Here is a 144179-nt window from a genome sequence, read left to right as displayed (position 1 = left end):
AGGCTTTCTTCAGCTAAAGATAAAGTTTAGTAATTACTAAAAGGAAAAGGAGAAACATGGAGAAGCACATGCATCTACATTCAGACAAAGTGGGAATTGATCCAACAGTAAATAAATATAAATCAGAAGGTAGACGGAACAGTCCTTGACTCACGCGGTGTAAATGATGAAGCGTGCACCGTTATAATGTACTTCCAGTCGAGTTGACTTCTAAGTTTAAGTATCAGTGTCTGATGCGCGTTATGATACACGAGGCTTGATGCTCAGGAAATAAAGGCTTTTATTTGCTGTAACAAGGCAGCTACCAATTATATACACGATCCCAGACTGAGGGGTCCCAGCCAGAGCAGGGACCTTTATACCTCTCCCAGGAGGTGGAGCCCGACTGGGATGTACCACAATACTACAATACAAAGGTGTAACAACCCCACCCTAACCCCAACAGCAACAAGTAGAACAACCCATCCCTAACCCAACAGCAACATATATACATACTTGTAGTACTGGCCAGACCCTGGCTCAGTACTATCTAGTGGGAACCAACAATGGTTCACCACATTCACCCCTCCTTTGAAAACAAAGGCCGGCGGGGTACAAAAACAGAATAATTTGTCATCAGTCTATAAGTTCAGACGGTCAGGGGGACCGCACCGTCGTTGTGGCCTCCTCAACACCGGCGATGACACCGGAGTAGGCACTTGCGGTGGTGTTCTCCCCAAGGCGATGTCCAGCTGTTCCTCCACAGACTCACGGGCCGGATGACCCTGAGGTGACGGTAATCCATGGAGTTCTGACACGCCCTGAAGTGGCGACCATCCTCTGGACTCAGGCAAGCTGTACACGGGAGTAAAGGGGTTAAGTAATGGTCCCGATGCTGCCCGCGCCGTGTCCGGGGGGGAAACAAGAGTTATGGGGTTTGTAACAGGGGGTATGGGAGCGACAGGGGTTGCTACGTCCCCTGCTGGCACCAGGTCTCGGATCGAGACCGTGTCCTCTCGCCCGTCAGGGTATGCCACATAGGCATACTGAGGGTTGGCGTGGAGGAGATGGACCTGTTCGACCAACGGGTCGGACTTGCGGGCCCTTACAAGTCGCCGCAGGAGGACAGGTCCTGAGTACGTCAACCAAGACGGTAATGAGGTCCCCGAGGAAGACTTCCGAGGGAATGAAAACATCCTCTCATGGGGAGTAGCGCTGGTTGCCGTACACAGGAGTGAGCGAATAGAATGGAGCGCATCAGGGAGCACCTCTTGCCAACGGGAGACTGGAAGGCTTTTTGACTTCAACGCCAGTAAGACAGCCTTCCAGACTGTGGCATTCTCACGTTCCACCTGTCCGTTAGGCCCCATTTGGAGTACTGTGAGCAATTTTGGGCCCCACACCTCAGGAAGGACATACTGGCACTGGAGCGGGTCCAGCGGAGATTCACACGGATGATCCCAGGAATGGTAGGCCTGACATACGATGAACGTCTGAGGATCGTGGGATTATATTCATTGGAGTTTAGGAGGTTGAGGGGAGATCTGATAGAAACTTACAAGATAATGAACGGCTTAGATAGGATGGACGTAGGGAAGTTGTTTCCATTAACAGGGGAGACTAGGACGCGGGGGCACAGCCTTAGAATAAAAGGGAGTCACTTTAGAACAGAGATGAGGAGAAATTTCTTCAGCCAGAGAGTGGTGGGTCTGTGGAATTCATTGCCACAGAGGGCTGTGGAGGCCGAGACGTTGAGCGTCTTCAAGACAGAAATTGATAAATTCTTGATTTCTCGAGGAATTAAGGGCTATGGGGAGAGAGCGGGTAAATGGAGTTGAAATCAACCATGATTGAATGGTGGAGTGGACTCGATGGGCCGAATGGCCTTACTTCCGCTCCTATGTCTTATGGTCTTATGGTCTTATGGTTACCCCTAGGGTTGTAGCTCGTGGTTCTACTAGAGGCAATCCCGTATGAGAGCATAGAACATAGAACAGTACAGCACAGAACAGGCCCTTTGGCCCACGATGTTGTGCCGAGCTTTATCTGAAACCAAGATCAAGCTATCCCACTCCCTATCATCCTGGTGTGCTCCATGTGCCTATCCAATAACCGCTTAAATGTTCCGAAAGTGTCTGACTCCACTATCACTGCAGGCAGTCCATTCCACACCCCAACCACTCTCTGCGTAAAGAACCTACCTCTGATATCCGTCCTGTATCTCCCACCACGAACCCTATAGTTATGCCCCCTTGTAATAGCTCCATCCACCCGAGGAAATAGTCTTTGAACGTTCACTCTATCTATCCCCTTCATCATTTTATACACCTCTATTAAGTCTCCCCTCAGCCTCCTCCGCTCCAGAGAGAACAGCCCTAGCTCCCTCAACCTTTCCTCATATGACCTACCCTCCAAACCAGGCAGCATCCTGGTAAATCTCCTCTGCACTCCTTCCAGCGCTTCCACATCCTTCCTATAGTGAGGTGACCAGAACTGCACACAATATTCCAAATGTGGTCTCACCAAGGTCCTGCAGGTATTGCCTCAAGTCATCGCTCATGAACGACGAGCCCCTGTCGCTGTGAATGTAGCCGGGGTACCCGAACAGGCTAAAAAGATCACGGAATGCCTTGATAACCGTGGCAGCGGATGTATCAGAGCAGGGAACAACAAAAGGGAATCTAGAGTACTCGTCAATGATGTTGAGGAAGTACACATTCCGATCTGTTGAGGGAAGGGGGCCCTTAAAATCGACACTCAGTCTCTCGAAGGGACGAGTGGTCTTGACTAAATGTGCCCGGTCAGGTCGGTAAAAGTGCGGTTTGCATTCCGCGCATACCCGACAGCTTCTTGTTATGGACCTGACATCCTCCACCGAGTAGGGCAGATTGCGGGCTTTTATAAAGTGGTAGAGCCGAGTGACCCCAGGATGGCATAGGTCATTATGGAGAGCCTGCAAACGGTCCTCCTGTATACTGGCGCATGTTCCACGCGAGAGGGCATCCGAGGGCTCATTGAGTTTCCCTGGACGATACATGATGTCATAGATATAGGTGGAGAGTTCCATTCTCCACCGCAAGATCTTGTCATTCTTGATCTTGCCCCTCAGCGTGTTATTAAACATGAACGCCACGGACCGCTGGTCCGTGATCAGGGTGAACCGTTTTCCCGCCAAGTAATGGCGCCAGTGCCTGACGGCCTCCACAATGGCCTGGGCCTCCTTTTCCACCGCTGAATGCCGAATTTCGGGGCCTTGGAGGGTGCAGGAAAAAAATGCGACGGGCCTGCCCGCCTGGTTAAGTATGGCGGCCAGGGCGAAATCAGATGCATCGCTCTCCACCTGAAAGGGGATGGATTCATCAACCGCGTGCATCGTAGCTTTCGCGATGTTGGCTTTTAATTTATCAAAGGCCAATCGGGCCTCTGGCGTTAGGGGAAAAGCAGTGGACTTAATGAGCAGACGGGCTTTGTCCGCGTAATTGGGAACCCACTGCGCATAATAAGAGAAGAAGCCTAAGCATCTTCTCAGTGCTTTTGCACTAGTGGGCAGGGGAAGTTCAGAAAGGGGGTCTGGATCAGGGCCAATGGCCCCGTTTTCCACCACGTATCCTAGGATGGCTAAACGGCGCGTACGAAACAAACACATATCCCTGTTGTAGGTCAGGTTCAGGCGAGATGCAGTGTGTAGGAAATTCAGGAGATTTGTGTCGTGGTCCTGCTGGTCATGGCCGCAGATGGTGACATTATCCAGGTACGGGAAGGTAGCCCGCAGCCCGTTCTGGTCCACCATTCGATCCATAGCACGCTGGAAGACCGAGACCCCATTGGTGACACCAAAGGGAACCCTGAGAAAGTGATACAAGCGACCATCCGCCTCAAAAGCCGTGTATTGTCGGTCCTCTGGGCGAATGGGGAGTTGGTGGTAGGCAGACTTGAGGTCTATGGTGGAGAACACCCGGTACTGCGCAATCTGATTGACCATGTCAGATATGCGCGGGAGGGGATACGCATCCAGCTGTGTGTATCGATTAATGGTCTGACTATAGTCAATGACCATCCGGGGTTTGTTCCCGCTCTTGACCACCACGACCTGCGCTCTCCACGGACTAGCGCTAGGTTGTATGATCCTTTCTTTGAGGAGCCGCTGAACCTCAGATCGAATGAAGATCCGATCCTCAGCGCTGTAACGCCTACTCTTAGTCGCAATGGGTTTGCAGCCTGGCACAAGATTCTGGAACAGGGAGGGTGTGGTGATCTTCAGCGTCGAGAGGCTACAGGCGTTGGGCAATTTGGAGGCTGCTGTTCTCCCACTGAAAGCGAAGGGAGTGGCCCACCGTACTGTAGGGTTACACTCCTCAAGTGGACCATGAAGTTTAGTCCGAGAAGCATTGGCGCGCAAAGGTGCGGCAACACTAGGAGCTTGAAACGCTCGTAAACTCTGCCTTGCACCGTTAAAGTTACCACGCAACTCGCTAGCACGGTGACAGACCAGGACCTTGATGCCATAGAAATTGTCTGTTTGACAGGTTGAATCCGGAGTCCACACCGCTTCACAGCGTCTGGGTGGATAAAGCTCTCAGTGCTCCCGCTGTCAAAGAGACAATAAATCAAGTGGTCATTTACCTGAATGTCCATTATAGATTTGTCAAGTCTATGAGGCTTGGCCTGGTCCAGGATGATCGGCGCCACTGCAGGCAGCTGAAATTGACGAGGATGACCCCTGCTGGTCGTTCGCGGTCGGTGCCGACCAACATGGCCGCTCCCATTGGTCGCACGTGGGTGATGGCGCCAAACTCAGCGATCCCTGGTGGTCACACATCTCCGACTCCGTCGACCGTAATGGCGTCGTCCTGGCCTCGCACGTGGACGAAACCCTCGACGATTTCAACGACGAAGAACCGGGCTCTGAGGAATCGCAGGCCGCACTGCTGTTCCTAGATTTAGATCGGCACACTTTCGAATAGTGCCCCTTCTTACCGCAGGCGGAGCACAACACAGCTTTAGCGGGACACCGTTGCCGAGTATGCTTCGCTCCCCCACAGAAGTAACACCGTGGGCCGCCCGGAGCTGCTGCCGTCGTCTGGCCCGAGTGTGAGCACGCCATTACGCAGCATTTCGAACCCAAGGGACGAGGAGGGATTGGCGACTGCTCCTGCCACGTTGTCTCCACGTGGTCTTCAGGATACAATACTAGGCTTTTGGAGGCCGTCTCCAGCATCTCCGCTAGTTCTATTGCCTGGGTAAGGTCAAGGTTACCTTTCTCCAGTAGTTTGAGTCGAATGTACGATGATCCGACTCCCGCCACAAACGCATCTCGGGCGAGGTCGTTCATACTCTGCTCAGCCGACACAGCTTTGCAGTTACTGCCCCTGGCTAGCTGTAGGAGCTCGTTCGCGTATTCCTCCATCGTTTCGCCAGACTGCCGTCGTCGAGTGGCTAAGAGGTAACGAGCGTGTATTTCGTTGGGCGGTTTAATATAACGCTTCTTCAGAAGCTCGAGGGCCTTTGTGTAATCGGTGGCTGCACGGATCGCGAGGTAGACTGTGTCGCTTACCCTCGCATGGAGGACCCAGAGTCTGTCATCATCTGTGGTGACCGCTGCGGAGGCTGCCAGGTAGTCCTCGAAACACTTCAGCCAGTGGTCGAAGATGTTAGAGGCGCCCACCGCACGTGGATCTAGTGTAAGGCGTTCAGGCTTCAGTATCTGCTCCATACTCTCTTTTTTTTTCTTCTTCGACGAGAGTTTATTTACAGCAAATAAAATTGATGCGCGTTATCATACACGAGGCTTGATGCTCAGGAAATAAAGGCTTTTATTTGCTGTAACAAGGCAGCTACCAATTATATACACGATCCCAGACTGAGGGGTCCCAGCCAGAGCAGTGACCTTTATACCTCTCCCAGGAGGCGGAGCCCGACTGGGATGTACCACAATACTACAATACAAAGGTGTAACAACCCCACCCTAACCCCAACAGCAACAAGTAGAACAACCCATCCCTAACCCAACAGCAACATATATACATACTTGTAGTACTGGCCAGACCCTGGCTCAGTACTATCTAGTGGGAACCAACAATGGTTCACCACAGTCTCACAATTAGACTTACATCAACACTGTAATACAGTTCCTGTGAAAATCCCCGAGTCACCAATCTCCGGCGCCTGTTCGGGTACACTGAGGGATAATTTAGCATGGCCAATGCATCTAACCAGCTTGTCTTTCAGACTGTGGGAGGAAACCCACCCAGACACGGGGAGAATGTATAAACTCCACACAGACAGCGACCCAAGCTGGGTCCCTGTCTGTGCTTTTTCCAGCTGTGATTCTTTTGTCGGCTGGGCAGGTTGCTTCAGTCAGAGAGAGGGAGAGATACTCCTGTAAATAAAGGCTATCACTGCTGCCTGCTTCTGTTCCTGAATCACAAAGATTCAATATGAAAGGTTTACAGCTGCTTCTCCTCACTGAGCACACACAGACAATGGGGCGGATCTTTCAGCTGGCTATTAACCCATTCTGTGTACATTCCAATTGGAAAAGGGAATGCATTCGTCTGTTCAGGCATTACACACAGGACCTTTTGAGGTGAGATGGCCATTATGTCCCTTTGTCTTTGCCAGAGATGCTAATCAGTCTCTGGGTGCTTTTCAAAGCAGCTTAACTGGAAACAGAGGAGTTCTATTGTCCCTTAGAGAGACATCCTACAACATCTCCTGTCATGGGCTGATTACATTTGCAGCCATCATGGAGTTTGTGTCCAGTCTAAAAAGTAAAACTCAGGTCTGTTTAAAAGCTCAACATTTCAGTGGAATGCTCTGTTTTCCTGCATCATCATGACACAGCTCAGGCAGGATTTTCTTGCTGGTGGAACAGGCTCGAGGGGCTGAATGGCCTCATCCTGTTCCCATGTTCCAACTGAGGGGGTGTTCTTGAGGCTAAAAGCAATTAGAAAAGATTATTCATCAGCTGGCCCATGATGGACCTGTTCAATGCTGGCATTTCAGGGAAAACTGTCCAAAGGTCTCAATTGATGGGCTGGATTCCCCCCCCCCCCCCCCCCCACCCTCCCCCATGACATGATTCCCGGTAGCGGGAAGCGTCCCACCACTGTCAATGGGCTTTCCCATTGAATCCACCCCACATCGCCGGCATTTTGAAAAGGCATTGGATTTTGGTCACAGATCAGCCACAGTCTCGCTGAATGGGGCGGCACGGCGGCACAATGGTTAGGGCGCTGCCTCACACCACCAGAGACCCGCGTTCATTTCCAGCCTCGGGTCACTGTCTGTGTGGAGTTTGTACATTCTCCTCGTGTCTGCATGGGTTTTGGCTGGGGGCTCCGGTTTCCTCCTACAGTCCAAAGATGTGCAGGTCAGGTGGATTGGCCATGATAAATTGTCCCTTAGTGGCCCAAGATGTGTAGGTTAGGGGGGTGAATGGAGTCAATATGTGGGGTTACAGGGATAGGACAGGAGGGTAGGCCGAGGTAAGATGCTCTGTCAGAGAGTCGTGCCGAATGGCCTCCTTCTGCACTGTAGGGATTCTATAACTTCCTCCTGTTCCCATGTTCCTACATGGAGAATGAAGGATCTGTGGAATGAATGCTTGGTTAGAGAGGAGGATGACACACTGGAATCATTTCACAAACAATTCTGGCTGCATTAACTAGGAAGCACGAAACGGACTTCCTCATGTGGGGAAAAGATAAGGTGAGCTAAAATTCTATTTTCACAAGCAGCAACCTCATTTCTTTTTCAAAGCAATTATCGATTTTACTGCCACCATTATTTTTGGTAAGATGCTCCATGCGTAAAAAACACTCTCCATCATTATTTTGGCAATGATTATGAATATGAACCAACCTTTCTCCACTTTATTGCATCTATCAAAGTCCAATGACAACATTCTGCTCCCATCTCGACACAATCCGCCAATTCACTGAATGCCGACAGGAAACTTGGATTTCTGACTCTCTATTCCCTCATCTCAGTCATTTATCAGTGGAATGAAAAGCTGAGGCCCCAATACAGATCCCTGGGAGAAACCACGAGCCACATTCTGCCAATTGGAGCACAGACTGATTATTCCCACTGTCTGCCTCCTACTCTCTCACTCATTCCTCACTCATATCAATAGATTGTCTCCAATTCTCTCAACCCTGTTTGTTCTGATGAAGGGTCCAAGTCTTTCCTCATAACTAAATCCTCACATTCCTTAACACAAGTGGGATTCATTTCCTCAGGCCCCCTCCCGCTCCTGCACCATAACATTAGTGATTCCACTGGGAGAAACTCCAGGGAATTTTACCCCAAATGGGGAAAAGGCAGAAATTGTAACAGTTACAGAATGATCAGAACAATAGAAATAGAGAACTGGCAATAGAAATGGAGAATGTTTGGAAATTGCGGTTAGCGGTTATAACGAACAAAATTAACCAATGTTCAGAATATTGGGAAGTTGCGTGAATTGTAAAACTTCATTTCCCCACTTCCTGCAGCAGCCGTTTTATTGCAGAATCAGAAATCCTTAAGTCACTGATATGATCATGTTTCACTCTACTGCTTTGGACAACTTGTCTCTTCCACCTTCCTAACTCCCGCTCACTCCCCTCCCCCCTTCACTCTTACACCACATCCTTCCCTCTCCCCTTCATTCATCCACCATTTCCCCATACCCCATTTCCACTTTTGCCCATCCTCTGTTCCCTCTCCCCCCTTCCCCCTTCCCCTTCTCCCTCTGCCGTTCCCCCTCTGCCTATTCTCTGTCTCCCACCCTTTCTTCCCTCCCCCTCCCCTTTTCCTCCTCACTCCTGCCACCTACTCTTCTCCGCTGCCCCACGTCCTCCTCCCTATTCTGTCTCCCCCCCTCTCCCCACTCCTATTCTCATTTCTCCTTTCTAACCAACCCTCCCATTTCTTCCTCTCCCGTACCCCCACCCTCCCTCCAATCCCCTTACCCCATCTCCCTCACCCACTTCTTCCTACTGCCCATCCATTCTCCCTCTCCTCTTTTCCACCTCCCCCTCTCCTCTTCCCCACTCCAACTCCCACCTTCTGCCACCCCCTTCCCCCTTTCGTCCTCCCCTTCTCCCTCCTTTTCCCCACCTTCTGCCCTATCCAAGCCCCACTCTCCCTCCCCCTCCCCTTTCTCCCTTCCCCTACCTCTTCCTGCTGCTTACCACTCCCACTCACCCTCTTCCCCCTCACTCCGCTCCCCCTCATTTCCTCTTCCTCCCCTTCAGCCTTCTCAGCCCTTTCCCCTTCACACCTTCCCATCTTCCACCTCTTACACACTCCCTCTATCCCTTTCCCTCCCCTCGCTCATTTCCCTCCTACTTTAGTACCCCCTCCCCAATTCCCCCTCATCCCTCCCTTTACACTGCCTTTCCCCATCGGAATCCCCTAACCTCCTCCCCCCTTCCTCCTCCTCTCCCACCTCTCCCTTTCCCCTATAACCCTTCCAGCCACCCCGATCCACCCATTCCTATCTCCCCTTCCACATCAACCCCTTCCCCATTTCCTTCTCTCTGCCCCTCTCCTTCTCCCTCCATTTGTCACACCTCTCTCTCTCTATCCCTTTGGAGACTGGAGGGCATTGAACTCCATCAGCCACCTATCGGCCCACTCCACCAACTTGCCTGTGTCCTTTTGAAGTTCTACACTCTCCTCTTCACAATTTACAATGCTTCCAAGTTGCGCATCAACTTGAAATTGTCCCCTGCACACCAAGATCTATCCTACCGATATATATCAGGAAAAGCAAGGATCCCAATACCAACCCCTGGGGAACATCACTACAAACCTTCTTCCAGCTGGAAAAATATCCATTGACCATTACTCTCTGCTTCCTATTCTTCAGCTAATTTTGTATCCACGTAGTTACGGTCCCTTTCATTGCATGAGCTCTAACTTTTCTCACAAGCCTGTTGTGTGGCACTGAATTGAATATCTTCTGAATGTCTATGTTCACCATTTCAAAAGCATTACCCTCATTGACCCTCTCTGCTAGCTCTTCAAAAAACTCCAGCAAGTTAATTAAACACAATTTCCCCTTTGGAAATCCATGCTGGCTCATACTAACCACCCCACATTTTATCATGTGACTACGAATTCAAGTTGACTGAGTGATGCACGTTATCATACACGAGGCTAGATGCTCAGGAAATAAAGGCTTTTATTTACTGTAATGAAGCAGCCAATAATTATATACATGATCCCAGACTGAGGGGTCCCAGCCAGAGCAGGGACCTTTATACCTCTCCCAGCAGGCGGAGCCCGACTGGGATGTACAACAACACTACCATACAAAGGTGTAACAACCCCACCCTAACCCCAACAGCAACAAGTAGCACAACCCATCCCTAACCCAACAGTAACATATGTACATCCTTGTAGTACTGGCCAGACCCTGGCTCAGTACTATCCAGTGGGAACCAACGATGGTTCACCACACTGAGTGACAGTTAACTGTCAATCGCCTGAAAGCTCGTTGTCTCAACAGGACCCGAATAGGTCGGTAAAGGCAAAATACTGCGGATGCTGGAATTTGGAACAAGAACAGGAAATGTGGGAGAGACTCAGCAGGTCTGAGAGTATCTGTGGAGAGAGAGCAGAGCCAACGTTTCAATCCAAACAATTCAAGAAAGGATACTAACCTTTCTGTAGTAATGCAAGGTGAATCGATATGTTAAATAACAAACTAAAACATTGATTTACTGAGAAGAACAATATACATTGAAGGGTTTAACAGCACAACTGTACAGATCCACACCCAACAACGCCCTGACTCCAACTGCAGCCTTCCAGCTCCTGGATTGGCCCATGCTCACACTCTATTGGCTCTGGCCCAGTCATGTGGCCCTGTGAAGGATCGCCCATTAAGGGGCCACACTACCACACTCCTTCCCCCCCTCCCCCCCACCCCCCAGCTCCTTGAAAAACAGCTAACGCAAAGGCAGAGAAACAACAATATTACAGGAGGGACAGCGGGGAAAACAGTTCATAACATCAGCCAGTCCAGAGGCCTCTGGACCCTTGTGGAACAGTGCTACTCTGTCAGGGGTTCTTCAGCAGCCGACGACACAAAATCCACTGTTGGGTGGCCGTGTTAACCACCTCTGGAACTAGGCTCTTGCCGGCCCCTTCCTCTGTCTCAGCCACCGAAGCCAGAGGCGGCCTGGGCTCCAGTGTGGGCATCAAAATCTCTGGTTCAGAGGCTGGTACGTATGAACTGGGTGCAGAGCCCACTTCCTCGTCTCCTGGAGCTGGCTTTAATTCACTGTGTAAGTTGTCGACCTGCTTCTTAACTCAACAGCCCTGTGCCTCTCCCATACATGAGACTGGCCCTGTCTTCTCCACAACTCTCGCTGGCACCCAGACAGGTCCACAATCAAAATTCCGTCCCATCACAAGATCGTAACAATTGAACAATCTGTTCCGTTCCTGAGAGTCAGGATGTTCTTTCTGAGCAGCTTGCCTTGCCTTCACCCTCTCTGGTAGCTCACACACGCCTGGCAGCTCACACACGCCTGGCAGCTCACACACGCCTGGCAGCTCACACACACCTGGCAGCTCACACACACCTGGCAGCTCACACACACCTGGCAGCTCACACACACCTGGCAGCTCACACACACCTGGCAGCTCACACACACCTGGCAGCTCACACACGCCTGGCAGCTCACACACGCCTGGCAGCTCACACACACCTGGCAGCTCACACACACCTGGCAGCTCACACACACCTGGCAGCTCACACACGCCTGGCAGCTCACACACACCTGGCAGCTCACACACACCTGGCAGCTCACACATGCCTGGCAGCTCACACATGCCTGGTGACTCTCACACGTCTGGTGGCTCACACACGCCTGGCAGCTCACACACGCCTGGCAGCTCACACATGCCTGGTGACTCACATATGCCTGGCAGCTTACACATGCCTGGTGACTCTCACACGTCTGGTGGCTCACACACGCCTGGCAGCTCACACACACCTGGCAGCTCACACACGCCTGGCAGCTCACACATGCCTGGTGACTCTCACACGTCTGGTAGCTCGCACACGCCTGGCAGCTCACACACGCCTGGCGGCTCACACATGCCTGGTGACTCACATATGCCTGGCAGCTTACACATGCCTGGTGACTCTCACACGTCTGGTGGCTCACACACGCCTGGCAGCTCACACACGCCTGGCAGCTCACACACGCCTGGCAGCTCACACACGCCTGGCAGCTCACACATGCCTGGTGACTTTCACACATCTGGTAGCTCACACATGCCTGGCAGCTCACACATGCCTGGCAGCTCACACACGCCTGGCAGCTCACACACGCCTGGCGGCTCCCACACGCCTGGCGGCTCACACACGCCTGGCAGCTCACACATGCCTGGCAGCTCACACACGCCTGGCAGCTCACACACACCTGGCAGCTCACACACGCCTGGCAGCTCACACATGCCTGGTGACTCACACACGCCTGGCAGCTCACACACGCCTGGCAGCTCACACATGCCTGATGACTCACACACGCCTGGCAGCTCACACACACCTGGCAGCTCACACATGCCTGGTGACTCACACACGCCTGGCAGCTCACACACACCTGGCAGCTCACACATGCCTGGCAGCTCACACACGCCTGGTGACTCACACACGCCTGGCAGCTCACACACTCTGCAGCTCACACATGCCTTGCTCAGCACACTCAGTCACTTGGGGATCTCTATTACTTTCTCCAGTGAAATCTTGGTTGCAGCAAGCAGTTTTTTGGGGCTTTGGGGGTTGTTGATCCCACAAACCAAACGATCCCTCAACATGTCTCGCAGTGAAGGCCCGACCTCACAGTGCTCAGCCAGATCCTGAAGTCTGGTCATGAAGCCAGAGACTGTCTCTCCCGGTTCCCGAACAGCAGAGTGGAATTTGTATCTGTGCATGTTAATGGAAGGTCGGGGTTATAGTGGTCCTTAACTAAATTGACTAACTGGTCGGTGGTTTTTGTGTCGGGAGTAATGGGTGATATCAAACTCCTCACCAGATTGTAAATCTGTGGCTGCAGACTGAGCAGTTTCACCTTCTGTTTGTCTTCTGCTGCTGTCTCATTTACCATGAGAAAATAACACAGCCTCTCAAGGTCCTGCCCCCAACTCTCAACTTCAGGATTGACTAGCTCCATTTTCCCGAATTGCAGCATCTTTAAAATGGAGTCTGTACTGTTTCTCCTCTAAACTTCGAGCGATCACTTTCCTCCCCCTCTAACTCTGCACTGCGGGATTCCAACAACTGATCTGGTTTGTCCTCATCGCCAGTGGAGTAACCCCAGGTGACTCAATGTGGCAAGTATCAAACTAAAAGAATTATTGACTGAAAAGAACAATGTATAACTAACAGTTTCACAGCACAAGTACGGCCGGTATTCTGTCAATGGTGCATCATTTTTGTCGGTGGAACCAGAAGTGGGCAGCATTCCAGTTGTCATGTCAGTAGCCAGTTCCCAAGTCATTCTGTGATGACACTGTACCTTTAAGAAATGTATTTATATCATGTTCCTCTTCAGGGGTATGTTTAAAATTCAGCTCTGGTTACATGGTGTCGATTTGTCTGCACCAGGCAGCTCACATACCGAGTATGCAAGCTAATAATTGATCATAGCTAATGGGGTGTTTGTTTTAATCTGAGTTCATGTATTTTTGTTCATTTTTGTTTTTTTCCCCTGGGGTTTCAGAGTAGGGTTTTGATTAGATTGATTGACATGGACCGTCATGTGGGGTGAAACTTACAGGGAAAAATCAAGAGCAGTTTTTTCCTGGCTTTGAAAGAAGCACGAGATGTCTCTCTCTCTTTCTCTCTGGAGGCTGCTGTTTAGGACCTGCTATGAGAAAACACTGTCTCTGTCTGTCTCCTTCTCTCTCCAGAGGTATTCTGGAGGCTTGGGGACAGGCAGTCCACCCATTAGCACATAAGCCTGTGTATTGCTAACTGATTTTGAAGAGGAGTTTAAGTCTATAGGATGAATATTGCTTGAATTGGAACTAGTAGAGATAGCTTAGCAGTTAAGAATTGTATCTTGCATGTTTCAGCACTTCAATTGGTAAACGTTAAGCTAATTCATACGTTATGATTAAACTGTATTGTTAAATAAAGTTTGTTTTGGTAAAAGCTTCCTAGTGGGTCAATAGAATCACACATAGAGTGAAACAGCTTATTCTCAAATTAATGCTAAAAATATAAAAACTTTTGGGGTGTAGTCAGGCTTCATAACATACTCTGGGGTTTCTGCTTTGGTATTGTAATAATTCCAATTAAAATTTAAAGAGCCAGTGGGCAGGGGAGATAATCGCGATCACATGGTAGGGAAGCTTTTCATTGGTGAAACATGCTGTCAGCTGACAATGCAGCTGGTCTGGGCAGGCTAAAAAATAGCCCCCTAGACAAATGGGAAGACTTAGCATCACAGACACAACTTTGCTGCTGTGATAAAACCCACAAGGCTCATGGGGAAGCACTGACTGATCTCTCTTGTGGGGCTCGTTGAGTATGGGTTCCCCTGGCAACAGGCATTGGCCTTCCCTGATGGAACTCATTACCTGAGCCTTTATTAAGGCCCAGGACTGGGCCTGCTGAACTATAATCCCACTAATGTGTGTACACCACGGTAGTGGTTTTACTTTGCATTCTGTAATAAACTATGTTCCTTTCCAATCGAGCTTCCTGAGTCATTCCAGCTGCAAAACACCATTGCCTCAGCATTTTCAACTGAACAGGTCGGTACCCTCATTACCCTGTGCCTTCCCCCTAAGCCTCTCCCCCAGTCACTCTCTATGTTATTATTGAGTATCAGCCATTAGCCAACTCTCTATCACATCTGATATGTCTGTGTTAGTCAGAGAGCAACCCCGCGGTGTAGTTTCAGAGTTGGCTTACCGGAATATAGATTAAAATGCTTGACAGCAGCAGAACAGTGGCAGATATTTAAGGAGATAATTCAGAGTGCACAGAGTAGATACATTTCAAAGAGTAAGATAAAGTAAACTTAAAGAAAAAGCAGATAATTGTGCAAAGACAGGTGGCAGGTCAGAAGATTAGACAGAATATAAGAAACAACAAAGGATGACAAAAATTCTATATGGAGGGAAAATTAGAGTATGAGAGGAAGCTGGCTAGAAATATAAAAAGACAGTAAAAGTTTTTATAAATATTTTCAAAAGAACAGAGTTAACTAAGTGAGTGTTAGTCCCTATAGGAAGTTAGTCTGGAGAATTGATAACAGCGAACAAGGCAGATGAATTGAACAGATATTTTACATCAGTCTTCACCATAGAGGATACGAGCAACATTCCAGAAGTAGGCAAAGACTAGGAAATGGAAGAGAGAGAGAACTCGGAAAATTCACGGCTACCAGAGAAGTGGTGCTGAGTAAATTGTTTTCCAGCTGTAGACTGACTAGAATCCGAATCCTGATGGATTTTTTCCCAGAGTCTAAAAAGAAGCGGCCAATGAGATAGTTGCTGCATTGGTTTTAATTTTCTCAAATTCCCTAGATTCAGATAAGTTTCCATTAGATTGGAAGATTGCAAATGTAGCTCCATTATTCAAAAAGGGAGGGAGACAGAATGCGGGAAACTACAGGCCAGTTAGCTTAACATCTGTCATGGGGAAAATGTTAGAAGCCATTATGAAAGATGTTGTAGCAGGGCACTTGGATAATTTCAACATAATCAGGCAAAGTCAACATGGTTTTGTATCAGGGAAGTTACATTGAACCAACGCATTGGAGTTCTTTGAGAACTGAGGTATGTTGTGGATAAAGGGGAATTGGATGCACTGTGTAAGATTTCCACAAGGCATTTGATAAAGAGATTATTGAGGAAAATTAAAGCTTTTTACAGGGAAACATATTAGCATGGATAGAAAATTGGCTAGCTAGCTGGAAACAGAGAGTAGGCATAAATGGGTATTCTTCAGATTGGCAACATGTAACGAGTGATGTGTCACAGCGATCAGTGCTGAGACCTCAACTGTTCACAATTTACATGAATAACCTGGATGACCAGAAACCTTGGAACGTAACATATATTTCAGGGAAAAATGACTCAGCTGGGTCTGTTTACTCTTGGAAAAAGACAGATGATCCAGTAGAAGTCTTTAAAATTATGCAGGTTTTTGAACGAAGAGGAACAAAGAATATTTCCCTTTGTGGGGAAGAGCAAAACCAAGCGCCAGGTAAGAGTGTCATCAAGAAATCCAATAGGGGATTCTGAAAAAACTTCTTTATCCAAAGAGTGGTGAGAGTCTGGAGCTCACTATCTCATGGATTGGTTGAAGTGAATTGTGTCACAGTGTTGAAGGAGAAATGAGACAAAGATATGAGGGAGAAGGGAATCAAGAGATAAATTGATAGATTTAGATGAAGAAAGATGGGAGGAGACTGGAGTCGAGCATGAACACTGGATTGGATTGGATGTGATGAATGGTCTGTTTCTGAGCTGTATGTTCGATGTTATCCTTTGTAATCTGATCTAATCCCTTTAATGATATGGATTCCAGAACTTCGAGTGTGGGTCATCCAAGGTTTTATCCAATTTTAACATCACTGCCAGAATGTTACCGTCTCGCCTGCCCGAGGCTCGTAAGATCCTGCCTGAGACCAACAGAGAATGCCGTTCTGCGAGCTTCACCTGCCCTGATTCCGGGGCGGGAGTGCCGGTGAAATTCCAGCACACAGTTTCTCAGTTCTTTCCTTGCCAAAGTGAAAAACAGCAGTCTGCTTTTTTCAAACAAAAACAGAAAATGCTGGAAAATCTCAGCAGGTCTGACAGCATCTGTGGGGAGAGGATAGAGCCAACGTTTCGAGTCTAGATGACCCTTGGTTGGAAGGGTAATCTAAACTCGAAACTTTGGCTCTATTCCCCCTCTCAGATGCTGCCAGACCTGCTGAGATTTTCCAGCATTTTCTGTTTTTGTTTCAGATTCCAGCATCTGCAGTATTTTGCTTTTTGCTTTTTTCAAAACCTCATAACCTAAACTCCTATTTTTGACATCATCCCAATTCCGTTTGCAGTTAAAATTTAACTGGAACTTCTTGATAAGTTAATTTTTATTCGGTATTCGGGATAAACAAGCTCTCGAGTGGAGAATCAGTTACAGGAGTTAATTAGTCACTAGTTTGAACTAGTTTCACTCACCAGCAATGCTGATTCATCTCTGGAGAACTCTAACTGGTATAAATATAGGCAGTGAGACTTGTGAGGATTAAAAGTGTGTGAGAAGGGGAGAGAGAGCGGTAAGGTTTGGGGACAGGGTCAGTGTGTGGACCGACCACAATCGAGCAAAATCAAAGTGAGACGTTACAGGGAAACAAACAAGTGATTTGTTTTTTAAATTTATTTACGGCACGTTGGCATCATTGATTGGTTCACATTTGTTGCCCATCCCTAATTGTCCTTGAAAAGGTGATGTTGAATTTCCTTCTTGATCCGCTGCAGTCCATGTGATACAGGTATATCCACAGTGCTGCTAGGGAAGGGTTTGAGGATTTTGACACTACGACAGTGAAGGAACAGCAGTGTATTTCCAAGTCAGGATGGTAATTTACAGGCGATGGTGTTCTCATGTGTCTGCTGCCATAGAATCATAGAAACCCTACAGTGCAGAAGGAGGCCATTCGGCCCATCGAGTCTGCACCAACCACAATCCCACCCAGGCCCTACCCCCACATGTTTACCCGCTAAGCCCTCTAACCTACGCATCTCAGGATTCTAAGGGGCAATTTTTTTTTAACCTGGCCAATCAACCTAACCCGCACATCTTTGGACTGTGGGAGGAAATTGGAGCACCCGGAGGAAACCCACGCAGACACGAGGAGAATGTGCAAACTCCACACAGACAGTGACCCGAGCCAGGAATCGAACCCGGGACCCTGGAGCTGTGAAGCAGCAGTGCTAACCACTGCGCTACCATGCCGCCCCTTGCCCTTGTCCTTCTAGATAGAGGCGGTCATAGGTTTGGAAGGTGCTGTCAAAGGAACCTTGGTAAGTTCCAGCAGTGCATCTTGTAGACGGTACACACTGCTGCCACTATTTATCGGTGTTGGAGGGGGTGAATTTTCCTGAAAACCAAGCTGCCTGTATTGTTCTCGATGGTGTCAAGCTTCTTGAGTGGCATTGGGTGGTGTTGGAGCTGCATTCATCCAGGAAAATAGAGCGAATTCCATTGCATTGCTTGCTTGTGCCTTGTAGATGGTGGACAGGCTTTGACGAATCAGGAAGTGAATTATGCTCTGCAGGCTAGTCCAGTTCAGTTTCTGGTGAATGGTAATCCCAAGGAAGCAATTCAGAGATTGTATTGCCATTGAATATCAAGTTGCAATAGTTAGATTCTCTCTTATTGGTGATGCTCATTGCTAGGCACTTGTGTGGTGTGAGTGTTACTTGTCACTTGTCAGCCCAAGCCTGGATATTGTCCAGGTCTTGCTCTATTTGAACAATGACTGCTTCAGTATCTGAGGTGTTGAAAATGGTGTTGAACATTATGCAATCATCAGTGAACATCCCCACTCCTGACCTTATGATGGAGGGAAGGTCATTGATGAAGCAGCTGAAGATGATTAGGCCTAAAAACACTACCCTGAGGGACTCCTGCAGTGATGTCTTGGAACTGAGGTGATTGAATTCCAACCACCGCAGCCATCTTCCTTTGTACCAGGTATGACTCCAACCAGCAGAGGTTTCCCCCTGATTCCCATTGACTCCGGTTTTGCCAGGGCTCCTTGATGCCACACTCAGTAAAATGCTGCCTTGAAGACAGGGATTATCACTCTCAGGAATCTCTGGAATTCAGCTCTTTTGTCCATGTTTACACCAAGGCTGTAATGAGGTCAGGAGCTGAGTGACCCTGGCAAAACCCAAACTGGGTATCACTGAGCAGGTTATTGCTGAATAAGTGTCGCTTGATTGCATTGTTGATGACCCCTTCCATCACTTTACTGATGATCGAGAGTAGACTGATGGGGCAGTAATTGGACGGGTTGGATTTTACCTGCTTTTCATGTACAGGACATACCAGGGCAATTTTCCACAGTGCTAGGAAGATACCAATGTTGTAACTGTACTGGAAGAGCTTGGTTAGGGGTACGGCACGTTCTGGAGCATAAGTTTTTAGTGCTATTGCTGGAGTATTGTCAGGGTCCATGGTTTGCAATATCCAGTGCCTTCTGCCATTTCCTGATATCATGTGGATTGAATTGACTGAAGATTGGCATCTGGTGATGCTGGGAACCTCTGAGATGGGTCATCCACTCGGCATTTCTGGCTGAAGATTGCTGTGGTTGCTTCAACCTTGTCTTTGCACTAATGTTCTGGGCTCCTCCATGATTGAGAATAGAGGTACTTGTGGAGCCTCCTCCTCCAGTGAGTTGTTTAATGGCACACCACCATTCACGTCTGGATGTGACAGGACTGCAGATCGTAGATCTGATCCACTGATTGTGCAATAACTCTGCTCGGTGTATTACGTGCTGTTTATGCTGTTTGGCACTTAAGTTTTGTAGATTCACCAGGTTGACATCTCATTTTCATTATACCTGGTGTTGCTCTGGGCATGCTCTGCTGTAACAGGAAGCAGAGAGTTGGAATAAATGGGTGCTTTTCTGGTTGGCAGTTGGTGACACGTGGCGTGCTGCAGGGATCGGTGCTGGGGCCTCAACTGTTTACCATATACATAGACGATCTGGAGGAGGGGACCGAGTGTAGGGTAACAAAGATTGCGGATGACACAAAGATGAGTGGGAAAGTGAATTGCGTGGATGCGGAAAGTCTGCAGAGAGATTTGGATAGGCTAAGTGAGTGGGCGAGGATCTAGCAGATGGCGTATAACGTTGACAAGTGTGAGACTATCCACTTTGGAAGGAATAATAGTAAAATGGACTATTATTTAAATGGTGAAAAATTACAACATGCTACTGTGCAGAGGGACCTGGGGGTCCTTGTGCATGAATCGCAAAAATTCAGTTTGCAGGTGCAGCAGGTGATCAAGAAGGCAAATGAAATGTTGGCCTTTATCACGAAGGGGATGGAGTATAAAAGCAGGGAGGTCTTGCTGCAATTGTACAAGGTACTGGTGAGGCCGCAACTAGAGTACTGTGTGCAATTTTGGTCCCCTTATTTGCGAAAGGATATATGGCCTTGGAGGGGGTACAGAGAAGGTTCACCAGGTTGATACCGGAGATGAGGGGGTTAGCTTATGAGGAGAGATTGAGTAGATTGGGCCTGTACTCGTTGGAGTTTAGAAGGCTGAGGGGAGATCTTATGGAGACATATAAGATAATGAAGGGGCTAAACAGGGTAGAGGCAGAGAGATTATTTCCACTTAGGAAGGAAACAAGAACTAGAGGACACAACCTCAAAATAAGGGGGAGTCAGTTTAGAACAGAGTTGAGGAGGAACTTCTTCTCTCAGAGGGTAGTGAATCTCTGGAATTCTCTGCCCATTGAAGCAGTGGAGGCTACCTCGTTAAATATGTTTAAGTCACAGGTAGATAGATTTTTGATCAATAAGGGAATTAAGGCTTATGGGGAGCGGACGGGTAAGTGGAACTAAACCACTATCAGATCAGCCATGATCTTATTGAATGGCGGGGCAGGCTCGAGGGGCTAGATGGCCTACTCCTGCTCCTATTTCTTATGTTCTTATGTTCTTATTCGTCGTTGAACCAGTATTGATCCCTAGCTTGGTGGTTGCAACGTTTTAATGCGTTCACAATTTTTCAAAGATAGATCAATAGACATGTGGGTGCGGAGGTGATTTAACACTGCAGCTTCCATTTATTTTACTTCAGCAACTGAACGAACAAACAACATGGATTCTGCAATCCCATAATGCACTGGCTTGCAAAGTACAGCAAGCTAAACAAGACACACAGTACATGGCATATTCTTCCTCCCTTATTGGAAACGTCAGTTTAACAATCCATTCTCTGCAATTGGGAAAGAAAGTAGACAGCCTGTGAAGGGAATACACAAATAAACAGGTAGAAATTCCTACATTTTTAGGACATTATCCTATAGCGTTAAGAAAGTGGACACATATTCATGGTTGGCCACTTTTACCCAGAAGCCTGAAAACATATACATGGGCAGCACTCACTCACAGCTTTTGCTGAAATCAATGTTAAACAGACCTTGCCCGTGCCACACATAAAAGGACACCAGGACCTTCCAACTCCTCTTCACACTAAGGGAAGGAATTTTGGAGAAGATAAGGAAAAGCTTGAATATTTATTTTTAAAGAAACTTTAGAAGCATTTACGATGGTGTTGCCTCTCCTTACCTATTCCGAATACACTCTCAGAACGAAGAATCGGAATTGGACATGATCAAAGGAATCTTACCCATTGAAAATTGGAAAAACAAACTTTAAAAATCTATATTCCTCGGTTAAAAGTTTAAAATCACTTTTATAAAAAACTAGAAACAATTAAGAGTAAACAGGAAAGATGGTAAGGACGTATTTAAGAACATGTGACTGGATATCAGGCTTATTGTGTGGGTATAATAAATCCATTGTAATAAATAATAGTGAATAATAAGGACAAATCTAAATGAAGAGTTAATCGAAAAGGTAACACCCACTGCTCTCAAGGGTTGTTGAGAGTCAACCACATTGCTGTGGCTCTGGAGTCACATGTAGGCCAGACCAGGTAAGGACAGCAGATTTCCTTCCCTGAAGGACATTTGTGAACCAGAGGGGTTTTTCCTGACAATCAACAATGGCTTCACAGTGATCAATGAACTCTTAATTCCAGATTTTTTAAGAATTCAAATTCCATCACCTGCTGTGGCAGGATTCGAACTCAGGTCCCAGCACATTAGCTGAATTCCTGATCTAGTGATAACACCACTAGGCCATTACCTCCCCACACCTCTCCTGCATTTTCTGAAAGTGGGAAGATACACTTTTTGAAGAGAGAGACCTCGGACCCTTATAACATCTGAGTAGTTATAACTTGATCAACAAATTATTTAACAGGCTATCGGCAGAAAGGTAATATCTCTTAGTTGCCTTCCTTGGGGGAGATGTGGTTCACTTTCTCAGACCCAAAATAAGTGTCTGTATGAAGTTGCTGCTTTGAACTCAGGTGAGGGTGATTTGAGGGAGTGCTCCTGGTTTGATGGGGTGGCACAGTGGCACAGTGGTTAGTGCTGCTGCCTCACAGCACCAGGGACCTGAGTTCAATTCCCAGCTTGAGTCACTGTCTGTGTGGAGTTTGCACATTCTCCCTGTGTCTGCATGGGTTTCCTCTGGGTGCTAAAGTTTCCTCCCACAATCCAAATAGGCATCGAAACGTGGTGACTAGGGGCATTTCCCAGTAACTTCATTGCAATGTTAATGTAAGCCTTACTTGTGACTAATAAATTAACTTTAATCTAGGGTAGTCTATATTTGGGGCTAAAGTTATAATCCACTTCATGCCTCTATTTCCGGCTGAAGCCTAGAGATTATTCTGCCCCCAAAAAACACATGGGTTTTGTTAAATCCTGTTGTACTGAGGCTTTTCCTCTTTAACTACTCCACAATGAAGCATCAGGAAGTACAGCACTTTATTCAGTCTACTCGCTCCACACTCCAAACATTGACTGCCCACTCTGGGCAGAACTCAACAGCTCACCCCACCACCCGAGATCACATGAACCATTCCCTTAAAGGGCTATGCCCCAACATACATGACAGGTTTGCCTGAACTATTACTCAGATGTTTGGAAGCAGGGGGGTGGTAGCTTCTGGTGCTTTTACAGAGTAACGTTGATTAGAGACTAATGTCAATTTTGAATGCGAAGCAGGACCTGGCATTGTGCCTAATGTAGGTGAAAGTGAGACAGCTTCAACTTCAATTGAGCTATCTGAGGAGGTGAGCTGGGAGTCAGCATTCCTTCACTCAGAGGTGGCCCACTGCAAGTGCTGAAATCAGGCTCTTCTGTACGATGGAGCTTGACTTGGCAACAGTTGGTCAACATGCCTCCGGCAGGTGAGACCATTCGCCTGGCTGGACTGTATCTGAAACAGGTCCTGCCTGAGCAATCACAGCAGCAGGAACCCTGCTGGTATCAGCAGCATAATTAGGAACTTGAACTTCTTGTTCAGAACAGAAAATTCTTGGCTTTAGTCTTTGTGTTCTTGTCTTCACTTGGTCCTGCTATTGATCTTGTGAAACTTGTCGTGTTACTGTTGGTTTCAGTAGATCAAAGAAAGTGTGCAGTCGCCATCCCATTGGTAGGAATGCTGGAGATGTTTTACTCATGGCTTGTGATGTGTTCTGTTATGGCAACAGAAATGTGTCCAGATGCTTTTGAATGGAGGGATGTAATTGTGCCGATCTTGAAGCCAATCTCAATGACCAATGCTGCATCCTGCTTGCAGCTAATGAAGGGATATCTGTGTGGATTGAATATTGGTCAATGTTCAGGCTGGAATGTGAATTCCTCTCCAAACAGGTGCTGGTGAAATTTCCAGATTCTGAGAATGATTGCTACTGCTTCGGGTTTGAGCATGCTGCTTTGCTTAAAGCCCATCAAGTGAACACTGTGGTCATCTCCACATCTGAGGGCATTCTGTACAGAATAGCAACCTTACTTCAATTTTGCTTTCCAAGTGGCATTGGCCTGTCATCCTCATTGCCAACGTGTTCTGTTTTAACACTCGCACTGTTGATAACTTTTCAAAGTGAATCAATATACAGGTAGGTACGGAGGTGAGTTAACATCACGGCTTCTGTTTATTTTACTTCTGCAACTATACTAACAAACAATGTGGATTCTGTGATCCCATAACACATTGGCTGACAAAGTATGGCAAGCTAAAAAAGACATTCAGTGCCTAACAGTAGGAATGGTAGAGTGGGGGATATGCTGGCCATGAGGTTACCGATTGTGGTTGAGTCCAACCTGCTACAGATAATGGCCCACAGTGTCTTATGGATGTCCAGTTTTGAGTTGCTGGATCTGTCTTAAGTCTATCCCATTTAGTACAGTGGGAGTGCCACATAACACGATGGAGGGTATCCTCAATGAGAAGGCAGGCCTTAGTGTCTACAAGGATTGTTCCATGGCCACTCCTACTGATACTGCCATGGACAGATGCATCTGCAGCAGGCGACTTAGCGAGGATAAGGTCAAGTATGTTTTTCCCTCTTGTTGGTTCCCTCACCACTTGCTGCAGTCCCAGACTAGCAGCTATGTCCTTTAGGGCCTGGCCAGCTCGGTCTGTAGTATTTCTAGCAGGCTATTCTTGATGATGGACATTGTGGTCCCTCACCCAAAGTACACCCTCTTCCTTTGTCAATGTCATTGCTTCTAAATGGTTTTCAACATGGAGGGTTACTGATTCATCAGCTGAAGAGTGGACAGTGTGTGATACTCAGCAGGAGGTTTCCTTGCCTATGTTTGACCTGACGCCATGAGACTTTATGGGGTCCGGAGTCGATGTTCCGGATTCCCGGGGCAACTCCCTCCCAACTGTATACCGCTGTGCCACCACCTCTGCTGGGTCTGTCCCATGGGTGACGCAGAACATACCCAGGAATGGTGATGTCTGGGACATTTTCTCTCAGGTATGATTCCATGAGTATGATTATGTCAGTGAGGAGGACTTTGCAGGGTTGACAAGGCTGGGTTTGCCGTTGTTGTTTCTGATGTCCAGGTTGATGCCAGGTAGTTCTTCTAGTTTCATTCCTCATCCAATTCTCTGTCGTGGGTGAATATATCTGAGTGGCTCACTGGGCCATTTCAGTGGACAGTTAAGTGTCAACCACATTGCTTTTGGTCTGGAGTCACATGTAGGTCAGACTGGGTAAAGACGGCAGATTTCCTTCCCTAAAGGACATTACTGAACCAGATGGGTTTTGACAATCGACAATGGATTTGTGGTCATCATTAGATTTTTAATTCCAGATGTTTATTAATTCAATTCAAATGTCATCATCTGCCGGGGTTTCTGAATTACTCACCCAGTGATAATACCATCACACCTCTGCCTCCCCATTGGTGAGTATTTCACTCATTTTATCTTTCTGAACCTTGTAATTTATTAGTAATTGGTTTCATGAATAGCAGTGAGGTTTACCAGCAACAGTAAAGCTCATTGGGAGCAGTAGGATTTATTAATTGCAAATTTAAAAAATGAAAATTAATTAATTAACAGATAATAAAGATATCAGGGCAGGTGATATGTTTCAACTGTTGAATGTGGGATTCCCAGGCAACAGTGTGATCCAGGGAAAACACGCCTGCATTAAGTGTCTGTGGCTTGAGGAGTCTTTGAGCTGGGGGCTGATCTGCAGACACTGTGATGCATAAGAGAGAGGGAAAGTTACCTGGATATTTTGTTACAGGAAGCGGTCACATCGTTTTCATTTGGATCTTGGGATTTGGGCATTGGGGGGGCGGGGGGGGGGGGGGGGGGGGTAATCAGAATATGGTGGTAGTGGGGGACATTGTAGTCAGGGGGAGACTCACAATTCTCTGCAGCCAAAAGCGTGATTCCAGACGGCTGTGTTGCTTGCCTGGTGCCAGGTTTAGGGACATCTGCTTAGAGAGGAACCTGCAGTGAGAGAGAGAGGATCCAGTTGTTATGGTCTACACTGGTACCAATGGCACCGAAAGGACATCGGAAAGATGTTCTGTTGCAAATGTGTGAACAGCGAGAGGCTGAATTAAAAATAAGAACCTCAAAAGTAATCTCACCTCAATTTCAAGCAAATTAAAGGGTGGTTAGCACTGCTGCCTCGCAGCGCCAGGGACCCGGGTTCAATTCCAGCCTCAGGTCACTGTCTGTGTGGAGTCTACACGTTCTCCCCATGTCAGCGTGGGTTTCCTCCCACAGACCGAATGATGTGCCCGTTAGGTGCATTGGCCATGCTAAATTCTCCCTCAATGTATCCAAACAGGCGCCGGAGTGCAGTGACGAGGAGATTTCACAGTAACTTCATTGCAGCGTTAATGTAAGCCTACTTGTGACACTAATAAATAAAGTTTAGTTTAAAGTTTGAAGTTAGTGTCTGGCAAGTAAGATTAGAGAGAGGAAGGCATGGCTGAAGGCGTGGCCTGGGAGAAATGGGTTTTGATTCCGTACTGCAGAAAGTGGGAGCTGTATCACTGGGATAGTCATCACCTGAACTGTGCAGGGACCAGTGTTCTGGTGAGCTGTATAACTGTGGTGGGAGAGAGAGCTTTAGACTAAGTAGTGGGGAAAGGGATTGTGTGTAAGGAGATGTAGTAAATCAAAGGGTAACAATGTGGTACTGGAGGAGGTATCGATTTGGGCAAGGATAACCAGAGTGTGGCAGGAAGAAACAGAAAATACAAGCTTAACAGCACACCAGCAGACAAGGCCAGAGATTGCAAAATTGCTCAGAAGACAGAGCAAAATGTGTATGTGAATGAGGGAGTTCCAAAATTCTGACCCGGAGACGCATAACAGCAATATAGGATGGCATATGTGGAGAGATTGAGTCAATTAGGATTATGTCGCTGGAGTTCAGAAGAATGAGGGGGGATCTCATAGAAACCTATAAAATTCTAACAGGACTAGACAGGGTAGATGCAGGAAGGATGTTCCCGATGGTGGGGGTGTGCAGAAACTGGGGTCACAGTCTGAGGATACAGGATAGACTGTTTAGGACAGAGATGAGGAGTAATTTCTTCACCCAGAGAATTGTCAGCCTGTGGAATTCACTGCCACAGGAAGTAGTTGAGGCCAAAATATTGTATGTTTTCAAGAAGCCATTTTCAAGACGACCATTTAGAAAGATGCAGCTTAATCCGGGATAGTCAGCACGGATTTGTGAAGGGAAAGTCTTGCCTCACAAATTTGATAGAATTTTTTGAGGAGGTAACTAAGTGTGTAGATGAAGGTAGTGCAGTTGATGTCATATACATGGATTTTAGTAAGGTGTTTGATAAAGTCCCCCACAGTCGGCTTATGAAGTAAGGATGTGTGGGATAGAGGGAAGTTTGGCCGATTGGATAGGTAACTGGCTATCTAACAGAAGACAGAGGGTGGTGGTGGATGGAAAATTTTCGGACTGGAAACCGGTTACCAGTGGAGTGCCACAGGGATCAGTGCTTGGTCCTCTGCCATTTGTAATTTTTATAAATGACTTGGAGAAGGGGGCTGAAGGGTGGATCAGTAAATTTGCTGATGACACCAAGATTGGTGGAGTAGTGGATGAGGTGGAGGGCTGTTGTAGGCTGCAAAGAGATATAGATAGGATGCAGAGCTAGGCTGAAAAATGGCAAATGGAGTTTAACCCTGACAAATGCGAGGTGATTCATTTTGGTAGGACAAATTTAAATGTGGATTACAGGGTCAAAGGTAGGGTTCTGAAGAATGTGGAGGAACAGAGAGATCTTGGGGTTCATATCCACAGATCTCTGAAGGTTGCCACTCAAGTGGATAGAGCCGTGAAGAAGGCCTATAGTGTGTTGGCATTCATTGTAAGAAGTTTAACAACACCAGGTTAAAGTCCAACAGGTTTATTTGGTAGCAAAAGCCACACAAGCTTTCGAGGCTCTGAGCCCCTTCTTCAGGTGAGTGGGAATTCTGTTCACAAACAGAACTTATAAGACACAGACTCAATTTACATGAATAATGGTTGGAATGCGAATACTTACAACTAATCCAGTCTTTAAGAAACAAAACAATGGGAGTGGAGAGAGCATCAAGACAGGTTAAAAAGATGTGTATTGTCTCCAGACAAGACAGCCAGTGAAATTCTGCAGGTCCACGCAACTGTGGGAGTTACAAATAGTGTGACATAAATTCTGATTCTAGGATCGCATGATAAAGACTCAGGAGGAAAAAAGCAGAAATATTTATGTGAAATAGTGTGACATAAACCCAATATCCCGGTTGAGGCCGTCCTTGTGTGTGCGGAACCTGGCTATCAGTTTCTGCTCCGCGACTCTGCGCTGTCGTGTGTCGCGAAGGCCGCCTTGGAGAACGCTTACCCGAATATCAGAGGCCGAATGCCCGTGACCGCTGAAGTGCTCCCCAACAGGAAGAGAACAGTCTTGCCTGGTGATTGTCGAGCGGTGTTCATTCATCCGTTGTCGCAGCGTCTGCATAGTTTCCCCAATGTACCATGCCTCGGGACATCCTTTCTTGCAGCGTATCAGGTAGACAACGTTGGCCGAGTTGCAAGAGTATGTACCGTGTACCTGGTGGATGGTGTTCTCACGTGAGATTATGGCATCTGTGTCGATGATCCGGCACGTCTTGCAGAGGTTGCTGTGGCAGGGTTGTGTGGTGTCTTGGTCACTGTTCTCCTGAAGGCTGGGTAGTTTGCTGCGGACAATGGTCTGTTTGAGGTTGTGCGGTTGTTTGAAGGCAAGAAGTGGGGGTGTGGGGATGGCCTTGGCGAGATGTTCGTCTTCATCAATGACATGTTGAAGGCTCCGGAGGAGATGCCGTAGCTTCTCCGCTCCGGGGAAGTACTGGACAACGAAGGGTACTCTGTCCACTGTGTCCCGTGTTTGTCTTCTGAGGAGGTCGGTGCGGTTTTTCGCTGTGGCGCGTTGGAACTGTTGATCAATGAGTCTAGCGCCATATCCTGTTCTTATGAGGGCATCTTTCAGCGTCTGGAGGTGTCTGTTGCGATCCTCCTCATCCGAGCAGATCCTGTGTATACGGAGGGCTTGTCCGTAGGGGATGGCTTCTTTAACGTGTTTAGGGTGGAAGCTGGAGAAGTGGAGCATCGTGAGGTTATCCGTGGGCTTGCGGTACAGTGAGGTGCTGAGGTGACCGTCCTTAATGGAGATGCGCGTGTCCAAGAATGCAACCGATTCCGGAGAGTAGTCTATGGTGAGCCTGATGGTGGGATGGAACTTGTTGATGTCATCATAGAGTTGTTTCAGTGATTGTTCACCATGAGTCCAAAGGAAGAAAATGTCATCGATGTATCTAGTGTATAGCACCGGTTGAAGGTCCCGTGCGGTGAAGAAGTCTTGTTCGAACCTGTGCATGAAGATGTTGGCATATTGAGGTGCAAATTTGGTCCCCATGGCTGTTCCGTGTGTCTGGATGAAGAACTGGTTGTTGAAGGTGAAGATATTGTGGTCCAGGATGAAGCGGATGAGATGTAAAATTGCATCTGGAAACTGGCAGTTGTTGGCGCTGAGCACTGAGGCCGTTGCAGCAATGCCATCGTCATGGGGGATGCTGGTGTAGAGTGCTGAGACATCCATTGTGACGAGGAGCGCTCCTGGTTCAACTGCTCCATGTGTGCCGAGTTTCTGTAGGAAGTCCGTCGTGTCGCGACAAAAGCTGGGGGTTCTTTGTACAATGGGTTTCAGGATGCCCTCGACATAGCCGGAGAGGTTCTCGCACAGGGTCCCATTGCCCGATACGATGGGACGGCCGGGTGTGTTTGCCTTGTGTATCTTCGGGAGGCAGTAGAGATCTCCAACGCGGGGAGTACGTGGGATGAGAGCACGGAGGGTGTTCTGAAGGTCCGGATCAAAGGTCTTGATCAGAGTGTTGAGTTGACGGGTGTGTTCTTTGGTCGGATCTGCAGGTAACTGTCTGTAGTGTTCCTCGTTGTTTAGTTGTCGGTATTCGCATTCCAACCATTATTCATGTAAATTGAGTCTGTGTCTTATAAGTTCTGTTTGTGAACAGAATTCCCACTCACCTGAAGAAGGGGCTCAGAGCCTCGAAAGCTTGTGTGGCTTTTGCTACCAAATAAACCTGTTGGACTTTAACCTGGTGTTGTTAAACTTCTTACTGTGTTTACCCCAGTCCAACGCCGGCATCTCCACATCTTGGCATTCATTAACAGGGGGTTTGAGTTTAAGAGCCGTGGGGTTATGCTGCAACTGTACAGGACCTTGGTGAGACCACATTTGGAATATTGTGTGCAGTTCTGGTCACCTCACTACAAGAAGGATGTGGAGACACTGGAAAGAGTGCAAAGGAGATTTAGCAGGATGCTGCCTGGTTTGGAGGGTAGGTCTTATGAGGAAAGGTTGAGGGAACTTGGGCTTTTCTCTTTGGAGCGGAGGAGGTTGAGAGGAGACTTGATAGAGGTTTATAAGATGATGAGGGGGATAGATAGAGTGAACGTTCAAAGACTATTTCCTCGGGTGAATGGAGCGGTGACTAGGGGGCATAACTATAGGGTTCATGGTGGGAGATATAGGAAGGATGTCCGAGGTAGGCTCTTTACGCAGAGAGTGGTTGGGGTGTGGAATGGACTGCCTGCAGGGATAGTGGAGTCAGAAACTTTAGGAACATTTAAGAAGTTATTGGATAGGCACATGGAGTACTTCGGGATGATAGGGAGGAAATAGTTTGATCTGGGTTTCAGACAAAGCTCGGCACAACATCGTGGGCCGAAGGGCCTGTTCTGTGCTGTACTGTTCTATGTTCTATGTAAGCAGTTCGATGTAGCACTTGGGCGAAGGGGCTCATAGGATATGGGGGCAGGCAGAATAAGGCTATTGAGTTTGATGATCATCCATGATCATAATGAATAGTGGAGTAGGCTCAAAGGGCTGAATGGCCTCCTCCTGCTCCTACTTTCTATGTTTCCATGAATCCAGGTTTATGGAGGGCAGATAGGAAAGAAGAGTTGAGACCATGACCAGCTCAGACATGTTCTTATTGAATGGCAGAACAGGATCAAAGGGCTGAATGGCCTACTCCTGCTTCTAAGTCCTATGCTTCTAAATAAGACTATCCTCTCTGTCACTCTGTGCACAGTGAGTGTAATTATTGACATTGTTTAGAATGTGTGTGTGTCAGTCTGTGTGAAAATGACAACAATCAGCATCGTCTAATTGTGATACATTTACCATTAAATATCGCAGTCTCGTTCTCAGAGGCTGGTGTTCCCTTCTGCTGCTCCCTGGAGCTATGATGGGAAGGGAGAGGAGGTCTTTGTTCCCAGTGATTACCAATGTCAATTTGGATGTTAACTCCATGTTCAGAGAACGCTATTCTCTGCTCTGGTGTGGGCCTTTTAAAATTCATTCTCGGAATGTGGGTATTTCTGACAAGGCTGCCGCTTATTCCCCTCCCCCAGTTTCTCTGATCCAGCAGAGTGGCTAACGGGGCAGCTCAGAGGTTAATTAACAAACCACATGGCTGTGGGATTGGAGTCACATATAGGCGAAACGTGGTCTTTTTTATATTTTTCCACGGGATCTGGGTGTTTCTGGCAAGGTCAGAATTTATTGCCCATTCCTAATTGCCCTGGACAAGGTGGCAGTGAGCAGCCTTCTTGAACCACCGCAGTCCATCTGGTGTCCGTGTAGCGACAGTGCTCTGAAGTTAGAAAGGTAATTCCAGGATTTGGATTCAGCGACAGTGGCAGAAGTGGTGCCATGGTTCCAAGTCAAGATGGTGTGTGGCTTGGTGTAGGACTTGTAGGTCGGGGTATCCCTATTCATCTGCTGTCTTCTCCTTCTGGTTGCTAGAGGTCATGGGTTTGGGAAGGTGCCATCAAAGGAGCCTCGGTGAATCGCTGCAGCACATCTTGTAGATGGTAAACATTGCTGCCAGTGTGTTGATGGTGGAGGGTGTGAATGCTGAAGGTGGTGGATGGGGTGCCAATCAAACGGGCTGCTTTGACTTGGTTGATGTTGAGCTTTTTGAGTGTCGTTGGAGCTGCACTCAGTGAGGCAAGAGGAGAGTATTCTACCACACACCTGACTTGTATTTGTAGATGGTGGACATTCCGTCTGTAGGCAGGAGGTGAGTTCCTCCCTGCACAATTCTCAGCCTCTGAGCTGCTTATTGATTATTAAACAAATACACCAGAGAGGGATTTGATCCCATATTTCCTCGATGATTAGTTTAAGCCTCTGATCTCAGTAACATCTGCACCACACTCTTACTGGAGTTGAGCTGATAACTTCCTGACTCTGAGGCTGGAATGTTGCCATTAGTGAGGATTGTTCATCACATCAGTACAGTTTAAATAGTTATCAGCCAGAATTTTCCCACCCTGCTCGTCGCGGGAATCGGAGGGGGCGAGGGGCGGAGCATGGGAAGGTCCGTTGACCTCGGGCAGGATTTTATGGTTTCGGGTCGAGCCAGGCTGTAAAATCCCGCCCGATATATCATGTTTCTTTCTGACAACTTTTTCTAATAATTTGCCTGTAAGATAATTTAATATTGTCAAAAATTTAAAGGCAGGATGATTCCAATCCACAGATTATCACCATGAAATATCTTTTTCTGCTCAATGAGGCTAAAATATAAAACAGAGAACGCAATTGGAAGCCATGACCCATGGAAGCTGATTGTGGAGGATAATATTTGTACATTTGCAGAATAATTTTCCCAAACAGCTATTTTCCCATCAATGTGTGAATATTGTCCACTCCATGTCTAATGCCATTGGTTTTGCTCCATTAGATTGTCCAGCATGAAGCTCTCTCTGTTTCTGTGCTGTGTGCTGCTGTCTATTCTGGTTGTAACCTCAGGCCCCACATTTGATTCAAGGTTGGATGAAGACTGGAAGATCTGGAAATCACAACATGAGAAGCAGTACACCGAGGTAAAAGGGGAATTTGTTCCAGTCTGGAACCTATTCCAAACATTCAGCTCACTCTCAAGGGGAAAGGGATTCTACTTTGAGTTAAGGTGGGAGAGTTGAATTCGCAGTTGGGTGGAATGAGTGTGTGAAGTGAAATTGAAAAGATATTGGTCCTGAAATTCTGTGGGAATTCTCCCAGTCTCTAACTCTAGTCGAGGACTGGCTGAACTCAGTGGAACAGAGACTGTTTTTACCAGGATTCCACTGGACTTATACTGTAATTACCATAGAACCCAAAAATAAACCTTGAGAAGCTTCAGATGCATTCTCTTAAAATGTATTCACATTGTCCTCACACACACCGATCAGAACACATCTCCAAAATCAACAGATTAGAAGAGAAAATCAAATCTGTAAAATGCCTGAGTTTTCTTGTCCCTTTATTGTCCAACCTTCTGTGGCTCACTCCCAGGATTTGTCCAGGGATAAAGATCTTGCTGTTGTTAAACTGTTTATTCCTTTTGAACTTTCAGTGTCGATCTCTCCGAGTGAGTGTTCAATTCGGTTTATCTTTGTGAGTCTATGGGAAGGAGAATGAGTGTATGTCTCTGATATGGATAGAGAACAGAAACCCACTGCAAGATGTTATTTCAGCTTTTACATCTGGATTTTTAAAGCTATTGTATAATTTTACTAATGGAAGATGCTAGAATCTGACTGACTAAATGTCTTTACTCAGGAAGAAGAGACCCACAGGAGATCGATATGGGAGGACAATGCGAGATACATCGAACAGCACAACCTGGAGTACTCAATGGGGAAACGCACATTTACTATGGGAATGAATGAGTTTGGAGACCTGGTGTGTATAAGATGTCTAGTCTGGGATCTATTACATCCCAGTTATTGTGGTGTTATTACTGAATGAGGCGTGATTGGTTAGTGATATCACAATGCCCCATTACACTAAAGAATCTAACCTCCCTCACCAATGTATGTTTTGTAAAAATCGATTCTCCTTTCCACTTTAACATCTAAATTCATTATTTTTCCTGTTGTCAGACAGCCTGCACCATGGGCTGGGACACGGCTCGTGTGTCTGCTGTACTTTCTGAATAAAAAGCATGGGATGGGTTCACCTGCCCCAAACCAAGTGACAATTTAAACATGATGGGATAGTGTTGACAGTGTTCAACACACCAACTGCATTAATCTCTCCTTGGCCTAACCTTCCCGCAGGGATGGACTAAAACCCAACACTGGGACCAATGGCAATTTCAACTCCAATGTCAGATCTTGTCATTGAAATCATTGGGAAATTGATGAGAGACTATTTGGATTGTGAATGTGAAATAATAAAGTCTGAATGTGAAATGTTGGATCCCAGTTCAAAATGGCACCTTTCCCACCCCCAAAAAAGACAATAATTGATTGGAGATCGGTTCATGGACACCCTCTGTTTTCTCAGGTTTGGTGTGAAACTTAACAATATATATGGACAAGATATGCAACCATGGGGAGCATCAAAACCAAACCTGATCTTTGTGTAATAGCTACTTGCCAGTGTGATCAGAAATGGGAATGCTGCCCAACTTTCTCCGCTAAGTCCAAGGGTCCTGAGGCCAATTCTGTACCAACTGCAGCCTGAGCTTTGAACGGGAATTAAGACCAAGTTGGTGATGGAATGTGAGAGCTTTCTGATGGGGATGATTCAGTTCAAGACCAATAAAGTTCATGGGGGAACTTTACCCACTCTTCTCACTGAGAAAGTGCTCTGGAAGATTTTAATCACCAAATGATTCTCAACTCATCTCACACAAAATGAGGTGCATGTATAATCACTGCTGCCATTTTGTTTGTGGTACCCTAGACCAGAGAGATACTTTATCACCTTCAGGCTTTCCACCCACCTTTATCCTGGAGTGTGAAGAAATGGACACACCATTTTCCTGCAGTTCCTTATTTTAGTCAAACATTTGACATGAGCATGGAGAGAGAGCAATGTTTGTTACTTTGATCTCTCTTTTTGCTAAACTCAGTGAATTGGTGAGAATGTGGCCATGTGGTTATCCACCCTCCTCCTGCACATTCTCCATTCAAAACCAATCACTTCATTCATCAATATCCCTGTGTTTGACTTTCTAGACCAATGAAGAGTTTAATGGACGCATGAGTGGATTACTCCCAATCGACCTGACTGAAGAAGAGCTTGATGAAAGAGATGTGTTTGATGAAGACAACATAAGGAATCATGATCTGAGGGAAGCAGCTTTTGATTGGCGTGACAAAGGAATCGTTACTCCAGTAAAGAACCAGGTGAAAATCAGAAGGAATCTTTCTGGTGATTAAGTGTGAGGTTCTGAAATTTCTGTGGCTTGTCGGAATGGGTAAGAAAGGTGCGGCTTTGTTCGAAAATGCCTCTCCTGTTTGCTGCCCCCCGTATTGGCTATGGTCAGGTGTTGGGTCACAGTGCGTAATCTGTGTTCATGTTCATTCTTTTTACAAAGAAACTATAAGATATTCCTTTCCAAATATGAAACTTTGATTAAAATGTTCGAATATATTTTAAAATTCAAGAGCACAAGTACAATGATAATACATTAAATAAGAGTTCAGATCCAATCTGGCAAAAATTAACACTGACAAGTTTCCACGATGCACTCTCAACGTTCCGAGTGTTGCCATGTCCAGTCTCATTTCCAGAACATCCTAACTTAAACCCTTTACATTCCCGATGGTGGGGGAATCCGGATCCAGGGGTCACAGTCTGAGGATTCGGGGTAGACCATTTAGGATGGAGGTGAGGAGACATTCCTTCACCCAGGAAGTAATTGATGCCAAAACAGTGAATGTATTCAAGAGGCAGCTGGATACAGCACTTGGGGTGAATGGGATCAAAGGTTATGGGGAGAAAGCAGGATTAGGCTATTGAGTTGGATGATCAGCCATGATGGTGATGAATGGTGGAGCAGGCTCGAAGGGCCGAATGGCCTCCTCCTGCTCCTATCTTCGATGCTTCTATATTTCTATGACCTAGAGCGTAAATTCATTGCAACACTTTAATTTGATTGGAGTTTAAGCCCTTATCAATCATTCTCTCTATCCAGGAAATACATTTTTCTGCACAAGAAGGCGGAACATTCCAGTAAAGAGGAGAGAAGTTTCTCATTCCTTGTCATTCATTAAGGATAAAACAATCTATAAAAGTTTTAACAATCTTCAAGAATAGATGATGACAATCTTCAGCAGAAAGCCAGTGTAATGCTTTTCTTACACGCCTCATTAAGTATCCCTGTAGGATTACATTTCCAGCTCATCCCTTAGCTCATCGTTCAATAGCTCATTTCCACAGTCAGCTTTTTAATCATTGAGGCTGCTACATGAGGAATATGGGGGGAGATTCCCCGAGACTGCTCGCCCGAGCCGGGATTCCCGATGGCTCCTTGAAATGGGGATGAGGGCCAAATCGGGATTCTCACCCAACCTCTCCCCCACTCCCAGCCTTCCCCCCCCAGTGGGAAGAAGCCCCCTCTCAGCAACAATTACTCCTGATCCTGACAACTGGGGACCAGACACCTCCAACTGTGTCCATGGCCTTCTCTGTCACTGCCAGACTATGAGGGAGGGGGGGCACTCTCAAGGTAACTGGGAGTTGAGGGGGTTTTAGGCTGGGGAGAAGGGGTTGAACTTGGGGCTACCTCTCAGGATAGGACTCTCGAGGCTGGATCTCTCCTTGTCACCCTGGATAACCTGGAAATCACTCTTAGGCTGGTGATTTCAGGCACATTTCTGCTAAAAATCCTTATCATTGTCTGTGTTCTGTAAAACCTTTGAAGTGGCCTGGTCACATTAAAATCCATGTTCCCTGAACACCTGGAAGCCTTCAAATTCACACCAACACTCCATTCAAAGTAGTGAATGTCCTGGGTAGATTTCAGAAGCCCCAGGTTTACCAGACATCTTTGAAGTGTTTTGGGTGATATGAGTTGTCAGTTTCACGAGGGATAACCTTTGCTTTCTCTCATAAGCCTCAGTTGCTTTGAAACCTCTTTGAAGTGCTTTGATAGACAGTTCTAGCAAAGTGGGAATTAGCCAAGGTTTACATAAGGAACTGATGTTCCATTGGCTACTAAAAGTTTTTCTGACTGACAGCTCCAGGGCAGATCAAACAGTTCATTGTTGATACAATCAGTTCACATTCCATCACCCCTGAAGTGCTTCCTCTTTTCAGCACACCTGCTCTGCCTGGCTCCATTTTTTTACTATTGTAATTTTGTTTTCCCACACGGGAGTTGTGCTTTCTAATACAGTTTAATATTTCATTGCTTTTTTTCTTGCCTGCAATGGTGGACCAATAGCCTTTGCCTCGAGGGCTCTAACTGACAAAGAAACTCGGTTCACGCAAATCAAAAAAGATGTTCTGGTTTTAGCATGTTAAAAATTCCATTACTTCATCTGTGGTCGTCCAGCAGCTGTGGGAACTGACCATTGACCACTCATAACCATCCTGAAGAAGCCTCTTCACATTGTATCTACATGGCTACAATGCCTAATGTTAAAGCTACAACATCAACGTGGTGTACAAACACGGCAGAGAACTGTCCTGAGCCGATGCCCTTTCCAGAACCTTCCCACCCCCACAGAACAGGCTGGTCGTGAGACAGACATTGACATTATGGAGATAGAGGTACTTTCTTCCCGTTGCATCATGGTATTGGAGCAGGAACTGCAGCAAGATGTCACATACACTCGACTGCCATCATGCAAGGCTAGCCAGAATCTTCAAGGCGGCTTCCTCATGACCTCTGTGTGCTCTTTGCTTTTAGAGAGGAACTAACCATTCAAGGTGGTCTAATCCTGCAAGGTCAGTGATTCGTCATTCCCCCCACTCTCCTGTAGCACTGCACCCAACAAGTCCATCCCAGATTGGATACAACTCAGGCCAGGGCCAAACCATTGCTGTATTGGCCCTCTATGCAAGCTGACATAGAAAGAAAGGTCTCCAGCCAATCCATGCTGAAGCCACACGGAACAGAAGAGCCCCTATGCTTGTATGAGGTCCCAGATCTACCCAGACATTTTTGAATGGGATGGTAACAATACCTGGTATTGGTGAATTGGCATTCTGGATGATTCAAACTGGGCTATTTGCCAAATACAACCAGCAGTCCAGGAATTGGGAAACTCAGGGAACACTTTGCCACACGTGGCAAACTGGAAAAGCAATGCCAACCAGCTTGTTTCTGCTGAATTCCGTACCTTTGCTTCATCTTGGGATTATCCTCATGTGACAAGCAGCGTTTTATATCCACAGTCCAATGCGCTCACTAAGAGAGCTGTACGCTCCACCAAACATCAGGAAAAGTCTGCGTGGGACAACACTGATTTCCATGCTGTATTTCTAATCCAGCTCTACGGCTCTTCTCCAGACATACCCGGACCATGATCCCCACACCACAACACACACTGCCGAGGGGGCAATCCCACCTACACCTATTGGTGGTTATACGTGTTCCAGACACTTGAGCAGGCCCAACACGCAATCTCGGGATCTTGTCATGTTTAAACTGTCTGAACTGACCAAAGTCATTCCGACCATTTTACTTTTGCCATTCCGTCAACTTATCCTGAAAGAAGGCAGAAGTGAGCACACAATTGAGACAATGAGGAGGCGATGGCCTAGTAGTATTATCACAAAGCATGTTCGACATACCCCACAGAACGACAGGCATAACTGGGGGTACACATAGCCACACATTTGCAGGAAGTGAGACAAGTTAAAGGAGAAATGATTCCGTTTAACCAGGTGGAGCAGTAGTGGTGGATGGGGATTGTTCAGGCCTCTGCTCAAGGAAGAATCGGAAAGCCCTCAAACCCTCCTGGGCCGGGGGGGTGGGTGGGGGGAGTGTGGGGAGGGGGCATTGAGGTGTGGAGGGATTAGACAGAGTGAAGAGGAGGTGGCTAGGGCCACGACACTGGAATTTAGGGATGATAAGGAATCACAAATGTCAGTGGGAAGGCATTGGACAGGGGGTGAGAATGGAGTCGAGATAGGAAGAAGTGAGTTCCATGGGGCAGGAACAGGCTGAACCCATGGACCTATCAGAAGAGTCCTGTCTGTGGATTTTGGGAAGGAGGTGGAAGCGGGCTGCCCAGGGCTGGGAGACTGTGCGATTGGAGGCTCTGGAGGGAAGATCTCCAGAGGAGATGAGGCCAGTGGCAGTCCTGGAAACAATGGTTTGATGTTTGCTGGTGGGGCCGTGGTCAAGGGGGAGGTAGGAGGATGTGTCTGAGAGTTGGCGCTCAGCCTGTGTGAGGGGGGGGTCAGTACGCCAGGCAACAGCAGCAGCCTTGTTGGCAGGTTTGATCACATGGTCGGGGCGGAGCTAAGAGAACAGAATGTTTAAACTAATTTGTCAGGGGGATGGGAAAACGAGCTGTAGTCCAGAAGCCAGTGTTGAGTGTAGTGAGGTACTGAGGAGGGTATCAAGGTCGCAGGAGTGTACCGGCAGACAGGAAGGTGGGTTGAACTGTGTCTACTTCAATGCAAGGAGCATCCGGAATAAGGTAGGTGAACTTGGAGCGTGGATTGGTACTTGGGACTATGATGTTGTGGCCATTACGGAGATGTGGTTAGAACAGGGACAGGAATGGTTGTTGGAAGTTCCGGGGTATAGATGTTTCAGTAAGAGTAGGGAAAGTGGTAAAAGAGGTGGAGGAGTAGCATTGTTAATCAAGGATAGTTTAACGGCTGCTGAAAGGCAGTTCGAGGGGGATCTGCCTACTGAGGTAATACTGAAGTTAGAAATAGGAAAGGAGCGGTCACGTTGTTGGGGGTTTTCTATAGGCCCCCAAATAGTAATAGAGATGTGGAGGAGGAAATTGCAAAGCAGATTATGGATAGGTGTGGAGGTCACAGGGTAGTTGTCATGGATGACTTTAACTTTCCAAATATTGATTGGAACCTTTATTGGTCAAATAGTTCAAATGGGGCAGTTTTTGTACAGTGTATGCAGGAGGGTTTCCTGACACAATATGTGGATAGGCCGACAAGAGGTGGGGCCAGATTGGACTTGGTGCTGGGTAATGAACCGGGCCAAGGGTTAGATTTGGTTGTGGGAGAGCACTTTGGAGATAGTGACCACAATTCGGTGTCTTCCATTATTGCAATGGAGAGGGATAGGGCCTTACGGCAGAGCAAGGTTTATAATTGGGGGAGGGGTAATTATGATGCGATTAGGCAAGAATTAGGGAGCATAAGATGGGAACAGAAACTGTCAGGGAAAGGCACAAATGAAAAGTGGAGCTTGTTCAAGGAACAAATACTGCGTGTCCTTGATAGGCATGTCCCTGTCAGGCAGGGAGGAAATGGCCGAGTGAGGGAACCATGGTTCACAAAAGAGGTTGAATGTCTTGTCAAGAGGAAAAAGGAAGCGTATGTAAGGATGAGAAAACAAGGTTCAGTTGGGTCGCTTGATGGTTACCAGGTAGCAAGGAATGACCAAAAAAAGGGCTTAGGAGAGCGAGGAGGGGGCATGAGTAGTGTTTTTGGCTGGTCGGATCAAGGAAAACCCCAAGGCTTTTTACTCTGATGTGAGAAATAAAAGAATGACCAGGGTGAGGTTAGGGCCGGTCAAGGATAGTAGTGGGGACTTGTGTATGGAGTCAGAAGAGATAGGAGAGGTGATGAATGAATACTTTTCTTCAGTGTTCACCAAGGAGAGGGGCCATGTTTTTGAGGATGAGAGTGGGATACAGGCTGATAGGCTGGAGGAGGTAGATGTTCTGAGGGAAGATGTATTAGTAATTTTGAAAAACCTGAGGGTTGATAAGTCCCCTGGGCCAGATAGCATATATCCTAAGATTCTTTGGGAGGCAAGGGATGAGATTGCAGAGCCTTTGGCTTTGATCTTTGGGTCCTCACTTTCCACGGGGATTGTGCCAGAGGACTGGAGAGTGGCGAATGTTGTTCCTCTGTTCAAGAAAGGAAATAGGAATGACCCTGGTAATTATAGGCCGGTTAGTCTTACTTCGGTGGTCGGTAAGTTAATGGAAAAGGTCCTGAGGGATAGGATTTATGACCGCTTGGAAAGATGCAGCTTAATCCGGGATAGTCAACACGGATTCATGAAGGGTAAGTCTTGCCTCACAAATTTGATTGAATTCTTTGAGGAGGTAACTAAGTGTGTAGGTGAAGGTAGGGCAGTTGATGTCGTATACATAGATTTTAGTAAGGCATTTGATAAGGTTCCCCATGGTAGGCTCATGAAGAAAGTAAGGAGGTGTGGGATAGAGGGAAATTTGGCCGATTGGATAAGTAACTGGCTATCTCATAGCAGATAGAGAGTGGTGGTGGATGGAAAATGTTCAGACTGGAGACCAGTTACCAGCGGCGTACCACAGGGATCAGTGCTGGGTCTTCTGCTATTTGCGATTTTTATCAATGACTTAGGGGAGGGGGCTGAAGGGTGGGTCAGTAAATTTGCTGATGACACCAAGATTGGTGCAGTAATGGATGAGGTGGAGGGCTGTTGTAGGCTGCAAAGAGACATTGATAGATGCAGAGCTAGGCTGAAAAATGGCAGATGGAGTTTAACACTGGTAAGTGCGAGGTGATTCATTTTGGTAGGACAAATTTGAATGCGAATTACAGGGTCAATGGCAGGGTTCTGAGGAATGTGGAGGAACAGAGAGATCTTGGGGCTCATATCCACAGATCTCTGAAGGTTGCCACTCAAGTGGATAGAGCTGTTAAGAAGGCCTATAGTGTGTTAGCGTTTATTAACAGGGGGTTGGAGTTTAAGAGCCGTGGGGTTATGCTGCAACTGTACAGGACCTTGGTGAGACCACATTTGGAATATTGTGTGCAGTTCTGGTCACCTCACTATAAGAAGGATGTGGAAGCATTGGAGAGAGTGCAAAGGAGATTTACCAGGATGCTGCCTGGTTTGGAAAGGTTGAGGGAGCTAGGGCTTTTCTCTTTAGAGCAGAGGAGGATGAGAGGCGACTTAATAGAGGTTTATAAGATGATGAGGGGGATAGATCGAGTGGACGTTCAGAGACTATTCCCTCGGGTGAATGTAGCTGTTACTAGGGGGCATAACTATAAGGTTCATGGTGGGAGATATAGGAGGGATGTCCGAGGTAGGTTCTTTACTCAGAGAGTGGTTGGGGTCTGGAATGGATTGGCTGCTGTGATAGTGGAGTCGGACACTTTAGGAACTTTCAAGCAGTTATTAGATAGGCACATGGAGCACACCAGAATGATAGGGAGTGGGATAGCTTGATCTTAGTTTTGGACAAAGCTCTGCATAATATCGAGGGCCAAAGGGCCTGTACTGTATTGTGCTGTACTGTTCTATGTTCTAATGCAGCAAGTTGAAAGGGAGACAGGTTGGAGTGGGTGAGTGCACAGAGAAGTTGAGAGGTTTTACTGACAGTTCTCAGTGAATAGGTCAAGAGCAGGTAGGAGGCCAAAGGATGGGGTCCAGGTAGAGGGAGAATACTGGAGGTGAAAAGATCTGTTGAACACGGGGAGGTCTCCTGCCCAAAGGAGTGAGCACGGAGACAGAGGCGAGGGTAGAAGAGTTCAGCTTCATGCTGAGCCTGATGTTCATTGAGGTGAGGACATAGGGAGATGGAACTGACTGCTTCACTGGGCACAGAACTTTCAGCATCAGAGAGGGGCAGGTCAGAGCGTATAGCGAATACTGTTTACTTCATTTAAAATGTCAACTTAATCCTGGTGAGGTTATGTTTCAACGAGTGTGCATGACATGTTCATGTATTCAAAATAGATTCCTGATGTTTGCCATTGAGAATCTCGATCTGCCCTCAATCCAGTGCCAATTTCATTCCGTACTTTCATCCCGCTGTCGGGAAGCTGCCTTTCTGCCTCCCGCTCCCCGTCCGCCCCGTTTCCCATTCCCCAAATTGACATGATTCCACCCAATGTGTTTCCTTGAAATCTCAGAAAGAAGAATGAATATTATCAACAGTTTTTATTTTTATGTCAGAATGTTTTTAATGTGATTTTATTTCTGGACTTAACAGGGAGACTGTCACTCTTCCTGGGCTTTCAGTGCGGCCGGTGCCATGGAAGGGCAGTGGGCTCTGAAAATTCGCAAGCTGATTTCTTTGAGTGAGCAAAACCTGATTGATTGCACCAGGCCATTTGGCAACAATGGATGTCAGAGTGGAAGGATGACTCAGGCCTTTCAATATGTGGTCCAAAATAAAGGCATCAACTCTGAACAATCTTATCCATACACTGGACAGGTTAATCTCTTTTTAAATGTAGCTTTCAATTAACCGGGTACAATAAATCTGCAATTAAGAATCTGCTGATGATCATGAAACCATTGTCGATGGTCTTATGAGGAAAGGTTGAGGGAGCTGGGGCTGTTCTCTCTGGAGCGGAGGAGGCTGAGGGGAGACTTAATAGAGGTTTATAAAATGATGAAGGGGATAGATAGAGTGAATGTTCAAAGACTATTTCCTCGGGTGGATGGAGCTATTACAAGGGGGCATAACTATAGGGTTCGTGGTGGGAGATACAGGAAGGATATCAGAGGTAGGTTCTTTACGCAGCGAGTGGTTGGGGTGTGGAATGGACTGCCTGCAGTGATAGTGGAGTCAGACACTTTAGGAACATTTAAGCGGTAGGCACATGGAGCACACCAGGATGATAGGGAGTGGGATAGCTTGATCTTGGGTTCAGATAAAGCTCGGCACAACATCGTGGGCCGAAGGACCTGTTCTGTGCTGTACTGTTCTATGATTGTTGTAAAAAACACATCTGGTTCCCTTTAGGGAAGGAAATCTGCCATCCTTACCTGGTCTGGCCTACATGTGACTCCAGAGCCACAGCAATGTGGTTGACTCTCAGCTGCCCTTGGTCAACTAGGGATGGTCAGCCAGCGACGCCCATGTCCCATGAAGAAAAATGTTTACAGCATTCATGATATTAGAGTGTGGAGCCCAGTCCAAATCGAATGGAAGCTGACATCCTACTTTGGGTCAATTCTTCCCTGAGAATCTGCTCCCAGGTTTCCACCAATGTCACCGTCTAACCAGCACTAGGAGGGGTGAGAGAATATCACCTTTCAGGAAGGGGCCAGCTCTCCCTCTCATTTCTCCCCTTATCTTGTAATGATCTCTCAAATCTCCACTCAACACCTCCTGCTATCATGCAGATTGGATGAGGAGTTAAGAGTTTTTCAGTTCGTATGTATTCCTGCTCCCCGTTCTGTGAGGCAGAATGTTGATGTGACAGGCAGCTGAATCAACAGATCATTGAACAGACTTTGCTTGATCTGTGGAACATCCAACATCACCCAGTACAACAGTTACCATGGCAACACAATGCTGCACAGAACTGAGAAAAATAAGATTAGCAGAGATTATTTTAGGCTGTTTGGAACAACAGGGGTTGCACGGTAGACAGTGGTTGGCACTGCTGCCTCACAGTGCCAGGGACCCAGTTTCAATTCCAGGCTTGGGTCACTGTCTGTACGGAGTTTGCACGTTCTCCCCATGTCTGCGTGGGTTTCCTCCGGGTGCTCCAATTTCCTCCCATAGTCCAAAGACGTGCTGGTTAGGTGCATTGACCCGAACAGGCGCTGGAATGTGGCGACTGGGGGAATTTCACAGTAACTTCATTGCAGTGTAAATATAAGTCTTACTTGTGACTAATAAATTATCTTTAGTTACCATGGCAACACAATGCTGTACGGAACTGAGGAAAATAAGACTAGCAGAGATTATTTTAGTCTGTTTGGTTCCCCCAAACGCTCCATCGGCTGCTCAGTGACTCAAGTATAAGCTGCATTTCAAAATAAGGAAGTTCCAGTTTGGGGTGTGACCGATACACAATTATTAATGTTGGGTGGGAAAGCTCAAAGTTGATTTGCAAACTATTTGAAAGATCAGCCTTTGTGTAAATCAGCTCATTTGGTCAGAGAGGTGTTTACTCTTTAGGGATACAGTTAAAGCAGCAATTTGATAGTTTGAAGTTTTGAATATTGGGCTGTGATTAAGAAGCGAATTGGTTTGAAAGTGTTCCCTGGTGAATATTTGTGTGAATTGCCTTTTGTGCTGCCGTTGTTTCTCTAGCAGTCACTGTTCTCATTGTTGATGCTGCTTCATGTCAGAATTGTCCCTCTGCATTGGATGTCATCCGAGCTGCCTCCTGCAGCATCCCCCAGCTGTTTGTATCAATGTCACACAGCTACACCTTGTTCTTCAGAGCACCCTTCAAACCTCCCCCATCTACTCCACACACTCATGTTTCAGTTCCTTGTGGACGGCACACACGTGTCTGTTTACATCCAGCAGAGCTGCCATTTTATTGGCTTTGTCTCAACACGGTTTGATTTTCCCTGAGGCAAGCTGAGGCCCACAGGCAAGGCAGACACTGAGATCACAGTGCTACCTCGCACTGTGCTACCTCGCACTGTGCCCACCACAGAGCCACCCTTTCATCTGTCAAAGAAGCAACTGAATGAAAGCAACTTCTCGACATATGACAAATATCAATACCCTGTTGATTGTGCATCAGTTTGCTCTGAATCCACTCTTTGGGGGGTATTTAATGGAGATGATGGGGGTCTCGCCCACCAGCTGCAGAGTCGGTGAGAGCCTCGATTACTGCTTTTCAGGAAGGCCCCTGTGACGATTGTCCCCTTATGGGCAACACAGCAGATTAAGGGTCACCTGGTCTGGAGGACTAATTGGGACTCAGAGTAGGGTGGCACGGTGGCACAGTGGTTAGCATTGCTGCCTCACAGTGCCAGGGACCTGGGCTCATTTCCGGCCTCAGGTCACTACCCGTGTGGAGTTTGCACGTTCTCCTCGTGTCTGCGTGGGTTTCCTCCGGGTACTCCGGTTTCCTCCCACAGTCCAAAGATGTGCAGGTCCGGTTGATTGGTCATGCTAAATTGCCCCTTAGTGTCAGGGGTAGGGTACTAGCACGGTAATTACATGGGGTTACGGGGATAGGGCCTGGGTGGGATTGTTGGGCTGAATGGCCTCCTTCTGCACTGTGGGGATTCTATGATCAGCCCAGGAAGTGGAATCCTCTTCGGTAATCGACATGGAGGGAGCAAGCTGCCGCGATGAAGCTGCTGAACATTTCTTTTTGTGTTCATTAATAATGTTTGTGAAAGTACAACCCCTCAGTCACGTGACTGGATAGTGACAGCCCTTTCCTGGGATTAAGGACCCGGGGGGCAGACTTCCCACTGCCAGCCAATCAGAGGCCAGAAAACAGATTCAACGGTCCTATCAGCAGGGACATGGTGGCTGCTGGCATTACAGCACCCACCTGAGACCTTGCATCATTGCTGGATAACAGGCCCCAGGTGAGCGATAGTGGCTGTGGGGGTCACAGATGTAGGTGGTGTGGGAAGGGCAGAGGGGGGTTGGCAGCAAGTTTAGGGGTTGGCACTCAAGGGGCTCCGCACCCTGCCACTCAATTTCCAATGACTGGGCCCTCAGTCGGGGCCTGAGTGAATTTGAATGAGCGATGCCCCTCACTCCGAACACACCCACATCCCCTCCCCACCAGCCTCTCCCCCTCCCCCCCTCCCCCGCCCCCAACCCAGGACTCCGCAAGCAGCCCTACATGCATTTACTTGATGTCAAGCCTCCCGCTCATCGTTGGGTTAATATCTACAGTGGTGGGGTGAGACCCTTAAGTGGGCATTAATTTGCTACTAATTGCCCCAATTGGCAGTGGGGGTGGTGACAGGATTCCCACTCATGCACCCCCCCAACCCCCCCTTCCTGCTCAATGAATGATCCACCACCAAACTCACCACTGGGGAGGGCATTAAATCCCACCCTGAGTTTCTGCAGCTACGCTAATTGCAGCATTGATGAGAAGGTAACTGAGGGACACACTGACCAAAATCTTCCCTCCGATAGACAAGAAGGAGATTCTTCAACAGTTACCACATTTATAATTGTCCCATTTTCATTTAAATATGGGAACGATGGTCGTGTTTACAATATTGGAGACATGGAATCATTTTTAATATCCAAGGAGCTGTTAAAGATCCTGTAAAGATATCACTGGAACTTTGTAAAACATCACATTGTTAATCAATCTTAACTTTTCACATTTTCTTTAACACCTAGGAGGGACCATGCAAATTTCAGAGAGTGAATATTGCTGCCAGAATTAAGGGACACAATTTTATCCAAAAAAATGAAAAAGCTTTAGCAAGAGCTGTGAGAAAAATTGGACCAATAGCTGTTGCTGTTGATGCAAATCACGGTTCCTTCCGTTTGTATAAACGAGGTAAGAGACAGAAGCTGTGGATGATCTGTATCAATCAGCCTATTCACCAATTCTCTATAAAACATTAAAAAATTACACCCCCACACACACTTCCTGTCAACTATTTTTATTATTAATTCTTTTTCAATATTTCTAATGGAAACGACCATCCCCCTTCACCTCCTTCATGTTTTACCCCCTGCCCCAGTGCTACATACCCTCCAGTGCTGTCTGCAGCATGGAGTTAAAATTGGATCAGGCTGGTAATCACGTGTGGGAACCGTAATGGACAATTTAGCCGCAGACATTCATAGTGATACAGGCAGCTCACAAACTCCATGCTGTCTGCTAATTTAACTGCGAGTGATGTGCAACTCAGTGCTCACGTGTTGCTGAGTGACTGCACACCTCAGCAGGGACACAGATTCCACAGAAAATATTCTTGCGAATATTCTCTGCACTCTCTCCAATGCCTTCACATCCTTCCCAAAATGCAGCCCCCTAGAACTGGACACAATATTTCAGATGAACTAGTAACTTGTAGAAGTTCAACATAACCTCCTTGCTCTTCGAATCTATATGTCTATTAACAAAGCTCAGGATACTGTGTGCTTCATGGACTACTCTCTCACCTGGCGTTAATGACTTGGACACATATGTACCCTGGTCCCTCCACACTTGCACTGCCTTTAGAGTTGTTCCCTTCTTGTAGAATATCTCTCAATGTTCTTTCTACCAAGATGAATCACTTCACATTTAGTTGAAAGTGGGGTTAAAGTTGTACATAATAAATCAAGGCTGACATTCCAGTGCCATTCTGAGGACACACTGCACTGTCGGAGGTGCCATCTTTCAGATAAGACATTAAACTGAGACCGCTTGGGTAGATGTAAGGGATCCCATACACTCTTTTGAAAAAGAGCAGCTAAGTTATCCCCAATGTTGTGGCAAATATTTACCAACAACAATACCACAAAAAAACAGATTATATGATCGTTATCACGTTGCTGTTTGTGGGATCTTGCTGTGCACATGTTAGCTACTGTGTTTCCTACATTAGAACAGTGATTAGACACCAAATACTTCATTTGTTGTAAAGCACATTGAGATGTCTGGTGGTTGTGTGAGGCGCTATATAAATGCAAGTCTGTCTTTCCTTTTTGAATTGAGAGGAACTGCGTGCTAGAATTTGAACAGGTTTCCAGTACATTGCCCCAGTGCTGTCTCTGGTCAGTTGATGAATATAATATATACAATGGAGCTGGGAGACTCAGAAAGTGATCCCACAGAAACACTGAGTGATCAGAGCCCACTGCTACATTGTGCTGTGTGACAGCAAAACTGAATGGGAAATGTGGGCAGTGGGAAACATTGAGACAAAAACATGAACAAACATGATCACAATTGGAAATGTGTAACCGAGACATGATTTTTAATTACATATCAGTCCATGCACATGCTGAATTTGGTTGAAAGCGAGGCTAAAGTTTACAGAATAAAACCAGAAAATGCTGCAAATACTCAGCAGGTCAGGCAGCGTCTGTGAAGAGAGAAACGGAGTTAATGTTTCAGATCAATGATCATAACTGGAAAAGTTAGAGATGTGACCGGTTTTGTACAAGTGGAAGGAGGGAGTGTGGAAAAAGGCAAAAAGGAAAGGTCTGTGACAGAGTGGAAGAAACAAGATGAAATGAGTAAAGAGTTGATGGCGCAGGGTCACAGGGAGCGATAATGGGACAAGTCAAGAAACAAAAGATGAGCCTAGAGGAGGTGTGAATGGCAGGATGTGGACATTGGGGAAATGGATCAAAGTTAAAAATGAGTAACCTTATGGAGCGAGGTTTTGGAAAGAGGTTTGTAGAGCGGGAGATTAATTGGAGAGGAAAAGATGAGAAAGAGGAAATATTTACAGGAAGGGAATAATAATTATATTTTACAATTCTATCACTTTAACATGTGTCTGATTACAGGAATCTACTATGAGAAATCTTGCAGCGAGCGCATAAGCCACGCAGTGCTGGTGGTTGGATATGGACGTGAGAATGGAAAGAGCTATTGGCTGGTTAAAAACAGGTCTGTACTTTCAAAAAACAACAAATAACTGATCACAGCCGGGGCAGTGACAGGAGCACTGGATTTCACAGAATCATAGAATCATACAGTGCAGGAGAGGCCCTTAGGCACATTGGGTCTGCACTGACGCATGAGAACCACCTAACCTAATCCCATTTACCAGCACTTGGCCCAGAGCCTTGAATGTTATGATGTGCCAAGTGTTCATACAGGTACTTTTCAAAGGATGTGAGGCAACCCACCTCCACCACCCTCGCAAGCAGCACATTCACTACCTTCTGGGTAAAGACGTTTTTCCGCACATCCCACTAAAACTTCCTGCCCCTCACCTTGAACTTGTGTCCACTCATGACTGATCCTTCAACCATGGGGAACAGCTGCTCCCTATCCACTCTGTCCATGCCACTCAATCTTGAACACCTCAATCTGGTCGCCCCCTCAGTCTTCTCTGCTCCAACAAAAACAACACAACTCTATCCAACCTCTCTTCATAACTGAAATGGCCCATCCCAGGCAACATCCTGTTGAATCTCCTCTTCATCCCTCCAGTGTAATCACATCCTTCGTATAATGTGGCAAACAGAACTGCACATGGTGCTCCAGCTGTGGCCTCACCAAAGTTCTATACAACTCCAACATGACCTTCCTGCTTTTGTAATGTGTGCCTCGATTGATAAATACAAGTGACCCATATGCCTTTTTGACCACTCCACTGGATGGGGTGGGTGGTATCGGGGTTGGATGGGGTGGGTGGTATCTGGGTTGGATGGGGTGGGTGGTATCAGGGTTGGATGGGGTGGGTGGTATCAGGGTTGGATGGGGTGGGTGGTATCCGGGTTGGATGGAGTGGGTGGTATCCGGGTTGGATGGGGTGAGTGGTATCCGGGTTGGATGGGGTGGGTGGTATCAGGGTTGGATGGGGTGGGTGGTATCCGGGTTGGATGGGGTGGGTGGTATCAGGGTTGGATGGGGTGGGTGGTATCCGGGTTGGATGGGGTGGGTGGTATCCGGGTTGGATGGGGTGGGTGGTATCAGGGTTGGATGGGGTGGGTGGTATCAGGGTTGGATGGGGTGGGTGGTATCAGGGTTGGATGGGGTGAGTGGTATCAGGGTTGGATGGGGTGGGTGGTATCAGGGTTGGATGGGGTGGGTGGTATCCGGGTTGGATGGGGTGGGTGGTATCCGGGTTGGATGGGGTGGGTGGTATCAGGGTTGGATGGGGTGTGTGGTATCAGGGTTGGATGGGGTGGGTGGTATCAGGGTTGGATGGGGTGGGTGGTATCCAGGTTGGATGGGGTGGGTGGTATCCGGGTTGGATGGGGTGGGTGGTATCAGGGTTGGATGGGGTGGGTGGTATCAGGGTTGGATGGGGTGGGTGGTATCCAGGTTGGATGGGGTGGGTGGTATCCGGGTTGGATGGGGTGGGTGGTATCAGGGTTGGATGGGGTGGGTGGTATCAGGGTTGGATGGGGTGGGTGGTACCCGGGTTGGAGGGGGTGGGTGGTATCAGGGTTGGATGGGGTGGGTGGTATCAGGGTTGGATGGGGTGGGTGGTATCCAGGTTGGATGGGGTGGGTGGTATCCGGGTTGGATGGGGTGGGTGGTATCAGGGTTGGATGGGGTGGGTGGTATCAGGGTTGGATGGGGTGGGTGGTATCCGGGTTGGATGGAGTGGTCTTGTGGTTCAGTAGGTTCACGACCTTCCCCAGGACTTGTTGGCCACAGAAGGAGCAATTCAAACAAGTTGATAATCAGCCTGTTAATCCCTCTCACACTGCGACACTATTCCCCAAAGAGAAAAAGGGGTGTGTGTAATTACAAAACATGTTGGATCAGATAGTTAGTATCAGAGTTTAATGGACAGGCAGAATAATTTGGTGATGTGAGTGGTATAAAGGGTGGATGGGATGGAAACATCCGCAAACTAGTTGTTAGGATGTAATATCCTTGGAGGGCAGGATGTGTGTGTACAATAATGGACAGGCACAGGGCAACCTGCACACACCCTCACCTCACCCCCCCCCCCCCCCCAAACTCACACAATCTCCTGTGGGAGACAATATTCGGATGATGTGAGTAAAAACTCTTGGAAATTCTTCTCCCCCGTAAGACAAGTGAGCAATCTCCAGGAGAGCAGAGTAACTGATCTCACTCGTCCCCACTACCCACCGAGCTGCCATAGCTTGAGATGTCCCCCCACTCACAGCACCTCCACTCACTCCATTTTGAAGCTTGTTGTGAATCCACACTTACCGTACAGACTGGCAACTGATGTCAGAGGTCACAGTGAAATACTTCCTGGCACTTTATCCAACTTTATGTCTCGCAACTTATCCTGCTGGAGACTCGATCCACTCAGTGATCTGACTCAAATAACCCATGTACTTGGACACAATAACCGTGCAGCTGCCTCAGGCAAGGCCAGGGGAGGTGGGGTCTGCCTTCTTAGCAACAACTCTTGCTCAGACGTAGCAATACAGGCGGGTGTCTGCTCCTTGGACCTAGAATACCTGACGCTGAAATGCCACCTCTACGACCTTCCACGGGAGTTCACCTCTGTTATCCTGACAGCAGTTTACTTCCCCCCACCCCCCATGCGGAAGTGAAGCCTGCACTGGATGAAATATATACCAACACAAATAGCCTTGAGACAAAACATCCTGAGGTCTTGTTTATCGTGGCCGGGGACTTCAATCAGGCCAAGTTCAAGAGTGTCCTGCCAAGATACCACCAACACATCTCCTGTTCCACTAGAGGCCCAAATATTCTAGACCACTGCAACACAAATATTAAACATGCCGACCGCTCTATCCCCCATCCACACTTTGGCAAATCGGACCACAAGGCTGTGCTCCTGCTCCCGGCTTACAAACAAAAACTGATACGGGGAATCCGATAAAGAATCAGCGGGGATGAAGTGGAGATGGTTGAGAGCTTCAAGTTTCTAAGTGTCCAGATCACCAACAACTTGTCGTGGTTTGTCCATGTCGAGACTATAATAAAGAAAGCCCACCAATGCCTCTACTTTCTCAGGAAGCTAAGGCAATTTGGCGTGATAGCAACGATTCTCACAAACTATGGTGCATCTATGGTGTAGATGCACCATAGAAAGCATTCTTTCTGGTTGTATCACAGCTCGGTATGGCTCCTGCTCTGCCCAAGACCGGAAGAAACTACAAAGAGTTGTGAACGGAGCCCGCAAACCAGCCTTCCATCCACTGATACTGTCGACACTTCCTGCTGCCTTGGAAAAGCAGCCAGAATAATCAAGGACCTCACGCACCCCGGTCATAGTTGCTTCCACTTTTTTCCATCGGGAAAAAGATACAAGAGTCTGAGGTCATGTACCAATCGACCCAAGAACAGCTTCTTTCCTGCTGCCCTCAGACTTTTGAATAGACCTACCTTATATTATGCTGATCTTTCACTGCTCCCTCCCTATCACTGTAACATTATATTCTGCACTCTCTCCTTTCCTTCTCCCCTATGTACTCTGTGGTATGTTTTGTCTGTACAGCGCGCAAGAGACAATACTTTTCACTGTAACCAATACATGTGACAATAATAAATCAAATCAATCTAATCCCTCGATTATTTTAAAGATCACAATCACATCCCCTCAGTATTGATGAATTTCCCGTGTTAAAAGCCTCAGTTTTCCATCCTGTCACCTGAACAGAACTGTGAGGTTAATGTCATTCTTTATCTTATTTTCCAGTTGGGGAACAGGCTGGGGTGATAGAGGTTACATCAGAATGGCTAAGGACATGGGGAATAACTGTGGAATTGCCAATTACGCAGTCTATCCAATCGTGTAAGGAGCCACGTGTTAAACCAGAGATTCATCGAACTCCCCCTGAAAGAATGATGGAACATTGCTGCTGCTGCTTACTCATTCTACACCATTGCTTTAACTTCCTGCAGCAATTTTAAAACGTGGAATAATAACAGCTTCTGCACATTTTTATAGCTTCATGTAAAGACCAATCCCATTGTGTATTTAATGTATGAACCACATCATCCAACTTGTGTAGTGACAATGGGCTGCATGTACTGGTGATGTTGAGCAATATAATAAACGCTGTCAGCACTCACTTTGAGAGTCTTTCTATTCCAAATCAACAAGATAATCTTTTCCTTCCATGAATTTAGTTTAATTTGAAATGATAAGTTTCTTCAAATAATGTGCTCAAATGGATGGAGCATTGGTGCCGGTACAATTAATGAACAAATGGATCATTCAGAGTTAGGAGATATTTAATGTTAGCACCGGGATGTGGGTTCCAATCCTCCGATTCAGCTGGCCACGAAAGTGTGAATAGCCTTTGGAAAGAAGCTATTGGGAAAGCGGGAAAAGCGTGAATAGTTGCAATAGTCACCAGTGGAAAGCAGCCACATGGGGCAGCACTGAGGCATTTGGATCAAGAAGCAGCAGATGGGAAAATAAAAGTCCATTCGGAGTGACTATTGATAGAATTTGTGGCGCACTTTATTCCTAATTAAGGAGATGGGTGGCACTTGGCACAGTGGTTAGCACTGCTGCCTCACAGCACCAGGGACCCAGGCTCAATTCCGGCCTTGGGTCACTGTCTATGTGGAGTTTGCACCTTCTCCCCGTGTCTGCATGGGTTTCCTCTGGGCACTCCGGTTTCCTCCCACACTCCAAAGATGTGCAAGTTAGCTTGATTGGCCATGCTAAATTGATCGTAGTGTCTGGGAGATTAGCAGGGTAAATGTGTGGGGCTACGGGAAGAGGGCCTAGGTGGGATTGTGGTTGGCGCAGACTCGATGGGCCAAACAGCCTATTTCTGCTCTGTAGGGATTCTATGATTCTATAAAAGAATAAATGAGTTTGGGGGAAAATCTTAGAAACAGGAGCTGCAAATTGGGACAGGCAGAGGGGGAAATGGAAGGAGAGAATTCTGCTCTCGATGATGCTACAATGAGTAGAATGAGTAGAACACCACCTACTGGCTCACTGCTAACTGTGCTCAACAAATATAACCCACTCGGACAGGAGGAGGCCATTCAGCCCCTCAAGCCTGACCGGCCAGTGAATGAGAACATGGCCCATCTACAGCCAAACTCCATTTACCCACCTTTACCCTAATTCCCTTAATACTCCTCATTAAGAGAAATCAACAGCTACTGCAAGATCAACTCAACCATTCCCCCTGGCCCATCCATCCCCATTATCCTGAAAACATTCCTCCCTTCAGATGCTCATCTGATTTGTTTTGCAAAGCAATGATAGAATCTGCCTCCTGCACAGTCTCAATAAGCACATTCCAAATCCCAAACACTCCATGCATAAAAATAGCGTTTCCTCATGTCTCCATAGATTCTTGTAACCAATCATCTTAAACTGCTCACCCCTGGTTCTTCAAATTTCCCCCATTAGGAACTGTTCCTTTCTATCTAATCTGTTGAGTTCCTTTTGGATTTGGACGCATCTCTCTGATCCTCTGTGTAATAATCTTACCGAGGCCAGCTGTCCAACATTTATTTACAGTGGCAGTCGAGTGCTGTTCAATGGCTACAGAGTGCAGACAATCCCAGGACTTTCGATTGCCAGCCTGAGTGGAGCCAGCTGGTTTTAAACACCACCCTCCCCCTGCGCTCCTCCTTCCCTATTGGGCGAGCCTCCACTCGCCTAATCAGGGAACTTGTATTCAGTGAGGTCCACGGGTAGATTTATTGATGATCCTCCATGGCCATCCCTTCCCCCTCAAGTCCATTTCTTGCCCCGCACCCCAGCCACGGGGGTGGGGAGTAGGTGGCGGTGGTCTTCTCCACCGCTTAGCGATCGGCCTTGGATCAGCTGAAGGCAAGGCGGGATCAGAGGGGTGTGAAGCAGATGGGAGACCTTCACTTCTGAAGAGAGTGCCACAAAGCCACTGTCTCTGGCTCTTCTTGAAGCCTCGCTTCAATAGGATTTCTCTGGTATTGTAGAGTCCTGCCAGAGCAATCCAAACATCTGAACCTCATCCGCAGGACATCAATCATCTACTCTATCCCTGCCCTGGTGGGCATTGTAACTCTCCTCAGCTGCACTCTGTGATGGTGAACTGGCATCTTCAGACATGCCTTCTGGGGGTATCCCTTGTCAATGAGGAGCTAGTCCTGTAATCACTGAAGTCCTTCAAATGTCTAAGGGAACTGTGAGTGGCTCAAAGTGCAAATGCTGTACAAATTCGTGGGTACCCAGCTCAAAAAGGCAGGATTTGCCTTCTGTCATCACCCATTAGCTGGACGTTCAAAGGGTGAAACCTTTTTCAGCTGATCAATCCCACAGGCTTCTGCCAGGGAGCTCTCAAGGCTGCATGTGTACAGTGGATGGCACCCTGCACTTCCAGGAAACTGGATAATCCTGAAAATCCCACCCCTCTGGCAGCCGGGCTTTGCCATCCTTGCAGAACTGGACGTACTGGACATACTTAGTGAATAAGGCATCATAACTATATGATGTATTTGTGTGTTGCTGACCGGGAGATGCTGTACAAATCACCAGAGGAATCCTGGAAGGAATAGTTGGTAAAGTTGTCAGTGCTGCAGTAATGCTCTAAGCAAACCCTCCAAGTCCTTGTGGCCACATTTCATTCTGGAGAAGCTGGAAAATGTGAGTGATCACATCCCCGAACAAGCGAGGCTCCTGCAGCATTGCCTTTCACCCAGCTCCATATATGAGCAGCAACTGCGATACACCCAAGGTTGGGCCAATGGTCGCCATTGCATTTGCCCCTCTCCGGGAATATGGTGAATTTCTTGGAGCCACATTCCCTGTTGCTACTCAGGCCACTGCTGCTCCTGCCCCTCGACCAATCTATGACAGGCCCTTCCTCTCCTCATGAGTCTGAGAGCCAGAACCAATCAGCCTGCATCCCTCACACCTCTTTAGATCAGAGAAAGAATCAAATTGATATGTTTATTGAGCAAATCCTTCACATGGTTTCTTCCACCTCCAAGCCAGAAGGTCAGTGCTAAGTCTGTTGTCTCAACTTGTGGGTAGCACGGTGGCACAATGGTTAGCACTGCTGCCTCAGAGCACCAGGGACCCGAGTTCAACTCCCCTATCTGGATGGCCAGACCTGATCAACTCCTCCCTCCCTCTCAAGTGCAAAGTGGCAGCGGTCCCCCCACCCCCACTGTTCGCCCCCCCAATAGGCCCTGCCCTGACCCTTCGAGCCCTGCCCCCTCCAGCCCCACCCCCTTTGCACTGCCTGATGACCAGTGGGCAGTGTCAAGGTGCCCCTTGCGCATTGCCAGTTTGCCCTCAGGCAGTGCCAGGGTGCCAGGCTGGCACTACCAGGCTGACATTGCCCAATGGGCACCCCTCCCTTACCCCCGACCTCCTGGGGGAGGACCTCAATAGCCTCTCTTCCCTCCAGTGGGGTCAGGCCGCTTGTTCCCCGTTAGTGGGGAGCAGGAGTAAATCTCGCTGGAGGGAACCACTCCCAGCAGGGTGGGGGTTTTGGGGGGGGGGAGACCGTAGCGGGCCCAGAGATTTCAGTCCCGGGCTCGCTAATGAAATGGAAATTGTGGTTTTCATATTGTAATCAGCTCGGCGCCCATTTTCAGCACGGAGCTGATTATGCTGGAAATCTTAGTCGCCCAATAGGAAGCCCGCAAAATGGCCGCCACTGATGTCTCCTGGCCCACTGCGCTACTCAAGCAGTGCAGCATTCTGGGAGAATCGCCCCCCTGCCCTTTAATGAACATGCACAAAATTTATTTCCTTGCCTTTTCTTGCTGAATCTCAAGTTAACCGAAAGATAATCTCCTCTACATTGCAATGTATATTTTTTTAATGCATATGTGTATTGTGTTTGTGTGAGTGTGTGTATATGTGCATGAGTCTGTGTGCGTGTGTTTGTGTGTTCTGTGTGTTTGTGTGTGTGTATATGTAGGTATGTGTGTGTGTGTGTGTGTGTGTGTGTATGTGTGAATGAATGTGTGTGTGAGTGTATGTGTGAGTGTGTGTGTGAGTGTGAGCGTGTGTGTGAGCGTGTATGTGAGCGTGAGTGTGTGTGAGCATGTGTGTGTGTGAGTGTGTGTGAGCATGTGTGTGTGTGTGTGTGAGTGTGAGCGTGTGTGAGCGTGTATGCGTGTGTGTGTGTGAGCATGTGTGTGAGTGTGTGTGAGCATGTGTGTGTGTGTGTGTGTGTGTGAGTGTGAGTGTGTGTGTGTGTGAGTGTGAGCGTCTGTGTGTGTGTGTGTGCGAGTGAGTGTGTGTGTGTGTGAGTGTGTGTGTGCGTGCGCTTACCATTTGAAATGTTTAATATCTTTACCTCGGTTGGTATTAGCACAATAAAACTAACCATTAACTTGTGTTAGTGAGTGAAGACTTGTCTGACTGAGATCTTTGGTATCAACACATAACCAGGAAATGGCAAATCTTTTGCTTTGTGCAGCAGTATATTCTGTATATTCTGACATAGTTTTATTATTTTTTGCATTGATATTCTCTGATGGTAAAGCTCTCCTTTACAAAAAAAGGGGGGAGCGGGGGGTTAGTGATATCATGTACATGTACCTTTAAGAGGGTGTAACTTAAACTGCTGTCAATCACTATCATCTCGACACAGGATGTGATATTTTAGTCCAATCACTCTTGTTCTCACAATATAACAGCAGCTCTGACAGTGTCCCAGTCAGAGGCCAGGACGGAACGTGCATATCAACCTGGCTACTCTATAACATTATCATCTTCATCGGAAAAATGGACAAGACTTTACTCTGATTAACCGTCACTCAGACCAGAGGAACTTTTAATCTTCAGGAAAGCGACAGGGACCTCATTATGTTTGAAAAGGTGCTGCTGCCCTCTTGTGACTGTGAGTAGTCACATTACAAAGAAAGGCACCAACACCCTTCTTCATTTCGAAGGCAAAACTTCAGCCAACTGAGACGGTGGCCGGAATTTTACCACCCCGCCCCGCCTGCCACGGGAATCGGAGCGGGCGAGAGGCGGACAATGGAAATGTCCTTCAACCTTGGGCAGGATTTTATGGTTTCGGGACGAGCAAGGTCGTAAAATTCCCCCAGTGTGTCTGCAGAGATCCCGACTCCTCTATTAAACAGCTCAGGATTCCAGACCTGGGAAAATACACCCTTTATCCATCACACAGGAGAAGAGCTGGGGGAATATGTCACATGTCCACCTCTAGAGCCTGTAATATTTCCATGTGGGACTAAACCCATGATGTGGCGATGCCGGCGTTGGACTGGGGTAAACACAGTAAGAAGTAAGTTGAACTAAACCCAGGCAGTCTACCATTTTCCATCAACAGATAACAGCAGAACAAGCTCTGTCCAGGTCAGTTGACTGGCCCTCATCTACACTGTGAATGACTGGAACATTGGAACTTCTGTTTTGTGCCTTTAAGGCTAATTAACTGTGAATGTCTTCACCCATCGTGGAAGTCCTCACTGCCGGAGAGATGGATCACCCTGTAACAATCAGCCTGCTAGCCTCTGAAAGGATATACCATTGGACTCTGGATTCATGTAAAAAAACCTCTTATTTTTATTGTGGTCTGCCCCGTAACCCTGTCTTTCCCTCGTCTCTCTTTTATTGTATGAGTACACAAGGGGCAGATGTTGCGAAACCCCTTTACTGCGATTTGTGCGTGTGTAAAATAAACCAACCCTCCTATTTGATCTTATCGCCAGTCTGCTGTGGGATCAATCATAGAGGTTTGGAACATTCCAAACTGAAAGGCTGTTCCACCACTTATAAAGGTGGAAATTAAAAACACTTTATTGCTTACGGGCGGGTAGTGAGAGGAGAAACCAGGGTTTTTTTTCAATTAATCCCCCTCCTGTCTGTAACACAAGACAGAAATTCCCAGTTAACACTGTATAGTTAAAAAAGCCCACCAACCCCTATACTTTCTCAGGAGGCTAAGAAAATTCAACACATCCGCCACGACTCTCTCCAATTTTTACAGATGCACCATAGAAAGCATCCTTTCCGGATGTATCATAGCTTGGTATGGCTCCTGCTCTGACCAAAACCGCAAGAAACTACAAAGGGTTGCGAACGTAGCCCAGTCCATCACACAAACCAGCCTCCCATCTATTGACTCCACCTACAGTTCCCACTGCCTCGGAAAAGCAGCCAGCATAATCAAGGACCCCACACACCCCGGGCGTACTCTCTTCCACCTTCTTCCGTCAGGAAATTCTTCTAACCTCCAATGAATACAGACCCAACCTACTCAACCTCACCTCATATGAAAATACCTTGATGCCAGAGCTGAACCTAGTGAATTTTCTCTGGACTGCCCCCAATGCCAGTAGATCTTTCCTTAGACAAAGGGAACAAAACCATTCACAGTATTCCAAGTGTGTTCTAACTAGTGCCTTGTATTGTTTTAGCAAGACTTCCCTATTTTTATCTCCATTCCCTTTGAACTAAAGGCCAAATTCCATTTGTCTTTTCTATTACTGAACTTGCATGCTACCTTTTTGTAATTTATGCACAAGGAGCCCCACTTCCCTCCATGCTGCAGCTTTCTGCTGTCTTTCTCCATTTTTTGATTTGATTTGAATGGCTGACATCAGTTCCTGTGTCTTTGGTCTTATGACTTTATTCAGGGGGAAAGGTAGGGGAATGGCACTAAGTTAGATTTCGTTTAGAGAACCGGTGCAGACGTGATGGGCCAAATGGCCTCCTGCATGGTAATAACTCTGTGATTCTATGAATTCTTGGTCTCTTTCTCTCTCTCTCCCTCCAGTGTGAGTGGCTCAAGGATGTGCTGCAGACACGTGAAGTTCCGCAGCGGCACCTAAAATTTATATATTTTATTTATTAGTGTCACAAGTTGGCTTACATTAATACTGCAATGAAGTTACTGTGAAAATCCCCTAGTCACCACACTCCGGCGCCTGTTCAGGTACACTGAGGGAGAATTTAACATGGCCAATGTATCTAACCTGCACGTCTTTCGGACTGTGGGAGGAAACCGGAGCACCCGGAGGAAACCCATGCAGACGCGGGGAGAAGGTGCAGTCTCCGCACAGACAGTGACCCAAGCCGGGAATCGAATCCAGAGGTCTCTGTGAGGCAACAGTGCTAACCACTGTCACCGTGCCGCCCTGTCCTTCTTTTGCAACTTTAACTATTTAATGAGAGATTTTTACTCTTCTTATCTGTCTGACTTTGGACTTTGAAGAAATGTGGACACATAACGGCAGCGAGGGAAATGTTTGATTGAAACAACTTTCAGTTTGAATGGAAATATCAGTGACCCACACAACTTCAAAATAACCCAAGGCGGAATCTTCATAAAAAATTTGAAGGGAGCAATTTACGAACAAAAGTCAAAGTGCTGAACGGGCGAGAGAACGGGAGAGTTTCAGGCCTGGTTTCTGGGTGAGTTTGATAATGCAATCTGATGACACGCTGTCACTTTACAGAATTGCACTTCTCACCAGTAAGGGGGGAAGGGAGAGGAGAGAGTGCAGAGGAGCCTAAGGTCACCGGTGAAGCCGGCTTCAGACAGCTCGGGGCGCTATTGCACAGGCACCCTGATCTCCCAGTGAACAGGGAGACCTCCTGCCACTCCACCCACACCGCTCACAGAGATTGCACCCCCTCCCCATCTCCCATAGCAATACCGATCACTGGCATCAGGACCCCTCAATGAGTTACCCACCACGACCCCCTCCGCGGTCCACTCTGATCTCCCTGCCAATCATTCCCTGTGCTGGTCTCCCCCCATTTCCCACCGATCACCCTTCCTTGTATACCCCCTGCCAATAACACACCCTTGCATAAGCCCCCCACCGCTCACCCCCCCTGCATTCCCCTTCGCTGATCACCCCCCCATCTGCAGAGCTCCCCACTTGCTGATCACCCCGTTCGCGTACCCCCTCCCAATCGCCCCCCCCCCCCCGCAGAGCTCCCCACTTTGCATAGCCCCCTGTTGATCACCCTGTCTGCAGATTTCCCCCCTTGCTTCCCCCCTACAGAGCTTCCCCCTTGCATCACTCTATCATAGCCCCAACCCCTATTCACGCTTCACCTACTTAGCAATGCTTTGGCACAGTTATGGTGCCAAGTGGGCAGTGTCAGGGTGCCAGGTGGGCATTGCCAGGCTGGCACTGTCCCATGGGCACTGCCCAGCCATGCCCCCTGACCACCCAGGGGCTTCAACGGCCTCTGATCCCCCAGCGTGGCCATCACGCCTGGTCTCCGCCACTGGAGACCAACTGTGATTCTTGCTGGTGAGAGGGCCAACCGGTGAGGGGGTAAGCACAAGTGAGGCTGGACAGAGCGGTCCGGGATTTGTTAATGATATGCAAAGCATGTCATTGATATTTAAATGGGCCTTGCGCGCTTTCTGGACCTGGACGATTGCATGTGGCGAAACACGCCTGTGCAGCTGGCTTCAGAGCACTCGGACACTGTTGCGCAGGCTGTCCTAATCTCCTACTGAACTGGGAGAGCTCCCCCCCAACCCCTTCCACCACGGACATCGGATTATGATACCAACCAGGCACTGCCAGTGTGCCAGGTGGGCACTGCCAGAGTGTCAGACTGCCACTGCCTGATGGGCACAGCCCAGCCATGCCCTAACTACCCGGGGCCTTCAATGGCAATGGCGGAGTGGCCACAGCACCTGGTCTCTGCTACAGCAGGGCAGTAATGATTCTTGCCAGCATGCTGTCTCACCAGTGTGAAGGTGGAAGCAGCCATCCTGAGCCAGGTAAGTGTTTTTAACTTCCATTATTTTTCTGTTAATCCTTTTCTGGGTGCGGAGACATTCTCACTGTCGAAAAGGGGCCAGGAGAATAGCAAATCACCCGGCGTGGTTCGTTTTTTTGCCCTCACACACTACCTTCCCGGCTCACCACATTGATCAACAGACGCAGTGAGCCGGTAAGATCATGCCCCTCGTCTACAATGAAACCTGTTCATACTGATGTCAGAATGCGGTCCAACTAAATCCCCAGTTCTTAACATTCACAAAACAAATGCTGCAGAAATGTGGAAGAGATTGGAGCGAGTGTGGAAAAGTTACTCCCTAGTGATGGAGTTTGACCAGGAGATGGAGGTAGTGACATCTCTCACTCATGTGTCGCCTGTTCCCCATGGCTGAAGTTGGAGACACCAGGAGAATGGAAGAAACGGGTGAGACATGTGACCAGTGTCGTGCGCCATTGCGAAAACACAGCAAAAGGCTTCATTTCCACTCTCGGGGCAGAACCTTGTTGAGGTGTGGGGATTCTCGGCTGCTGGCTGGAGGGCCATTGGGAGACACATGCTGCCTCTTCTTGGGAAGGCCCACTGACCCAAACACCAATCGGGCAACTCCGTCCCTGGATTCAAACATCCGGGGGCAGACGTCCCATCCACCAAGAGCTGCTGGCCAATCAAAGGCTGGTAACGCCTGTGCACAGCAATGGCACTGGGTAGGCCGAGGCTGTTACCAGAAGGACAGTCACCGGAGTTCCCGGGTCATGGAGCGGCAGCGGGATATCGATTTACTGGAGTCTTACCTGGACTCCAAGGGTTAAATCATGAGGGGATTGTACAAATAGGATTGTAATCACTGGATTATAAACCATTAAGATGTGAATTGATTGAATTTTTTGAGATATTAAGGGGAATTGATTGGGTAGAAAGAGAGAAACTATTCCTGCTGATTGGGGAATCTAGGATTAGGGAAAATAATCTAAATGTTAGAGCCAGTCAATTCAGGAGTGAAGTTTGGAAACATTTCTACACACAGGGGATGGTAGGAATTAACTCTCTGTCCATAAAGAGCAATTGATGCTGGGTCAATTGTAATTTGAAATTTGAGGATTCTACATTTCTGTTCCCAGGAGCATTAAGGGATACGGGGCAAAGGTGGGTTTACAGAGTCTGCTCACTGATCAGACATGTTCTCATTGGCTGGTTGAACAGGTTCGAGGGGCTGAATGGCCTCCTCCTGTTCCTTGCTGTTGTTGACATGGTGAACCAGTAGAGGGGTTTCTGTACATTCTCTCACGGTGGGGATACTTGGTGATGTTCATGCCCAGGGAGACCTTTCTACCCAGCAGAGGGAGTACTGTCACATTAACGATGAGTTTGCAATCCAGTTCACAATCGAAATCCCCACTTTGAACCTGGATTGATCCTTGTTTCCTAACCAGGGATGTGGAGTGTTGTAAACTACAATCATTCTCTTCTTTTCCTGAGTCAGTAAACAAACCCAAAATCCAGATAGACACCGACACACAATTTAATGTCATTCTGCTTCACCCACATTAAAAGAATTCACTGAATTGAGAAGGTTGTAAAGTTTGAGCTGTGTGAAGCTTTGATTGCAGTTTACAATGGTTCAAATCTTTCCAAACTTCTAAGGTCAAGCGTCAGATAAAGCCCAAGATGGGATGCAATGTCTCATCTTGTCAGCTTAGATCTTGCTTGTCCCCCTCATGGGGACCTTGAATTGGATTCAATTGAAATTTGGTTTTTGGAGCAAGCAAGGAGATGTGTCTAGGTTTGTCCAGTCCACTCTGAGCACTGGCTTTGTAACTTTAAGAATAAGTAAAGCATTTTCACAGTAACTTCATTGCAGTGTTAAACTACTTGTGACACTCGTAAATTAAACTTTAAAAAAACTTCACTCCTGACTGGCTGTAATTTTAGATCATGTTCTCTGAACAATTCGCCAATCAGCAGTAATCGTTTCTCTCTCTCTATCCAATCAATTCCCCTTAAAATATTGAAAACTTCAATCAAATCACATCATCATCTTCAAATGCCAGAAATTTCAATCCTATTTGTATAATCTCCCCACATAATTTAACCCTTGGAGTCCAGGTAACATTCTAGTAAATTGACACTACGCTCCCTCTGAGGCCAATGTACCCTTCCGAAGGTGTGGGGTCCAGAACTGAACACAGTATTCCTGGTGTGGTTTAATCAGAGTTCTGTGCAGCTGCAGCTTCTAACCTCTTGTATTCTACTCCTCTCAATAGAAAGACCATCATTCCATTCACCTTTCTAATTATTTTTTGTATTAACTTCTCACCGTTTAGGGTGGGATTCTCCGACCTCGTTCACCCCACCATCGCTGCCAGAGAGAACGGAGGATTTAGTGCTCAGCTAAAATTCCATTCACTGAAGCGGGACCGGAGAATCCCAGCCACAGGCGAGGTCAGACGTTTCCGCTGTTAGTACCTGATACGGTTTCTCCTATTTTAGCTCCAAGGTGATTGCTCTCACACTTGTCAATATTGAAATCAAGTTTTGACCAATTTATTGAACCTATCAAGATGATGAAAGGTATGGATAAAGTAGATGTGGAGTGGATGCTTCCTCTTGAGGGGCATTCTAGGACGAGAGGTCATAGTCTGAAGATAAGGGGCAGCAAATTTAAAACAGAGTTGAGGCGAAACTACTTTTCCCAAAGGGTTGTGAATCTGTGGAATTCGCTACCCCAAAATGCGGTGGATGTTGGGACAGTGAGTAAATTTAAGGAGGAGTTAGACAGATTTTTAATTGGTAATGGGTTGACGGGTTATGAGGAGAAGGCAGAAAAATGGGGATGAGGAACATATCAGCCATGATCGAATGGTGGAGTGGATTCAATGGGCTGAGTGGCCTGATTCTGCTCTTGTATCATGTGAACTTATACATCTCTCTAAGGTTTATGCCACCATCCACATTCTTTACAAGGCCACTGATTATTGTGTTCACAGCAAACCTGAGTATGTGGCTCTCTATCTCACCAGGAAAGTCGGGAATAAATAAGTAATGTTGAAACCCCAAAACAGATCCCCATGGGACAGCACTGGACAAATCCTGCAATTATTCCAACTCTCTGTTTCCCACTGCTCAATCTCTGAACCAGGTCAAAAATTTACCCTAAATTCTATAAGTTTCAACTGTAGCTAACTAGAGGAGGTGGTGGCAGAGTGGTATTGTCACCGAACTAGAAATCCAGAGGCTAGGGTGATGCTCTGGGGACCCGGGTTCGAATTGCACCTCGGCAGATGGTGAAATTTGAATTCAATAAAAAGCTGTAATTACAAGTCTACTGATGACCGTGATGCTATTCTTGATTCTCGGAAAGGAAAATCCCATCTGGTTCACTACTGTCCTTTAGAGAGGGAAATCTGCCTTCCTTACCTGGCCTGGCTGACAAGTGACTTCAGACCCACAAAAATTGTTTGACTATTTAAATGCCCTCTGAACTGGCAATTTGGGATGGGAAACAAATGTTGGCTCAGCCAACGATGCCAATATCCCCTCAATGAATAAATAAAAATGAGGAACTTTATTAATTACCTTCCCGACGTCAATATAAGCATCCAGAGACATTTCCCTGTCTGTTACTTTAGGCACTTCTTCGAAGGATTCGATCAGGCTTGTCAGGCATAACTTACACTTTATCAATCTATGTTGTCTGTCGGTGATCAGCGAACATCTTTTGAAATGTTCAATCACCCTAGCGTTTCTGGCAATTCCTGAGAAAGTGAAAATGGATACTGCGCTATGTGCTCTCTAATTCCCTACTTTCTCTTCCTCACCCATCCTTGTGCAGGAACATGCAGCATGATAGTAACACAATGTACCTGGGATAGTGTATGACCCAGCGGGAAAATGAAGAGTTAAGGGTGGAAGTAGCTGTGTAAATGTAATCTAGAAGATACACAAGCAGCAGTAAGTGGCTGCTCTACAGATCGAGCCTTGTTCGAGATACAGGGAATCACCAACACTGAGATTGGAACTTGAGTCTGCTCGGGTTCAAATGAGACAGATTCAAAGAATGATGCAAAGTTGGTTCGGCCACATTTGGAATACTGTGTCCAATTCTGGTCACCACACTACCAGAAGGACGTGGTGGCTTTGGAGAGTACAGGAAAGGTTTACCAGCATGTTGCCTGGTATGGAGGGTATTAGCTATGAGGAGAGGTTAAATAAACTGGGATTGTTCTCCCTGGAAAGACGGAGGCTGAGGGGCGACCTGATAGAAGTTTATAAAATTATGAGGGGCATAGATAGGGTGAACAGTTGGAAGCTTTTTCCAGGGCAGAAATGACAATTACAAGGGGGCACAAGTTCAAGGTAAGAGGGGAAAGGTTAAGTAGAGATGTGCGGGGGAAGTTTTTTACACAGAGGGTGGTGGGGGCCTGGAATGCTCTGCCAAGTGAGGTGGTTGAGGCAGATACGTTAGCGACATTTAAGACTTATCTGGATAGACACATGAACAGATGGGGGATAGCGAGATACTGGCGGTTGGTCTCGATAGGACAACGTGATCGGTGCAGGCTTGGTGGGCTGTTGGGCCTGTTCCTGTGCTGTACTGTTCTTTGTTCTAATGGCCCAGGAGAGTTTGAAGCTTTGAGTGGATTTTGATGCACTCGCTGACTCACCTCACCTCTGGAATTCAGTCTTTTGTCCATGTTTGAACCAAGGCTGTAATGAGGTCAGGAGTGAGTGACCCTGGCCGAAACCAAACTGGGCATCAGTGAGCAGGTTATTGCTGAGTAAGTGCCGCTCGATAACCCTGTTGGTGACCCCTTTCATCACATTATTGATGGAAACTGAGCAGTAATTGTCCACGTTGGATTCGTTCATGTTCTTGTGTACAGGACATATCTGGGCAGTTCTCCACATTGTCGGGTAGAGGTCAGCATGGTAGCTGAACTGGAGCAGCCTGGCTAGGGGGCGACACAAGTTTTGGAGCACAAATCTTCATTAATGTTGTAGAATATTGTCAGGACCCATAGCCTTTGCTCGCACTAACCACCCACACCACATCCGCCACCCCCCCCCCCCCCCCCCTCACCCTTCAACACACCCCTGGACGTGTACTCTGGCAGCAGAGGCGTTTCGCCAATGGGAGCCAGTGGGAATTCCTAGTCCCACCAAAATCAATTGCCAGCAACACTGCCAGGGAACCCACCAATGGGGGGTGGGTGCTGCCTTTGGACAGACTGGACTGAAAGAAGATCCCGGGATGGGCTGGAAATGTCAGCCTTAGTATTGGGAGCAAACTTGGGTTTCTGACTCTCTATTCCTTCATCTCAGTCATTTATCAGTGGAATGAAAAGCTGAGGCCCCAATACAGATCCCTGGGAGAAACCACGAGCCACATTCTGCCAATTGGAGCACAGACTGATTATTCCCACAGTCTGCCTCCTACTCCCTCACTCATTCCTCACTCATATCAATAGATTGTCTCCAATTCTCTCAACCCTGTTTGTTCTGATGAAGGGTCCAAGTCTTTCCTCATAACTAAATCCTCACATCCCTTAACACAAGTGGGATTCATTTCCCCAGGCCCCCTCCCGCTCCTGCACCATAACATTAGTGATTCCACTGGGAGAAACTCCAGGGAATTTTACCCCAAATGGGGAATGGGCAGAAATTGTAACAGTTACAGAATGATCAGAACAATAGAAATAGAGAACTGGCAATAGAAATGGAGAATGTTTGGAAATTGTGGTTAGCGGTTATAACAGACTCAATTAACAAACATTAAGAATATTGAGAAGTTGCCTGAATTGCAACACTTCACCCTGCAGCAGCCGTTCTATTGCAGAATCGGAAATCTCTAAGGCACTGCCCATGTTGATGTTCTCAGTGTGTAGAGAACAAACAGGTCAAGACATCTTCCTCACAATGTTTGTCTGGGACAAGTGACCTGTCCTTTAAATGGTAGTTGTCTAAATATTTGTAACTATATCAGGAATCTTATCCGCATATTTGGAAGCTTCCTGGAACTACAAGTTGTAGACCAGGAGCTAGGAGAGAAAACACCAATAGGTCTGGCCCTGGCAGCATATGTGTTAAGGGGTGAGAGTGAGTTTGGGTGTTTGTTACTCTGGTGGGCACAAAACCCACATTACAACATTCAAACTAAACATACAAATATCGCAGAAAGTTGTCTTTCTCACGGTTAGCACCTTCTTGCTCTCTCTCCCTCTCTTTGTCCCTTTGTTTCTCAATGAGACATGCAAAGACTGCATTAACATCTTGTCTCTCTAGTCATTTCCACAATTGAATGAATCTTGTGGTGTCTTTGCTCATTGTCAGCCACAGATGAACGGATGCCCTGCATTCACCCCCCAGTACCTGGGAAAATCCTTGGCTTAAAATGTAACTCCAACTTGTGAATAAAATATTAGTTTGGAAAATTCAAAGGCTGATAGTGAGAAAAGATATCCCCAGCTCTGCTCAGTTAGTGTAGAAATGTTACAGTGCTGGATAACTTCCTGAATTAATACCTTCACGACTGGCAATGTGGAATAATGAGAGGAACAAAACAATGTAGCTCCGTTTGGCCAAGTTTCAGCAGAGGAATACTCGATTATCAACTAACAGGAGATAATCGAGTAAATGCTTTGTGAATATTCATTCATTTTTGCCACTCTTTTTCAGTCTATCCTTATCCCTTATTTCTTGTTGTGACAAACAGAAGGAGAGAGAGAGAGGTTGGAAAGACGTGGATCAGGCTCAGCAGGAACTGCTCTTTTCACACACCTGGATCAAATGGGTGAAGAAAACCCACCAACGCCTCTACTTTCTCAGGAGGTTAAGGAAATTTGGTACGACCACTACGACCCTCACCAAGTTTTACAGATGCACCATAGAAAGCATTCTTTCTGGTTGTATCACAGCTTGGTATGACGCTTGCTCTGACCAAGACTGCAAGAAATTACAAAGGATTGTGAACATAGCCCAGTCCATCATGCAAATCAGCCTCCCATCCATTGACTCCATCTACATTTCCCGCTGCCTCGGGAAAGGAGCCAACATGATCAAGGACCCCACGCACCCCGGACATTCTCTCTTCCACCTTCTTCCTGGAAAAAAACACAAAAGTATAAGGTCACGTACCAACCGACTCAAGAACAGCTTCTTCCCTACTGCCGTCAGACTTTTGAATGGACCTACCTTTTATTAAGTTGATCTTTCCCTGCACCCTAGTTGTGACTGTAACACTACATTCTGCACTCTCTCGTTTCCTTCTCCTCTATGTGCTCTATGAACATTATGCTTTGTCTGGATAGCACACAAGAAACAATGGGAGCGATTCTCCCAAAAGTGCTTAATTGGTGGGAAACTGTTCTAGATCACGACTGTTTTTTCAGTGCAGCCTCTCACCCGAATCTCCGCACTCTGTGCACTGCAGCAGTCACAATCAGGAATCTCATTAAAACCCAGGGGGCGGGGCCTATTCACACCAGAGTCTGACAGTTCTGGAACTCTGCGCATGCACAGTGGCCCCGATCTGTCAGTCTCCCCATTTGCTGGCCAGCCCGAGACCCCCGCAGTGCTGCCCCTCCAGCCCCCCCACGGCCCGCTCGCGGCCCCCACAACAATTCCCGGGCCAGCCCTGACCCCCCCGCCACGGAGTGCCCCCATGTCCAGCCCACCCCCCCCCAACAGTGGCAATCCCCCCTCACACGGCAGACCCCCACCTCCCCCTGGGGTCAGAACCCCCTCCCCCGGGGTCAGATGCCCCCCCCCCCCCACCACCTCCTGCCCCCCGGCAGACCACCACCCCCCCAGCCCACCCCAATCACTGGCCTCCCTCCAGCCCGATCAATCGCAATGCAGAGTGACAGCAGGACCCCCCCACCCCCACCAATCACCCCCTAGGCCCTGCCCACAATAGGCTCTGCCCCCTTGGCACTGCCCATTGTCTGCTGGGCAGTGTCAAAGTGTCCCCTGGGAATGGGCACTTTGCCCCTTGGGCAGTGCCTGGGGGCACAGGCTGGCACTGCCAGGGTGTCCATGCCCAGGGGGCACCACCCTCCGCCGCCTGATCTCCTGGGGGGTGTCCCCAATTGCCCCCCCTCATTCCGCCAGGCCCGACAAGTTCCGGATAATCACATGTAAAACATATTTAAACTACATTTTAAAAAGTTTCAAATCACTTACCTCTCTTTCCCGCCGGTTTCCAGCGTGGTCTGGACTCCGACTGTTCTCCGCCTCTGGGAGACGGCATGCGTTCCCGGTGCAAATCCCGGAAGAAGGCCGACGACGTGATTCTCCCGACCAGACCTGCCAGAAAGGTTGTGGGTCGCGATGGGAGAATCGGGCCCAGTGGGTGGGGATACCCCGGCTGCGATCGCCCGAAAACCAGAGAATCCTACCCGATGTCAATGGACCTGTGCATGGACCGCCCAATCCTTCAGGAATCATAGCGAGCGGGGCGGGAGAATTCCCCCCAATACATTTCACTGTATCCTATACCTGTGACAATCATAAATCAAATCAAAAATACATCTGTGGTAATCTGGGCCTTGCCAGGGTGAGCCTTTCAACAATAACATCAAGAGTTAATGGCGAAGGGTTATTCCCTTAGCCACTCACAGCCAACTCTAGATGGAATCTCATTGGGTGGTTGTGTTTCCCTCATGTTAGCGCCTTCCAGCAACTTGTAAACCTGACTCGGCCCCAGCTGTGTCGGCTCTTATCTTTCCTCTGGATACCAGTCTACGAGCTTGGGAGGAGGGTACAGATACTGGCACTGCTGCCCCTCCTCATGCGGCCACTATGCAGCAAATAAAGAAAGGTAACCTTTCATCCTGGGAGCTGGAACATGGAATGGATGAAGCTTGGAATTCACTCAACATCCATGAAGCAGCAGAAACATCATTTGGTAAAGACGGAACCCACAACACGGATTGGTTTGAGACTGACTCAGCGGTGATGGCGTCTGTTATTGAGACAAAAAAACCAAAGTCAATGTGATTCACATCAACCCAATTCCTCGGGCTAGAATTAGTAATCAGGTGGAAAGATATGGGTTGATTAAAGCTTTAAATCTTTAAAGTTTATTTATTAGCGTCGCAAGTAGGCTCACATTAACACTGCAATGAAGTTACTGTGAATATCCCCTAGTCGCCACACTCCGACGCCTGTTCGGGTACATTAGGGAGAATTTAGCATGGCCAATCCACCAAACCAGCACGTCTTTCGGACTGTGGGAAGAAACCGGAGCACCCGGAGGAAACCCACGCAGACACGGGGAGAATGTGCAGACTCCACACTGACAGTGACCCAAGCCGGGAATGGAACCTGGGACCCTGGGCGCTGTGAGGCAGCAGTGCTAACCACGGTGCCACCCTGAACTCTTGCTCTGAAGGCCAACATACCATTTGCCTTCTTAACCACATGCACCTTCATGTTTACCTCCAGCGACTGGTGTACGAGGCCACCCAGATGTACACGCCCCTCTCTGAATTTAAAGCCATTCCATTTCTAATGGAAACGACCATCTCCCTTCACCTCGTTCATGTTTTACCCCCTGCCCCAGTGCTACATACCCTCCAGTGCTGTCTGCAGCATGGGGTTAAAATTAGATCAGGCTGGTAATCACGTGTGGGAATTGTGATGGACAATTTAGCCGCACCCATTCGTAATGATACAGGCAGCTCACAAACTGTCTGCTAATTTAACTGCCAGTGATGTGCAGCTCAGTGCTAACGTGTTGCTGAGTGACTGCACACCTCAACAGGGGCCCAGGATAGTGTGAGGTCAGCACCATTTAAAGGGAGTCTGTACGACTTAAATCCAACCTGTAGCTCTTAAAGGAGCAGGAGCTGGGACTCAGGCAGAGGTTCTAAGCTGAAAGAGAAGTGGAAATGATGCAACAGGCCAGACAGCCTACGTTCTCTGATACAGCACTGGAGGCCTTGGTGCAGGAGGTGGGCAGGGGAAGAGAGAGCCCCTTCCTTCAGGAGACCAGGAGAGCCTCCAGACTGACATTGAGAAGGCAGTGGGAGCAGCAAGTGTCACAGTCAATGCCAGGAATCTGGTTCCGAGGATCTAGAGATGGTGCTGTAAAAAAGTCCAATGACCTCAGGGTCAAGGTGAGTGAATGCATCTTCACAAAGTGGATCCTTACAAAAGCTCAGTGATGTAGGAATAGAGCACACGGAATAGACAAACATTCCAGCTCAGTGCCCATTTATTCCACCAGCACCAAACACTTTAGCTGGAACTTTATGCCCCGCCCATCACGGGAATTGGAATGGGCAAGGGGCAGAGCACGGGAAGGTCTGTTGACCTCGGGTGGGATTTTACGGTTTCGGGACGAGCGAGGTCGTAAAGCCCCGCCCTTTAATTCAAATTTTCAACCTTTGATCCCAACATTTCCAAGCCAGCCCACCGTCAGTTCCCACAATCCCTGCTCTGCCCCCACAATCCCAAAGAAACTCTCTACAATCCCATGGGAATCCTAGACTCGCAAACGCTATCTACCTCATGCCCCCCACTGCTGCCAGCGGGACAGCATCTGTCCCAGCTGACAGACACCACCTGAACCGTGGGGTAAGCGTCCAGGCCGCGCAGGAGCCCGATGATGTTGGAAGTCAACGCAGCTTCCACGCTACAGCACCACTCGCCTCACACCCTCTGTTCCATCCACCAGACCCACTCCACTCACTCTCCAACAATGTCTATCACACAAAACCCGACTCTCACATTCACAGCTTCACCTCACCCTCAGACATTTAGCATTGCTACAAACATCAAACCCATATCCCACGGAGAGCGCACAGAGCCAGCTATTCAACCGTGAAAGCCACAACAGCCAAACACTTTGCGCCAAACTCTGTGAGCCACCTCCCTCCCTCTTGCAGGACAAGGTGATCCATAAACAGACCAGCAGTGACGGGCAGTATGTACCGGCCCAATACCGGCAATCATTAGTGTAGCCACAACGGAGGCTGTGGCCAGTGGTGGGGTTGAAACAATAGAGGATGATGCTTTGTTCCTCCTGAATCCACCATCTCACATCCCACTTCCCCCAAACACCACAATTTCTTGTGGTTCACAAGCTGCAGATGGTGTCAGTTTGTATCTCTCAATTTTCTCCACTTCCTTCTGACCCAATGCTAATGCCCTCAGCAAGATGCTATTTTATTTTCCAAACTCTCCTCCCCACATTGAGCTGAAACTCCAACCAGTTACAGAGCCCAATTTTGCAGCTCCAAACTCCATCCCAGTTTTCACAGTCCCAAAACCTTCCAGTAGGTGTCAGTACCGGCCCCCCCCCCACAACCCGAACAACAGGCTGAGTGACCCAGTTCACATTCCAGAGTGTATGTAGCTAACACAAACCAAAAACACCAAAATATAATTCAAAAGATAAAAGAAATGTTTGTTTATTTTCACATGAATTGTCAATTACTCACACTCTCACCTCCAAATCACAAGGTTCAGGGTTCAAGGCCCAGTCCAGGATCTGAGAACAAGAATCACAGAATTACAGGATTGCAGAAGGAGGCCATTTGGCCCATCGTGTCTGGACTGGCTCTCTGAATAAACAACTCACTCAGTTCCATTCCTCGCCATCTCCCTCTAACTCTGCGCGCTTATTCTTTTCAAATAATTGTTTAGTTCTGTTTTAAATGCTTTGAAACGGCCTCCACCACAGTATCAGTCAGTGCATTCCAGATCCTAACCACTCACTGTTTGAAAGAACTTTTCCTGATATCACTATTACTTCAATCCGTTCACCATTGTTCTCGATCCTTTCACCAGTGGGAAGAGTTTCTCCCGATCTATCTGACCAGACCCCTCATGGGGGAAACAGCTCAATCAGACCTCCTCTCAGCTTTCTCACCTCCAAGGAACACAGTCCCAACTTCTCCAATCTTTTTGATTTTTGATTTGATTTATTATTGTCACATGTATTAGGATACAGTGAAAAGTATTGTTTCTTGTGCGCTATACAGACAAAGCATACTGTTCACAGAGAAGGAAATGAGAGAGTGCAGAATGTAGTGTTACAGTCATAGCTCGGATGTAGAGAAAGATCAACTTAATGCGTGGTAGGTCCATTCAAAAGTCTGATGGCAGCAGAGAAGAAGCTGTTCTTGAGTCGGTTGGTACTTTTTCCCCAACGGAAGAAGGTGGAAGAGAAAATGTCCGGGGAGCATCGGGTCCTTAATTATGTTGGCTGCTTTGCCGAGGCAGCGGAAAGTGTAGACAGAGTCAATGGATGGGAGGCTAGTTTGCGTGATGGATTGGGCTACATTCACGACCTTCATAACTGAAGTTTCTCATCCCAGGAATCATTCCCATGAATCTTCTCTGCACTCTCTCCAATGCCTTCACATCCTTCCTAAAGTGCAGCCCCCAGAACTGGACACGATACTTCAGGTGAATGAGTGACTTGTAGAAATTCAACTTAGAATCATAGAATCCCTGCAGGGCAGAAGGAGGCCATTCAGCCCATCGAGTCTGCACCTCGACCACAATCCCACCCAGGCCCTATCCCCATATCCCCACATATCTAATCTCCCTGACACTAAGGGTCAATTTAGCATGGCCAATCCACCTAATCCTTGGATTGTGGGAGGAAATCGGAGCACCCGGAGGAAACCCACGCAGACACGGGGAGAACGTGCAAACTCCACACAGACAGTGACCCAAGGTGGGAATTGAACCCGGGTCCCTGGCGCTGTGAAGTGATGTGGAGATGCCGGCGTTGGACTGGGGTAAACACAGTAAGAAGTTTAACAACACCAGGTTAAAGTCCAACAGGTTTATTTGGTAGCAAAAGCCACACAAGCTTTCGAGGACCTTCAACCGGTGCTATACACTAGATACATCGATGACATTTTCTTCCTTTGGACTCATGGTGAACAATCACTGAAACAACTCTATGATGACATCAACAAGTTCCATCCCACCATCAGGCTCACCATAGACTACTCTCCGGAATCGGTTGCATTCTTGGACACGCGCATCTCCATTAAGGACGGTCACCTCAGCACCTCACTGTACCGCAAGCCCACGGATAACCTCACGATGCTCCACTTCTCCAGCTTCCACCCTAAACACGTTAAAGAAGCCATCCCCTACGGACAAGCCCTCCGTATACACAGGATCTGCTCGGATGAGGAGGATCGCAACAGACACCTCCAGACGCTGAAAGATGCCCTCATAAGAACAGGATATGGCGCTAGACTCATTGATCAACAGTTCCAACGCGCCACAGCGAAAAACCGCACCGACCTCCTCAGAAGACAAACACGGGACACAGTGGACAGAGTACCCTTCGTTGTCCAGTACTTCCCCGGAGCGGAGAAGCTACGGCATCTCCTCCGGAGCCTTCAACATGTCATTGATGAAGACGAACATCTCGCCAAGGCCATCCCCACACCCCCACTTCTTGCCTTCAAACAACCGCACAACCTCAAACAGACCATTGTCCGCAGCAAACTACCCAGCCTTCAGGAGAACAGTGACCAAGACACCACACAACCCTGCCACAGCAACCTCTGCAAGACGTGCCGGATCATCGACACAGATGCCATCATCTCACGTGAGAACACCATCCACCAGGTACACGGTACATACTCTTGCAACTCGGCCAACGTTGTCTACCTGATACGCTGCAAGAAAGGATGTCCCGAGGCATGGTACATTGGGGAAACTATGCAGACGCTGCGACAACGGATGAATGAACACCGCTCGACAATCACCAGGCAAGACTGTTCTCTTCCTGTTGGGGAGCACTTCAGCGGTCACGGGCATTCGGCCTCTGATATTCGGGTAAGCGTTCTCCAAGGCGGCCTTCGCGACACACGACAGCGCAGAGTCGCGGAGCAGAAACTGATAGCCAGGTTCCGCACACACAAGGACGGCCTCAACCGGGATATTGGGTTTATGTCACACTATTTCACATAAATATTTCTGCTTTTTTCCTCCTGAGTCTTTATCATGCGATCCTAGAATCAGAATTTATGTCACACTATTTGTAACTCCCACAGTTGCGTGGACCTGCAGAGTTTCACTGGCTGTCTTGTCTGGAGACAATACACATCTTTTTAGCCTGTCTTGATGCTCTCTCCACTCCCATTGTTTTGTTTCTTAAAGACTGGATTAGTTGTAAGTATTCGCATTCCAACCATTATTCATGTAAATTGAGTCTGTGTCTTATAAGTTCTGTTTGTGAACAGAATTCCCACTCACCTGAAGAAGGGGCTCAGAGCCTCGAAAGCTTGTGTGGCTTTTGCTACCAAATAAACCTGTTGGACTTTAACCTGGTGTTGTTAAACTTCTTGCTGTGAAGTAGCAGTGCTAACCACTGTGCCACCGTGTTGTCCCGGCTCATTGCTTTTCTAATCTATCCCCCTATTAACAAAGCCCAGGATACTGTTTGCTTTTTGTTAAGGTGCTCGACCAGAACCCCAAATTATATCATGAAACCAGACTAGGCCCCAACAATTTTTCTATGTTGACATTGATGTGAGGAAAGGATATTTCCTTCCAGGAATGATTCCACTGACAGATTAGGGATATTTTATAGTAAAACAAACTTTATTTAATAACACAGTTTAAATACAACTCTAACAAATGAAGCAGCTTAACTGTTCACAGTTGATTATCATTTAAAAATAAAAGGTAGCAACTTTACTTTCTAGCTTATCACTGTTTCAGTTCCAAATAAGCAACATTCCTCTTAGTGACTTAACTGACACTTTAAATACAGCTAGCAACCAGAAATGTGCTTGCTATAAATGGTGATAACCGTCTTGAAGCTTTCAGAGAGAAACTGAGTATTAGTGCACCTTGCAGATTGGGATTATGGTCAGTGCAGACTCGATGGGCCAAATGGCCTCCTTCTGCACTCTAGGGATTCTATGATTATCACACAACCTTGTCAATCAACTGTAATCAGAAATCCCAGAGGAACATCTTCAACAAACAAAAATCCATTAGCTCTATTTAAGTAACAAATTTTGAGCTGAAAATGAGTAATTAACTTGCTTTCACACCCTCGAGCCAAATGGTTTTCAGGAACACCTGCTGCCGGCAGGCTAAATCTGAAACTGTAAAGATTCCCCTTAAAAAAACAAGATATATATTTATATTAATTGCACATGTATCATCCTGCGGGCGTTAATGACTTGTACACAAATATACCCTGGTCCCTCCACACTTGCACTGCCCTTAGAGATGTCCCTTTCTTGTAGAATGTCTCTCAATGTTCTTTCTACCAAGATGAATCACTTCACATTTATTTGAAAGTGGGGTTAAAGTTGTACATAATAAATCAAGGCTGACATTCCAGTGCCATTCTGAGGACACACTGCACTGTCGGAGGTGCCATCTTTCAGATAAGACATTAAATTGAGACCGCTCGGGTAGGTGTAAGAGATCCCATACACTCTTTTGAAAAAGAGCAGGGAAGTTATCCCCAATGTTGTGGCAAATATTTACCAACAACAAAATCACAAAAAAAACAGATTATATGATCATTATCACGTTGCTGTTTGTGGGATCTTGCCGTGCACATGTTGGCTACTGTGCTTCCTACACCACTGGTTGAAAGAACTTTTCCTGATATCACTATTACCTCAATCCGTTCACCATTGTTCTCGATCCTTTCACCAGTGGAAAGAGTTTCTCCCGATCTATCTGACCAGACCCCTCGTGTGGGAACAGCTCAATCAGACCTCCTCTCAGCTTTCTCACCTCCAAGCTGCATGGGTAAGATGGGTATAGAGGGATATGGGACAAATGCAGGCAATTGGGACTTTAAAAAATGAGCGGCATGGACAAGTTGGGCCGAAGGGCCTGTTTCCATGCTCTAAACCTCTATGACTCTAAGGAATACAGCCCTAACTTCTCCAATCTACATTCATAACTGAAGTTTCTCATCCCAGGAATCATTCTTGCGAATATTCTCTGCACTCTCTCCAATGCCTTCACATCCTTCCCAAAATGCAGCCCCCAGAACTGGACACAATATTTCAGATGAACTAGTAACTTGTAGAAGTTCAACATAACCTCCTTGCTCTTCGAATCTATATGTCTATTAACAAAGCTCAGGATACTGTGTGCTTCATGGACTACTCTCTCACCTGGCGTTAATGACTTGGACACATATGTACCCTGGTCCCTCCACACTTGCACTGCCCTTAGAGATGTCCCCTTCTTGCAGAATGTCTCTCAATGTTCTTTCTACCAAGATGAATCACTTCACATTTAGTTGAAAGTGGGGTTAAAGTTGTACATAATAAATCAAGGCTGACATTCCAGTGCCATTCTGAGGACACACTGCACTGTCGGAGGTGCCATCTTTCAGATAAGACATTAAACTGAGACCGCTTGGGTAGATGTAAGGGATCCCATACACTCTTTTGAAAAAGAGCAGCTAAGTTATCCCCAATGTTGTGGCAAATATTTACCAACAACAATACCACAAAAAAACAGATTATATGATCGTTATCACGTTGCTGTTTGTGGGATCTTGCTGTGCACATGTTGGCTGCTGTGTTTCCTACATTACAACAGTGATTAGACACCAAATACTTCATTGGTTGCAAAGCACTTTGAGATGTCTGGTGGTTGTGTGAGGTGCTATATAAATGCAAGTCTGTCTTTCCTTTTTGAATTGAGAGGAACTGCGTGCTAGAATTTGAACAGGTTTCCAGTACATTGCCCCAGTGCTGTCTCTGGTCAGTTGATGAATATAATATATACAATGGAGCTGGGAGACTCAGAAAGTGATCCCACAGAAACACTGAGTGATCAGAGCCCACTGCTACATTGTGCTGTGTGACAGCAAAACTGAATGGGAAATGTGGGCAGTGGGAAACATTGAGACAAAAACATGAACAAATATGATCACAATTGGAAATGTGTAACCGAGACATGATTTTTAATTACATATCAGTCCATGCACATACTGAATTTGGTTGAAAGCGAGTCAGATGTTTCAGATCAATGATCATAACTGGAAAAGTTAGAGATGTGACCGGTTTTGTACAAGTGGAAGGAGGGAGTGTGGAAAAAGGCAGAAAGGAAAGGTCTGTGACAGGGTGGAAGAAACAAGATGAAATGAGTAAAGAGTTGGTGGCGCAGGGTCACAGGGAGCGATAATGGGACAAGTCAAGAAACAAAAGATGAGCCTAGAGGGGGTGTGAATGGCAGGATGTGGACATTGGGGAAATGGATCAAAGTTACAAATGAGTAACGTTATAGAGCGAGGTTTTGGAAAGAGGTTTGTAGAGCGGGAGATTAATTGGAGAGGAAAAGATGAGAAAGAGGAAATATTTACAGGAAGGGAATAATAATTATTATATTTTACAATTCTATCACTTTAACATGTGTCTGATTACAGGAATCTACTATGAGAAATCTTGCAGCGAGCGTGTAAGCCACGCAGTGCTGGTGGTTGGATATGGAAGTGAGAATGGAAAGAGCTATTGGCTGGTTAAAAACAGGTCTGTACTTTCAAAACACAACAAATAACTGATCACAGCCGGGGCCAACTGACACTGCCAGGGTGCCTGGTGACCACTGCCAGGCTGCCAGAGTACCGGGTTTCCAGGGTTTCCACTGCCAGGGTGCCTTGTAACCACTGCCAGGCTGCCAGAGTGCTGGGTTTCCAGGGTTTCTACTGCCGGGGTGCCTTGTAACTGCTGCCGGGATGCCAGAGTGCTGGCTTTCCACTGCTGGAGTGCCTTGTGGGCACTGACAGTGTGCTAGGTGGGCACTGACCGGCCATGTCCCCAATCACTTTGGGGATTACAATGGCCTCTGAGCCCCCCAGTGTGACCATTGTGCCTGGTAGGGGTGGAAATATTTGGAAATTGGTTGTTAGGATGTAATATCCTTGGAGGGCAGGATGTGTGTGTACAATAATGGGCAGGCACAGGGCAACCTGCGCACGCCCTCACCTCGCCAACACTCACACAGTCTCCTGTGGGAGACAATATTCGGATAATGAGGATAAAAACTCTGGGAAATTCTTCTCCCCCATAAGACAAGTGAGCAATCTCCAGGAGAGCAGAGTAACTGATCTCACTCGTCCCCACTACCCACCGAGCTGCCATAGCTTGAGATGTCCCCCCCACTCACAGCACCTCCACTCACTCCATTTTGAAGTTTGTGGTCACCGTATGGACCGGCAACTGATGTCAGAGGTCACAGTGAAGTACTTCCGGCACCTTATCCAACTTTATGTCTCACAACTTATCCTGCTGGAGTCTCGGTCCACTCAGTGATCTGACTCAAATAACCCATGTGCTTGGACACAATCTAATCCCTCAATCATTTTTAAGATCTCAATCACATCCCCTCAGTATCATTGAATTTCCAGTGTTAAAAGCATCAGTTCTCCAATCCAATTTGGGGATGTGATGGCCGAGTGGGATTATCACCAGACTATTAAACCAGAAACTCAGCTAATGTTCTGGGGACCCGGGTTCGAATCCCGCCACGGCAGCTGGTGGAATTTGAATTCAATAAAAAATATCTGGAATTAAGAATCTACTGATGATCATGAAACCATTGTCGATGGTTGGGAAAACCCATCTGGTTCACTAATGTCCTTTAAGGAAGGAAATCTGCCATCCTTACCTGGTCTGGACTACTTGTGACTCCAGATCCACAGCAATGTGATTGACTCTCAACTGCTCTCTGAACAAGGGCAACTAAAGATGGGCAATAAATGCTGGCCAGCCAGCGATGTCCATGTCCCATGAATAAATAAAAAATCCTGCCATCTGAACAGAACTGTGATGTTAATGTCATTCTTTATCTAATTTTCCAGTTGGGGAACAGGCTGGGGTGAACAAGGTTACATCAAAATGGCGAAGGACATGGGGAATAACTGTGAAATTGCTACTTATACAGTCTATCCAATAGTCATAGAAATCATAGAAATCCTACAGTACAGAAAGAGGCCATTCGGCCCATTGAGTCTGCACCGACCACAATCCCACCCAGGCCCTACCCCCATATCCCTACATATTTTACCCACTAATCCCTCTAACCTACACATTTCAGGACACTAAGGGGCAATTTTAGCATGGCCAATCAGCCTAACCCACACATCTTTGGACTGTGGGAGGAAACCGGAGCACCCGGAGGAAACCCACGCAGACACGAGGAGAATGTGCAAACTCCACACAGACAGTGACCTAAGCCAGGAATCGAACCCAGGTCTCTGGCGCTGCGAAGCAGCAGTGCTAACCACTGTGCTACCGTGCCGCAATAGTGTAAAGAAACACGCTTTAAACCAGAGATTCATCGAACTCCCCCTGAAAGAATGATGGAACATTGCTGCTCACCGTGCCCCCACCGTGCTCACAGTGCCCCCACCGTGCTCCCACCGTGCTCACCGTGCCCCCACCGTGCTCACAGTGAGTTAAACTGTAAGAGTTGAGGATTAGGGAATTACCCTGACATTTCCCTTTCCTTTCTTAAGGTTTATTTATTAGTGTCACGAGTAGGCTTACATTAACACTGCAATGAAGTTACTGTGAAAATCCCCTGCTCGCCACACTCCGGCGCCTGTTCGGGGACACTGAGGGGCATTTTGGCATGGCCAATGCACCCTAACCAGCACGTCCTTCAGACTGTGAGAGGAAAGCGGAGCACCTGGAGGAAACCCACGCAGACACGAGGAGAGCGTGCAGACTCCACACAGACAGTGACCCAAGCCGGGAATCACACTCTGGTCCCTGGCACTCTGAGGCAGCAGTGCTAACCACCGTGCCACCGTGCCACCCTGGATAATCAAATAAAGTGCAGATTATGCGCATTGGGAAAGGAGCATTGGCCAATTATGACTTGATTTTTTTTGGCATTCTTACAAATCAGTGCTGTTGATGGATTCTTGCAATGTATGACCATCAGGGCTGGTCTTTTCTTTGCAACAGGTTCCAAACTGATGGCTGCACTGGACTTTGTTTCTCCGCAATTTGATTCCTTCGTGAGATAAAATTGTTGAAACTCTCCTCACAAATACAAACCTGGCCCACAATTAAGACGAGGGAGGAACTCAAACGTCTACGTCTGTGCTTTTGGATGGATTAAATGGGGGAAGGTCATCAAATTCAATAGAATCTGAGAAAAATGCACTTGTGGAGGTGCGCTGGAATTTTAGTCATATCAACAGCCCATCAGACAGTCAGAAAGTCCCACGTGTCAGGCTCCAGGCCCAGAATTTGATCAATCAGTCCTGGTGATTTTATCTCAAGCCCACCTTAGAAAGAAAGAATCTAAAATATCCTGAACGAAGTCAGAATACTCAAGTATTTGTTTACTGGTTTTACCATGTTGTTAGTACAGGCTCCCCCATTAAAACTCATTCTAAGAACATGTTTTCATTTAGTGCAGTTTGTAAATTAGGGACATTCTCCGAATTGAAAGCAGTTGAGGAAAGGAATGATTCCTGGGATGAAGGAGTTATCTCATAAGGCAATATTGGGCAGGATGGGCCTGTATCTGCTGGGGTTTAGAAGATGCTCTTAATGAAACATATAAGATCCAGAGAGGATTGACAGGGTGGATACTCAGAGGAACCCTTTTCAAACACTTTAATTAGAAGAAACAGCTTAAAAATAAGGGATCTCCAGTTTAAGCTGGAGATGCGGAGATGTTTTTTCTCCCAGCAAGTCAATAGTCTCTCTTCCCCATAGAAAGCCGAGTTAGATTTTTAAAATTCATTCAGGGGATGTAGGCGACGTTGGCTGGGCCAGCATTTATTGCCCAGCCCTAGTTGCCCTCCAACTGAGTGTATTTCAGAGGGCAATTTAAGAGTCAACCACATTGCAGTGAAACTGGAGTCACGTGTAGGCCAGACCAGGTAAGGATGGCAGATTTCCTTCCCTAAAAAACCAAATAGGTTTTTACAACAATCGTCATTAGACTTTTAACTCCAGATGTTTTTTACTGAATTCAAATTTCACCATCTGCCGTGGTGGGATTTGAACCCAGGGCCCCAGAGCATTACCCTGGGTCTCTTGATTACTAGTCTAGTGACAATACCACTACGCCACCACCTCCCCCAGATAGCTTCTCGATTGAGAAAGGAAATGAGGAAAGCGGAGTTGAGGCCACAATCAGATCAAATGACAGAGTAGGTTTGAGGGGCTGAATGGCCTACTCCTGTTCCGAATTCAGACATTCAAACAGTGCTCCCTCCATTTCTGTTTTGCACGGTTATTGCCCATGCTCAGTCTTTTTTATATTAACGGCCTTCAATAACAAAACCGTGCAGCTCACATCAAAAAATTCAATAAGTTCCAATTTTAATATAATTTTAATTCAATATTCCTTCCCTAATATCCTGGCCGCCACTTCTCTGTTACCTGCTGAATCACAGAATCATACAGTGCAGAAGAGGTCCTTTGGCCCATCGAGTGCACCCCGACATATTAGAAACACCTGAACTCCCACCTAATCCCATCTGCAGTTCAATAAGCTGAATTCAATAAATTCAATAAGCTCCTCTCCTGACTCGGTAATCAAGTTAAAAACATAGAAATATAACAATGATGCAGTAATCAAAATCGACAAACATATTCAAAGATTGGCCGGGTGATTAACAGTGAGGCGGAGTGTCTTGGGCTTCAAGAAGATATAGACGGAATGATCAAATGGGCAGATAAGTGGCAGATGGAATTTAACCCTGAAAAGTGTGAGGTGATACACTTTGGAAGGAGTAATTTATCAAGGAAGTACTCAATGAACGGCATGACACTAGGAAGTTCCGTGGAACAAAGGGACCTTGGCGTGTTTGTCCACAGATCTCTGAAAGCGGAAGGGTATGTTAGTAGAGTGGTGAAAAAGGCATATGGGTCACTTGCCTTTATCAATCGAGGCATAGATTACAAAAGCAGGAAAGGCATGTTGGAGTTGTATAGAACTTTGGTGAGGCCACAGCTAGAGCACTGTGTGTAGTTCTGGTCACCACAGGAGGGGATGCAGAGGAGATTCACCAGGATGCTGCCTGGGATGGGACATTTAAGTTATGAAGAGAGATTGGAAATGCCTGGGTTGTTTTCATTAGAGCAGAGAAGACTGAGGGGCGACCTGATCGAGGTGTACAAGATGATGAGGGGTATGGACAGAGTGGGTAAGGAGCAGCTATTCCCCTTAATTGAAGGGTCAGTTACGAGGAGATATAGGTTCAAGGTGAGGAGCAGGTGGTTTGGGGGGGATGGGAAAAAAATCTTTTTACCCAGAGGGTGGTGACAGTCTGGAATGCGCTGCCTGGGATGGTGGTAGTAAAAGGGTTGCCTCACATCCTTTAAGAAGTATCTGGATGAGCTCTTGGCACATCATAACATTCAGGGCTATGGGCCAAGTGCTGGCAGATGGGATTAGGTGGGAGTTCAGGTGTTTCTAATATGTCGGGTGCACTCGATGGGCCAAAGGACCTTTTCTGCACTGTATGATTCTGTGATTCAGCAGGTAACAGAGAAGTGGCGGCCAGGATATTAGGGAAGGAATATTGAATTAAAATTATATTAAAATTGGTGTTGCAGTTACAGATAAGGTGAAGAGAAAGATCATTTTAATATAAGGTAAGTCCATTCAAAGATCTGATGGGAAGAAGCTGTTCTTGAGTCGGTTGGTACGTGATCTCAGATTTTTGTATCTTTTTCCTGACAGAAGAAGGTGGAAGAGAGTATGACGGGATGTGTGGAGTCCTTAATTATGCTGGCTCTTTGCCGAGGCAGCGGGAAGTGTAGACAGAGTCAATGGATGGGAGACTGGTTTGCGTATGGACTGGGCTACATTCACAACATTTTGTAGTTCCTTGCGGTCTTGGATAGAGTAGGAGCCATACCGAGCTGTGATACATTATAGATGCCGAAATACTTATAGATTTCATCATTTAAGTCCTTCCTTGAGGATCCAAGCCATGTGAGGAAACGGCTACATCGGTTCAAAATGATCCAACCGCTGTTTCCCTCTCCCTAGCCTCCCGCTCGCTGCCCCTCCTGACCCGTCCACTCACTATTTCTCTCCTCCGACACCTTCACTCGGCGATTCCCACTCTGGCCCTCCCACTTGTTGCTCCTCTCCTGACTCTCCTGCTCCCTCCCACTCTCCACTTCACTTTCCCGAAAGCTCGCTGCTTCCCATCCAGCTCCTCACTCGCCATTCCTCTCCTGAGCGAGCGGTAAAAACAGAGGCAGCAAAGAGCAAGCGGGAGAGTGAGAGAGGATTCAAGTTAGATGGGGATTGAGACAGGTGGCAGGAAGCAGAGAGCAGAACAGGTGGTGAGCTGGAAGGCAGAAGCAGTGATCTGATTTAATTTGATTTATTATTGTCACATATAAAGAACAAAGAACAGTACAACACAGGAACAGGCCCTTCGGCCCACCAAGTCTGTGCCGACACAGATGCCTCTCTAATCTAATATTTTGTTGCCTCTACATGGTCCATATCCCTCTATTCACTGCCTATTCATGTATCTATCCAGATGCCTCTTGAACGTTGTTATAGAATCTGTTTGTCCCACCTCCAGCAGCGGGTTCCAGGCATTCACCCCCCTCTGTGTGAAAAAATTGTCCCTTGCATCTCTTTTAAACTTCCCCCCTCTCACTCTCAACCTGTGCCCCCGAGTAATTGACCCTTTGACCCTGGGAAAAAGACTCTGTCTATCCACTCTATCCAAGCCTGTCACAATCTTGTAAACCTCTATCAGGCCCCCCCTCATCCTCCGACGTTCCAATGAAAACAATCCAAGTTTGTTCAACCTTTCTTCATAGTCCATATCCTCCAAACCAGGCAGCATCCTGGTAAATCTCTTCAGCACCCTTTCCAATGCATCAACATTCTTCCGGTTGTGTGGGATGTATTGGGATACAGCGACAAATATTGTTTCTTGTGCGCTATCCAGACAAAATATACCATTTATAGCACATAGGGGAGAAGGAAAGGAGAGGGTGCAGAATATAGTGTTGCAGTTACAGATAGGGTGAAGAGAAAGATCATTTTAATATAAGGTAAGTCCATTCAAAGATCTGATGGGAAGAAGCTGTTCTTGAGTCGGTTGGTACGTGATCTCAGATTTTTGTATCTTTTTCCTGACAGAAGAAGGTGGAAGAGAGTATGACGGGATGTGTGGAGTCCTTAATTATGCTGGCTCTTTGCCGAGGCAGCGGGGAGTGTAGACAGAGTCAATGGATGGGAAACTGGTTTGCGTGATGGACTGGGCTACATTCACAACATTTTGTAGTTCCTTGCGGTCTTGGATAGAGCAGGAGCCATACCAAGCTGTGATACAACCAGAAAGAATGCTTTCTATGGTGCATCTGTAAACTTTGGTGAGAGTCATAGTGGACATGTGAATTTCCTAAGCCTCCTGAGAAAGTAGAGGCATTGTGGGCTTTCTTAACTATAGCGTCGGCGTAGAGGGACCAGGACAGATTGTTGGTGATCTGGACAACTAGAAAATTGAAGCTCTCGATCATTCCCACTTCATCACCTTTGATGTAGACAGGGGCATGTCCTCCACTGTGTTTCCTGAAGTTGATGACAATCTCCTTCATTTTACTGACATTGAAGGAGAGATTATTAAGAGGATTTTTGGTCCACTTCAGCTCAAAGCATAAAACGGCCTTTTAATGTGAAGTTCCAGGTCAGAAATGTTCATACTCACATGTTATCTTATAAGAAAATAATTTTCATTTGGTACATTTTCATTTAGCACGTTGCTGTTCAGGAAGACATTAGGAATGTTAAATCAGGGATAGATCTGGAAATGGTCTGGTTCAATACTTTGAAAAGAGGGGGAAGTTACTCCAAAATGAGATCGATCAGAACTGCGAGAAGGAAAGGAATGTCAGGATTCCGGCTGGAACACCTTCATCGGTTCATTATGGGTGGAATGCTTTTGATCTGTGCATTCTCACAGAGGTTATGACCTTCCAGTGTTTACTGTTTTTCTCTGTAACAAAACTGCTTAGTGAGCAGAACAAGGCTGTCTACATTGCAGTCACACGCCCGTGTGAAGGGTTTGTAAACCAAAAGTGACTCTCTCTGAAATCCATGTTGCATCGCCCAGCATCCAACATGTAGAGGACATGGATATTGGAGATCCCCTGAGCTTGTGACACTGGCAACAAGCTCACAGTGAATCAAAACTGCAAAGATGATCCTGAAATATTTCAAATGGGCAACTGGACAATATCCAGGATTGGGATAACCAGTGGAGCATTTGCATCATGAAAGTGCCTGGCATCTCCAACATGAGTTAAAGTTTATTTATTAGTCACAACATACATTAGTCACAACTTACATTAACACTGCAATGAAGTTACTGTGAAATTCCCCTCGTTGTTTCGGTGCCTGTTCGGGTCAATGCACCTGACCAGCACGTCTTTCAGAATGTGGGAGGAAACCGGAGCAGACACGGGGAGAACGTGCAAACTCCACACAGACAGTGATAGAAACCGGGAATCGAACCCGGGTCCCTGGCACTGTGGGGCAGCAGTGCTAGCCACTGTGCCACCAACCGCTTGATATTCAATGACATTACCATCACTGAATCCCCCACAATCAACATCCTGAGGGTTACAATTGACCAGAAATGGAACTGAAAGAGCCATGTAAATACTGTGGCTAGGAGAACAGATCAGAGGCTAGGAATCTTGCAATGAGTAACTCACCTCCTGAGTCCTCAAAGCCTGTCCACTATCCATAAGGCACAAGTCAGGAGTGCGATGGAATATTCTCCACTTGCCTGGCTGAGTGCCGCTCCAACAACACTCAAGAAGCTTTGTTTTACTCATTCGTGGGACATGGGCATCACGGCATGGCGAGCATTTATTGCCCATCCCTAGTTACCCTTGTCCAGAGGGCAGTTGAGAGTCAACCACATTGCTGTGGCTCTGGAGTCACATGTAGGCAGATTTCCTTCCCTAAAGGACATTAATAGAAACATAGAAACCCTACAGTACAGAAAGAGGCCATTTGGCCCATCGAGTCTGCACCGACCACAATCCCACCCAGGCCCTACCCCCATATCCCTACATATTTTACCCACTAATCCCTCTAACCTACACATCTCAGGACACTAAGGGGCAATTTAGCATGGCCAATCAACCTAACCCGCACATCTTTGGACTGTGGGAGGAAACCGGAGCACCCAGAGGAAACCCGGAGTGAACCAGGTGAGTTTTTCCAACAATCAACAATGGTTTTCATGGTCATCAGTAGAAAGTTAATTCCAGATATTTTTATTGAATTCAAATTCCACCATCTGCCGTGGTGGGATTTGAACCCGAGTCCCCAGAACATTAGCTGAGTTTCTGTATTAATAGTCTAGCGATAATGGCCATCACCTCCCCAAGAAACTAAACACCAACCAGGAGAAAGTAGCTCACTTGATTGGCACCTCATCTACAAACATTCAATCCCTCCACCACCACAGTGTACCATCTACAAGATGCACTGCAGGAACTCACCAAGGGACCTTAGACAGGACCTTCCAAACCCACAACCACCATCTAGAAGGACAGGGGCTGCAGATACATGGGAACACCATCACCTGGAATTATTCCCCCCAGCAACACACCATCCTGATTCAGAAATATATCGTTGTTCCTTCGCTGTCATTCGCTCAAAATCCTGGAACTCCTTCCCTAACAGCACTGTGGGTGTATCTACACCACATGGACTGCAGTGGGTCAAGGAGGCAGCTCACCACTACCTTCTCAAGGGCAATTAGGGATGGACAATAAATGCTGGCCTAGCCAGCGACACACATATCCCATGAATGAACAAAAAAGATTGTTATTCTGAAAGGGGTAGGAGGACAGTGATGGGGGTAGGCGATGGCAGGGAGGGGGGAGGAGCGCAACTCCTCACCGTCCTCCGATACTGACCAACACCAACACTGATGACATGTTGAAGGCTCCGGAGAAGATGTCATCGCTTCTCCGCTCTGGGGAAGTACTGGACGACGGAGGGTACTCTGTCCACCGTGTCCCATGTTTGTCTTCTGAGGTGGTCTGTGTGGCTTTTCGCTGTGGCGCGTCGGAACTGTCGATCGATGAGTTGAGCACCATATCCTGTTCTTACGAGGGTGTCTTTCAGCGTCTGTAGGTGTCTGTTGTGATCCTCCTCATCTGAGCAGATCCTGTGTATACGGAGGGCTTGTCCGTAGGGGATGGCTTCTTTAACGTGTTTGGGGTGCAAGCTGGAGAAGTGGAGCATCGTGAGATTATCAGTGGGCTTGCAGTACAGTGAGGTGCTGAGGTGACCGTCCTTGATGAAGATGCGTGTGTCCAAGAATGCAACCGATTCCGGAGAGTAGTCCATGGTGAATCTGTGGTGTCATCATATAGTAGTTTCAGTGATTGTCCACCATGAGTCCAAAGGAAGAAAATGTCATCGATGTATCTAGTGTATAGCATCGGTTGAAGGTCCTGTGCAGTGAAGAAGTCTTGTTCGAACCTGTGCATGAAGACGTTGGCAAAATGAGATGCGAATTTGGTCGCCATGACTGTTCCATGTGTCTGGATGAAGAACTGGGTTGTTGAAGGTGAAGACGTTGTGGTCCAGGATGAAGTGGATGAGTTGTAGAATTGCATCTGGAGATTGGCAGTTGTCGGCATTGAGTACTGAGGCAGTTGCAGCAATGCCGTCATCATGGGGGATGCTGGTGTAGAGTGCCGAGACATCCACTGTGATGAGGAGTGTTCCTGGTTCAACTGCTCCATGTGTGCTAAGTTTCTGTAGGAAGTCCATAGTGTCACGACAGAAGCTGGGGCTCTTTGTACGATGGGTTTCAGGATGCCCTCGACGTAGCCAGAGAGGTTCACACACAGGGTCTCACACAGACGCTATGACAATGGGTGAATGGACACTGCTTGACAATCACCGGACAGGAATGTACCCTTCCTGTCGGGGGACACTTCGGCAGTCAAGGGCATTCAGTCTCTGATCTTCGGGTAAGCGTTCTCCAAGGCGGCCTTCACGACACACGACAGCGCAGAATTGCTGAGCAGAAACTGATAGCCAAGTTCCGCACACATGAGGACGGCCTCAACCGGGATCTTGGGTTCATGTCACACTACCTGTAACCCCCATGACTTGCCTGGGCTTGCAAAATCTCACTAACCGTCCCGGCTTGAGACAATTCACACCTCTTTAACCTGTGCTTAACCCTCTCTCCACTCACATTGTCTGTACCTTTAAGACTTGATTACCTGTAAAGACTCGCATTCCAACCATTATCTTATAATTGCATTTGTGTCTGTATATGCCCTGTTTGTGAACAGAATTTCCACTCACCTGATGAAGGGACAACGCTCTGAAAGCTCGTGCTACCAAATAACCTGGTGTTGTGAGACTTCTTACTGTAGTAATAGGAGAATAAAGGTCAGTGCTCAGTGGGAGAAAAGCTGAACAACACGGACAGGTGACCATGTGGGGCAGAGGTGGGGTTGAGTTGGCACAAGCCAAGGGAACCAAAAACCAAAAGAGGGTGTCAGGATGGAGGGGAAAGTTCACAGTCTAAAGTTGTTGAACTCAATGTTGAGTCCAGAAGGCTGGACTGTGCTTCTTGGAAGATGAGGAGTTGTTTTTTGAATTTGTGTTGGGCACAGCAGCAGGCCAAGGCTGGACATGTGGCATCAGAACAAGATATGGAGTCAAAATGGCAAGCAATAGGAAAGTTGGGGGTTCAACATTTTTGTTCATGGTAAAGAGAAATGTTTAAAGAAAATGAAATAAAGACAATGTCCCAATGACGTTTCTCCAGGGTGACACACAGTAATATCCTGGAGATTGATCTTCAATGGCTAGAGATCCCCAGGGCAGGCCTTGAGTGTTGAGAACCTTAACCAATTCTTGTGTAATCCCCACCTACAAAAACACTGCAGATGCTGCAAATCTGAAATAAAAGCATACATTTCTAGAAATGCCGACAAGTCGTATCTGCAGAGATTTAATGGTTCAGGCTGTTGACCTTACATCAAGTCATCAACCTGAAACATTCACTCTGTTTCTTTCCACAGAAACTACCCAACCTGCAGAGTATTTTCAGCATCATTTGCTTTTATTCTCATACATTCCTTGCCTTCTATGTGCCATGGCCTGTCTTCCTGCTGCCGTGCAGTGCTATCCCAGTGACTGTAACTATCTGCTATCCCAGTGACTGTAACTGACTGTTGACCTTCAGTGAGGGAGATTGCCTTGATGGCCCTGATTGTGTGTGTGTGTGTGTGTGTGTGTGTGTGTGTGTGAGTGTGTGGGTGGGTGTGTGTCTTATGTCCATCTGCTGAATGGTACAAAAATTCTTGCTCAGCCAATGCTCAGCACAACAACCCACCCAACCAAACGCGACTACCCTCATCACCCAGCACAACTACCCCCCTTGCCCAACGAACCAACCCATGTATCCTCTCAACCCAACCCAAATGCCACCCGACCACTCGATTACCGCCAAGACACAACTACCCATCTCAACCACCCTACTCACCTCACTCACCGACCACCTCACCTAACTATCTACCTCACCCATTCACCCATCCATTCACCCATCTACTCATTCACTAACTTTCATTCTTAACATTCAGAGTGGACCAGTATAGAGCAATGCTGAGGGGGTGCTGCATTATCAGAGGTACTGCCATATGGAAAATGAAACAGATCCCCTGACTGGTTGACGTGAATGATCCCATGAAATGATTCAAAAAGGAGCTGAGGAGATCCGTCTCTCTGATCCCCTGACCAAGTCCCTCGCCAATAAGTCTGAACCAGATGATGTGGTTATAATCTCACTGTTGAGTGTGGGAGCTTTACGCAGAATGGTTACCATGTTTACAACAGTCACTACACTGTAGAAAGTGCCTGTGAAGCGTTAAGGTCACATAAGGTGCACACCTATAATCAATAAATCAAAATGCGGAATTGTTACAATAATGCCCCCATTTTGGAGTGGCGACAGCCATGGGTTTTCCTGTAGTACAGAGCTCACCCTGAGCAGGATGAACCCTCCCAGATTGGCCTGGAGTTGGATTCACAACTTGCTGCCCGAGAGTGCGCTGGAAGCAGACTCAATGGTAACTTTCAAAATGGAATTAGATAAAAATTCAAATTGGAACAATAAGGAAGGCTCTGATGGAAGAGCTGGTGCATTGGACTATTTGATGAGGCACAGTCAAACAATCCCGACAGTGCAGAAGGAGACTATTTGGCCCATCGAGTCTGGACTGACACTCTCTGAGAGAGGGTGAGATTTTCCGGCCATGCTTGCCTCAAGACTGGAAAATCCCACCCGAGGTCGACGAACCTTTGCATGATCCGCCCCCGCCCGCTACGATTCCCGTAGCAGGCGAGACGGGAAAGTTCCTCCCTAAGTATCTGACCCACGCCCTTTTCCCCGCCCTATTTTCATTAACCCACACATTTACCATGGCCAATCCACCTAACCTACACAGCTTGGGACACTAAGGGGCAATTTAGCACGGCCAATCCACCTAACATGCACACCTTTGTGGGGGAAACGCAGACATGGGGAGAACGTGCAAACTCCACACAGACAGTTACCCGAGGCCAGAATCGAACTTGGGTCCCTGGCGTTGTGAGGCAGCAGTGCTAACCACTGTGCCACCGTGCCACCCACAATGAACCAATCAATTCTTTCTGTAGGATATGATTCTATAATCCTATGATAACACAAAAATAGAAAACCAAATATCCAGATTAAAATGCTTTACAATTTAAATGAGCTTATAGAAAACAAAATAGAAGGACAACTAATTTCTAATTCAGTTAGAAATTCTTAAAGTTTTTTTTTACCAACTTGTAACTGGTGGTGCCTCCTTCAGAATCCTCACATGGTGCTTTTTTCAGCACAAGTTCTGACTCGGTCCCACTTGTTTTGCAGCCTTGGGCCCAATTAGATTCCCCACTCACTTATTTTGGGTTTTCAAACAGTGTCTTAACACACGGTTCCAGGCACTTGTCTAGCGATATGATTACTGATGATTAACGGGGAACACACAATAGAATCTCAGGTCATCTTAGTTCAGTGGGTTGAAAAATTAACATTAATGTGTGCCTTCAGGGTGCAGTAGATAAACAAACTGTGTGAGAAAGCTCAAACCCTTCTGTTTTACAGTTATATAAACCCTATCCTCAGCCAGAACAATCTAGGAAGGGAGAAGCTGTCTAAACCAGGTGAGATTGCTGTCATTTCCTTTACTCACATTTATTGGAAGCTAATGATGTCTATAAACTGTTTAAAATCAGCAGCTTGTATTAAAGTTTCCCGTTTCAATCTGTTTTCAACCTCAATTCAGTCACAAATTTGTTCATTTAAATCTCAGTGTTAAGTCTTCATTTTACTCTGTACATTAAGCCTCCTCATTATAATTCTCTATAATCTATAATACAGACTGAAGTGAGTTAACATATTTACTGCAATATTCAGGTGATTGAGGTTAAACTGCAGCCTAGCCGCTTGTGTTTTTGTTTTAAGTTTATTTATTAGTAGGCTTACATTAACACTGCAATGAAGTTACTGTGAAAATCCCCCAGTCGCCACACTGCGGCGCCTGTTCGGGTACACTGAGGGAGGATTTAGCATGGCCAGTGCGCCTAACCAACACGTCTTTCAGACTGTGGGAGGAAACCCACGCAGACACAAGGAGAACATGCAGACAGTGACCCAAGCCAGGAATCAAACCAAGGTCCCTGGCGCTATGAGGCAGCAGTGCTAACTACTGTGCCACCGTGCCGCCCCATGGGTTCATGTGCTGTGATAAATTTAAGGACATAACCCAGGCTGTTTTTTCATTACAATGCTATGAATTGATGGGCAGTTCCAATCGTGCATTTTGCTCTCCTAACTCCTACTTTGCAACTCCATTTCAAAGCATTGGATTGCCAAAGTAAAGAGTCAAGTTCACAAGAGCAACACTTAACCAAATGCTCCAAATCGCTATGGGTTAAAAGTTATAGGTGGCACATTTATAATTACCTTCTCTGGCAACGGAAATGTTTTATGCTTTTGGTATAATCTAGGCAGCTCTTGTGAAAGGTGAGGATGGTGTATGTGGTGGGAACTGTCTCTCAGATAAATGATCATTGAAGCTAACTAGAGGTGCTGAGGAATGCAATGTGTTAAAGAGACATCGCTTCTCGGCCTTTTGGCTAAGATCAAGTGTAGTATGGTCGGCAGCCCATGGTCGGCCGCACTTGGTTGAGGTCATTAGGTTACGCTGAGACTTCATATGTTTCATATGAAGCAATTTTTAAAAGCGGCATCTCGGCCTTTTGGCTAAGATGCAAATGAGCTCAAGTCTTGGAGGAGGAACCTCCCCCTTCTCCAATCAGCTTGGCTCATGTAGATCAGGCCCAGGACAGGGTGGTTTGGTCGCTCGCCCTGTCTTGTCAGCCTGGATCTGAAATGTCTCAACTTGTTGAGACTCTGAATTGGATTTGATTTGGTTGAATTGGAAAAGTATTTTTTTTTAAACGTGTTAAAGAGACAATCACCACAGCAATCAATGGAGATGTCTGGGTTGCTTTGTATTGTCTAACAAGTTAAGGGAACGACAGGCAGTAAATGAGGAGTCAGTTCCAGTATTTGCAATATATTAAGGAACCAAAGCGCGGGGATATGTGGGAGCAGAGAACCCTGGGATACACGCCTGGCAGATCCAGCAGTAACTACATCGACTGAAAACAGGCAAATCCAGCCCTCAGCTGGAAGTAGGCACCACCTAGTAAACAAGTCAAACTGGAATCAATACCCATTCAATTTGAGGAATTGTATCAAGGGAAGAAGAAGAATTTGCTGCCTTAGATTTCACTTAGATCAGACATTTTTAGTTATCAAAGCAACAGAATGCTGTGGTTTCAGAAGACTTTTTATTAGTATGCAACACCGGTGCGTGTGGTACTTTCTAATAAACATCTAAAAGATGTGCTGGTTACGTGAATCGGCCATGCTAAATTCTCACTCAGTGTACCTGAATAAGCGACGGAGCATAGCGACTTGGGGATTTTCACAGTAACTTAATTGCAGTGTTAATGTGAGCCTACTTGTGACACTAATAAATAAACTTTCAACTTTAAATGTTAAATACATTTTTTAATTGGTGTCGCTAAAATGGCTTTTTAAAAATTCATTCATGGCTGTGAGCGTCGCTGGTTGGGCCAAGACTTCATGCCCATCCTTAATTACCCTTGAATTGAATAGCTTCCTGGTCCATTTCAGAGGGCAGTTGAGAGCCAACCACATTGCTGTGGCTCTGGAGTCACATGTAGGCCAGACCAGGTAAGGATGGCAGATTTCCTTCACTAAAGGATATTAGTGAGCCAGATGGGTTTTTACATCTCAGGGTAATCATTAGTTCATTCCAGATTTTTATTGAATTCAAATTTCACCATCTGCCGTGGTAGGAATTGATACCAGGTCCCCAATCTCTGGATTACTAGTCTAGTAACAATACCACGACTCCATCATCTCCCCTTCATTGTAGTGAATCAGGTTTTTATTGGGAACTCATATGTAATAGTAGCTATCACCTCCTGCTCATGTCTTATTTTGAGAGGTTGCATCAAAGTTTCTTGCACTTATTAAATACCTTATCATCCCTTGTCAATGTGTCAATCCACCTCATTAAACAAGGAATCAGTAAAATGCAGGCATGCCCATTATCGGTGCAAAGACAGTAGTTATCTTACGCACAGTGAGATCCTACAAATAACTGAGCTGTTTATTGGTGTGTTTGTTGCCGGAGGAATGTTGTCCAAAATGTCAGGTGCACTCACTGTTCCCTTACAGGGAATCCATGTGTCAAAATCGGCTTTTAAACTGGCCATTTAGTGCAAACAGTTCATATCTGAGGGATGGCACAGTGGTTAGCACTGCTGCCTCACAGCACCAGGGACCCGGGTCCGATTCCCGGCTTGGGTCACTGTCTGTGTGGAGTTTGCACGTTCTCCTCGTGTCTGTGTGGGTTTCCTCCGGGTGCTCCAGTTTCCTCCCACAGTCCAAAGATATGTGGGTTAGGTTGATTGGCCATGCTAAATTGCCCCTTAGTGTCAGGGAGACTCGGAGGGTAAATGCATTGGGTTACGGAAATAGGGACAGGGTGGGATTGTGGTCAGTGCAGACTCGATGGGCCAAATGGCCTCCTTCTGCACTGTAGGATTCTATGATCAACACTTGAAACCACAGGGGTAAATACGCACATCTACCCACCCTGATCTCCATGATGTGGAGTTGCCGGCGTTGGACTGGGGTAGGTATGCAAGTAGCCTCACAACACCAGGTTGAAGTCCAACAGGTTTATTTGGTAGCACAAGCTTTTGGAGCGTTGCCCCTTCATCAAGTGATCAATGCTCCGAAAGCTCGTGCTACCAAATAAACTTGTTGGACTTTAACCTGGTGTTGTGAGACTACTTACTGTGCCTACCCCAGTCCAACGCCGGCAACTCCACATCCTGATCTCATCTGCCTTGGTCCAGCTATCCATTCTAATAGTCCCTGTTCCAAAAAACAACTTTGAAAATCATTCTACAGCCTGACATGTCTCCCTCAAGATGCCTCAGTTACAACCATTCATGACCTGCTTTCAACATGTGGCCAGTTATAAGGATTCTTTAAAGCTAAGCAGGTTTGCTTTTCCTTGGATTGTTCCCCAATGGAATTCACAAATAAAGTTGCTAACAGTTCTCAATCTTTCCCCTTTGATAAACTAACCTTTCTCTTGACCTTATTTCACCATTTTGTCTGAAGGATTATGGGCCTGGATTCTCCGACCTCACCCGCGGCTGTAATTCTCCAGTCCCGCTGCAGTGAACGGAGATTTGGCTGAGTGTCAAATTCTCTGTTCTCACTGGCAGCGGTAGTGGGGCGTACGGGACCGGAGAATTCTGGCAAAGCTTTAAAAACATCGAGAATTTGGTCTGAATAAAAGTCTACAATATAGCCATAGGCGGAATTTTCCCGTCCCGCCCAGCACAGGAATCGTAGCGGGAGGGACATGGACCATGCAAAGGTCCGTTGACCTCGGCAGAATTTTCCGGTCTTGGGGCGAGCGCGGTCGGAAAATCCCACCCCATGAGTTTTTGTTCAGATTTTGGAGAAGTCAGTAACTATTTTAAACACTAATTATAAAATGATAAAGTTGCCATAGTCCCAGATGACCATAGGCTGCTGTCCCCTTTGAGGGGAGTGCTGACTGGTGGTGATTTAACCTGAGGGTCACCACACCTCAGGTGAGGGGTAAAGTTGAGAAGGCGGGGCCTTCATGAATAACCTCAGCCGGTACAGGAATTGAACCTGCGCTGTTGGCATCGTTCTGCATCACTAATCAGCCAACTAATAACTTAGCTAAGGCTATGTGGGGAATTGTACAGCCACCTGCCTCCCATGCCCGCCGTCCTAGACTGGACGCCTGCCAGCAGGGGAATTGTGGTAGTGTGACCCCTTTAATGGGTGATCCTTCGTGGGACACATGACCAGGCTGGAACCAATGGAGAGCGAGCGCGTGAACCTGGGCCAATCAGGAGCATGGGCAGGCATTCCAAAGACTAGAGGTCTTCATTTGGAGTCAGGACGTTGTTGGGAATAGAGCTGTATTGTTGTGCTGTTAAACCCTTCATTGTACATTGTCTCAGTCAATAATCTTTCAATTTGTTACTTGCCACATGGAGTCACCTCAAATTACTACAGGAATATAAAAATTCAGTCCATGATCTTGTTGAATGGTGGAACATAGTCGAGGGGCTGGAGATGTTTCAATGTTGAGGAGGAACTTCTCTCAGAGGGTGGTGAATCTCTGGAATTCTCTGCCCACTGAAGTGGTGGAGGCTACCTCGTTGAATATGTTTAAATCGTGGATAGATGGATTCCTGATCGGTAAGGGAATTAGGGGTTATAGGGATCAGGCGGGTAAGTGGAACTGATCCACTTCAGATCAGCCATGATCTTATTGAATGGCGGGGCAGGCTCGAGGGGCTAGATGGCCTCCTCCTGCTCCTATTTCTTATGTTCTTATGTTCTAATGTTCCAAAGTATTCAGATTTGGGGAGTTGAAGGCATGCACAGGAAGTGACAATATTCTCACCTCCAGCTAACCCTGGTTGTCAGTTTGGAAATGTATGAATGTGCCAGAGGCTTCAATGCTATTGTCACAACTGGAAGGTGTGTCCTGTTTCAGTATTGGTATGCAGGGTCGACTGTGGGAGAGCGACACATTGGTCAGTATTTTACAACTTCGCTCGGGCGAGGCTCGTAAAATCCCACCCGAGGCCAACGGAGAATTCCATTCTGCGAACCACATCCGTCCCGATTCCGGGGGTGGGCGGGGGGGGGGGCGGTAAAATTCCAGCCATTACCTCAGGGCTTGACACAGGCAGTAGGGAATGTGTCACAGTCTAACACACTTTGTTTTCTGCAAACTCGGGTTATTTTCCCTGTCGGATTATTTTACCTTAGCAACTTCCATTAAATATACCATCTTCCTCTGTACCATTCTGAGGTTACTCCAGCAGTGCACACAACATTGATTGAAACTAATGCCCCAGGGCATCCTGAAACTTCTAACCTTAGAGCAAGAATGCCTGTGTCAAACCAGGAACCTTTCTCATGCCCTCTCTTCATGCAACTCCATGTCCCCAGATAAACATAGACCTCCAATGCTACCTTTCCAACTCCAGATTTATTCCTTCTGTCTGTTTTGTTGTCTTTTTTTACCGTTTCTGCAGAAGTTGAAGTGACCTTTCTCACCATTGTGGCTCTGCCAGTAAGTACTGTCTCTCTAAATATTGTGACAGACTGACATCGATGCCAGAATTCTCCAACCTCGCCCGCGGCTGGGATTCTCCAGTCCCGTTGCAGTGTGTGGAGTTTAGGCTGAGCGCCAAGTTCTCCGTTCTCGCTGGCAAGCGGTGGTGGGGTGAACGAGATCAGAGAATCCCGGTCCTAATTGCACCCCCATTGTCCTCTTGCTCTTATTGTGGAGCTCCCAGTTCCAGCCTCATCATGGACCAAGAGGGCACGCTGAATAACTAATTAGGGATGACTCCAGGTCAGCCAATGCTGGAGGCCGGTGACCACTGAGGCCGGAATCTTATCACCATTCACGCCGGCGGGAATTTCCCATCCCACTGCCGTGAACGGAGGTTTGGCTGGCTGCCAAATTCTCCGACCTCGCTGCAGCAGGAGCGTGGTATGAGCGGCCGGTAAGATCGTACCCTGAGTTCATGATGCTGCTGATCCCAGATAAATTACCCCCCCACCCCCATTTTTAATTTGAGAATGTCCTGAGTGACCTGTGCGTTGAAAGGGTTTGAGATGCTGAATGATCCCTTCTTGCTTCAAGCCTTCTTACCAACAGTTAACCACAGGTTTGATTTGATTTCATTTATTATTGTCACATGTATTGGGATACAGTGAAAAGTATTGTTTCTTGCGCGCTATACAGACAAAGCATACCATTCATAAAGAAGGAAATGAGAGAGTGCAGAATGTAGTGTTACAGTCATGGCTGGGGTGTAGAGAAAGATCAACTTAATGCGAGGTAGGTCCATTCAAAAGCATGAAGACCGCAGGGAAGAAGCTATTCTTGAGCTGGTTGGTACGTGACCTCAGACTTTTGTATCTTTTTCGCAACAGAAGAAGGTGGAAGAGAGAATGCCTGGGGTGCGTGGGGTCCTTGATTATACTGGCTGTTTTTCCGAGGCAGCGAAGTGTAGACAGAGTCAATGGGTGAGAGGCTGGTTTGCATGATGGACTGGGCTAAACTTGGCAAAGCTCCCAAGAGCTGCCACTTCCTTGGGATTTACTGAGAGGAAAGGAAAGTCCAGGAAATTACAGGGAAAGTTTGAACTTTGAGTCACTAACTTGTAAAATGCCACCGCGTCCATTTTATCCTCTCATTTCAGAGCATTCGTTAAGGTTGTCTATACTGTTACCATGTCAACGTCTAGATATTTGATGATGCAGCTATACCTGTTTGCGGCCTGTTTTCTAATCACAAATTGTGCCTCCTCAACCACCCCGAGTTCGAATCAGGACTGGGAAACCTGGAAGAGCATCAATGGGAAAACATACAACAGCAAGGTAAGAATAGGGGAAGAAATCCCAGCAGTGAAGAAAACCAATCCAAGATCGGGATCTATATTTTCTTGATTTGGATAATTACCTGGCAAGAAAAAATCCGCAGGGCTGCAAATAAAAGCCAGGGAGGGGGTGAGGCAGGGCAGGGGGGCAGACATGATGGGCTGAATGGCCTCCTTCGGAGCTGTTAGCATTTTCTGATTCTGTCTAACCCTCCCATTTCCTCAAGTTGGAGTTTGGGCTGTTGTAAATTGTGGGGTTTACATACTTACAGAGTAACAATTTATATTTCTAAACTGCCTTTAACATCCTCAAAATATCCCAAAGCTAATTAAGTACTTGTTGAAGTTTGTCACTGTTGTGATGGAGGATAAACAGACATTTTCCAACATAGGCCCAACAAACAGTAATCTGAAAATGACTATATTGGAGATGTTGGTTGTGATATTGGTCAGGACACCAGACACAATTCCCTTGCTCATCACAATCCACATTCCTTCGTCTGTCCACCTTACTCAAACAAGACTGGAATCCACCAACCTAACCAGACACTGGTCTACATTGAGTTCCAATGAATAGAATTCTGGCAGCAGAAATCAGTGTGAATGTTCACTAAAATGTCAAATTATCTTTTTTTATCTGTAACACATTGGAACAAACGCTCCACCTAATACTTATTTACATTGCCCCAGATAGATTCTCCTGGGAATTCAACCCCCCTGACACCAGCTTTAGCTGAACTCGATGGACTGAATGGCCTCCTTCAACACAATGAAATGAAATTTTATATCCTAGGAATCCCAGCATTTGGTTAGCACTACTGCCTCACAGCGCCAGGGACCTGGGTTCGATTCCCGGCTTGGGTCACTGTCTGTGTGGAGTTTGCATGTTCTCCCCATGTCTGCGTGGGTTTCCTCCAGGTGCTCCGGTTTCCTCCCACAGTCCAACGATGTGTGGGTTAGGTGGATTGGCCATGCTAACTTGCCCCTTAGTGTCAGGGAGGGTGAGCTAAGTAAATGCATAGGGTTATGGAGATAGGGCCTGGGTAGGATTGTTGTCGGTGCAGACTCGATGGGCTGAATGGCCTCCTTCTGCACTGTGGGGATTCTATGAATAGGAGGATTTGTAGCTTTTCTTTACCTAAACTTGCTCGCAATGGACAGTAACATCAAAAGAGCGTACAAACATACGGGGCAGCATGGTAGTTCAGTGGTTGTCTCAAAGCACCAGGGACCTGGGTTTGATTATGTGCGGAGTTTGCACATTCTCCCCATGTCTGCGTAGGTTTCCTCTGGATGCTATGGTTTCCTTCCATCGTCCAAAGATGTGTAGGTTAGGTGGATTAGCGATGGTAAATGTGTGGGATTACGGGGATACGACCTGGGTAAAATACTCTGTCAGAGAGTCGGTGCAGACTCGATGGACTGTCGGCATGGTGGCACAGTGGTTAGCACTGCTGCCTCACAGTGCCCAGGACCCCTGTTCAATTCCAGCCTTGGGTCACTGTCTATATGTGGAGTTTGCACGTTCTCCCCATGTCTGCATGGGTTTCCTCCGGGTGCTCCAGTTTCCTCCCACAGTCCAAAGATGTGCAGGTTAGGTGGATTGGCCATGCTAAATTGCCCCTTAGTGTCCAAAGATATGTGTAAGTTAGGTGATTTAGCAAGGTAAATGCTCAGGGTTATGGAGATAAGGGCAAGGGTTGGGCCTGGGTAAGAGTTGATGCAGTATTGATGGGCCAAATGGCCTCTTTCTGCACTGTAGGGATACTATGGCTCTATTCTATGTTGAATAGCCTCCTTCAACACGATGAAATTAAATTTTTTATCCCAGGAATCCCAGCGTTAGTGCTGCTGTGTGCTTGTCTCAAGTAGCCAAGAGTAACACCAAAATAAACCTGTTGGATTCACCAAGGCCAGCCACCATGCAGACGAGTGTTTCCCTGTGCATGAGCTGTGTTTGTCTGGTGGCCTCACTGGCAGCTCTTTTGCCTCTGAGTCACGAGGTGATGGTGTTAGAAGCCAGTCCACGATTAGGACATGTAATCCGAGTTGACACTTCCCACAGCAGTACTGAAGGAACTCTGCACTGTCAGAGGTGCTGCCATTCTGATAAATTGTTAAACCGGGTGCAAAATTCTGCGCACTAAGATTGGGGTGAAAGATCTAATGCACTATTTTGAAAAAGAGAAGTGTTCTCCCAGGTGCCCACGCCAATATTTACTCCTCAACCAATATTCATCTGAAAAGATTGTTTAGTTACGTGACTGTTTTTGGGATCTTGCTGTGTGTAGATTTCCTGCTGCTTTTTCTACATTACAAAAGTGACTACACTTCCAACTCAATTCATTATCTGCAAAGCTCTCTGGGATGTCTTGAGAGGTGTGATTGAAATGCAAGTCTTCCTTTCTTCCTGTCTATGTTGGCAATATCTTACAATCATCTCTCACTGTTCTGTCCTCAGAAAATAGAGGCACTGAGGAAAGGAATATGGCTGGAAAATCTGAGGAAAATTAAAGAGCACAATGACAAGCAAGGGAATTCGACGTATATCATGGTCATGAATAGTTTTGGTGATTTGGTGAGTGATTCCCTGGAGATATGATAGCATCAGCCGCTGAACTCACAGAGGATTCAGATTCCATCAAGGCAAGTTGGGAACTGGAATTTGCTAAAATCCAATCATTTTACCAGGCACCAGGTAGAAAAATGACCAAGGGCACTGGTTTTGTTGTAAAATCCCAACTGGTTCAATTAATATCCTTTAAGGATGGAGATCTGCTACACGTCACTGGTCTGGCCTAATGTCACTCAGTCCCATGTGACATAAGTGACTGTTGACGCTCTCAGGACAGCTGGCAGTAGGTAATAAAGGTGGCCTGGCTAGCATTGCTTACGTCCTGAGAACAGAGGGGAATTAGCCGGCCAATCACTCCGGCGGGATTCTCTGGTCCTGCCGCAGTGAACGGAGATTTGGCTGAGTGCCAAATTCCCCATCCTCCCTTGCAGTGGCAGTAGGCCGTTAAAGGACAGAAAATGCTGGCCCAGATATTTTGACCAAAAAGCAATCACGGTCAGATCTGGTACCGATATGATCCATAGTAACTGGTAAAACCTAATTTTAAAAAAGGGGCGGCACGGTGGCATGGTGGTTAGCACTGCTGCCTCACAGCGCCAGGGACCCGGGTTCAATTCCGGCCTCAGGTCACTGTCTGTGTGGAGTTTACACATTCTCCCCGTGTCTGCATGAGTTTTTTCTGCTCACAGTCCAGACATGTGCGGGTTAGGTTGATTGGCCATGCTAAATTGAACCTAGTGTTAGGGGGATTAGCAGGGTAAATATGAAGGGTTATGGGAATAGGCCTGGGTGGGATTATGGTCAGGGCAGACTTAATGGGCTGAATGGCCTCCTCCTGCACTGTAGGGACTTATGATTTATGACCTGGGGTTTAACTAAACCAGCATTCATTGAATCATAGAATCCCAACATGCAGAAGAGGCCCTTCGGCCCATTGAGCCTGCACTGACTCTCTGACAGAGTACCTCACCCAGGCCCCCTCTGCACCACCCTATCCCATAACCCCACACATTTACCTTTTCTAGTCCATCTAAGTTACACATCTTGGGACACTAAAGGGCAATTTAGCATGGCCAATCCAACTAACCTGCACATCTTTGGACTGTGGGAGGAAACCGGAGCACCCGGAGGAAACCTCCACAGACATGGGGAGAACGTGCAAACTTCACACAGTCACCAGAGGACAGAATTGAACGCTGGTGCTGTGAGGCAGCAGTGCTAACCACTGTGCCACCCTACTAGCTAAAGTGGTTGTTCAGTTACCTGCTCACAATTATCGACATGATCTTCAGTGGAAGTCAATGCTTTGTATGACTCTTTGGAATCCTTTACCCTGGGAAGGCCGAGATTCTTAATCGGTAAGGGAAACTAAGGCTTAAGGAGAGAAGGCAGGAAAGTGGACTTAGTGAGTGTTAAAACAACCATGACCCTATTAAATGGTGGAGCAGGCTTGAAGGGCTGAATGGCCTCCTCCTGTTCCTATTCCTATTAGAGTTTTATGGAGTCTGTCCTATGGGTGAAGTATTAAACTGAAGCCCTGTCTTCTCCCTCAAGTGGATGTGTAACACTGTTACAGTAAAAGATCAAGAGGTATCTCTTGGCCGGTGTTTATCTTTCAACTGCCATCATTTATTTGGTCACTTGTCACATGATTCTGGATGGGAGCTTGCTGTGCACAGATTGGCTGCCAAGTTTCCGACGTTGCAATAACAAGTACTTCAAGGCGTGCCTGAGACTGTGAAAAGCGTCGTGTAAAATCTGATTCTTCTTTTCTCTCTGTTCAGACACCGAAAGAGTTTGCTCGATTATTCAACATACACGAGAGGAAGGAAGTGTTGGTGAACAACCAGACACAAGAGGGGATGAAGGCCCGACACAGCCACCACCTGCCAGAGAGTGTAGACTGGCGCACCTCTGGCCACGTTACCCCACCAAAGTACCAGGTACCAATCCTCCTCTGGCATCGCCTCAGTACGTGGTAGCGGGCTCATGTTGCTGCTGTTCCCCAATGGCATGGCTCAGTCCTTATTAAAAGGAGCAGGGCGCATGCCCAGTGCCCTGGGTAACATGCCACCGTCAAAACCACCAGAACAAGTCAGCAGGTGGAATTTTCCTGTCCCGCCCACCACGGGTGAGGGGCGGACCATGCAAAAGTCTGGTGACCACGGCTGGGATTCTCCGGTCTGGGGGGCAAGCGCGGCCGGAAAATCCCACCCAGCATCTCCTCACTGTTGACAGGATGTTGTCCTGGTGGAATGTTTTATGTAACAGCCTCATCACTTCTGAAGTTAAATGAAAATTATTTATCCAGTGATTACCTTCGCTGAATATACTGTCGTTGGGACAAAATGATAGAAATCCCAATCTAACCTCAGGAACGGCAGTGCTGGAGGAAGGCAAACCACCCTTTTCTCCGGAAGAAGAGATGGGCAGCAAATGCTGGCCTTACCTGAATGAATAACGTTTTAAAAATGTAGCTCACTGAGAAAGAATGCAGAAAAGATTTACTAGGATGCTACCAGGACTTGATGGTTTGAGTTATAAGGAGAGGCTGGATAGACTGGGACATTTTTCTCTGAAGCGTAGGAGGCTGAGGGGTGATCTTATAGAGGTCTATAAAGTAATGAGGGGCATAGATCAGCTAGATAGTCAATATATTTTCCCAAAGGTAGGGGAGTCTAAAACTAGAGGGCATAGGTTTAAGGTGAGAGGGGAGAGATACAAAAGTGTCCAGAGGGGCAATTTTTTCACACAGAGGGTAGTGAGTGTCTGGAACAAGCTGCCAGAGGTAGGAGTAGAGGCGGGTACAATTTTGTCTTTTAAAAAGCATTTAGATAATTACATGAGTAAGATGGGTATAGAGGGATATGGGCCAAACGCAGGCAATTGGGACTAGCTTAGTGATAAAAACTGGTCAGCCGAAGTTGGGCCAAAGGGCCTGTTTCCATGCTGTAAACCTCTATGACACGATGAGATAAGGAGAGATGTGATAGAAAATCTTATTTTCGTGACATGGGTTCAAAATAAAAGTGCCCAGTAGGATGCTTTGAATCAATCAACTCTTATTCTCACTTTCCCTCCACCAAAAGGTTTACTGAGTTTGATTAACTACCTTGCTGCACATGTATCTTGTTAGGATTAATTCTCGAATTTCACTGCCTTTTTGTATCTAAAAGCCGGTCTCATACCAGGTTGCACAGACACCAGTCACCCACCAGTACCTCATTCAAGTTACGTACGGATTGATTTGTGAGGGTGAGATTCTAACTCTGCCTCTCAGGGTAATTTTGAGGGCGCACAGTGCACTCCCAGCCCCAGGCCTGCTATCCCATGGTTATCTTAGTTGAAGAGTCAGTTGTTTTTATTTTCATCTCTTTGCGGTCATCCCCAGAGGGTAGAATGAAACAGTGGAAGGCTGCAGAGGGTGATTTTCCGTCTGACAGGCCGCAGCCTGAACACTCTTTCCGTGGCTGATTCCTGAGTTGGCGGGACTGACGCATGAGGAGGGATTGAGTCGGTTGGGATTATACTCGCTGGAGTTCAGAATAATGAGGAGGGATCTCATGGAAACCTATACAATTCTAACAGGACCAGTCAGGGCAGATGCAGGAAGGATGTTCCCGATGGTGGGAGTGTCCAGAACCAGTTTTTAAAGTTTATTTATTTATGTCACAAGTTGGCTTACATTAACACTGCAATGAAGTCACTGTGAAAATCCCCTAGTCACCACATTCCGGTGCCTGTTCGGGTACACTGAGGGAGAACTTAGCACGGCCAATCCACCTCAGCAACATGTATTTTGGACTGTGGGTGGAAACCAGAGCACCCGAAGGAAACCCATGAAGACGTGTGGAGAACATGCAGACTCCACACAGTCACCCAAACTGGGAATCGAACCTAGGTCCCCGGTGCTGTGAGGCAGCAGTGCTAACCACTTTGCCACCGTGCTGCCCCAGGGGTGATAACCTAAGGATACCAGGTAAACCTTTGAGGACTGAGATGAGGAGAAATCTCACTCAGAGAGTGGTCAGCCAGTCAAATTCACCATCACAGAAAGGAGTTGAGGCCAAATCATTGTGTGTTTTCAAGAAGAAATTAGGTAAAGCTCCTGGAGAGAAAGGGATCAAAGGGAAGGCATGATCAGGTGATTGGGTTGGATGCCTTGAAGGGTTGTATGGCCTTCTCCTGCTCCTATTTTCCACGTTTCTGTCTTTCTTTCCAAGGCTGATGTACCAGCCCGATGGGGATGAGGCCTGTACCGTCAGAGGGTTTTATAGTGCCCACAGCCCATGCAATATGAGGTGGGGTAGGGTGAATTCCCACACCCACTGGACAGGAGCATTCTACTGGATCGCAACCCAGGATCCCGAGCCAGATCTTCAATCCCTGATTGGAGTGGGATTCAGACCCGGTACAAGGAGAGAGATTCGAAGGCATTTCTTTACAGAGTATTGGGACATTGAGTACACTGGGAAGGCCTAAAGCCAATGCCTTCAATCCCTGACACAATCTCTATTCCCTAGCCAGCAGTTCCATCCATCTCCATGGAAACTGCCCGACCCAAGATGAGTTTTTGAACACATCCATGTCATCACTAAAATGTTCTACTTCCATCTTCATAACATCACCTGACTCTCCCCCTATCTCCGCTCAGTTGCTGCTGAAACCCTCAGGCAAAGCTTTGTTACCCCTGGGGCTGACTATTCTAACACAATTGCCTGGTTCCAACATTCAATCCTGTTTAGACACAAGGTCATCCTGAACTCTGTTCTCCACATCCTCACTCACAACAAGTGCTCTTCACCCAACACCCCCTTGCTCACTGACCTACACTGACTCCTGGTTAAAAAACATTCTGAATCTAAAATTCTCATCCTTGTTCTCAAATCCCTCCATGGTCTCTCACCCACCATCACCCCCCCCCCCCCTTCCACCTCCACCCCACCCCCTTCCACGCCCACCCCACCCCCAAACCGCATCTCTGTAAGCACCTCTAGCCCTAATACCAACAGGCAACATGGTGGCACAATGGTTAGCACTGCTGCCTCCTAGCGTCTTGGGTCACTGTCTGTCCGGAGTCTGCACGTTCTCCCCATGTCTGCGTGGGTTTCCTCCAGGTGCGCCGGTTTCCTCCCATAGTCCAAAAGACGTGCTGGTTAGGTGCATTGGCCATGTTAAATTCTCCCTCAGTGTACCTGAACAGGCGCCGGAGTGTGGCGACTGGGGGATTTTCACAGTAACTTCATTGCAGTGTTAATGTAAGCCGAGTTGTGACTAATAAACTTTTCTTTTAATCCCTAATAACTGCACTCCTCAAACCTGAACCTCTTGAGCATTACCCAATTTTAAATGCAATGCCTTCAGCTGCGAGGCCCTAAACTCTTTTTTGTCGGGCAATACAGCAGGATATAGATAGGCTGGAAAATTGGGCGGAGAGGTGGCAGATGGAATTTAATCCGGATAAATGCGAAGTGATGCATTTTGGAAGAAATAATGTAGGGAGGAGTTATACAATAAATGGCAGAGTCATCAGGAGTATAGAAACACAGAGGGACCTAGGTGTGCAAGTCCACAAATCCTTGAAGGTGGCAACACAGGTGGAGAAGGTGGTGAAGAAGGCATATGGTATGCTTGCCTTTATAGGACGGGGTATAGAGTATAAAAGCTGGAGTCTGATGTTGCAGCTGTATAGAACGCTGGTTAGGCCACATTTGGAGTACTGCGTCCAGTTCTGGTCGCCGCACTACCAGAAGGACGTGGAGGCATTGGAGAGAGTGCAGAGAAGGTTCACCAGGATGTTGCCTGGTATGGAGGGTCTTAGCTATGAGGAGAGATTGGGTAGACTGGGGTTGTTCTCCTTGGAAAGATGGAGAATGAGGGGAGATCTAATTGAGGTGTACAAGATTATGAAGGGTATAGATAGGGTGAACAGTGGGAAGCTTTTTCCCAGGTCGGAGGTGACGATCACGAGGGGTCGCGGGCTCAAGCTGAGAGGGGCGAAGTATAACTCAGACATCAGAGGGACGTTTTTTACACAGAGGGTGGTGGGGGCCTGGAATGCGCTGCCAAGTAGGGTGGTGGAGGCAGGCACGCTGACATCGTTTAAGACTTACCTGGATAGTCACATGAGCAGCCTGGGAATGGAGGGATACAAACGATTGGTCTAGTTGGACCAAGGAGCGGCACAGGCTTGGAGGGCCGAAGGGCCTGTTTCCTGTGCTGTACTGTTCTTAAACCTCTCCATCTGTCTTCCACTCTTAGAATATTGAACATAGAACAATACAGCAAAGGAACAGGCCCTAGCCCCATGGTGTGGAACATGACACCAGATTAAACTAATTCCTTCTGCCTGCCCTTGGTCCATATCCCTCCATTCCTTGCATATTCATGTACCTATTTAAAAACCCCTTAAACGCCCCTATCGTATCTGCCTCCACCACCACCCCTGGCAGTGCGTTCCAGTCACCTACCACTCTCTGTGTAAAAAACTTGCTCCTCACGTCTCCTTTGAACTTTTCCCCTCTCAGCTTAAGTGCATGCCCCTTAGTATTAGACATTTCAACTCTGGGAAAAAGATTGTGACTGTTAACCCTTTCTATGCCTCTCATAATTTTATAGACTTCTATCAGATCTCCCCTCAGCCTCCGTCACTCCAGAGAAAACAGCCCTAGTTTGTCCAGCCTCTCCTTCTAGCTCATACCCGCCAATCCAGGCAGCATCCTGGTAAACCTCTTCTGCACCCTCTCCAAAGCCTCCACATCCTTCCTGTAATGTGGCCATCAGAAGACTCTCCCCTTCGCCCCCAGAGAAATATTTCTTATAGAATAAGAAGCCAACAAAACCTGGAACAAAAAAAACATGATTAAAGAATTGCCTTAGTTAAGTTCTTGGTCATCTGCCCTAATAATGACTCTGTGTCAAATTTGTTTGAAAACACCCCTATGAAGCACCTTGAAATATTTTACTCTGGTGAAGGCGCTATATAAATAAGTTAAGTTTATTTATTATTAGTCACAAGTCAAGTAAAGCTTACATTCACATTGCAATGAAGTTACTGTGAAAATCCCCGAGTCGCCACACTCCGGCGTCTGTTCGAGTACACTGAGGGAGAATTTAGCATGGCCAATGCACCAAACCAGTACGTCTTTGAGACTGTGGGAGGAAACCGGAGCACCCAGAGGAAACGCACACAGACACGGGGAGAATGTGCAAACTCCACACAGACAGTGGCCCAAGCCGGGAATCGAACCCAGGTCCCTGATGCTGTGAAGTAGCAGTGCTAACCACTGTGCTGCTGAGCCACCCAAAATACAAGTTGTTGTTGGTGTTGGAGTAGTTAAGGAAGAGACTATTTTGTCTTCTAAGGGTAAACCGGATAGAACTACCTGCGGCGGGGGAGTAACAAGGATGAAGGGAAAGAATGGGGCAATAGGATTTCTCTCAGAAGGAGCTGGCCCTGAAATAATGGACTGAATGGCCTCGTTATGTTCTGTACATGCATATTGTTCTTCTAATTCCTGTTCTTTATCAAGTACTGCCCGGGGATTTTTATGGTTTATTAATAGGGTAGCACAGTGGCACAGTGGTTAGCACTGCAGCCTCACAGCGCCAGCGACCCGGGTTTGATTCCAGCCTGGAGTCACTGTCTGTGTGGAGTTTGCACATTCTTACCCTTACCCTGAATAGACACAAGTATCACTCAGGCTGTGTTTTCTCTCCCCTGATCCCACAGAGAGATGACTCGCTCGCAGCTATTTTTAAATGGATGGAATTGCAATCACCAGAATCCTTCATTTTGATATTATCTTGGACACTATCTTGGTCTGATTGGAAACGGAGAAATACTTATTTATACTATTTATACACATGTCTGCGTGGGTTTCCTCCGGGTGCTCCGGTTTCCTCCCACACTCCAAAGGTGCGCAGGTTAGGTTGATTGGCCATGCTAAATTGACTCTTAGTGTCAGGGGAATTAGCAGGGTAAATATGTGGGGTTATGGGGATAGGGCCTGGGTGGGATTGTGGTTGATGCAGACTTGATGGGCTGAATGGCCTCCTCCTGCACTGTATGGATTCTATGACAATAGGACATTGGTTTGACGTCTCATCTGAAGGAGGACACTTGTGAGTACATAATGCTCTGTCAGAGCTAAGCTGGGATGTCAGCCTGGATTCACTGCTCAAGTCCACCAGGGAACTGAAACTCATAACCTTCCTCCCCAGGGGCAGTGCTACAGCTGCTGGGCATTCAGTGCCACCGGGGTGCTGGAAGGGCAGGTGTTCAAGAAGACGGGCAAACTCATCGCTTTGAGTGAACAGAACCTCATTGACTGTTCGAGGAGCCATGGAACCTTTGGATGCAATGGAGGCTGGTCATTGAGTGCCTTTGACTACATCATTGAGAATGGAGGAATTGAAGCTGAGTCCACCTACGCCTACACTGCAAAGGTATATTTGTAACTGGATCTCACCAGTGACCCACACTTCGAATACATTCAGACACATATATATATATCTATTTTTATAAACTCCACCAATTAACTTAGGCGGTACGGTGGCACAGTGGTTAGCACTGCTGCCTCTCAGCGCCAAGACATGGGTTCAATTCCCAGCTTGGGTCACTGTCTGTGTGGAGTTTGCATGTTCTCCCCGTGTCTGCGTGGGTTTCCTCCGGGTGCTCCGGTTTCCTCCCACAGTCCAAAGATGTGTGGGTTAGGTGGATTGGCCATGTTAAATTGACTCTTAATGTCAGGGGGACTAGCTAGAGTAAATGCATGGGGTTATGGGGGATAGGGCTTGGGTGGGATTGTGGTCGGTGCAGACTCGATGGGCCGAATGGCCTCCTTCTGCACTGTAGGGATTCTATAATTTAAACAAAACTCACCAACATTTTCTTGGCTAACCATGAAGGGAGGCATTGAGCCTCTCATTGGAATAAATATATAACCAACTACAGATTCAAACACGTAAGAATTCACATTTTTATGGTTCCTTATGGAAACCAACTCTAGGACAATGATCTGTCATGCAGATAAATAAAGGCAGTCAATGGAGCACAGCAGGATCCCATAAATAGCAGTGCAATGTTAGTCAGCTTGGTTGAGTTGATAGAAATCCCACCATCGAAAGATTTCTGGATCCATGGACCATTAAAGGACTTAAACATGCGGCTGGCAGGAGCAATCTGATTCACCATTGGGAGTGCTGTATTTTGGAAGTGTTTAGTCGAGGTTCAATTTGCCAGTCTGAGGGGTAAGTGTGTCAGGTTCAGTCAGTTGTTGTGGGGAATGAAACATTTCCATGTAGCACAATGGAACAAAGTGACCCCTAACATTGGCCTTGTTGTGTCGGTTCGGGTAGCGTGGTCAAGGCCCATTCCAAACATTTGGGCATAGGATCTAGGCTGGCCATTCACTCCTGTACTGGGGCAGTGCTGCATTGTTGAGGGTACTATCTTTATAGAAATTTAAACTGAAGCCACCCATTAGGTGGACACAAAATATCCCTTGGTGCTATGTTGATGCAGCGGATGTGTTCTCACTCACATCAGGTCAATAGTTACCCATCGACCAGTATCGTTAAATCAGATCAGCTTGGCGTAGTAGCCAGGTATTCGGAGTGAAAGTTAGACTCTGTGTTCCTCACATTACAGACGCAACGGCACTTTGAGGATGTTGAGATGTCCTGAGATTGTGTGGGGCAGCGGGATTCTCTTTAGCATCTTTTGCATTCACCTGAGGGAACATGAGGGGGAGGTGATGGCCTAGTGGTTTTATCGCTGGACTATTAATCCAGAAACTCAACTAATGTTCTAGGACCCGGGTTCGAATCTCGCCATGGCAGATGGTGGAATTTGAATTCAATCAAAAGTAGCTGGAATTAAGAATCTACTGATGATCATGAAACCATTGTCGATTGTCGGAAAAACCCATCTGGTTCACCAATGTCCTTTAGGGAAGGAAATCTGCAATCCTTACCTGGTCTGGCCTATATGTGACTCCAGAGCCACAGCAATGTGGTTGACTCTCAACTGCCCTCGGGCAACTAGGGGTGGGCAATAAATGCTGGTCAGCCAGCGACGCCCATGTCCCACGAATGAATTTTTAAAAACCGACAAAACCTCAGTTTAACATCTCACACATAAAATGGCACCTCTGACAGTGCAGCCCTTCCGGAAACATCATCCTAGACTTTATGTCACGTTTCTAGAGATTTTTAATATTCATTTGTGAGACATGGGCATCGCTGGCTGGGCCAGCATTTATTGCCCATCCCTAGTTGCCCGAGGGCATTTGAGAGTCAACTACATTGCTGTGGCTCTGGAGTCACACGTAGGCCAGACCCGGTAAGGATGGCAGATTTCCTTCACTAAAGGACATTAGTGAACCAGATGGGTTTTTCCGACAGTGGTTTCATAGTCATGAGTGGATTGTTAGTTCCAGATTTTTTTTATTGAATTCAAGTTCCACCCTCCGCCAGGGTGGGATTTGAACCCGGGTCCCCAGAACATTAGCTGAGTTTCTGGATTAATAGTCTAGCGATAATAGTCTAGCCACTAGGCCATCACCTCTCACACGATGTTGTACCTTGGAGATCCGTATCACCCATTGAGTCACAGCAACTACAAACCTAAGGACTGTTAATCTGGTACCTGTAACCTCTTGCCTGTTTTCCTTTCATACAGGATGGTGAATCTTGCAAATACAATGCGTCTGAGAGTGTGGCTTCCGTCTCCAGCTATAAAATACTTCCATATGGGGATGAAGAAGCTTTGACGCAGGCAGTGGCTGAGATTGGACCCATAGCGGTGGTGATTGATGCAGGACTGCCATCTTGGCAGTTTTACAGCTCAGGTGAGGAAGCCATTGCTCCTATAGCCAAGCTCAACTCTTCAACTCACAACCCACACTCTCGCTTTACCAGAACAAGGTGGTGAAGAATCTCGCCGGAACAGAACCAGAGACTGGGAGGGAAATTTCATCCAGACTCTCACACCGATACGACCTTGCAGAGTGTTGGAATGGCACATGCTCAGTCTAGTAAATGCCAAATTTCTAGTGGAGCTCAGGCTCCACCTACTGGACTGAGACGAAAGATGGAAGTGAAAAATCTTTTACTTTTAAGTCCCTGTAGTAGATAATTGCCTGTTTATTAGCGGTTACCATAGAAACACAGAAAAAAGGAGCAGGAGGAGGCCGTTCAGCCCTTCGAGCCTGCTGTGTCATTCATTATGATCATGGCTGATCATCCAATTCAATCGCCTGTTTTCACCTAACCTGAATAATCTTTGACCCCCTTCACCCCCATGGCCTACAGATAACTCCTTCTTCAAAACCTGCAATATTTTGGCCTCAATTGCTTTCTATGGTAGAGAATTCCACAGGCTCATCACTCTCTGGGTGAAGGGATTTCTCCCCATCTTAGTCCTAAATGGTTTACCCCACGTCTTCAGACTGTGACCCTTGGTTCTGGACACCCCCACCATCAGGAACATAGTTCCTGCATTTACCCCTAGAATCCCATAGTTTGGTTTATTTATTGATGTCACAAGTCAGCTTACATGAACACGCAATGACGTTACTGCGAAAATCCCCTAGAATAAAATCACAGAATCTCTACAGTGCAGAAGGAGGGCATTTACCCAGCGAGTCTGCACCAACTCCCCGACAGAGCATCTTACCCACTCTATCCCCATGACACTGCGCATTTACCATGTCCAATCCACCTAACCTACACATCTTTGGACACTAAGGGGCAATTTAGCATGACCAATCCCCATAATCTACATTTTTGGACTGTGGGAGGAAACCAGAGGAAACCCACGCAGATACAGGGAGAACATGCAAACTCCACACAGACATACAAGATCGGAATTGAACCTGGATCCGTGATGCTGTGAGGCAGCAGTGCTAACCACTGTGCCACAGTGCTGTGGTGAACCATCGTTGGTTCCCACCAGGTAGTACTGAGCCAGGGTCTGGCCAGTACTATGAGTCTATATATATGTTGCTGTTGGGGTTAGGGTTGGGTTGTTCTACATGTTACTGTTGGGGTTAGGGTTGGGCTGTTCTACCTGTATTATAGTTATTATGGTACATCCCAGTCGGGCTCCGCCTCCTGGGAGAGGTATAAAGGTCACTGCTCTGTCTGGGACTCCTCAGTCTGGGATCGTGTATTATATATGGTAGCTCTATTGTAGTGGTCAATAAAAGCCTTTATTTCCTCGGGCATCTCTAGCCTCGTGAGTTATATCGCGCATCATGTGCCACCCTGTTTAGTCCTGTTAAAATTTTATAGGTTTCTTTGAGACCCTCCCCCCATTCTTCTAAACTCCAACGAATACAATCCTAACCGACTCAATCTCTCCTCATTTGTCAGTCCCGCCATCCCAGGAATCAGCCTGGAAAACTTTCACTGCACTCCCTTAACGGCAAGAACATCCTTCCTCAGATAAGGAGACTAAAAGTGCACGCAATATTCCAGGTGTGGCCTCACCAGGGCCCTGTATAATTGCATCAAGACATCCCTACTCCTGTGCTCGAATCCTCTCACTATGAAGGAGAGAGTTCCAAGTTTCCACCACTCTTAGTGTGAAGAAATGTTTCTCGATATCACCCCTGAACAAGCTAGCTCCAATTTTAAGAGTAAGACCCAGTCTGCTGGTTCCAGCGGAGTAATATCTTGCTGCACTGTCCTTCTCCTTTTGGCTAAGATCAAGTGTGGTCTGCTGATGCTGCACTTGGTTGAGGTCATTGGGTTGCATTTAAGCTTCATTTTCATATGAAGCAATTTTTAAAAGCGGCATCTCGGCCTTTTGGCTGGGATGCGGATGAGATCAAGCCTTGGAGGAGGAAACCTCCGCCTACTCCAATCAGCTTGACTCATGTAGATCAGGCCCAACACAGGGTAGGGGTCGCATACCCTGTCTTGTCAGCTTGGATCGAAAATGTCTCAGATTGTTCTGACTCTGAATTGGACTTGATTTGATTGAATTGGAAAAGTATAAAAAAAAGTATCTTGCTGCACTGTCCCTTTTGGCTAAGATCAAGTGTAGTATGGACAGCCTGCACTTGGTTGAGGTCATTAGGTTACATTTAAGCTTCATTTGAAGCAATTTTTAAAAGTGGCATCTTGGCCTTTTGGCGAAGATGCAAATGAGATCAAGCCTTGGAGGAGGTGAGTCTGCACCTACTCCAATCAGCTTGGCTCATGTAGATCAGGCCCAAGACAGGAGAGTAGGCCCTGTCTTGTCAACTTGGATCGGAAATGTCTCAACTTGTTGAGACTCTGAATTGAACTTGATTTGATTGAATTGGAAAAGTATTTAAAAAAAATATCTTGCTGCACTGTCAAATTCTTTCATCTTAAACATCTGAATGAGCTCACCTCTTTAACTCCTGTATTTGGAGAGTTTTGACTCAATTCTTGCTGTAGTTGTGATTGTGTGTTTCATCTTCCAGGTGTTTATTATGATGCCAATTGCCGGAGTAACACTTTTAACCACGCGGTGTTGGTGGTAGGATATGGAGTCCAATCAGGAATGAAGTACTATATTGTTAAAAACAGGTACGTTGGCTGGGCTGGCAGGGGGTAGGGTCGAGTGGAACATCGGCTGATGAGGCCTGTCTCCTCCCCATCTCTGCTGCAATCTTACCAGCGAAGGGGATGAGTATTGGTTCGCCCGCTCTCCCACACTAATGGCAACTTAATGGCCTCGTCTCATTGCTGTCGAGATTTCACTCTTGGGGGCCTGGCTGCAGGCTGAGGGTGTTCTCCAATATATAGAAACATAGAAGATAGGAGCAGGAGGAGGCCATTCGGCCCTTCGAGCCTGCTCCGTTATTCATCACGATCATGGCTGATCATCCAACTCAATAGCCAAATCCTGCTTCTCCCCATAACCTTTGATCGCATTCACCCCAAGTGCTCCATCCAGCCACCTCTTGAATACATTCAATGTTTTGGCATCAACTATTTCCTGCGGTAATGAATTCCACAGGCTCAGCACTCTGGGTGAAGAAATGTTTCCTCACCTCCGTCCTAAATGGTCTACTCCGAATCCTCGGACTGTGACCCCTGGTTCTGGACTCCCCCCGGGCATCCTCTGCCACCCTACCACCCGCTCCCCCTCCCTCCCCCGCCCCCATGCTTACTTTTCCCACTCGTTCCCCCCACATCAGCCTTGCGATCTCAGTCCCCCCCCCTCTCACTAGGGTGTGCCAGTCTGGAGACTTCAGAAGAAATCTCTTTGCCCAAGAGAGTTGGGGCTGTGAACCTTGCTACCACAAGGAATGGATGAGGTGAAGAACTCTCCTAGATAAGCAAACGAGGCAGCAAAGACAGGAAAATTAGGCTGCCATTGTTCGATGAAGAAAAGTGGGCGAGGAGCAAGTGGAGCATAAACACCAGCATTGGCATGTTGGGCTGAATGGCCTGTTTGTGTGCTGTGGGTTCGATGCAATCAAATGTAGCGATTTCACCCAGGGGTTTTGAGCAGTATTCCAGCAGGAAGCGGGGAATTTCCCAAAAGGGGAAGTTCTAACTGGAAATGAATTATTCCTACTCTGCGATAGAAAAAGTTAAATCTTTATTTTCAATTCTTACATCCTTCGTTTCGTTCCTTTCGTTTTGTGTTTTTATTCCAGTTGGGGACAGAATTGGGGCCAATCGGGTTACATCCTGATGGCCAGGGGGAGGAGGAACAGCTGTGGAATTGCAAGTTTCCCCATTTACGCTCTCATCTAAAGCTTCAGAAATCATCCGGCGGATTTCGCTGTCTTGACAGCTACGATTCTCGCAGTGGGCGAGATTGGAAACTTTTAGCCCGTATATTTTTGATTACACTGCATGCTGTTTGAGCAGTCGCAAGAGTTGCTCGTTTTGTGTATGCTAGCATGCTGAAGGAATGGCAGCAGGAACTAGTACAACAGCAGTATTGTTTAGTGAGGGTCTACCTCGTGTTCAGCTGTATGGGACGTCCTGACAATTCACCCAAATCTCAGCTCAGCCCTTTAACTTTGCAAAGACCTCACCGCCTCAGGCTGGTATTCACAGATCCCAAATAACGGGATTTATTCGGAAAATTTGAGGCCTGAATTTTCTGGCCGTTCACGCCAGTGGGACTTTCTGGTCCCGCTGCAGTGAACAGAGATGTGGCTGAGTATCAAATTCTCCATTCTCGCTTGCAGCAGCGACAGGGCGTGAACAGCTGGAGAATTCCGGGCAAGGCGAAGCACACAATCTCTTACATCCAGACTGAACCCCTTTATCCAGACTGAACCCCTTTATCCAGACTGAACCCCTTTATCCAGACTGAACCCCTTTATCCAGACTGAGTTCCTTTATCCAGACTGAACCCCTTTATCCAGACTGAGTTCCTTTATCCAGACTGAGTTCCTTTATCCAGACTGAGTTCCTTTATCCAGACAGAATCCTTTATCCAGACTGAGTTCCTTTATCCAGACGGAACCCCTTTATCCAGACTGAGGTTCTTAATCCAGACTGAACCCCTTTATCCAGACTGAGGTTCTTTATCCAGACTGAACCCCTTTATCCAGACTGAGTTCCTTTATCCAGACTGAGTTCCTTTATCCAGACTGAACCCCTTTATCCAGACTGAGTTCCTTTATCCAGACTGAGTTTCTTTATCCAGACTGAGTTTCTTTATCCAGACTGAGTTCCTTTATCCAGACAGAATCCTTTATCCAGACTGAATTCCTTTATCCAGACTGAACCCCTTTATCCAGACTGAACCCCTTTATCCAGACTGAGTTCCTTTATCCAGACTGAACCCCTTTATCCAGACTGAATTCCTTTATCCAGACTGAACCCCTTTATCCAGACTGAACCCCTTTATCCAGACTGAGTTCCTTTATCCAGACTGAACCCCTTAATCCAGACTGAGTACCTTTATCCAGACTGAACCCCTTTATCCAGACTGAATTCCTTTATCCAGACTGAACCCCTTTATCCAGACTGAGTTCCTTTATCCAGACTGAACCCCTTTATCCAGACTGAACCACTTTATCCAGACTGAACCCCTTTATCCAGACTGAGTTTCTTTATCCAGACTGAACCCCTTTATCCAGACTGAACCCCTTTATCCAGACTGAACCCCTTTATCCAGACTGAGTTTCTTTATCCAGACTGAACCCCTTTATCCAGACTGAGTTCCTTTATCCAGACTGAACCCCTTTATCCAGACTGAGTTCCTTTATCCAGACTGAATTCCTCTTTCCAGACTGAGTTCCTTTATCCAGACTGAACCCCTTTATCCAGACCGACTCCCTTTCTCCAGACTGAACCCCTTTATCCTGACTGATTTCCTTTATCCAGACTGAACCCCTTTATCCAGACTGACTCCCTTTCTCCAGACTGAACCCCTTTATCCTGACTGAATTCCTTTATCCAGACTGAGTTCCTTTATCCAGACTGAACCCCTTTATCCAGACTGAGTTCTTTTATCCAGACTGAACCCCTTTATCCAGACTGAATTCCTTTATCCAGACTGAACCCCTTTATCCAGACTGAGTTCCTTTATCCAGACTGAACCCCTTTATCCAGACTGAATTCCTTTATCCAGACTGAACCCCTTTATCCAGACTGAGTTCCTTTATCCAGACTGATCCCCTTTATCCAGACTGAACCCCTTTATCCAGACTGAACCCCTTTATCCAGACTGAACCCCTTTATCCAGACTGAACCCCTTTATCCAGACTGAATTCCTTTATCCAGACTGAGCCCCTTTATCCAGACTGAGTTTCTTTATCCAGACTGAACCCCTTTATCCAGACTGAGTTCCTTTATCCAGACTGAACCCCTTTATCCAGACTGAGTTCCTTTATCCAGACTGAATTCCTCTTTCCAGACTGAGTTCCTTTATCCAGACTGAACCCCTTTATCCAGACTGACTCCCTTTCTCCAGACTGAACCCCTTTATCCTGACTGAATTCCTTTATCCAGACTGAACCCCTTTATCCAGACTGACTCCCTTTCTCCAGACTGAACCCCTTTATCCTGACTGAGTTCCTTTATCCAGACTGAACCCCTTTATCCAGACTGAATTCCCTTATCCAGACTGAACCCCTTTATCCAGACTGAGTTCCTTTATCCAGACTGAACCCCTTTATCCAGACTGAATTCCTTTATCCATACTGAACCCCTTTATCCAGACTGAGTTCCTTTATCCAGACTGATCCCCTTTATCCAGACTGAGTTCCTTTATCCAGACTGAACCCCTTTATCCAGACTGAACCCCTTTATCCAGACTGAACCCCTTTATCCAGACTGAATTCCTTTATCCAGACTGAGTTCCTTTATCCAGACTGAACCCCTTTATCCAGACTGAGTTCTTTTATCCAGACTGAACCCCTTTATCCAGACTGAATTCCTTTATCCAGACTGAACCCCTTTATCCAGACTGAACCCCTTTATCCAGACTGAGTTCCTTTATCCAGACTGAACCCCTTTATCCAGACTGAATTCCTTTATCCAGACTGAACCCCTTTATCCAGACTGAGTTCCTTTATCCAGACTGATCCCCTTTATCCAGACTGAGTTCCTTTATCCAGACTGAGTTCCTTTATCCAGACTGAACCCCTTTATCCAGACTGAACCCCTTTATCCAGACTGAACCCCTTTATCCAGACTGAATTCCTTTATCCAGACTGAACCCCTTTATCCAGACTGAACCCCTTTATCCAGACTGAGTTCCTTTATCCAGACTGAACCCCTTTATCCAGACTGAACCCCTTTATCCAGACTGAGTTCCTTTATCCAGACTGAACCCCTTTATCCAGACTGAATTCCTTTATCCAGACTGAACCCCTTTATCCAGACTGAGTTCCTTTATCCAGACTGAACCCCTTTATCCAGACTGAATTCCTTTATCCAGACTGAACCCCTTTATCCAGACTGAGTTCCTTTATCCAGACTGATCCCCTTTATCCAGACTGATCCCCTTTATCCAGACTGAGTTCCTTTATCCAGACTGAACCCCTTTATCCAGACTGAACCCCTTTATCCAGACTGAACCCCTTTATCCAGACTGAGTTCCTTTATCCAGACTGAACCCCTTTATCCAGACTGAATTCCTTTATCCAGACTGAACCCCTTTATCCAGACTGAACCCCTTTATCCAGACTGAACCCCTTTATCCAGACTGAGTTCCTTTATCCAGACTGAACCCCTTTATCCAGACTGAATTCCTTTATCCAGACTGAACCCCTTTATCCAGACTGAACCCCTTTATCCAGACTGAACCCCTTTTTCCAGACTGAGTTCCTTTATCCAGACTGAACCCCTTTATCCAGACTGAACCCCTTTATCCAGACTGAACCCCTTTATCCAGACTGAGTTCCTTTATCCTGATTGAGTTCCTTTATCCAGACTGAGTTTCTTTATCCAAAGAACAAAGAACAATACAGCACAGGAACAGGCCCTTCGACCCTCCAAGCCTGCACCGATCATGTGTTCCTAACTAGACCATCCGTTTGTATCCCACTATTCCCAGTCTGTTCATGTGGCTATCTAGATAAGTCTTAAATGATCCTAGCGTGTCTGCCTCAACTAGCTTGCTTGGTAGTGCATTCCAGGCCCCCACCACCCTCTGTGTAAAATACGTCCCCCGCATATCTGTATTGAACCTTGCCCCCCCTTACCTTGAACTTGTGACCCCTTGTGTTTGTCATTTCTGACCTGGGAAAAAGCTTCCAACTGTTCACCCTATCTATGCCCTTCATAATTTTATAAACTTCTATTAGGTCTCCCCTCATTCTCCGTCTTTCCAGGGAGAACAACCCTGGTTTACTCAATCTCACCTCATAGCTAATACCCTCCATACCAGGCAACATCCTGGTAAACCTTTTCTGCACTTGCTCCAAAGCCTCCACGTCCTTCTGGTAGTGTGGCGACCAGAACTGGACGCAGTATTCCAAATGTGGCCTAACCAACGTTCTATATAACTGCAACATCATATGCCAACTTTATACTCTCTGCCCCGTCCAATAAAGGCAAGCATGCCATGTGCCTTCTTTACCACCTTTTCCACCTGTGCTGCCACCTTTAAGGATCTGTGGACTTGCACACCCAGATCCCTCTGTGTGTCTATACTCCTGATGGTTCTGCCATTTATTGTACAGCTCCGCCCTGCATTAGATCTACCAAAATGCATCACTTCGCAGTTATCTGGATTAAGTTCCATCTGCTATTTCTCCACCCAATTTTCCAGCCTATCTATATCCTGCTGTATTCTCTGACAATGTTCATCACTATCCGCAACTCCAGCAATCTTTGTGTCGTCCGCAAACTTACTAATCAGACCAGCTACATCTTCTTCCAAATCACATATATATCACAAACAGCAGAGGTCCCAGTACAGAGCCCTGCGGAACACCACTAGTCACAGACCTCCAATCAGAAAAAGACCCCTTCACTGCTACCCTCTGTCTTCTATGGCCAATACAGTAAGAGTTTTAACAACACCAGGTCAAGGTCCAACAGGTTTATTTGGTAGCAAATGCCATTAGCTTTCGGAGCATTGCTCCTTCGTCAGATGGAGTGGATATCTGCTCTCAAACAGGGCACACAGAGACACAAAATCAAGTTACAGAATTTTAGATTCGCATTCTAATCAGTATTCTGTAACTTGATTTTGTGTCTCTGTATGCCCTGTTTGAGAGCAGATATCCACTCCATCTAACGAAGGAGCAGCGCTCCGAAAGCTAATGGCATTTGCTACCAAATAAACCTGTTGGACTTTAACCTGGTGATGTTAAACTCTTACTGTGTTTACCCCAGTCCAACATCGGCATCTCCACTTCTATGGCCAAGCCAGTTCTAGCTAGTTCACCTTTAATCCCGACTGAGTTTCTTTATCCAGACTGAACCCCTTTATCCAGACTGAGTTTCTTTATCCAGACTGAGTTTCTTTATCCAGACTGAGTTCCTTTATCCAGACTGAATCCTTTATCCAGACTGAACCCCTTTATCCAGACTGAACCCCTTTATCCAGACTGAGTTCCTTTATCCAGACTGAGTTTCTTTATCCAGACTGAACCCCTTTATCCAGACTGAGTTTCTTTATCCAGACTGAGTTCCTTTATCCAGACTGACCTCCTAATCCAGCACCAAACTGTTCCCCAGGTTCTGAACCATTTTAGCCTGGTCAAACCCGGCACCTTTTCAGAAAGTGTTAAATTTCTAACACCCTCCAGTTATGCTGGATGTCAGCTGCTGCCTGGCCTGTCGAGTTACTATTTTTATCTTCGATTTGCAGTGTCTGCTGTATTTAACTTTTGTTCTAGTCTACAACATTAAATTTGATTGCAGTGTATAAGCGATGTAGGATTGCAGTTACATGAATGTGTATTAATAAACCTCTCGGTTGTTTACACATCCCGTCCATTCACATTCTCTGTTTATTTGGTGTTTCCATTACAGATCAGTCAGATCTGTCTGTTCACATATAGAACAAGAGGAGGCCACTCAGCCTCCCGAGTCTATCCCACCACTCAGCAACATCATGGCTGATGTGTCTCTTCACTCCATTCACTTGCTTTGCCTCCATATCACTTAATACCCTTGATTAACGATGTAATATAGTTCCAGTTCCAGTCTGGCAATCACAGTACAGGATATATATCACATGGTGGTCGCCTGTCGTGAGCAACATCTACTGTCAGGTCATTGTATGGGCGGTGAATCTGTCTCCAGCTCCTGTGTATGACTTGCAGAAGCTGAGGGTGGCGATGATCCTTCTTGCCTTAACTCCAAGGTCAGGATGGTGTTTAGCTCCTCGAACAGAGTGGCCTGTCTCTTTAAGGCCACTGGTCAGCAGTCTAAGTAAACACATCTTTGTTGTGTATTGTGGAACTGACGCTCAGAAGCATGGAGGGTTAAAAGAGATTTATTTACAGGTGTGTTCACTACAGCCTGCTCCCTCATAGAATCCCTACAGTGCAGAAGGAGGCCGTTTGGCCCATCGAGCCTGCACCGACAATAATCCCACCCATACCTAACCCCGTAACCCCACACATTTACCCTGCTAATCCCCCTGACACTAAGGGGCAATTTATCATGGCCAATCAACCACACCTGCACAGCTTTGGACTGTGGGAGGAAACCGGTGCATCTAGAGAAAACCCACGCAGACACGGGGAGAACGTGCAAACTCCACACAGACAGTGACCCAAGGCCGGAATTGACCCCGGGTCCCTGGCGCTGTGAGGCAGCCATGCCAATCACTGCCCCCATGCCGTTCTGAACATTCACTGTGGCAGTTTTCCAACATTGTCAACCTGTGACATCACTTCCGTTGACGACACGCGTGTGTTAATACACGGTGTTTACTGCAGAGACTCAGTGTAAATACATAACCTTTCGTCGCCCTTTAAATCACACGCCCCCAACAATTCCAAACAAGTGTATCATAAACAATAATCAAATAACGATAATCAATAAGTCAGACAGTCTGGAGGTCATCGCTCTCAGAACAGTTGATGTTGAACTTCTAACGGAAATCACACCCGCCCCCCCGATCGCAACCACCCCTGGCCAATCACCACCCCCGTTCAATCACTGTCCCCATTCAACCCCCAGCCAATCACCCGCCCCATTCACCACACCCCCCCCCCCCCCCCCCCCAGCCAATCGCCACCCCGTTCACCCCCTCCTGGCTGATTGCTGCCCTGTCAGCCCCACCCGAGCACGAGGCTAATTTCCGCCGGCAAAGGTCACGCAAAATGGATATGCACCCACTGCCAAGCCTCTTCCAGCCAATCCCAACAATCCAGCAGTGCTAACAGTGGCAGGGTTCGGACCTTCACACATGAAGATCACGTTCCAGTTTTCTCTCCAATCTCTGCATTCCATCTGGGCCACCAGAAATAACCCCTCGCTCTACCCTTCATACACACAATTTCACAATGACCCTCGTACAATTTGTCTAACACTCGTCTTCTGAATGGTGGAGGAATGATCTCTGAGGCCCCAAGGAAGACATCCTGACTGTACAGACAGCTCTAATCATCTTGTCGAGTATGGTTTCAAGTCAGGTTTTACTTCGAGTCATAGAGTCATCGAGGTTTACAGCATGGAAACAGGCCCTTTGGCCCAACTTGTCCATGCCGTCCAATTTTTACAACTAAGCTAGTCCCAATTGCCCGCGTTTGGCCCGCATCCCTCTATACCCATCTTACCCATGTAACAGTCTAAATGCTTTTTAAAAGACAAAATTGTACCCGCCTCTACTACTACCTCTCGCAGCTTGTTCCAGACACTCACCACCCTCTGTGTGAAAAAATTGCCCCTCTGGACCCTTTTGTATCTCTCCCCTCTCACCTTAAACCTATGCCCTCTAGTTTTAGACTCCCCTACCTTTGGGAAAAGATGTTGACTATCTACCTGATCTCTGCCCCTCATTATTTTATAGACCTCTATAAGCTCATCCCTAAACCTCCTACGCTCCAGGGAAAAAGTTCCCAGTCTATCCAGCCTCTCCTTATAGCTCAAACTATCAAGACCCGGTAGCATACTAAATCTTTTCTGCACTCTTTCTAGTTTAATAATATCCTTTCTATAATATCCCCTTTCTATAAAAGGGTGACCAGAATTGTACACGGTATTCCAATGTCTTGTACAACTTCAACAAGACCTCCCAATTCCTGTATTCAATATTCTGACCAATGAAACCAAGCATGCCGAATGCCTTCTTCACCACTCTGTCCACTTTCAAGGAGCTATGAACCTGTACCCCTGGATCTCTTTGTTCCTTAACTCTCCCCAACGGCCTACCATTAACTGAGTAGGTCCTGCCCCGACTCAGTCTCCCAAAATGCATCACCTCACATTTATTTAAATTAAACTCCATCTGCCATTCATCTGCCCACTGGCCCAATTAATCACGTCCTGTTGCAACCCAAGATAACCTTCTTTACTGTCCACTATGCCAGCAATCTTGGTATCATCTGCAAACTTACTGAGGTCTTGCCTCGTAATACCAAATCCATCACTTCACGGATATTGGATCGCCAGAGCGTACTTCCTCACTTGTCCCAAAGTGACAAGTGTACTGTTTAACTACTTAAAGTAGAAGATAATTCCTTTCGAGTAGTTTCATGAACCACCTGCTGAAGAAGGTGGTAATTGTGAAAGTCTTTCTGCATTACAATGATTGTGGATTTTTGATGGAAAGTGAACGCAGACACAACCAATGTCCATCTCTGCGTTCTATTTGCAGCAAGTGATGGAATTCCTGCGTACGGGGCAAAAATTGTCGTCAATGGGTGGTGGTCCATCAACATTGTGAGCTTCCATACAGGAATCGATGGAATCTCTTACTACAAAGATAATCCCTAAGGCTTCCCTTTTGATTTGTACATAGTTATTTTCAGCTTTTCTCAATCTCTGAGATTTTATTCATGGGGCCATAGAATCCCTACAGTGCAGAAGGAGGCCGTTCAGCCCATCAGGTCTGCACTGACCACAATCCCACCCAGGCCCTATCCCCGTAACTCCACATATTTACCCGAGCTAATCCCCCTGTGGTAAGGCCACACTTGGAATACCGTGTACAATTCTGGTCACCCTATTATAGAAAGGATATTATTGAACTAGAAAGAGTGCAGAAAAGATTTACTAGGATGCTACCGGGTCTTGATAGTTTGAGCTATAAGGAGAGGCTGGATAGACTGGGACTTTTTTCCCTGGAGCGTAGGAGGCTTAGGAATGATCTTATAAAGGTCTATAAAATAATGAAGGGCATAGATCAGGTAGATAGTCAACATCTTTTCCCAAAGGTAGGGGAGTCTAAAACTAGAGGACATAGGTTTAAGGTGAGAGATACAAAAGAGTCCAGAGGGGCAATTTTTTCATACATTTAGCATGGCCAATCAACCTAACCTGACATCTTTGGACTGTGGGAGGAAACCCACGCAGACACGGGGAAAATGTGCAAACTGCACAGAGACAGTGACCCGAGGCCAGAATCGATCCTGGTTCCTGGGTGCTGTGAGGCAGCAGTGTTAACTACAAAGATGTAAAGACAATGGGTGGGATTTTCTGGCCGCGCTCACTCTAAAACCAGAAAATCTCGCCCGAGGTCAACGAAGCTTTGCATGGTCCGCTCCCTTCGATTCCCGTGGCAGGCAGGACAGGAACATTCCCCCCAATGAGTCTTTCTTCACCTGATGGCATGATGTGGGATATAAAAACATAAGGGGAGGCGTCACACACTAACTGTAGGGGCAGGGTAGGAGCAAAGAGGGTAAGAACTTCAGATTTGAGCAGAGTTTCTTTGTTTGCATGAAAGCGATATTGCATTGATCCAACTGACCACTTCCACTTGTCTTGGCACAACAGGTTCTGATCTGTAATAATTCAGCAATGCTCGGAAGCTGGTTAATATTCTGAGGTGCAGGTGCCTCTGTGATAGGCTTAACCTTTGAAGGAGATTTGTAAAGGCCTGTGGCATCAATCAGATTCTCAATTGCTCAGCGGAGAACTGGAATAGTCCACGCTTGGCCTGGCAGACTCTCAACCCGTAGTCTTCTAATCTCTGAAGAATGGCATCCAAATTCTGAAAGTGTTCCTCTTCACCTCTTCCAGTGACTAGGTTATCACCCAGATTGTTTTGTCCACTCAGGGTCTGAGCCGGAGCAGATGTGATATCAAACGGTAATCTTAGGTACCAAAACAAGCTGCAATGTTTCATAATTGTCAGAAGAGAGCAGAAAAGATTTACTAGGATGCTACCGAGACTTGATGGTCTAAGTTATAAGGAAATGCTGGAGAGACTGGGATTTTTTTCCCTGGAGTGTAGAAGGCTTAGGGGTGCTCTTATAGAGGTCTGTAAAATAATGAGGGGCATAGATCAGCTAGATAGTCAACATCTTTTCCCAAAAGTAGGGGAGTCTAAAACTAGGGAGCATAGGTTTAAGGTGAGAGGAGAGAGATACATAAGGCTCCAGGCGGGCAGGTTTTTCACACAGAGAGTGGTGAGTGTCTGGAACAAGCTGCCAGAGGTAGTAGTAGAGGCGGGTACAATTTTGTCTTTTAAAATGCATTTAGACAGTTACATGGGTAAGATGGATATAGAGAGATATGGGCCAAACGCGGGCAATTGGGACTAATGTAGTGGTTAACAAAAAGGGCGGCATGGACAAGTTGGGCCGAAGGGCCTGCATCCATGCTGTAAACCTCTATGACTCTATAACCCTAAGTTCTGTGACTTCTGGTCTACATTTATCTGTAAGTAAGCCTGGCTCAGGTGGATCTTGCTGAAATGTTGGCCTCCTGTCAATCCCGCAAACAGGTCATCGATGTGGGGTATTGTTCTGGATTAAGGTAATTTTTGAAATTTCCACAAATCCATACGGGCCTATCTTTTTTGAAGACTGTTACTATTGGTGTAGTCCATTCACTAATACTGACAGGTTCCCAGACTCCCGCCTTCACCAATCATTCCAAGTCAGCCTTTACTTTTCGCCTGACAGCATCGGGTACCAACTTTACCTTCAAACAGTTTGCTTGGCTCCCTTCTTTAATCTTCAATTTCACTGTGATGTCTTTCACATTCCCCAGTTCCCCATCAAACACAACAGTGTGCTTCTTTAGGATTTTTGTAAGGCCTGATTCTTCATCAGGTGTCAGGTTGACGACAGCCCAGTTCAGTTGAATGTTTTCTAAACATGTTTGACCCATCAATGCTGGATTCATGTAAAGACAAATCTGCTGCTTGCCTGCTAAGTTGTACAGATACGTCAATGTGACACTTCAGTGGAACCACTTCACCTGTGTATGTCTTCAACGCTATTCGTGAAAGGAACCCAGTATAAATCATTGCAATGGTAAATTGTTCTGTGTTTTATTATGTGAGTATGTTGATGCTCACTGTGCTTGAATGCTAAGCCTGGGTGTGGACTCAGAGAAAAGTAAACAACACGATAGTAAGAACAGGAAGCATGGAGCAGACATTTTAAAGCATCGTAAATACAATTTGTTACACACATTGAAACTAGTCATAGAAACTAGTGTCACCTTTCGTAGTCTGGAGGTCAAGTAAGGGTTAAATGTTACAAGATTGGATGGTGTTCGTATTTGACCGACTACACAGGACCCTATTCTTCAAATGTCAATTGGGATCCTGTGTGAACGAGCCGTCTGTCTTTGTTGCCTGCTTGGAAGTGTGTATTAAATCCAGACATGGCGGCAACTCTCTGGTGGGTAAGTAATCCAGGGCATTTCAGCTGATCACCTATCTGCCTTTCACGGGATGGGTTGTGATAAAATTTCCTCTCTCGTTGTACCATCCCTGGATTACAGAGTGGGGAAAGCATTCCGAGTTTCCTTAGCTCTTGATCACCTCACCAAACCAAAAAATCCATGAATCTCACTTTCATGAGCTCCAGCTGAGCCCAGGTATCCACAGCATGACGTAAGAAGGAATTGTAGACTTCAACTCTCCTTCTTGTGTGAAATAGTGCTTCCTCATTTCTCTCCTGAATAATCTTACTCTAATTTCTTCCCTCCCCACCTGTCTTGGTGATTTACCCGCCGAAGGAAACAGTTTCTTTACTTCATCAGATTGTTTTAATGTTAAACATACCTCAGACACATCTCCCCTCCATCCTCCAGACCTAAGTTTATGCAACTGTTCTTATAATTTAAATGATGTGGAGATGCCGGCGTTGGACTGGGGTAAACACAGTAAGAAGTTTAACAACACCAGGTTAAAGTCCAACAGGTTTATTTGGTAGCAAAAGCCACACAAGCTTTCGAGGCTCTGAGCCCCTTCTTCAGGTGAGTGGGAATTCTGTTCACAAACAGAACTTATAAGACACAGACTCAATTTACATGAATAATGGTTGGAATGCGAATACTTACAACTAATCCAGTCTTTAAGAAACAAAACAATGGGAGTGGGGAGAGCATCAAGACAGGCTAAAAAGATGTGTATTGTCTCCAGACAAGACAGCCAGTGAAACTCTGCAAGTTGCGTGGACCTGCAGAGTTTCACTGGCTGTCTTGTCTGGAGACAATACACATCTTTTTAGCCTGTCTTGATGCTCTCCCCACTCCCATTGTTTTGTTTCTTAAAGACTGGATTAGTTGTAAGTATTCGCATTCCAACCATTATTCATGTAAATTGAGTCTGTGTCTTATAAGTTCTGTTTGTGAACAGAATTCCCACTCACCTGAAGAAGGGGCTCAGAGCCTCGAAAGCTTGTGTGGCTTTTGCTACCAAATAAACCTGTTGGACTTTAACCTGGTGTTGTTAAACTTCTTACTTATAATTTAACCCTTTAAGCCCCAATATATTTTAACTGAATCAGTGCTGTACTTCCTCCACATTCTTTGTGAATCTGATAGAAAAGGTTTCTCTGGGGAAGATTGATCATAATATAGTCGAAGTTCATACCAAGTTTGAAACATGTTTTTATGGCAGGGAAATCATGCTTGACAAATAAATTAGAGTTTGTTTGTTGGGAGAGTAACTGGCAGGGTAGATAGAGGGGAACCATTGGATGTTCTATACTTGAATATTCAGAAGACATTCAATCAGGGGACACAGGAAAGTGACACAAGATTAGAGTTCATGAGTTTGGAAGTAATATATTAACACAGATTGGGGGATGGTTAATGGACAGAAAATAAAGTTTAAATGGACCATTATCAGGTTGGCAAGTTGCAACTGGTCAAGTGTCACAAAGATCAGTGCTTGGATCTCAGATATTCACAATCCATCTTGATGGCTTAAATGAGGAGACTGAATGAAATACATTCAAGTTTGTTAACAATGCAAAGCTAGGTGGGAAGGTAAGAGGCGGCACAGTGGTTAGCACTGTTGCCCCACAGTGCCTGGGACCCGGGTTCGATTCCCGGCTTGGGTCACTGTCTGTGCGGAGTCTGCACGTTCTCCCCGTGTCTGTGTCGATTTCCTCCAGATGCTCCGGTTTCCTCCAAAAGATGTGCTGGTTACGTGTATTGGCTGTGCTAAATTCTCCCTCAGTGTACCCGAACAGATGCCAGAGTGTGGTGACTAGGGGATTTTCACAGTAACTTCATTGCAGTGTTAATGTAAGCCTACTTGTGACACTAATAAATAAACTTTAAAAGGATTATAGAGCAGTGAATTGATGGTGCCTGATGAAGTAGTGTGAAATTATCCACTTTAATTGAAAAAATAGAATATTTTGAACAAGTGAGAGGCTACTATATGTTGATATTCAGAGGGATTTTGGTGTCCTTGTACATAAGAACACAAGAACTCGGAGCAGGAGTTGGCCATTTGGCCCCTCGAGCCTGCTCACTCAGCTCCACTTACCCGCCCGCTCACCATAACCTTTAATTCCTTTACTGTTCAAAAATGTATCTATCCTTGCATTAAAAACTTTCAATGAGGTAGTCTCAACTGCTTCACTGGGCAGGGAATTCCACAGATTCACAACCCTTTGTGTGAAGAAGTTAATTAATTAGTAAAAATTAAAAATAAGGAATAGCAAGCAATTAAGAAAGCAAATGCTACGCTAACATGGTGGCAATGCAACACAAGAAAATGCAGAATCTCCACTTTGTCTCCACAAGGACTATGCAGCTATCCTTCCGACCAACATCAAGGCTGCCAGCTTGGTGAAGATGAGGTGAAGTAACTTTTCCCTTTGTGTTGGATTTTTCACTACCTGCCACAAATCCGATCCTGGCAGTTATTAACTTTAGCCAGCACTGTCTGAGATACTCTCGGAGATTGGCATTGAAGTCCCCATTCAGATTACATTCTTTGCCCTTGCCACCCTGAGTGCTTCTTCCAAGTTTCTACATGGAGGAGTACTGATTTAGTGGCTGAGGAGAGAAGGTGCTATTCAGCAGGAGGTTTCCATGGGGAGGCGATGGCCTAGTGATATTATCGCTAGACTATTAATCCAGAAACTCAGCTAATGTTCTGAGGACCCAGGTTTGAATCCCACCACGGCAGATGGTGGGAATTTGAATTCAATAAAAAATAACTGGAATTAAGAATCTACTGATGATCATGAAACCATTGTCGAAAAAGCCCATCTGGCTCTCTAATGTTCTTTAGGGGAGGGAATCTGCTGTCTTTACCTGGTCTGGCCTACATGTGACTACAGACCTGAGCAATGTGGTTGACTCTCAACTGGCCTCGGGCAACTAGGGATGGGCAATAAATGCTGGCCAGCCAGCGACACCAATGTCCGACGAATGGAAAAAGTCACTGTTGAGGACTCGCAAGGCCACTCTCTCCCGACTGAATAACACCATGCTGCCACCTCTAGTGGGTCTCTCCTGCCAGTGGGATGCTGATGTCAGTGCACAGGACATTGACTGTAAAATGTGATTCAGTGAGTGTGATTCTGTCAGACTGTTACGTGACTAGTACAAGGGGCACTTTGGCACAAACCAGATATTAGTGAGAAGGACTTTGCGGGGTCATCTGGGCATGAGTGTGCCTATGTCATCTCCGATGCCAAGGTCATTGGACGGGGCATCGAGTATAAAAGTTGGTATATGATGTTGCAGTTATATAGAACGTTGGTTAGGCCACATTTGGAATACTGCGTCCAGTTCTGGTCGCCACACTACCAGAAGGACGTGGAGGCTTTGGAGAGAGTGCAGAAATGATTTACCAGGATGTTGCCTGGTATGGAGGGTATTAGCTATGAGGTGAGATTGAGTAAACTAGGGTTGTTCTCCCTGGAAAGACGGAGGTTGAGGGGCGACCTAATAGAAGTTTATAAAATTATGAAGGGCATAGATAGGGTGAACAGTTGGAAGCTTTTTCCCAGGTCAGAAATGACAAACACAAGGGGTCACAAGTTCAAGGTAATGGGGGCAAGGTTCAATATGGATATGCGGGGGATGTATTTTACACAGTGGGGGCCTGGAATGCACTACCAAGCAAGCTGGTTGAGGCAGACATGCTAGGATCATTTAAGACTTATCTAGATAGCCACATGAACAGACTGGGAATAGAGGGATAAAAACGGATGGTCTAGTTAGGAACACATGATCGGTGCAGGCTTGGAGGGCCGAAGGGCCTGTTCCTGTGCTGTATTGTTCTTTGTTCTTTGTCAATGCCGGTAGTTTTATTCTTATTCTGGAGAAGAAGGCTGACAAGAGATGTGATAGAGATGTTCAAAATCATGACAGGGAGATAAAAGAATGGAGAACGAGGGGCACAGATTTAAGTTCGTAAAAGAATGGAGAACGAGGGGCACAGATTTAAAGTGATTCACAAAAGAAGTATTTTTAATGCAAGAGAAGTCTTTTCACACAATGAGTGGCTCAGGTCTGGAATGCACTGTCTGGGAGTGTAGTGGAGCACAGTTCAATGAAGGCATTTAAAGGGTGATTCGGGATGGTAACAACTGCTGTCCATTCCAGCAACGCCCAACAGGCCATGAAAAAAATAATTTTGCAAAGTGAAGCAGATGGAATTTTAATGACAATGTTAATGACAACATCATTTCCAGCTTTTGATTCCAGTTTTATGAATTAATTGAACTGTAAATTTCCCAGTTGCAATGATGAGACTTGAACACATGCGGCCAATCATTCGTCCAGGTTTCTGGATCATTCATTCAGTAATGTAACTGTGCTCTCAAATATAAAATAACAAATATTCATATCATTACAATCTACACAGTTTAGGGAAAGATATTGTCACACATCAAAAAGAAAAGGTGCAAAGAAGTGTAAGTTTGAGATTTCTTTAACTTAAGTTCTATTTGTGATCAGTTGAGACTTTAATCATTTCAGCAACAGGAGACAGTTTGGTGAAGTAACTCAGGAAATCTTTAATAAGTTATGGATTTACACTTATCAAAGGTATTGTCGCGAATTAACTGGTGAACTTTCTGGGTGCAGGTTGACACTTGATCTCTATTCTCTCTCTGTAACCTCAGGACAGCTGGCACTACCAACATAGTGCCAGTTGTCCAAAGATGTTCCAAACTTCATACATAACTTGCTCGGTGAAAGCTTCTACTCACTAACTCATTCCAAGCCACAACCCACAGTGTGACCAATCATGCTATTGCATTCTAATTGGCCAAAATGAGGCACAGCTAATTCTTAATTCGCCCAAGGGGGAGCATTATCAACCTGTGATTGGTCTAGGCGGACATGATCATTTTCTAATTGGTTTCTTGAGCATGATGGTCATCTATTGACCTAATTTCCCATTTTCCCTGACTGGCCCTCTAAGGTGTCAATCACCTGTGGGACCATCCTTCTTATTAAAGTTTGTTTCTGCAACTTCTTGCTAAGACAAAGGAATGTTTTGATATCTCCCTTGCCCATTTGTTCATGACGCGGGAAATATGCTGTCATGCGGGCACAGTTGATACCTTGAGCCCATCCTCTTAAAACTTCATTTAATTGGTGTTAAATCAACCCCTATTAGAACATAGAACAGTACAGCACAGAACAGGCCCTTCGGCCCACGATGTTGTGCCGAGCTTTGTCTGAAACCCAGATCAAGCTATTTCCTCCCTATCATCCCGAAGTACTCCATGTGCCTATCCAATAGCTTCTTAAATGTTCCTAAAGTTTCTGACTCCACTATCCCTGCAGGCAGTCCATTCCACACCCCAACCACTCTCTGAGTAAAAAACCTACCTCGGACATCCTTCCTATATCTCCCACCATGAACCCTATAGTCATGCCCCCTAGTTACCGCTCCATTCACCCGAGGAAATAGTCTTTGAACGTTCACTCTATCTATCCCCTTCATCATCTTATAAACCTCTATCAAGTCTCCTATCAACCTCCTCCGCTCCAAAGAGAAAAGCCCAAGTTCCCTCAACCTTTCCTCATAAGATCTACCTTCTGTAAGGGGAAAAATACAAGGGAGCACACTTTAAAATGGCAATACAAGAAAGCACACTTTAAAATGGCTCCCTGGCACATAAAGGGTTAACTGGGAAAGCCAAAAGAGCAGACACAGGCTCCTGCTGTTCAGAAAAACCTAACAGACAAGCCATTTCCAAATCACAGACAGTGACTCATAGCAAACAAACACCTCAGGAAGCCAAAGTCAAGGGTCAAGACATCTTTTAAGATAAGGAAACCCCAAAACAAAGAGCTTAGATTAACGTTAAAGGAAGGCGGGAAATATGAATGCGAGGGAACCGATTAGCACCTGAACAAGACGAAACTAGCCATTGATAGACACAGACATAAGGAGATGTACCCATTCATAAAATGCTAAATGTCTATACCTGTTTGTACTCTTGTAAACATGGGGAAATGTACCCATTCATAAAATGTTAAATACTTGTACTCACTTAAACAATGTGATAATGTTCGAATCACCGGTATGCCCATTGTGTAAAGAGTATAAAAATGAACCGCTCCCGACATACAATTGAGAGAAGGTTTGCTACAGACCAATGTGCCTTGTCTCTACGGATCCGTTTAATAAATCGTATTTTCTGAATCTCGAAGTCTGACTACTAGTGGATTTTTCCCACAACAAATGGCGTAGTCGGCTAGGATCCTATTACTGGTGAGACCGATTGGCCACGGTCGCAACCGGGGTAGAGATCACGGAATCTGTGACAGTCGGACTGGATCAGAAAATACGGTTTATAAGGGGGAAATATTTGTACTGTGTATTTGTGATAGTATTTGTTATAGTGATAAGTACTAACTGCTGATAGGAATAAATAACTGATTTGTGCTGATCGACAAAAGGACAAGGTAGTGCCTGTCTCAAAACCTCTGCCTTAGACTGGCTATTAAGAGCAGAAATCTGCCACGTGAAGGTCAGGAATTGAAGTGAGTGAGAGACACCAAGGGCACTAAAGGATTGTGAAGCACAAAAGGGCAGAAGTCGGTTTAACATCACCCTCTGTAGTGGCGAACAGACGCAGAGGTGCCAGCTGATTGCATGAATGTATTGAAAAGTTGGGAACTGTACTGTCAATGTGGTGAAAAGCGGGGCGGAACAGGAGTTTGATCAACTCTGACCTAAACCGGAATCCGGTGGAGAAGCACATTGCCGAAGTGGTAATCGTGGAAGCCGTGAGTATAACTTAAAACCCTGTAACGGCAGTGAAACACGGTGTGAGAATAGCAATAGTGGCCGGGGGGAGTGAAGTCCCTACGGTAGTTAGCACACTTTGCTAAGAGTAGTAATAGTGGCCGGGGTTAGTGAAGTCCCTGCGGTAGTTAGCACACTTTACTAAAGAATAATCGTGGCCGGGGTTAGTGAAATCTGCGAGATGGCAGATAGTGAAGTTAAAAGGGGATCTGCAGGTTCCCTGATTGAAATCTACATGACAGACAGGAAGGAGTTAATAAAGAGAATGCAAAAGGATGGCTGGGATACTTCTCAAACCTTAGAGCAGCAGAGAAAGTGGATAGATAAAGAAAAAAGAAACAGAATGAAGAAAATAGGAATAATGTTAACACAATCTGCAGAAGCCTGTTTGTTCCTGTGGAATGTTTGCTGCAGGCAGTGGGTACAGTGCATTGCACCTTGGTTTAGCCTCAGGGGGGCTGGGAGAGTGTTAAAACTGTTAAAGATTAAAGTGATAGGATTTCTTGAATTTACTTCTGTTTTGAGTTAATTACAGTTTGGAAGAAAGAAGAATAAAAGCGATTGTCTTAATCAATGTTCTGTATTCTCTTTGAAAGTTTTAAACTCCTCCCAGTTTGAAATGATAAGTTTGAATGAAAAAGGATGTGCTGTGGAATGACTTTTGGAAGCTTCCATGTGTGTGTGTGTGTGTGTGTTTAAACAAAGTGGTTGCGTGGATGCTTTGTTGTTGTTTGCTTTAATGTTTTAATGTTAAGAAAGGATTTAAACCTTGGAAGGAAGCATGTGCTCTTTCCTTTGTCTTGAAGTAGAAATTATAAGAGTTAGTTGAGGAGTTAAGAGGAGAAAATAAGTTATTTTGTGGAAAGGTAGAAAAGCAGGAACAAAAGACTGAGGTAAATATATTGTCTATGAGTCAGTTTAAAGTATATCAAGTCAGTGAAATACAGTATTAATCGCAGAATATCGCGATTTGCGAACGTCAGATAGTTTAGTATTCTGAACTAGTTAAAATTATGTACTGCCGTCGGAATTTCATGAGCCATCAAGGTTCAAGGTTTGCCAAATATAAAAGCACTGCAAAGCTTAAAATCTAGCCAGTTAAGAAACCAAAATGTTCCTAATCAAATAACTGGTATGTATTGTACCTGCTTTGATTTTGATTCGGCGCCTGTTACTTTTCCTAGGGTGCGGGGGTTTAGATCTGGAGCTCAGTTTAAAAATAGAAACGGCTTGAATTAAAAGGGTTTGGATATCACGGTTACGATGTGTAAAGTGGTATGATACAACTGCCGCTTGATTATTTTTATTATACAGTATAGCACTGCCATATAGACACAAGAATAACATCAAATCCTGAAAAGCCTTAACCAACTTTGTATGATATATTCATATACTATATTGTGTATTGATAAAGACATAATTATTTTGTGAAGTACTGTGGTGCGGCGCTTGCACGCAAACAAATGATCAAATTAGAGATAATGTAAGAGTACTCATATAAAGATCGGAACTGTATGGCATGTGATTTTAATGGGGAAAGCGATGTCTTTTGATAAGATTACATACAAATGAATGGATGTCCAAATGCAGCCAAAAATGGCCAGTACAAAGTGTTATTTAATTCACACTAAGCTTTCTATGGAAGGGGGATATATAGTTAAAATGTATAATGCACTAGCTAAAGACATATGAACATCAGGGAGAAGGTGGACAGAGGTATTGCCCACTATTCTAAAGAAATTAAGAGCTACCACAAACCGGACAACCGGATTAACCCCTTATGAGCTAATGACGGGATGGGTGATGCAATTACCAGAAAGCATCATAACAGGTGGGACCGATGTCGGTCCACTAAAAGATAAAATCAAGAGATACGTTCTGGACCTGAGCACCCAGCTAAAAGGGATGCGCAAATTGGTAAAAGACAATCAGGAAATAAAAGACGCAGAGAGAGAGCTGGAAATGCTCCCTGACGTCCCAACAGTGGGAAGTCGCGTCCTAGTAAAAACATTACCCGACAAACCAGGGTTTGCACCAAAGTGGAATGGGCCACATGAAATTATAATTAGTGGGGACACCTGTGCCTGTATAGACATAAGAGGGAAAGGTGTCTGGAAGCACTGGACGCAGCTGAAATTATACAAAGGAGATAAGTAGCTAAATTGATGAACTAACAGAACTGCTTTCCTCAAAACAGGCAAAGACTGCAAGCAAGAGCCGACGTGCGCGGGTTAATAAATGAAATAACTGTAAAAAATTGAATTGTAGTGTTAAGTTTTATAACTGTTGCGAATATGTATGTAATCGCGTATGTAATTGTATTATTTTGTATTGTGGCAACTGTAAATCTGACTGGGCTAGAAGATAACTTGTTTTACAAAGCCCACATACATTTACATGGGAATCGAACTGTATGTTACCCATTAACACAATCTGTAGAAGCCCTATTTGTAGCCACCCCTGGGTGGACCCCTCATGACTTATATACTGTAGATACATCAGAGACACCCTGTAAGGGACAAATTGGCAAATATAAAAGAGGTTTACAGGGGAGATGTGTGGGACTTGTAAACCCCACAAATCCTACATGCGAGGGGTCCCAAAAGGAGGGAGGAAAAGCTTGCCCAGATACTGCAAGCTATCCGCTTTGTTTCACGGGGCAGGGATGGGGATGTGCCTCTGCCTTAGTCCCCAAGAATGATTCTTGTGTACAGACACAGTGTGTCCGTCAACATTGTCGGATTAACAAAGGACAGATTACTTCTATTTGTGATGAACGGAAATGTTTAAATATAACCGCGGGAAGACAGCTTATTTGCGGGCAATGTAATGGAACTCACGTAAGCTCAGCCAAATGGACATACCCCTTTGATACTTACCAGGTGGTGGGATCAAACGGGAAGCCAAATAAACTGAACAATTGGCAGTATGAGCAAACTCACAATCGGGACACTAAATGTTACCGGGCTAAGAAGGGGTATGTATTCCTCTTCAATGGTACCTACATGACAGAAACACCAAACCTCCCAAACCGTTTTGCGGTAGGAACAATCGGGCCACTGACTGTTCCATGCCCTCAGAAGGGGTACATTCGGAGGAGAATAGTAACCCGGGCTATTAGCAGGGAATTCTGCGCTGACTGGGAAGCCCCGGGTACACTAGGATCCTCACTGGGGTATGGGTTCCTCGGAGCTTTATCTCTAGGGGGGTCAGCCGGGGTAATTGGAGCAAAATAATAGAAACCATATTGTTTGTGGACTAACAATCCTGGGAAACAGCACTTCAAAAGCATTGGAGGCTGTTAACCAAGAAATGGCTGAGTTAAGATTGTATGCTCAGCAGACACGATACGCAGTGGACTACCAGTTAGCACAACAAGGGGGAGTATGCAATCATAGGCAACAAATGCATAACCCATGTCACAGATGAGTCTTACAATATTACACAGGTCATCAATGACATCAGGAAGCAACTTGATAACTTTAGACAGGGACCCAAAAGAGGAAGTAGTTGGCTGGCATGGCTGGTGGGAGAATCCTGGGAATCGTACCTGTTACATGGGTTGATTATACTCATTGTCATTATACTTGTCTGTTGTCTGACTGTAGGATGCCTTAAAGTCTGTTTTAAGATAATGTTGACAAGAATTGTGCCAGGAGCCAGTGTGTACATCGAAGAAGAACCCCTAATGAAGATCCCCGAAGACGTCAGAAGAAATGAAGATACTGGAAGAAATAAAGACATCAAAAGAAGCAAAGAAGGAGAGAAGAACGAAGACCTGTATATGTGAATGTATGATTGTTGGTCTGGGGATTGTTTAAGCTATAATCCGACCAAAAAGGAGGGACTGTAAGGGGAAAAATACAAGGGAGCACACTTTAAAATGGCAATACAAGAAAGCACACTTTAAAATGGCTCCCTGGCACATAAAGGGTTAACTGGGAAAGCCAAAAGAGCAGACACAGGCTCCTGCTGTTCAGAAAAACCTAACAGACAAGCCATTTCCAAATCACAGACAGTGACTCATAGCAAACAAACACCTCAGGAAGCCAAAGCCAAGGGTCAAACATCTTTTAAGATAAGGAAACCCCAAAACAAAGAGCTTAGATTAATGTTAAAGGAAGGCGGGAAATATGAATGCGAGGGAACCGATTAGCACCTGAACGAGACGAAACTAGCCATTGATAGACACAGACATAAGGAGATGTACCCATTCATAAAATGCTAAATGTCTATACCTGTTTGTACTCTTGTAAACATGGGGAAATGTACCCATTCATAAAATGTTAAATACTTGTACTCACTTAAACAATGTGATAATGTTCGAATCACCGGTATGCCCATTGTGTAAAGAGTATAAAAATGAACTGCTCCCGACATACTATTGAGAGAAGGTTTGCTACAGACCATGTGCCTTGTCTCCACGGATCCGTTTAATAAATCGTATTTTCTGAATCTCGAAGTCTGACTACTAGTGGATTTTTCCCACAACACTTCCAAACCAGGCAGCATCCTGGTAAATCTCCTTTGCACTCTTTCCAGTGTCTCCACATCCTTCTTGTAGTGAGGTGACCAGAACTGCACACAATATTCCAAATGTGGTCTCACCAAAGTCCTGTACAGTTGCAGCATAACCCCACGGCTCTTAAACTCAAACCCCCTGTTAATGAACGCCAACACACTATAGGCCTTCTTCACGGCTCTATCCACTTGAGTGGCAACCTTCAGAGATCTATGGATATGAACCCCAAGATCTCTCTGTTCCTCCACATTCTTCAGAACCCTACCTTTGACCCTGTAATCCACATTTAAATTTGTCCTACCAAAATGAACCTCGCATTTGTCAGGGTTAAACTCCATTTGCCATTTTTCAGCCCAGCTCTGCATCCAATCTATCTCTTTGCAGCCTACAACAGCCCTCCACCTCATCCACTACTCCACCAATCTTGGTGTCATCAGCAAATTTACTGATCCACCCTTCAGCCCCCTCCTCCAAGTCATTTATAAAAATTACAAATGGCAGAGGACCAAGCACTGATCCCTGTGGCACTCCGCTGGTAACCGGTTTCCAGTCCGAAAATTTTCCATCCACCTTTACCCTCTGTCTTCTGTTAGATAGTCAGTTACCTATCCAATCAGCCAAACTTCCCTCTATCCCACACATCCTTACTTTCTTCATAAGCCGACCATAGGGGACTTTATCAAACGCCTTACTAAAATCCATGTATATGACATCAACTGCACTATCTTCATCTACACACTTAGTTACCTCCTCAAAAAATTCTATCAAATTTGTGAGGCAAGACTTGCCCTTCACAAATCCGTGCTGACTATCCCGGATTAAGCTGCATCTTTCTAAATGGTCGTAAATCCTATCCCTGAGGACCTTTTCCATCAACTAACCGACCACCGAAGTAAGACTAACCGGCCTATAATTACCAGGGTCATTTCTATTCCCTTTCTTAAACAGAGGAACCACATTCGCCACTTTCCAGTCCTCTGGCACCATCCCCGTGGACAGTGAGGACGCAAAGATCAATGCCAAAGGCTCTGCTATCTCATCCCTTGGCTCCCAAAGACTCCTAGGATATATTTCATCAGGCCCAGGGGACTTATCAACTTTCAGTTTATTCAAAATTGCTAGTACATCTTCCCTCCGAACATCTACTTCCTCCAGCCTATCAGCCTGTGACACCCTCTCTTCCTCAAAAACATGGCCCCTCTCCTTGGTGAACACCGAAGAAAAGTATTCATTCATCACCTCTCCTATCTCTTCTGACTCCATGCACAAATTCCCACTGCCGGCCTTGACCGGCCCCAACTTCACCCTGGTCATTCTTTTATTCCTCACATAAGAGTAAAAAGCCTTGGGGTTTTCCTTGATCCGACCCACCAAGGACTTCTCATGCCTCCTCCTAGCTCTCCTAAGCCCCTTTTTCAGCTAATTTCTTGCTAACTTGTAACCCTCCATCGAGCCAACTGAACCTTGTTTTCTCAACCTTACATACGCTTCCTTCTTCCGCTTGACAAGGCATTCCACCTCTTTTGTGAACCATGGTTCCCTCACTCGGCCATTTCCTCTCTGCCTGGCAGGGACATACCTATCAAGGACATCCAGTATTTGTTCCTTGAAAAAGTTCCACTTTTCATTAGTGCCTTTCCCTGACAATTTTTGTCCCCATCCTATGCTTCCTAATTCCCGCCTGATTGCATCATAATTACCTCTCCCCCAATTGTAAACTATGCCCTGCCGCATGGCCCTCTCCCTCTCCATTGCAATAACAAAAGACACTGAATTGTGGTCACTATCTCCAAAGTGCTCTCCCACAACCAAATCCAACACTTGGCCTGGTTCATTTCCCAGTACCAAATCCAATGTGGCCCCACCTCTTGTCGGCTTATCCACATATTGTGTCAGGAACCCCTCCTGCACACACTGCACAAAAACTGCCCCATCTGAACTATTCGACATATAAAGGCTCCAATCAATATTTGGAAAGTTAAAGTCCCCCATGACAACTACCCTGTGACCCCCACACCTATCCATAATCTGCTTAGCAATTTCTTGCTCCACATCTCTATTACTATTTGGGGGCCTATAGTAAACTCCTAACAATGTGACCGCTCCTTTCCTATTCCTAACCTCCGCCCATATTACCTCTGTAGGCAGATCCCCTTCGAAATGCCTTTCTGCAGCCGTTACACTCTCCTTGATTAACAGTGCCACTCCTCCACCTCTTTTACCAGCTACCCTACACTTACTGAAACATCTATACCCCGGAACTTCCAACAACCATTCCTGTCCTTGTTCTACCCACGTCTCCGTAATGGCCACAACATCGTAGTCCCAAGTGCCAATCCACGCCCCAAGTTCACCTACCTTATTTCGGATGCTCCTTGCATTGAAGTAGACACACTTCAACCCATCTTCTTGTCTGCTGGTACCCACATTTGACCATGATACCTGTCCCAGTACCGCACTACACTCACTGACCTCCGGACTACAACTCCTTTTCCCATCCCCCTGACAAAACTATTAGACTCTTGCAGGTTATTTGAAGGTTGTTATTACTTCATTCTATTCTTACTTGAAATGAATCCAAAGCTAAAATGGTTAAGTTCCTCATAACCTAAACACGAATATAGTTTACAAAGTACTAATATAATGTGATGGTTCATTTCAGAAACACCAAAATGTGTTATGGAGCCTCGCCTGGATAATTTGTTTTCCACCTTGAATTTGGCTAGGATAAGCACGATGGGCTTCACCTCAGGTATGATTCAAGTGACCCACTAGGGAGCTTTTCTCAAACAAAGTTTATTTAAGAATATAGTTAACATGAATGGAAAGAAAATTAGGAATAACTTTTATCAATTACAAGCAAAAGCAAAGCAATCGCAATAATGTATAACCCTTAACAAATATATCTAAGATCTTCCAATCAAACAAAAACTTCCTTTAGACAAAAAAAAAACCTTTCCACAGGCTTAACACAGCAAAGACTGAGGCTCACGTGATACTGGAACTGAGTCCTTTGGGTGAATGCTGCAGATCTCCTGATACATTCAGAACAGTTTGAAGTCAGACCAGCTTCCCAGAACACCAGGGAGAGACTCTGATCAAGTCACCAACAGCAGATGTTCTACTCCAGGAAGGAGCTAACAAGCAAAATTTCCCAAAACCCAGGGAGAGAGAGAGAGAGAGAGACTTCTTTCCAGCTTGTTGACCCTTCTAAAAACTAAAAGCTGCAGCCCTGAACTGAAAGTGAAAGAGCTCTTGTCACCTGACCTGACAACCAGTCTTCCTCCTGACAATGCAGGATCATGAGACTAATCCCCAATGTAAAAATGAACAAAGCCTATTTAAGCCAGTTAAGGAGCAATAAAAGGAGCCTCGTAGACAGCATTAGCTAAGGTTGTGAGCTGCAGAGAATGTGATATTTAAAAATCTCTTAAAGGTATACTAACGTGACAACAATATATAGAACGTAAGTGAGAATAGTTTTTATTGAGATAGGACAGCATCTGATGTCTAGGAACCGGGTTCGATTCCAGCCTTGGGTCACTGTCTGTGTGGTGTCTGCACATTCTCGCCGTGTCTGTGTGGGTTTCCTCCGGGTCTCCGGTTTCCTCCCACATTCCAAAGATGTGTGGGTTAGGTTGATTGGCCATGCTAAATTGCCCCTTAGTGTCAAAGGGATTAGCAGGCTAAATGCTTGGGGTTACGGGCATAGGGCCTGGGTGGGATTATTGTCGGTGCAGGCTCGATGGGCCAAATGGGATTCTATGATTCTTTGGATGTCGAATTGATCTGGAGAACCTAATTAAAATAGGTGTTTACCAATGTGTGTTTGGTATAAAATGTTTTGTTTGATCTGTCAGTGATTGGTATAAGCCAAATAAACTTACAGAATAGTTTTGTAAATTTACAAAGCTACGGAAGTTACACAAAGACTATATAAAGTACTTACCAATGCTTAAAAGTGATTGATATGCTGAACATAACACAGTACATTCAGCTAACAGATATTAACATTGAAAAGAACTACAGAGTTACAAAAGCTAATTGCAGAACTTAATTCTCAACTTACAAAATCAAATGTGGTTTCGCAGTGTGAAATAAAAAGACTTCCCTTAAACATCACAAGCTAAACTGTGCTGATTTAATACACAAGGCTGGTTGCGTTAATACTTGCGCTTCCTGTGAATTGAGAATAGAGCTGATAACTCTAATTGTGAGGGTTTTGGATAGTTCCATACCAGTAATCATTACATCTTACATCAGCATCTTAAGGCCACATGTTCATTATCCCTTGTGAACTGTGAGTATGAAGCTAAGACCAAGTCATGTGATGAGCTTGGGTC

The 144179-nt window shown here is 46.4% G+C and overlaps 1 protein-coding gene and 1 pseudogene across 1 annotated transcript; both read left to right on the top strand.

The window, feature by feature from the left end:
• Positions 1 to 32395: 32395 nt before the first annotated feature.
• Positions 32396 to 117001, top strand: LOC144479491 (procathepsin L-like). Its single transcript, XM_078198216.1, has 7 exons — positions 32396 to 32533; positions 33252 to 33374; positions 34658 to 34828; positions 110480 to 110704; positions 112941 to 113109; positions 115717 to 115822; positions 116902 to 117001. Exons 1-7 carry the CDS (start codon positions 32402 to 32404, stop codon positions 116999 to 117001), a joined length of 1026 nt encoding a protein of 341 aa, XP_078054342.1. The 5' UTR covers positions 32396 to 32401.
• On the top strand, positions 93737 to 93910 carry LOC144479809 (U2 spliceosomal RNA; annotated as a pseudogene).
• Positions 117002 to 144179: the final 27178 nt, after the last annotated feature.

The sequence above is a fragment of the Mustelus asterias genome, chromosome 26 (assembly GCF_964213995.1).
Source record: "Mustelus asterias chromosome 26, sMusAst1.hap1.1, whole genome shotgun sequence".
NCBI lineage: Eukaryota > Metazoa > Chordata > Chondrichthyes > Carcharhiniformes > Triakidae > Mustelus > Mustelus asterias.
This window is presented reverse-complemented; position numbering and strand designations above follow the sequence as displayed.

Coding starts and splice junctions, on each gene's coding strand:
- LOC144479491 (XM_078198216.1), top strand. CDS start 32,402: ATGAAGCTCTCTCTGTTTCTGTGCTGTGTGCTGCTGTCTATTCTGGTT. Junction 32,534..33,251: donor ATGAGAAGCAGTACACCGAG/GTAAAAGGGGAA, acceptor GTCTTTACTCAG/GAAGAAGAGACCCACAGGAG. Junction 33,375..34,657: donor TGAATGAGTTTGGAGACCTG/GTGTGTATAAGA, acceptor TTGACTTTCTAG/ACCAATGAAGAGTTTAATGG.